Consider the following 142,019-nt stretch of genomic DNA (forward strand, 5'->3'; position numbering starts at 1 on the left):
TCACAATCTTTTCTCCATCTACTCTTCAGAACTTCTTCCTAGACTGGGACAGACCAAGAAGCAATTCCCTGGACCCCCTTTCCACATCTACGTTATCTCTAGATCATTTCCAGCAGCAAGGATGCTACCACTCAGGTCTTCTCCATAAAAGACAAACTTTTGACTTCTGTTTAATTCAGACACATTCTAAAATCATCTCAATTTGAAACCAAATTAAGGTAAGTCTCTGTCAGTATCAGAAACAGTGTGACCTACCAGAGGCTTGCTCAAAGATGATACATCAGACCAAATGTTGGTCTAGAGATGAAAGGTCAAAGGAAATGGGAATTGCTGGATTTTAGTGTTGAGCCATTCTTCATGGTACTACATTTCCATTTTAGAGTTCTTCTATTTGCATTAATAAAAACAAGTCCCTTGGGATGCTGGGGAACTAGCTAAGTGGTAGAGTGCTTGCCTAGCATGCATAAGGCCATGAGTTTTATCCTCAGCACTGCAAAACAAGCTAGGGTGGAGGAGGAATGAAAAAAATAAGTCCCCTGTGTGTAAATTCCTATAAAATACTTCCTATCTTTATTCATGGGTATGAGAGTGATTTAGTTCCACTTTTAGTTTTCTTCCTTAAAGATTCCTTTTTAAGACATTAATAATTAACTAGAGAACTAATTTGTCCAACTTTTTGAAGCTCAGTTTATTTAAAAGGGAAGTAGCTTCAAAAAGTTTACTCCATGGTTTTATACCACCTCCAACCATGGGCCCTTTGGGAATACTTTGTTTTTTAATCTTTCTGGAGAATAGCTGGGGACAGGAACAAACGTAAGTAAAAATAAACCATTTTCATTTTATACTGCATGTTAATCATGATGAGTGGAAAAATAAATTCAACAGATTGTGTACTTTGAAAATAACTTTCACCAAATGTATAGTCTCATCTCTGAATAAGAAAGTCATGGAAGCATTTTGATTTGATGAGCAGCTAACAGCATGACAGTTTTGCAGGGCTGTTATTTATAAAAATTCATATAAATGATCATTCAAATTCCTCTTTAAAAAAGCACAAAATAGGGGTTGGGGATTTAGCTCAGTGGAGGAGTGCTTGCCTGGCAAGTGCAAGGCCCTGAGTTCGGTCCCCAGCACCGAAAAAAAAAAAAGCACAAAATAAACTCAAGATAATAAACTTTCTTGGTATTTAGTGCTTATTTGTATTTGGTCCTTAGTTTTCTTTGTAGTTTTTATGGATGCTGTAAAGTTAAGCCAGAGTTACTTGGGGTTCCATTCTAATACCGTGATTTGAAAATCTATTTTTGTAATTTTATGTTTAAGAGATGATTCTTCAAAACTTTTAGTGTTAATGAAATTTGTGAGTTTTAAACTATTCATACAATGAGCTTATATTGATAAATTTTGCACTGAAAAGTACCTAGAAATTATCTAACTGGCTGTACACATCTTATTTAAGAGGCTAAATCCAGATAGGGGAAGTGAGTGGCCAAAAGTCACACTACTTTGACAGAGACAGAGTCATGGTTTTATTAAGGTCTCCTGTTTGCCACTTCAATTTTGCAATCTATATATAGATATGAGTATATATATAATACACACACACACATATATATGAAAATGTTTTTCACATGGCCACAGTCACTCCATTACCTTAGGCAATTTTTATTTTTCCTCTCTGAAAGACAAGCAGCTGAAGCTCAGAGAGATTAAGATTAATTGACTTCACATTATTGATCATCTATCATGTGATAGGCCTTGAGGATGTAGCAGATGGGAAAAGACAATTCCTAGAGTTTGCATTCTAGTTGGGAAAACAAAGGAAAGAAGGAAAGAAGGAAGGGAGGGAGGGAGAAAAGAACCAACCAATGAAAAATGAATTAATAAGGACAGGTAGTTTTTAGTATTATGAAGAAAAAATAAACAGAGAAAGAAGATAAAGAAATGATGGGGCACTATTTAAAACTGTGAATGGAAAAGTTCTCTTAAGGAGGTGACACTCAAACAGAGCTTGAAGGACTGAAGGAGCAAGCCATGCAGATATCTGGAGAGTAACTGGGTAAAGGCCAAAGAGTTATTCTTGTCTCTCTACAAGCTCAGAGGCCTGATCCTCTGCAAGTACTAAAAGAATATGACAACATGAAAGTCTTCATAAAGATAGACTGTGTTGATAATACATTAGTGGGAACCAAAATTTGTATAAAGCATGGTTCCAGAGCCAGCTTTTAAAGATTTCTAAATGCTGAATATTTTATGTCTCAGGACTACCAGTACAGAGACTACTAGAAATAATACTAAACTGACCAAGATAAGGCCTCTAAGGATACTAAAACTAAAATGGCTTTTTTATACCTACATTTTTCTGATTGCAAAATTCTTAATAAGTCCAGTTTAGGACAGCTGTTGAAAGGGTTAATTCTAGAAACAAGTTCAGTTCTTAATTCTATAACTTACTAGCTCTGTGACCAGGGCAGGGCAAGTTAATTAGTAGTTTGCTCATCTTAACATGGGAGCAGTAGTAAAAAGAGAAATTTCCATTTCTCTTTTTCTGTGGTACCTTGCTAAGCATGGCTGTAATGGTGCTTAGAAGTCTGGGCATCCTTCAATTTGCCCATAAGTGGCTCTAAGCTTGTTATGTAGAATTGCCAGATGCTTTATAAGATTTCATTGCTGTCTAACTAATTTCATTGTTGTTAAAGACTAGGTGGTTTTCATAGACTTTTAAAATGTCACAATGATGGCAAGAGCAATAATTCTGCCAGCTGGGTACACCCAAAGCCTGTTAGGACACTGGAATGAGTCAATCTATTTCTTCTGAGTTGATATATACTTCTTGTTTTATGTAATAACATATGTGGCTCTCTGTGTCCAAATTAGACACTCTTGTAATGTATTATTAATAATCTAGTTTGTAAGTTTTCACTTAATGAAAAAATGCACCTTAAAATTTGTGTTTCAAAGTTTGTATAGAGTCACTTCCACTCTTGTATAGATTGAAAAATGAAATGGAGGGAACAGTCTATGGTTTGAACAATGCTTATGACCTTGACCTCAATTATACAGACAATTGAGAGAGACCTGAATATAAAGTCCTGCTTCATTCACTTAGAAGCCATATGACCTTGATCAAATTAACCTCTGATCATTTATAAACTAGGAATAATAGCTCACTTGTATTCTGTTTTTGTTGTTACCATCCACTAGTGTAGTGTAATATTTCTAAGAGTAATTTCTTTAAACCAAGTTAGTGAAACTAATGCATCCTGCATTTATTGAGGACTAAGCATGCTGGGTGCTTTCATATATGTGTTCTTATTTAATCCTTACCACGGCAGAGTAAAAGTGACATTTTCACAGGTATATCATTTCAGACTCAGGGTACTGACATTACCTCAGTCACTCAGCCAGCAGGTGACACAGCTGGTATTCAATGGCTATGTTGCTTTCTTCTCCACTGAGGAAACAAAAAAGAAAGAAAAGAAAAATCAGCCTACTTATGTTCTAGTCAACCCCATTAAATCATCCTTAGTTGAATAGCCCAAGGAAGGTGGTATTATTCTAAATGTGAACCAAATCTATGTCAAATCTTAATTGCAAGCTATTTCTTCTTGGAAAGTAGGCTAAAATTATAGATCATAAAATAAAGTTTGATTTTAATAGACCATTTTAAGTTGAAATATGTGTATTTGAAATTAAATCTCCAGTGAGAGAAAAATATCAGAAGTGTAAGAAAATGCACAATGTAACAGTATTGGGACCTTTCTTCTCCTGTTTCAACAGATATGTCATTTCAGCACCAAAAGTATTTCGTGTGGGAGCATCAGAACGTGTTGTAATCCAAGTTTATGGATACACCGAAGCATTTGATGCAACGATCTCTATCAAAAGTTATCCCGATAAAAAATTTAGTTATTCTTCAGGTTCTGTCAATTTACGCCCAGAAAATAAATTCCAAAACTCTGCAGTCTTAACAGTATGTATTTCTCTTTCATTTTCTTTACATACACAGAATATTTTGATAAAATATGCACAAAGTTTGAATATTGATAACATAGGGATTTACTCATTTGCATCTGCCTACCCTGTGGGCTTCTTAGATGATAATCAGTAACCAATGATTGTATGAGTGAAATAGAAGATTCTGAACAGAAAAATTGTGTTTATTTTTTAAGAAATGCATGTAAATGATAAGATTCTCCTTAGAAGATAAAAAAGTACTAATATGGAAATAAATACTTGCAAATGAACAAAAAATAATTTTTGTATCAAAAAAGAAATAGAGGAATATAGATAGTCACGCTGATCTGTAGTGCATTGCTTAAAAAAATCCATGGTTGCCGTCGAACATTTGTATGTTTAAACTACAGTATTCTTCAATTAGATGTATAACTCCTAGGAAAATGATTGATTATTACAGTGGCCAGTTCACATCGCCAACCCACAATGAACAGAAAGAACAAGCTGGATCAAATAAATTCTACATCCAGTAAGACATTATATTACAGGGCGCTGGTGGCTCACCCTATAATCCTAGCTACTTGGGAGGCTGAGATTGGGAGGATTGTAGTTCAGTGCCAGCAAATGGTTCATGAAACCCCATCTCCAAAGTAACCAGAGCAAAACGGATTGGAGATGTGGCTCGAGTGGTAGAGCACCTGCTTTGCAAGCGTGAAGTCCAGAGTTCAAATCCCAGTCCCACCAAATATAAAAAGTTAAAAAAATGGCATCATAGTATAGACTGGGTAGAGGCATACTTGCAACTTATTTCTGATTAAAAATTCTGATAATAAAGAACCAGGAAAATTTGAGACTATCTGACCTGGAAGGGTCCAAGTGGTTCATTTACACCTGGGTTTCCCAGAGTGATTTCTTTACAAAGAAAATTAAAATTTTAATTTAATAAAAGCTTAAAACTAGAATTATATTAATTTCATAGTATTTTGAATTTATTGTGTAAATTTGATTTTTAAATATCTAAAGACCATAAGAACATTATACTTAATTTTAGGTTTGTATATATTTAAGTCACATTATAAATCATTTTTGTTACATTGTAAAGAATAAAATGTCAACACTGAGAGCCTTCCATGTCATTTATCTATTAAAGGAATACATATATATATTTATATTTCTGTGTGTGTGTTAATCATGTTTGAGAAACATTGACCCAAATAAATTCTAACCAAACATAGGAATTCTTTCATTAATACTTTTGACAGTAAATATACTCATCACTTAACAAATACTCCCACTTACTAAGTTTATTAAAAATTAAAATTCACTCTCCAAAGTGTTATTTTTAGTAGATACTCTTATTTGATAATGAGCAATGTAGCCTCTAGTCATGTGTGGATCTTTACCTTTAAATTTAAATAAATTAAATGTAACTGAAACTAAAAGTTGAGTTTCTCATTCACAATGGCCATATTTCAAGTGCTCAAGTAGCCATGTGTGACTAGTGGCTGCCATAGATATTGAACATTTCCATCATCTCAGAAAGTTAATTGAGAAAGTCAATGAAGATGAAATCATAAACATCGATACACATCTTAAGCATCTGATTTATTGCAACAGTATAAAGCATCTTTCTTGCCGGTTGTTTGATATTGACCTATAGTCTTATCTTTGAATCTGCTGACTACAGTGTCAACTTTATTACCTGTTAAACCTTTAATGAATCATCGTTGGTCTGTAGTTTGTTTCTGAGACACTTGTAAAGCAACCCAAGTGCAGAAAATCTATAGATATTTTTACTGTATTTTTCAAATTTCTACATGATTCTCAGTACTTAATTCCACAGCAGTTGCTTTTAGTGATTAACTTTTAGCCCATGTTTCCAAGCCTACAATCTCATAGAAACACTTTTCCCTCTTATTACATATGTTTATGTATGAAATTCATATATTGTGGAATTTAAGGGGTTAAATTGCAATCAAATACACAAACTAGAAAGTGTACATCCACCCTGTGAGAGCAGAAGTGTGTGATAAAATACAAAGTGTCCAGACCATCAGTTAAGATGTTGTCTGTGGAGAATGAAGAACATAGGTTAACACAGGAGGTAATTATATGCTTCTATATGCTTCTTATATGCTTCTATAGCAGTAATTTTATTTAAAGAAAACATGGAAACAAAAGATATTCAACTGCTTAAAGTGAAATTTGATTATGACATTAGACCCTGAAAGGCTTTGGGCTAAATTAATTTACTCTTGTGGCTCCTGTACAACTGGTTTTTGTTTTTGTTTTTGGTTAGTTGGTTGGCATTTGAGGCAGGGTCTCACTAACTCAGGCTGGCCTTGAACTCACAATTCTCCTGCCACAGCCTCCAGAGTGCCAGGCTATACGACTTTTTAACTGATCAGATACACACACTCATTTTTGGTTCTAATGAGAACCAATTCTTTCATTGTTCCTTCTTGACATCATTGACTTTTGAGCACATCAGAGAGAGATATGGATGTGAAAAGAGCAGGCTATGATGTTTCATTAATGATACTGTTGGAGAAAGGGAGGCAGAGCCAGCATGCTTTGTTGAAAAACTTTGCACAATAGATACTTGCTAAAAGATACTTGGTGTGATTTATAGAAAGTCAACATGCTTTATACCCTTAGAATTCTCTATTTTTTTCTATCAACATTTTCTTTACAGATACAACCCAAACAATTGTCTGGAGGACAAAACTCAGTTTCACATGTATATCTGGAAGTTTTATCAAAGCATTTTTCAAAATCGAAACAAATTCCAATAACCTATGAGAATGGGTTTCTCTTTGTTCAAACAGACAAACCTGTGTATACTCCAACTCAGTCAGGTAGAGTATGAGACGCTTCTTTCTTTGTGGGAAAATTGACACCATATTGTAAATTTCTTAACCCTGAGAGAATGAAGACAGGTTTTCATCATGCTCAATAGACACTCAATTCCTAATGATTTTTATATGTTAAATTTTTAATTTTAATTTATAGAGGAATTGCTAAATAAGGTCAGTAATTACAGTAGCTGCCTATTAGTTATTTACACATTGTATTATGTTGTGTTAGAGCTTAGTCATTAAATAGTAGACTTTTCTCATTTGGCAATGAGAAAATTATTTGTTATAAATTAATAAAATTATTCATTATGCTTATGAAAAATTTCACAGACTCTGTACCTAATTCCTAAGATGGGAAAACAAATCCAACCTTAGAGGGTTAGCTATTTCAGCACAGAGTAAACTAGACCACAGAAATGTATGGATATTAATTCTCAAAGGGTATGTACCTAAGAACTATTTCATATTTACAGTTCTTCTGTTAGTGAGGGGAAGGTAGAATAGCCAGTCAAAGCCCTGTGATTCGGGAATGCCTAGTATTTTTCTGAATGAACCAAAAATAAGACTGAAAAATATGAATGTTGCCCAATACATTCATGTGTTCACAAAAGCCTTCAATTCCTTCATCTTTCCTTTTGCCATCCTTGAATTTTGAGCATATCAGAGACAGAATTATGAAAGACATATATGTCATTAATGATTTTGTCAGGGAAGGACAGAGAAAGGGAGCAAGACCAGAATGTTTTGTTGAAAACTTTACACACACTAGATACTTGCTAAATGTTAAGAACTAGTTGGAGGCTTCCGTTTAGTGAGTAAAAAAGTCAATTAACTGACAGAAAGAAGTGGAAGAAAACTAACCGAGCCCTGCCATTGTTCTTTTAAAAAGGAGAGAACAATTGCGGTATCTGGATTAATAAATGTAACAAAGCCATACAATTCGAAGCTGCCTTTCATAAAAGAGCTGATCGGGAGCCTTGTTGACTTTCATAAGTGTAAGAGTATACAATGCCGGAATCAAGCTCCCAATTTTCCATTAAAGCTTAAGCCCTAATATGAGACATATAACAATATGTTAGATGTTACTATTTTGATTCTACGAAAGTCTTGGTAAATAAATACCTAATTATAAATATAACTAACCTTGTACCATAAACGTGTTCCCAAAACATTGAGTATAAGTGTATTTAATAAAAAAAATTATACTTTAAGTTCACTAGGAAGAGAAATTCTTGAAAGGATTTCAGAGGATTCTTTTTTAAATAAAATTTTTAATAATGCATTCTATGTGTTAACTGATATTTTCTTTATTTTAAATACGCAGTTTTGTGTAAGTATTGTTTTTTTTTGTTGGTGGTGATTTTTTTGAGGTACTGGGGCTTGAACTCAGGGCCTTCACCTTGAGCCTCCACCAGCCCTATTTTTGTGAAGGGTTTTTCAAGATAGGGTCTCATGAACTATTTGCCTGGGCTGGCTTCGAACTGCAATCCTCCTGATATCTGCCTCCTGAATAGCTAGCATTACAGGCGTGAGCCACTGGCATCCAGCTGTGTATATTCAGTTTTTAAAATGAGATTTATCTCTTTAAGGATTGTTTTAAAATTCAAAATGCTAGTTGTTTTTTTTTCAGAGTTTTGATAAGATCAATTGTTTTTACAGTTAAGATTCGAGTTTATTCACTGAATGATGACTTGAAGCCGGCCAAAAGAGAAGCTGTTTTAACTTTCATAGTAAGTAGTTTATTTATTCAAATAATATTTGAATTCATTTTCAGTACAAGACTTTCATTTCATAGCCATGCCCTCACACTACTCCTGAATCATTCGGTGATTCACGTACAAAATGTAGGCTTCATTATGACATTTTTATTCGTGGATGTAAAGTAACTTTGATGATATTCACCCAACATGGGTTCTTTTAAAATAATGAAGACCATCTTATATAAGAAATGGCATGAATTAGTCTACGAGAGCAGAAAGAAAATGAGAATAGTAGGTAGACGAATGAGAATGTTAAGTAAATTGGCTGACTGATGGAATGTCTGGAAGAGAACTTAGCAGAGGCAAGGTTGACTCAAACGCTCTCTTTTCTATAAGAGAACACCAGGGGAAGGAGGGCATGTGCTCTCTCGTTATCCCAAGTCTCCATCGTGGAACCTGAGTGAAGCAGAATGCATGCCAGTCATCCCTGTTAGAGCTTCCCCAGGGAGAGAGGGTTGGGGAGCTCTTTCCAAAGCCACAGGGAGTCAGTATGTAGAAAGTATTCTGCAAATAGAACTTGAGAAAAATCATCTTAGATAGCCTGTGCACAATTTAGGATGAGGTGAAGAGCAGTCAGGAAGAATCTTAGCTATGAGTGTCTTTCTGGTTTAAAAGAGACTTTTGTACATTTTATAACTTGTAACTCAAGAAACAAATATCTTGGAATTCCATCCATGAATTTCAGTCATGGTAAATGGTGCTGCTTTTAAGTTAAGGCTAAACTGGATCTCTATGTGTAGTTAAAGAAAGTCAAAACCTCATCTCAATAATTTGCTAACCTAAACACAAAACAATGCTATGGGGAAGTTTATGAGAACTTTTAAGCTTCCTTAATCGTTTTGAAGGTTATTTGAATCTTAAAATGTCCATGTTGTACATTTATCAAATGTCTATCTAAAAATATATCCTTTATAGAATATTTCCTTTGGAGAACTTCAAATGAACATATATAAAAACTAGAATCTGGTATTTATGAAGCGTGCTAAGTTCACATTCGGCTTATTAAAAACAGAGTTTTGTTATTGTCATTTACATTTTATCTTTTTTAAAGCTTTTTTTAATTTGTAAAAGTCTCAACCTTCAAATGTTGTTTATACTTTGTTACACTTCTTCTTTGTGATTGTACAATAGAGAATGGAGGCTTTTCTGGAGGGTGAGAGGAGATAGGGAGTTTGTCTTCATAACATTTCATTGAATTTGGTCTTCAAATTTAATTTGAAGACCTTGGTGTTTGTTGGTAAATGTTTTTGTACATCAAAGATCATACAATCAGTTTAAATTTTTTAAATGTAATTTCAGTGCTTTGAGGTCTGATATAGTTCAGATGTGCCCCCCAAAACATTCGTGTGTTGAAACCTCAGTTCCTAGAATAACAATACTGCAATGGGGCTCAGTGAGAGGTGTTTGGGTCCGTCGATAAAGGCTCCATCCTGATGAGCAACTATTCTTATGGGAGTGAATTATTGTGGTAGTGTCTTTGTCTTAAAATCAAGCTTCACAATGCTTTCCCTTCTGCTTTTTCACCATGAGATGAACCAGAACAACTCCCCTTCCTCATCACATTTTATTGCCACCCTCTTGCACTTCCCAGCATGCACAGCTATGCACCAAAATAAATCTCTATTCTTTATAAATTAACCCAGTCTCAGATGTTATTTTATAACAATAGAAAAGAAACTAAGACAAAGATGTTTATTTTTATTCAAGGACCCCGAAGGATCAGAGGTTGACATGGTAGAAGAAAATGATTATACTGGAATTATCTCGTTTCCTGACTTCAAGGTTCCGCCTAATCCTAAGTATGTAAGCATATTTGTTAAAATGTCTCTAAAAGCTTATCTGGAACGTTTGGCTGTGAGGCAGATGAGCAGTCAAATGCAGCCACCTAGTGGTAAAAAAAGTGTGTGACAAATGTGGATATACTTTTATTATTATTATTATTATTGCTATTATTGATGGTACTGGAGTTTGAATTCAGGGGTTCATGCTTACTAGGTAAGCGCTCTACCACTTGAGCCACTCCACCAGCCCATTTTGCTCTGGTTATATCAGAAATGGGGTCTTGCTTTTTTCCCCCAGGCTATCCTGGACCGTGATCCTCTTATTTTAGGCTGCCTGCTGTAGCTGGGATGACAGGCGTTTACTACCACACCTAGCTTTTTTCTGTTGAGGTGCAGTCACAAACTTTTTTGCCTGGGGTGGCCTAGAACTGAAGTCCTCTAGATCTGAGCCTCCCAAATAGTTAAGATTACAAATATGAGCCACTGGCATGCAACCCAAAATCTTTTAAAGTCTCATGAGGAATTAGGCTCACCTGGCCCCTACCAAAAAAAATCCCCAAAACTAGAGTCCAGCACATCCCACCTGTAGTCCCAGCTTCTCAGGAGGCTGAGATAGGAGATGCCCAGGCGTTCAGGGCCAACTCAGGCAACACAGTGAGACCCTGTCTCAAAAACAAAATTCCAGAACTTCTTGCCCATTCTCTTTACATATAGCAATAAAAAATGAGAAGAGGCAAAAATAGCTCCTGGGATTTCTGTTTGTTTGTTTGTTTATTCATATGTGCATACATTGTTTGGGTCATTTCTCCACCCTGCCCCCCTCTCCCACCCTTCCCCCTCGCCCTTCCCCTCCTCAGTTTCAGGCAGGTCCCGTTCTGCCCTTATCACTGATTCTGTTGAAGAAAGGACATATGCATAATAAGAAAGACAAAGCATTTTTGCTAGTTGAGTTAAGGATAGCTATACAGAGAGATTCCTACTATTGCTTTCATGTACCCATGTGTTACGACCCATGTTGATTCAACTCTAACTGATCTTTACCTTGGTTCCTGGGATTTCTTTTTAACATTAAAACTATCAGCTAACTCCTGACTGAAGGAATCTAATAGACTGTTGGTGTGGTCCTTTCCTTGCCTTCGATGTTATAAAGCAGAGTCCTCTGTGGTGTTTGTCTACATGAACCACCAAGGACAGAGGTGTGTTTTCAGGGCCATTTCTTCCATTTGGCCTGACATGAAAGGATTTAAGAACATATTTAAACAGGACTTAATATAATACATATTTGGTGGATATATTCTGGTGTATTTAAATCACAGCAGGAGTGAGAGATGCAAAATAGAAATGGAGAATCCGCAGGGCACCTGTAAATGTCTACAATATAACTTCAAATTCTTTTATGGTCATTTTTCCTTTGCCTTCTAGAAGATAGTTTGTAACTAACTCATTGTACTAAAGATTTTCTAGAATTTTCTATTGATATTGGGAAATGTAAATAATTTAGATTATTTGAAAATACTACATGCTTTATGATATAGAATTGAACCTACTGGTTAACTATTGTTTGTTTAATGCCTCTTGCCCCATGGCAGATTATGTGTCAGTCATAGGAGTCTACCATGATCAATACCTACCACCTCAGTACCTTTGCCCCTGCTGTACTTTCTGCTTTCTGCTTAGAAAGTGCTTTGACTTGCTCCTCACAAAGCTAGCTCCTTCTTACCTTTAGGACATGGGTAAAATGATGAGCTTGCAAAGAAGTTATCCATGCATGTAGTCTCTCTCTCTCTCCCCCTTTCTCCTCCCCCACCCCATTGTGTATATTTTCTTTCTGACTTAATGACACTTGTCTCAATGTTGTAACTATTTATTTATTAGTTTGCTTGCCTTTTTTTATTCCCCACTTGATAGTAAGCTCCTCGAGGGCAGGGCCATTTTCTGTATTGCTCATTGTATCTCAGCAATTCAATATAATACGTACTTTATAGATACTAACTGAATTAATTATGATAATTGTAATAGTGATAATATTACCATTTGTTGACTATATAGCCTATTGGCAAAATTATATTTCTCATTTCACAAATTAAGTAATTTGCCCAAATCTGCTAGTAAATGGAAAAGTGAGAATTTGAAATCACATGGACTATTAACTCTATGAAGGCCACAGCTGTTCTATCTTGTTTGTTTTTTAATCTTTAGTGCTTAATCTAGTACTCAGATTTGTTGTTGTGTTGTTGATACTGGGTGTGAACTCAAGGTTTCTTGCTTGTAGGCAGATGCTCTATACCTCCTACCTCCAACTCTAGTAAATATTTTTTAATGAAGGTTGTAATTATACAGGTTATTTCATCTTTAAACAAACAAAACTTTGTCTCCAACCATCATTTCATTTACGTGAGGTGTGAATTTTATCATCCAGATGGGCTCAACCTGCATTTCATGTTTCTAGAGACATTATAGGTTTTTACTATGTGGCATATTTTAATAGTACATTAGCATTATAAAGCTCCAAGATTTAGTAAGATTTCAAGTTATCATCAAGCCTGATGATTATATTAAGATAAAATGCCTGGAAAAATAGCAGAATATATGAAAAGCTCCTAAACAATTTCTGTTATCCTAAAACTACTCAGTTATTTCTGTTGCTTTAAAATTTCTCACAAAATACTTACTTAAGGTAAGTAGATCTAGGTGCATTCTAACCTCTTTAAATAGGAATTTATTAGATTTCCTGTGAGCGAATTAGAAATATTTCATGACATCTGTAATTTTAAATATTTTCCTTTCACAGGTATGGTGTATGGACGATTAAAGCTAAATATAAAGAGGACTTTTCAACAACTGGAACCACACATTTTGAAATTAAAGAATATGGTAATTTCTGATAATTACAAGTTTACCTATAAAGAGTTAGTGTTTTGCAGTGTCTTTCTTTTAGTAGTAATCAAGTTTATTCATATTAAATATAGGTTTACACAATATTTTACACCATCCAGGTTAGCAAATATCACATTGGACAATACACTACTCTCCTCTTTACATGTAGGGCATAAATTCCAAGACTCCCAATAGATGCCTGTAACCACCTTTCTTTCTGACTGTAAATCTTAGCAATCCCAGTGCATGATTTTATTCTTCTTTATTAAGTCTAGAACAATCTCATTTCACAGCTTCTCTTTGCCATAGCCAAACTTTACAGTAATTCTTTTCAGTCTTCTACATAATGCAAATCACTCCCAGATGGACAAGAGGCATCCTGCTGGTTTGGGTGGAAGTTCTGGCTGGGACAGCAGTAGGGAAGTAGTGGTGGTTGTTTAAATGCTCAAGTTGTAGTTCCACCATTCCCTGTTAACCTTAAGGCAATGGATCAACCTCTCTGGACTTGTACTTCTCCTCATAGAGCTGAGAGAGATCAGTCTCCTGAGGAATTGACTTGTTAAGGTCCTCTCTAGATTTTAGGAGAAACAAACAAGCATAGGTGAAGTGAGAAGAACCCAATAAGATAAATAAATGACTCAATTCAAGTTTTTCAGTCGGTAAGTATTTACAGAAAAAAGACATTTGGGTTTCCTTACTCCTAGTCCAGTGCTATTTTCCTTCTGACTCATAAATACCCTATGTAAGATACTCATATTTGGAAATGGATCATATCAAAAGACTGGCAAGATGTAAGTAACTCAATCTTTCCATTTCTTGTAGCAGTTTACTATCTGCGTGCACCACTATGAGATCTAACTTCCTTCTGCTTGAAGTCATTTTTCGTCCCTCATGAAATTGATAATAATAGGGAGGAGAGTAAATCCACAAATTTTAACAAATAACAAAGAAAATATTTGCTATAACAAAGCTCAACCTTAAAGACTATAGACTTGCAGTAACGTGTATTCTGGTGATCTTGCTTCCTCTATGTGCTTTTGCTATTTTTAACATATGTCTAGATTTCATCCCCTGCTTATGTGTACTCAACCTCATCAGTTCATCAGCAGGCTTACTTCTGGCCTACTCAAAAGCCTCCTTAACTGGTATCTCTCCTTCCACACCATCTCACTTGGAAATCAGCCAATTATTATCCTGAAGTGCAAATCTCATCGTATTATTGCACTCTTGAGAAGTCCCAGTAGCTCCTCATGCCTCTTATAGTGAAAGTAGAAATCCTTATTTTGAATTGACCCCTGTCTTCAGCTCTGGTGGCTTTGCAGATGATGTTCTATCCTCTCTTTTCCTTTCCCTCCTTGCCCAGCCAGCTCTGCTCATGTCTCATGTCTCAATTTATTATTTTTATTATTTTTTTTTACTTTAAAAAATTTTTTTTTTCTTTTATTCATATGTGCATACAATGTTTGGATCATTTCTTCCCCCTTCTCCCTGCCCTCTCCCTTGCCCCCTCCCTCCCCACCCCCTCCCTCTCCTCCCCACCCCCTCACTACCAGGCAGAAACTCTTATCTCTAATTTTGCCCTTATCTCTAATTTTGTTGAAGAGAGAGTATAAGCAATAATAGGAAGGACCAAGGGGTTTTGCTAGTTGAGATAAGGATAGCTATATAGGGAGTTGACTTGCATTGCTTCCCTTTGCATGTGTGTTACTTTCTAAATTAATTCTTCTTGATCTAACCTTTTCTCTAGTTCCCGGTCCCCTTCTCCTATTGGCCTCTGTCACTCTAAAGTATATGCATTAGTTTCTCTGCATTGAGGGCAACAAATGCTATCTAGTTTTTTAGGTGTCTTACCTATCCTCATACCTCCCTTGTGTGCTCTCACTTTATCACGTGCTCAAAGTCCAATCCTCTTGTTGTGTTTGCCCTTTCAAAGGCCATATATTAGGAGAAGTTTTCCTTAAATTCTCTTTCCTGGATAGAATTGCTAGTACTTCTTCTTGTCAGTGTTAATTACTATGTAATTATTAAATAATCTATGTAGTTATTTACTCATGTCTGTATTTCCTGCTTGATTGTGAACTCATTAAAGAGAGCCTGTGTCTATTTCATTCATTGTATATCCTTGTTGATAGGCTTGTGTTTGCTACATGGTCTTTGATAACATAGGAGCACTGCCCAGAGTGATAAATCACTTTGCTCGTTTACTTCTAGACTTCACTATCTAGAAAACACATTAGCCATACCTGAAGCCATCCATCTCACTCTGTGTCAGTCTTTCTTTGTCCACAAAATCGAGTTCACCAAATCATCCAATTTTCTATTAGCTATAATATTAAAATTAGAATCCACAAGTCCTGGTACACATTCTGAGTTAGTATAAACAGAACATAGTACTATTTCAATAGATTAAATTGTTTTCGCATAGGTAATCAAGGTAATGGTTTTGCCCAAAATTTTAATTTTGCCTTCATGTTCTTATGCCAAAATCGTAGGCTCTCTCCTTTCTACTATCATTTAGTGTTATGCTAGAACTTCAAGACTGGATGGATTTTATCTACTAGACAAAAAAAGGAAATGCTAAACAAACCGGAATTTTCCTTTTCTATTTTCACCAGAACATATACTATGTTCTATGTTTTCAGTAGAACATACACTCACTGAACATATACCATGTTTAAGATTTATAAGAAGGGTAAGAGTAGAAATATACAAAGAAAAATTCAGAATGGTCTTTTGTTTGTTTTTAAGAAGGCCTTCCTCTACTGCAGGAAATAATCTGTTGCCCATAATAAATGCTATAATCAAGATATAAGCCAAGTGCTTCTGGGACATGGAGGCTGGATCAACTCTGATTTGTATAATGGGAAGCTCCTAAAAACGTTGTTGATGATGACAAGGAGAAGGAGGTGGTGGATGCTGTGTTAATGTTACAGTTTGTCCAACTAGAAAAGCAGAGCAGCTTGGTTTATTTTGCAGGTTACTCTAACTTAAGTGGTAATATTGCCTCTTCATTTCTATTTTCAGTTTTGCCACATTTTTCTGTTTTGATAGAACCAGAAAGTAATTTCATTGGTTACAATAATTTTAAGAAATTTGATATTACTATAAAAGCAAGGTAAGAATATTACTTTTTTTTTTAGATTAACCAGCTCAATTGAGGGCCCACTCTGGTTGTTGATACTTAACCAAAATGTGATCTGTGATTTATTAGCAGTGTACTAAGGCCCGGGATGGACTGACTGAGGAGATACCATGCTAGCAGTTTACTTGCTATTCTGATTTTAGCTTTGTTGGTTATTCACAAGCAAAATGATAACAACAATGGTAATAATCATCATCATCCTAAAGATTAATGATCCCTCAGGAATGCAAAAGAAAGCTTATCTCAAACAGTGATACCAGGCATGCTCCTTTTAAAGACATAAACTGGGGAGTAGCTCCCCACTGATATAAAAATCATTGAGGAAGTAAGGAGGACTGGAAGATAGGGCCCTGGCTGAGTCTTGATCTCCCCAAGGTCAGCTCTTTCATCTAGCCACACAACTAGTAACCCATACTCTAGCTTTCTTATTGTGACATTATTGAGGATGAAATGTAACACCAGATGGAAGTATGTCAAGTGCTTTATATACTTTCAAATTGTTACATTTTATCTGAGTCTTATTATTATAACCATGTTAGCTAAACGATTTTATGATATCATTTGACAGATATTTTTACAATAAAGTAGTCACCGAGGCTGAAGTTTATATCTTTTTTGGAATAAGAGAAGACATAAAAGAAGATCAAAAAGAAATGATGCAAAAAGCAATGAGAAACACAATGGTAAGATGTTGAGGATGGGAAGTTACCTCAAAACCCTTAGACCAATCCCTCATTCTACATAGGTGTGGGAGTGAAGTCTTCAAATCTCCATTGGCTTCCCATTGCCCTTAGGACAAAGGCCAGTGTCCTTGGCATTAGCCTCCCTTGCCAGCTGATCTCACGCCACTTCTTGCTTCCTCCCCCTTGTACTAATTGCTCCAAGTTCTCAAACTTACAATAGTTTCTCTTGCCTGCAGGTCTTTGCTCTTTCCTTCTCTCCCTTCCTGTCTCTTCTTTGCTTGACTAAGTCCTTCTCATTTTTTAAATTTCAACATTGACACCCTTTCTCTGGGACACCCCCGCCTCCTCTGAACTGGGTTAGCTGCCTTCAGGCCTGAGCCTTTCTTTTAGAGCATGCTTCACACTTTCTTATAGTACTTCTCAACCAGGGACAGTTTTACTCCCAAAGGAAATTTTGACAATGACCACAGTCATCTGTGGTTGTCCCAACTGGAGAAGAGGGTGCTATTGGCATTTGTGGGTAGAGGCAGGGATGCTACTAAATTCCTACAATGTGCAGAGCACCCCAACATAAACAGCAAAAAATTATCCTGTCCAAAAGGCCAGTTCTCATGTTGAGAATCCCTTCTGTATTGGAATGGTTTGTTTACTTATCCATCATTTTTATTTTAGACTCTGTAGGTCTAAATCATCCCTTATATACCCCAAGACAGCATATTTCCTTGCAAAGAGTAGGTGATTTATAAATACTCATGAAGGCATTTGTCCATGGTTAAGACTAGTGGTTGCTGGAACGGAAATAATGGTGCTGGCCCCTTTTCCTACATTATACCACAGATGATAGAGGTTCGTGTACTGTTTTGTTCCCCTTTGCATATTCACGTATTTTACATAATCAATTATTTAGCCTCTGCTTTTTAAGACTACCTTATTTTGTTAATGTAGGATTCTACTGTAGGCTCTGAGATTAAAAGCTGAATCAGGGGTGGGGTGGAGCTCAGTGGCAGAACACATGCTTAGCACACATGAGGTCCTGGGTTCAATACTCAGCATTAAAAAATAAATAAAGATAAAAATATAGGTAAATCAGGCAAAAATGGGTGTTTTCAAGTCAAATAATTTTAAAATAAAAACACAAAATCTATTTTAATAAATAATATGGTATAAATTAACCTCATACCTCTTTACTTATTATATATTTTTAAATTTTATGTTTAACTCTGTAAACAATAAAGTACAAATTAAATATAAAATCCAGTGAAGAGCAGAATTAACTTGAAGGCCTACAAATATGGATGATGACTCAGGGATTGGAAGAAGGCATCTTTGTCAGCTGATACCAACAGGACTATGTGATGCTCAAGACTCTGTACAAAAACATTAAAAAATAACATTCTTGGCTTCATTGTGTGCTCAGTCATACACTTTACCAACCCTCTGATATTTGCTTTCGATTCAAAAGGTTTTATTTTTCCTTATACATTCTTCTCTAAATTAACTCTTCCATTTTCCCTTTTAAAAAGTTGATAAATGGAATTGCTCATGTCACATTTGATTCTGAAACGGCAGTTAAAGAACTGTCATATGAGAGTCTAGAAGATTTAAACAATAAGTACCTCTACATTGCTGTAACTGTCGTAGAGTCTACAGGTAAGTTTTGTGTGTGTGTGTGTGTGTGTGTGTGTGTGTGTGTGTAACTTTGAGGAAATATTTTGACAATATTTCAATGGTGTAAATGATCTCTGTGGTTCCTTTATATTTCATTTTCCTTCTCAGTTAAATTTTACTTTCTATGTCTTTTAAGAACTAGAATTAGAGTAGAGCTGTGCTACTCTGTAGTCATTGGGCAAGCCCTGGGTTCCTATTATCTGAACTGCAAAAACGGAATAACATCTCTCAGTTGATATCTGTACAGTTGGCTCTACAGCTGTTTTACTCAAACATCTGACATCACAGTGTTCTCACCTAGCTAGAATCAAAATCAAATGTGATTAGATATATGCAAATGTTAGATAAGTTACTATAGAAATGTAATTAACCACTATTATCATTGTTCTGGTCTCCTTATCGGTGCAATGATGGAGTTGAACTAAATGCTTCCAAAAGCTCTTTTCAGGTGTAAAACTCAAAAATATTACCTAAAATTAGAGGGACTAATATGTTTCTAAAATGGGTATAATAATCATATGTACTTAATAGGGTTAGGATGATAATCAAAGAATCCATATATACAGAGCGCCAAAACAGTGCCTGTCACTAATGAGTGCCATCTTAGTGTTAGTCCTCCTTCTCCTCCCCCTCCTCTCCTTCCTTTTCTTCCTTCTCTTTCTCCTCTTTTTTCTTCAAGGGCCCACCTACTTCATCTTTAGCTTCACATCTTGACTAGTGCTCCCAACCTCACTCAATGGTTTATAATAGTTATTAATTATTACTCCAAGTTGAGTCAAACTGTCTTACTTCTAGTATGTCTTTATTAGTAACATTATTCATATTTTCAGATTTATATCAAATTCTCAGTTAACCTTGAATAAATAATTTAACCACACTAAGCCCAATTTTTTTTTTGTAAAGTAAGAGTTAGACCTGGGTGATTCCTAAGGTCCCTTTTACCCCTTTAAATGTGGAGTCCTTCTCTGGTAGCAGAATGAAGAACTGAAATAATGTTCCAGGTACTGACACCTGCATATACCATGGACCAACAAATGTTGGACAGTGATGATGACTGTATATTCCTTGCACTGGCTAGGAGTTTTCAACATTTTTTTGAATCGGTCCTCAATTTACTTCACATAAACTCAGTTTAAACAATATTTATGGGTTTGAGAAGTGTTGGTAAACACACAGTCTTACAAATATGAATAATGTATAATGCCAGCACTTAAGTGGTTTATAAACTAGCATCAGGTGTAAGATGGTAAACAAAGACCCCTGTTACAAGACAGAATTACATATGTGCTTTAAACAAAACACTTAATGCTAGTGACCTTCAAAGGAAGGCAAGCTTCTAGACTATTGTTAAGTAACTAGGAATAGCTTTGCCCACATGGTCAGTCTTGAAGGAGAAGAAGGGTTTGGAAGTGGACTCCCTCCATAAAGAAGCCAGACTGAGAAGAGTGGAAAGCGAAGCTTGATCTTTGGGAATAGCGGGTTGTCCAGTTTGGCTGTAGTATAAGATATGTCCAGGGATGTTAAAGATGCAATGCTAGAAAGGAGTTTGAGGAGACTATGTTATTCTTAATGTTTAACTTGGTTCTTAGCCATTGGGTAACATTATTGGGCACTTTCAAGTGGACTCAGGAGTCTCCCTTTTTCTAGTTCTTTACTTCTCTCCACACTCTCCAATCTGACTGTGAACACCTGTAAGGTTCAGTCTCTGGTCTACCCAGCTCTCCTCTCCTCACTCCTTTGAATTCTCAACTAAAACTCAGGCCATTGTTAAAAAGTGGTATCCTCTCACATTCCTCCTTAGTCTAGAGTTATAGCTCCATTTCCACAAGGGTATCTCTCTCTACAAATGAGCCTTCTATAAAGACTTTGGTTGAAATTCTTTTCTGCACTGCCGCTTTGAACCAAGAACTATGTCTTAATTTCTGTTGATGACTGAATGAGGCAGAAAGGGGGATGTGAATGAATAAGTTTGTGGAGACAGAGGCAAGGTAAACATCCTACAGGTGATTAGAATTCTAAAAATGTTACCACAATCTTGTCATTCCCTTAGGTGGATTTTCTGAAGAGGCAGAAGTACCTGGCATCAAATATGTCCTCTCTCCCTACAAACTGAATTTGGTTGCTACTCCTCTTTTCTTGAAGCCTGGGATTCCATATTCCATCAAGGTATGTGGGGCCAGGGGGAGCCCCATGGCAAGGCAAAGGAAAACAATTTCAGAGTTGTTGTGCTTTAAAAGACATGAAGAGCTATTGAAATGGATTTGAATTGTTTTGATACACAGGTTCAGGTCAAAGATTCACTTGACCAGTTGGTAGGAGGGGTACCAGTAACCTTGAATGCACAAACCGTTGATATAAACCAAGAGACCTCTGACTTGGAATCACAGAGAAGTGTGTCACATCTCAATGATGGAGTGGCTGCTTTTGTGGTTAATCTCCCATCCGGAGTGACAGCGCTGGAGTTTTATGTGAGCCGAATCTTCCTGCTACATTTTCTAGGACAATGTGTACTTTTGGCTATATGTTTTGGCTAGTGTACAGAACAGATGTGGCAGATTTTATCCATGAGTCCAGTAAATAGTTCCACAATTTTCCATCCAAAACAAATGAGTACCAGAGACAATCTGTTAATCCATTGAATGATCCTTGAGGAAGATAAATCTATCAATTTGGTTATGGAAATAACTATTTTCTCTTACACCAAGAAGACTCTACTAGAATACAGAAGCTTGAGAATAGGTATAGCAGAGGATACTAGTGGTAGGAATGTCCCCTGCCCTACTTGTTATCTCTTTTCAGAGACACGGAAAGGTCAAAAGTGAAAAACCTCCCTTTTTCTAATGAACAAACCATTCTACTTTAGAGCTCACTTAATTGTCTTCTCTTCCAAAACATATGTTTAAATTCCAAACCTCAAATAAAATGTGAGTAAGTTAACAACTCAGGTCAATGGCTGCCACATGCCTGTGTTCACAATCTACTGAGCACTTACTAAGTGCTTAGGCATTGTGCTAAGAGCTGTGTGAAGAAAACTTTTCATATCCATTAAATCCACAATATGAGCTAGAGAGTATTATCTTTGCAATTTTGTGGCTAGGAAACAGGTTTCTTCCTCTCTTTTGATTAAATAACTTACCCCAAATGAAGAAGCGGCCATACTAGAATGCAAACCAATGTGCATCTAACTCTTAAGTTTGAGCTAGAAACTTTTCTGCTGTCTGAAAGCAGATAGTACTGCCATGCTATCATCCCTGCCTCACCTCGTCTTTGTAAGCACTCCTTTGTGTCCCTTCACAATGGAACAGGTCAGATAGTCTCTGTGACATTCATTCATAACTTTTATTCCCAGTCCACTTCCCTTCTATTTTCAACTCCTGCCATCCCATCCACTAGATAGAGAAATCCCTGCCTACTCTGATATTTCAGGAAGGGTGCCAATTTTGTTCCTGGAGCAGCCTTCTTTCTTCAGTTCACCCAACCTTTCCACCAGAACCCATAATCCCCTCATTATTTTCCATAGTCTTTGTAAAGTTACTTGATACCACAGCTGTACAAACACTGTAAGTAATGGAGGTTTTCCCCCCTTGAACATTCGACATTGTGAAGTTTAGAAATTTATAAAGCAAATAATTTTAAAAATATTTTTAACAGAAAACATTACTCCCAGTCCACATGAGGTTTTAAAATGTTCCTTTTCAGATCAGAACTGATGCCCCAGATCTTCCAGAAGATAATCAGGCCAGCAAAGATTACCGAGCAATTACATATTCATCTCATAGTCAAAGCTACCTTTATATTGATTGGACTGAAAACTACAAAGCTTTGCTTGTGGGAGAAAATATGAATATCATTGTTACCCCCAAGAGTCCATACATTGACAAAATAACTCACTATAATTACTTGGTAAGTACAATAATGATAGATGGACATCACCCCCTCCCCAGCTGGAACTTTTCCCTTTGCTTATAAAGACTCGTTAGAATGACTCCTTACATTTGTATTTGCAGAGTGCTTTCAAAAACATCATCTAATTTGAATAGCAGCTTTTTAAAAACCTCTGAGATGGGACATGGTTTTCGTGACCATTTCACAGATGGAGAAATTGAGGGACAGAAAGGTTACAAGACCCTCACCATGGTCACTCAGTTCAGAAGAAGAGGATTTTTATTTGCACTGAGGACCTCTAGTTTCTGATGTGATAATTCCTTCCACCGAAGAGAGCCTGATTAAATCACATCATCTCATTTCTAGTTCATAGCCAATGATCCCTACACCTGGTTCAAGTGCATACATTGCCTTGGCATAAGAAGGGAGGTCTCAATCCTCAAGAATTGAGTCATGTGATACCTGTTCCAATTCCACAGTCAGCAACATACCTATTGCCTCACTTATATTAAACAGGAGGTGGATCAAGCAAGCCTGTTGGTGAAACCCAGGAAATAATGTGCAAAAATGACAAGAGCTCCCTAACAGTTGCCAAAGAAATGGAATGGATTATTCCAGTGGCGAGGTGGTGATAGTGTTCTCAACATTTCTGAGGGCGAAACTGAAAAATAAATGACCACAGAAAAGTATTGACTGATATAGAATTAGAGGAAGTATTCAGGGATTACATGCCAAACTATGTATGTAGTCCTGCTTTTAAGGACATTTAAGGGAACTTTGAAGACATTTTGGCTTCATGCAATGTTTTTTAACCCTAAACTTCTAATTTGGAATTTTATTCGTGGCTTTAAAACTTAATCCTCAAATAAGATACACTCTTTACTCACTCTTCTCCTTTTTTTTTTAGTCAACAAGACAAAGGACGTTTTAGTGATAGTGTATGACTTTAAACAGGTCTAGCTAAATTTTAGCTGTCTACTTTCCTAGTTATGTGAAATCAGTATGACTTAGTTCCTGAGCCTCAGTTTCTTCGATGGAGAGAAATATTCCTATCTACTGGTGTTGTGAGAATTAAAGGAGTTAAATAAACATTCACATTCCCAGCCCACAGATGGAACATTCATACATGTTAACTTTATTTTTGTTTAATATATTTTTTTGCTTCAGTTCTAAGCTTCAAACTTTTGGGTTTGTACTTATTTTTTGCTGCTGCTGTTTATTTTCAGATTTTATCCAAGGGCAAAATTGTACACTTTGGCACAAGGGAGAAACTTCTAGATTCATCTTATCAAAGTATAAACATTCCAGTGACACAGAACATGGTTCCTTCAGCCCGACTTCTGGTCTACTACATTGTCACTGGAGAGCAGACAGCAGAATTAGTGTCTGACTCAGTCTGGTTAAATATTGAAGAAAAGTGTGGCAACCAGCTCCAGGTGAGACGAATTACACATCCCAGCAGAGTTTTCTTCTGAATGAAGGAGGCCATCAAAGCAACTGCTTCTGAACAGTTTTGTCTCCTTCAAATGATCTTTTCTTTTTCAAATGACCTTTTAGGTTCATCTGTCTCCAGATGCAGATGTATATTCTCCAGGCCAAACTGTGTCTCTTAATATGGTGACTGAGTTGGACTCATGGGTGGCAGTAGCAGCAGTGGACAGTGCTGTGTATGGAGTCCAAGGAAGGGCCAACAGGCCCATGCAAAGAGTTAAGTAGAGCAGTTCTGTGTGTACTGGGGGAGAGGGGCTGAGCTACATGTGGCACGTCACAGGCATGGCCAAAGGACAGGTTGTGGGGGAAGAATTAAGGCAATGATGGCCTCTTTTCTCCAATGTAGGAGTTCCTAGGAAGGGAGGCCACCCTTCTGTTAGTTCCCAAAGCACTGGTCAATCCTTTTTTGCTTTTCCAAATCACATTCATGGAGCAAAAGTGCTATCAGGGTAGCAGTGGCGGTCATAGAAACAGCCCAAGAAAAAACTAGATAGGAAATCAGAGTTTGTTTGTTTTAACTGTCATTAAAATCTGTGGTGCAAAAGAATTTGAGGATTAATGAATTCCCCTGAGTTCCCATTTATTTCCACTACACTCAGCTGTTACTTTCTAGGCTCAAGTTTCTTCCAACAAGGAAGAAAGAATTGAGAAACTGTTAAGTTAAAAAACATTAAGAGAAGAACGAACATTTGGGGGACAAAATTAAAGCTGGAATAAGCCCCTCATATACGTTCTCTCCCACTTAGAGCCTATAACCTCCCCCCAAAAAATGTAAAAGATTGTGCTCTTTTTTTAAATTTAGTTTAGAATATTGACTGCTGCATGTACTCTATGTATAAAACAACGTGGGTCCATTTTGAGGAATCTCCTCATCAAAACTGTTTGCTCAAGACTTAGTTTTTGGTTTAATGTTGAACAAGTAGAATTTATAAATACAAAAGGACAAAGCTGAAGGGATGAAGTTGGGAAGCTTGGCCTTTGGTCGTTTGATGTTTCCTGTGTATTTCACACTTTTGTTCTAAACCATGCAATGACTAATACCCTTTAGTTCTTTGGAGGAGTGTCTTTATAGCTGACAGGTTCAACATTTTGCCTTTCTGACAGGTGTTTCAGGCTTTCGAAAAGAGTGACCTGGGCTGTGGGGCGGGTGGTGGCCGTGACAATGCAGATGTATTCCATCTAGCTGGACTCACCTTCCTCACCAATGCAAATGCAGATGGCTCCCAAGAACATGGTAAAAAACCAGCATTTCTACTACTGAGATTGAAATGGATCATTTGCCTCCCAGACTTCACTTCTGTTCCTCTTCCAGAATATTCTCTACACTGATCTTGGAATGCCATTACTATGTAATGTCTTATTGGCCTTCGAGATAAAGTGAAGATTAGTGTAGAACTCGAAGCCTTCCACAATCTTCTCCCTGGCTCTTTTGTTCTTCCTAACCTTATGTTTAAACTATATAGACCCCAGGGTAGATTTTGGATGGCACCCTGCTGTTGTACACCTTAGGATCATGGGGACTGTTTTCCCCTTTGCAAACCTGGAGAAGCAGCCCAGGCACCACAGAGAGATTCTGTCTCTAAATAAATAAATACATAAATAAATGATCTCTATGAGGTCTCCTCCCCATTTAGAATTGATCATTTCCTCTTCCTGTGATGGGAGGACATTGACGGGAACAGCAGTCCATCACTGCACATTCAAATACTTAAGATAAGCTCGCCCTAGTACTGTGAGCTCTTCAAGGCTAGAGCTCACATCCTAATCACCTTCTTTCTGTGATTTTAAAATTGTTCATAATTACACTTGATACTATGGTATTTATAGTTCTAGTTGCAATAATGTCGCTCAAGTTGCAAATTAGATAAATAGTTTCACCCCGCCCCAAAAAAGAAAACCCTTGCTCACTTTAAATGCTTAAGTGGTTCACAGTAATCAATGCATCAGAAAAGAACAGGATTCAACAGTAAACCCAGATAAAACAAATAGAATTATATGACACTGGGGTCATTCAGTATCAAATTAAGAGGACAAATTAAGAGGTGAAATGCAGAAGTCCTGATCTGAAGCAGGCTCTCAGTACAGATCTGTTGAATGAATGACTTGTGAATGTTTTAAGTATTTTGTTTCATGGAACTCTTTTTTTTTTAAGATTTTAAAATTTTAATCTCTTTTCTCCCCCTTTCTTTGTTGCTTAAAAATAAAAATAGATGAACCTTGCAAAGATGTTCTCAGGCCAAGACGAGAATTGCAGCAAAAAATAGAAGAACAAGGTACTCTAAAAGCTTCATTTGATTATAGAAATGCTGTGACCATATCATTCAAAAGCTGAAGAAAATGAAGCATCATATAATTTCCCCTAATTCAAATAGAATTGGTGAAAAGAAAGACATAGGGCCAGGCATGGTGGTTCATACCTATGATCCCAGCTACTCAGGACGTGGAGAGTGGGAGAATCATAGCTTGAGGCCATCTTGGGCAAAAAGTTAGGGAGACTCCATCTCAACATGGGGCACAGTGGTCCATACCTGTAATGCCAATTCTGCAGGAGGCTATAGGTAGGAGAATCATGGTCCAAGGCTGGCCCCAGGGAAAAAAAGGACTGGGAATGTGACTCAGGTAGTAGAGCACCTGTCTAGCAAGCATGAGGTCCCAAGTTCAAACCATAGTACCAACAAAAAGAAAAAAAGAAAGATATGTAGGAAGGTCTAGCTCACCTCAGTGAGAAAGATTAATCCAAATAAACCCAACATTTCATTCACCATGGCCTTACCCTGAAGAAAATAGGTCTTTATTATTTCTATCTCTAAAATTTAAAATATTGGGCAACCCTCTCTTGGGACACCTCCCAGCTCTGGGGACTCAACTCTTTGCTATTTTTTCTATTTCAATAAACTCTCCTGCTTTACTTACAAAAACAAAAATATTAACTCTTATTTGTCACAAATATTTCTTCTCTACAAATGTCATCTAACAGTTAAAGTCATATCCTTCCATTTTATTTTGACAAAAACCTGTGGTCTAATTAACTTTGGGACATACCTAGAAATCTGCTTCTTCTATTTCATATATTTAACTGGTTATTTTTTTGAAATTAAGTCTAATAGGAATTATTTAAATCATAATATAATTGGTCATCTTACAGGTAGAAAGAAAGTGATCTTGTAGTGGCCTGAGTTCAGCCAATCATCATGCATATAGAGATGTAATGATTTCTTCCATTTATACTCCAGTCACTATAATCATAACCTTCCTTCTACACTGTAATCATACAAAAAGCAGGCACTAATTAATCCGAGAACTTAAGAATGAGGCTACGAGTGAGAGTCTACTCACTAACATATAAGATATGTTTGAAAAAGCAGAGTATTTACCTTCTGGAAGGAAATTCTGTATAGTAATGATAGTCATCTTCAAATACTGGAAAGCATCTTGGATAGTTCACTTATTTTGTTCAAAGGGTGCTGAACCCAGAGTGCCAGTCTGAAAAGTTAGTACTTAGCCTGATTGCAGGAAGCCCTTTAACCATTTAGTGTGAATTGGGATGCACTAATGGGTGAGGTCTCACCCTCCCTAGTCCTGGAGTAGCTCCAAGGAGAGACCCATCAGTCAACCACCTTTGGCTATTTTAGGTAAGGGGGTCTTTGGTAATAGAAACCAAGAATCCCTTGAGATTCCTCTTTTAGTTTGCTGTACTGGGATTTGAACTCAGGACCTCATGCTTGCTAGTCAGGTCCCCAGCCCTCCCCTGAGAGTCTTTCTAAGCCTGAGCTGTTAGGACTCTATGCGTGACCGGGGCACTTGTGTTGTCACCGTTTCAGCTGCTAAATACAAACATCCAGTGCCAAGGAAATGCTGTTTCGATGGAGCCCGGTTTAATAATGATGAGACCTGCGAGCAGCGAGTTGCACGGGTCACTATAGGCCCGTTTTGCATCCGAGCTTTCAACGAATGCTGCATCCTCGCAAATCAGCTCCGAGCTAAAGACTCTGTTAAACCCATGCAGTTGGGGAGACTACGTAAGTGTGATGTTTCCCGTCATAACTCGGCCCAGCCTGGGGGACTGGGTGCAATGCTATGCTGGTAAGCGAGAAAGGCCTTTTTTATGCTCTTGTGAAAACTGGAGGTAGAAAAGACACCTTATAAATGACCATAAGAAAAACATCTGTGATCGTTCTTGGGAATTTGAGAGGTACACTAGTCCTCTTTGAGCGATTCCACTAGCCCAGAGTCAAAGCCCAAAATATACCTGATGCCTACTCACTGTGTGAACTTGAATGATTATTTAATCTTCTCCGAGATCAAGACAGAACCTTGGACTGGGTATCTCCAATATGCCTTTGAGTTCTAAGAGTTCTGTTATATCACAACCATGAAAAATTCTTTATACCTACCCTGACCAAATACATCAAAGATTCTAAATCTACCGTACAATGAAGTTTACTTATTATAAAAGTTGCGCTCTTGCTTCTGTAACTCTCATTAATATATTTTCAGAAATTTTAGAGCTTTCCTTTCATCCATATATCGTTTTTAGGGAATGATATAAGATGGATGTTTTTATTCTGATTGGTTTGTTTAACTGTACAGCTTTAAACATTGTCCATTTCAATGGATAAGTTTCTACTGCTACGGCCAGTTTCCAAAACCATGTACATTTAGACTGTTCCATAATTTTTGCTTATTCCAAGTAGCAGTTTGATGAACAGTCTAGAACATTATCTTCTCACTGCCCAGTGTTTCAACTCAAATCATCTGGTTGTCTCCAGCTACATGCAACTCGCTCTCTGCAGCCCCCTCTCTGTACCCCATCTTCATGGACAGCTTGGCCTCCCAGAACTCCATGTGTGTTGTCACATGTCTTCAAGGCCACAGCTCTGCGTGGGCTCCTCTCCCTGCCCTGCCCTGCCGGTGAACTGCTCCCAGACAGTAACTAACGTGGGATGATTTTTAGGGCTTCCCTCTCAGGGATCCTAGCCCTTTATTGCCTATGTCCTGATATCTGAAAACTGATGTTTTATGTATTGTGTCTGCTTTCCTGAGTTTTTAAGGCTCAGAGAGGAAATTCAGTACCTATTAGTTCATCTTAAATGAAAGCAGAAGTTCTATTTTTATCAAAGTAAATACAAATAAATGAACAAGCTAAATCATATAAAAGTTCCCTGTTTTCTTTTTTTTCTTTTTCTTTTATTATTCATATGTGCATACAAGGCTGTTTTCTAATGTGAATGCAATTAGTAAAAGTATGCAACTGAAAATAACTTTATAGACCGACCAGGATCTTGCCTGTCTCAAGAACACTAAACACTTAACACCTTAAATAAATCATCATAGTTACTTTTATGATTATTTTATCAGTTCTATTAGTGAAGAAATCCTAAAGCCTTTGTAGTTCTGTTTTTAAATCCCTAAACAAAATGTTGTATTGACCTTTTAGAAAATACTTAAATTATAGAAGAATGGCTATATTTACAAATTCATCTATGAGCAGAATTCATTTTTCACAACTGAATATGATTTTTTTCCTCAGACATGAAGACTCTCTTGCCAGTAACGAAGCCAGAAATTCGGAGCTACTTTCCAGAAAGCTGGCTATGGGAAGTTCATCACGTTCATAAAAGGTATCACACTTCCTTGACGCTGCTCTGAAAAAATATGGAAAAATGCAAATAGCATGGCCAAAAATCTGAACATGATTCAGATTTAAGGTGACCTAATAGTTGGTTAAATTTTGCTTTGTCTTGCTTTATCTTTTTTAAATATACTTTTCTCTGGAAGTTGGTTCCCGGGAAGCATTAATTTTTGGTAAAAATTACCATTTCATTTTATTGTACGCTTACTGTGTACACCTGTGTGCTGTGCATCCTATTAAGGAGTTGTTTTCATGTCGTCATTAGCTAGTACTTGCGGTAAAATTTCCTGTACTGTCCCCTATCTTGCAGGTGATTGAATTAATGACACCAATAAATTAACCCTGTTACATGTGTCATATACTATGATAATGTTCTGTTTGTTTGCCTCCTCTTTAAAATAACTCGAAGACAAAAACAAAAGTCAGATTGCTGTTTTATATCCAGTATTTGGCCTAGGATCCTGCTTGTAGAAACATGGAAATAAATGTGTTGAATGAATACACATTGCTTCTGAGCTCTTTTAATGACTTCTTGGTACAGTTGTTAGAGTGAACTGCCCCTTACTTGCTTAACTATTTTCCACTGGACGATAAACTGATTGAGAGCAGGATGATAACTTATGAGTGCTGTATACTCTGACAAAGGTGGTGGACAACAGCTGTAAATCAATATATGAGCTTAGTCATAATTAGAAAATTTTAATTATATCAATGAGCAGAATTAAGATGCATTACTTTAGTCTGGTGTGGTAGCCCATGTCTGTAATCCCAGCCACTCAGGAGACAGACAGGACGATCACAAGTTTGAGGCAAGGTTGGGAAAAGTTAGTACAAGATTGTATCTAAAAAACAAAATAAAAACAACAGGGCTGGGGGCATAACTCAAGTGATAGAGTGCTTGTCTAGCAAATGCAAGGCCCTTGGTTCAATCCCCACTGCCATAAATAAATAAGTGCATTGCTTTGCTTCCCTATTGTAGAACATAATCACAATGACCGTAATTTTCTCTTTGCTCTGTGTGCTTTGATTTTACAACGTTTCGAAGGCATCATGAACGTGAATGCTCACCTTGCAGGAGCAATGTCTGAAAACATGAACTAGATGAGAGGGCTGCTGCATGTATTATCCTTGACAAGTTTTTCCTTAATACCTAATGTGACTGTTTTCCTTCTCCTGAAGTCATATAAATCAAAAATTCTGTCAAGTTGTGTTAATGGTTCACTGTAGTTGAATATAAACATTTTAACTTCCAGAAAACAGTTGCGGGTTGTGCTGCCTGACACCCTCACTACCTGGGAGGTTCAAGGTGTTGGCATTTCAAATAGTGGTAAGAGAGCTTAAGCTATATACTTATTTAATTAGCAATAAATTAAACGAATTGATTAGCAAGATGTCGTTCTCTCTCACTGTGTATTTAGTTTTCCCCAGACACGAGTGGTATTACCATGCTGTATTACCAAAAGACAGATCTGTCCGTTCCTTCAAGCCTGTTAATTCCTTCTTTTGCTCATCTACTAACTGGTGTTGTACAAATGTTGGTGTCACGTCCCTGTGTCCCTTCACTTTTCTCAGTGACTGGGACCCTGAGTAGGGTCAGAAGCAAGTGTATTTGTTGTTGACCTTTGCTGGGCTAATGTTCCTTTGAGGTGACTTAGTGAAGGTACTTTGTAAATAACTTCAAGGTTGGTTTCATTTGTTCACTATTTTTATTTCTACAAAATCTTAGTTTCCACAATCCAAATTTCCATATCATTAAATGGAGCCAAAATGAACATATAAAGACTTGGTGTTAGGAGAGGGAGAAAGTGGCCCAAAATAATGTATACACATGTAAGTAAATGTAAAAACAATAAAAATAAAATTAAAAAAAAAAAGAAACATTATAACTGTACCTAAAAAAAAAAAAAGACTTGCTGCTCTAGCTGGTAAACATTCTCATGCCTTAAATAGAATTAAATATTTGTGGAACAAATAAATTTTCATAAACACCAATAAGCATAAAAATAAAGTTCAATGAATGGGAAGTTCAAGAACAGGGGGAGATAGTACAGAGGAAAAAATGACCTAACATTCTTTTTTCTTTGAAATAAAGCAAACGTGAGGCATTTCAGCACTAAGAAAGCATGATAAGAATTTCCTAATATGTTCCTACCTTGCTTTTATGTCGGGCTGAAGGTATATGTGTTGCTGATACTCTCAAGACAAAGGTATTCAAAGATACCTTCCTGGAAATGAATATACCATATTCTGTGGTACGAGGGGAACAGATCCAATTGAAAGGAACTGTTTATAACTATAGAACTTCTGGAACAATGGTAAGTAGGTATTTATGGGAAGTTAGAATAAATAGGGAATAAAAGAAAACATTCTCTGGTTTTTATCAGTCTGTCACATACCAAAAATTAAAGCTCAACTCAGTTCAGATTAATTTTCTTTTTGGTTGCATTGGGGTTTGAACTCAGAGCCTCAACCTTGCTAGGCAGATGCTTTTACCACTTGAGCAGCTCTGCCTGCCCTCAACCCAGTTGATCAATATAAACCAAATACAGTGAGTGCCTTACTAGAAATGCAGTTTGGAACATGAAAGGATGCAAGAAGGAGGAGGAGTCAGAACAGTCTTTACCCACCTCCAATCTGAAGAAGAATCAGTGTGCTAGGAAGGTTCAGAGGACAGTAAGTTCACACTTAGTTCGATTGAGTTCCATGCTCTCCTTGGTGCTAACAACCCTTTGAACTATTCATATTCATTTTTACTCTGTGGATCTTGTCTCAAACTTCTCCCCATCCAACCACAGCCTCCTTCCTATCCTTCTGACTCATTAGCCCTATCATTTCCATAGCTATAGCTCTCCAACACCATTGTGACCTCCAATCCATTGACTCAGTCACTTTTCTATTATCTGTTGACCCTCTGATGTTTTTATCTTATTCCTTGTGCAGATCAGAAACCACAAAACATCATTATGACCACATGGACTAAAACCACATCAACTCCCTGACTTCTCTCATTCCAGGGTACAATGCATGAAAGCCTCCAACCATGATGGAACCCACCATTTGTCTTCTTGCCAGCTCTGCACTGCAGAGAATTCTGTAATAGGATGATTGCCTTGAAAATCACAACCACAAAACTTTATGTGGGAACACAACACAGCCTATAAATCAACTATATATATTTTTAAGCTCAAAATTTATTCTTAGAAATGAGTATTTCAATGGTTTCCCCCCCAATTTTCTTTGGATACTCTCTAAATTTTTTCAGAGAGATTGTGTATTCCATTGACACCTTTTTAAGTTAACAGGTAAAATTTTTCAACAAAGATTTCAAAGATGGCAGTTGAAAACTTTTGGAATATTTTAAATATTCTGTTAAATATTATTTTTAAATATTCTTATATATTTAAACATAAATTATGTATTTAAATATATTTGAAATATTTAAAATAGATTGATATTTTAAAATAAGACATACCACATTTAGACTTAAATAGCAGAATCTAAATATAATAACAATCCATTTTTAAAATACTTGAATACTTTTCACAACAGATTACATATCATTTCTTTTCCTCTGTTCACTCATATTTTCTTTCCACTCCATTGTACTTTCTGATTGAATTTTTTTCTATGATCATGAAATTATACTCTGAAACAAATAAAGATACATATATCAAAATGAAATATCTTTAAATTCCATGGTTAGAAGACTCTAGTGGCAAATGATTGTGTATTTAACTATTATTACAAATATTTTAGCACAAAATTGAAAAATAACATAAAGTTCTAAAGTTATTAAACACAAAAAATAGAATTTTATTACAAAAGTATCTCCTGGCTGGTGGCATGGCTCAAGTGGTAGAGTGACTCCTCTAGCAAGCATGAGGCCATGAGTTCAAACCCCAGTACCACAAAAAAATAAAAAGAAAGAAAGCATCTCCTATTAATAGATTCTCTCAGTTAGCCTAATAACTATGAATAAATATTATTTATGCTAGAACTGAAAGAAGATTCAACATAAATTCTATTCCTTTATTTTTATAAGGGTAGACATTCCTTGGTTAATCCATATGATCATGAAAATTGGGGAAATAAAAATATTGCCAATTTTATTATGCCATTATCAAGAAAATTTTTTATGAAATCATTTTTGTCTAAAACCTTGGAACATCACAATTGCAGTTTTAATTGTCACAGCAAAAAAAAACCAGCCAAAATAAGACATGATTTTTGTCATAGAAAAGCCAATTTCATTTTCCAATCCAAATCATGTTAGGAGGAGTCACTATTGAGACACGTCAAATCATAATTCAGGACAGATACATTAACAGGTGAATATGACAGAAAAGTAGGTTGCAGAGGCAAAAGCCTAGCTCTGGCCATTTGGAGGAGTGAGATCAGCCGGGGTTTCAGCTCAACCAACCAAACACACATAAAATCGGGGTAGGCACAAACCCTCCAGCAACATGCATTCCCACTGGTAATATCATGGGAGACATGTTTTCGTATCAGTATATGTTAATAGCTGCAAAGAAATTCACAAATTGAATATACCATATTTTATTTAACCATTTGTCTATGAAAGAGATGTTGTTGTTTCCAAGTTTTCACTATAGTAATTGATTTTTGAAAGCCTACATTTATGCATACAGTTCTCCCTACACATGTGTGGTTATTTCTGTGGGAAAGGTGTTTCGTCTTGGAGTAGAGTAACTGGGTGAAAGGGCAGGAGCATTTTGCCTTTTGATCCATACGGACATAATTGCCTTCCAAAAGGACTATATCAGTCAAATGTGGTAGTACAACCCTGTAGTCCTGTCACTTGGAAGTGAGGACAGGAGGATCCGAGCTTCAGGCCAGCCTAGGCTATATAGGAATACTCTATCTCAAAGGTGAAAGGCAAGCTGATGGAGTGCTCAAGTGGTAGAGTACCTGTCTAGCAAGGGTGAGGCCCTGAGTTCAAATCCCAGTACTGCCAAAAAATATCAGAAAGCAGAAATTTAAAGAGGTCATGCCACCTGTTCCTATAATAGTTGATAAGGAGAGCCAAGATTTGAATCTAGGTCTTTTTAAAATTATTTTTGTACTGGGGACACATTGTGACATTTACAAAAGTTTTTACAATGTTATCATAGTTGAATTCACCTCCTCCATCATTCTCCTTTCTAGAGACAGAGTTTAGTCATAAAATGAGGTACCAGTGGAAAGTTAGTAAGATTGGAGCAGGGTTTTGAATAGGCCATGATGCATAGTGTTCAATCATTCATCAAGCCATCATTTATTAGCAGAGGCTAAGCTAAAAAATACAACCATGAATAAGACACAAAGTACCTGAGCCTGAAGCTCCCACTAGCTAAAACACAAACAGGTGAAGTGACCATGGCCAAGTGCTCTGCATGAGCACAGAACTACATAGCTTTGCATCTAAGGAAGGTGAGACAGCTCTCAGCAGGTGCTGAGTTCTAGACATGCCCTGACATTGCTAAGCTCCACAGAAGCTTGTGTGTAGATGTACACATGAGCTCTCTGAGACCCATGCCTCAGAAACTAAGGGGTGATTTTTTCACAAGCTGTATGACTCAGATGATAGTCTATTTTGATAGGCTTCTTCGCTGGTGTATTTCAGTTCTGTGTTAGAATGACTGCCGTGGAGGGAATCTGTACCTCGGGAAGCCCAGCCCCTGACCATCACAGGGCAAAGACTTCTAAATGTGTACGCCAGAGAGTAGAGGGCTCCTCCAGTCACCTGGTGACCTTCAGCCTGCTTCCTCTGGAAATCGGCCTCCACAACATCAGCTTTTCCCTGGAGACTTCATTTGGAAGAGAAATCTTAGTAAAAACATTAAGAGTGGTGGTAAGAAAAACACTAGTCTTTTTTTTTTTATTTTTTGTAATTTTCCCACAAATTACTAGTTTAAGAGAAATGAGAAAGGGGCAATTCTATAGCAAGGAATCCTAGCAGACACCACCTTAATCAAATCAAAATGAATGCCATCAGTATTTGGACAAATTGAAATTCTGTACCACGTGGTAAGATACAAGAAGAACACAGCATCAGTTTCAGCAATATTCCTGTCAATAATTCACACCAGATCTAATGAGGAAGCAATCATCCATCCCCAGCACCGTTTTCATCTTGCAGAATGGAAACTCTCTACCTATTAAATAACCCCCCTTCCTACCATCTGTCAAGCCCCTCGCAATACTCACTCTATTTCTGTCTCTATAACTTTATCTTCTCTAAGTACCTCATAAAAAGTGAAATCATAGGAAATATGTCTTTCTCTTTGTAACTGGCTTAATTCACTTAGCATATTCCCAAGGCTTATCTGTGTTTATAGCTTATGTCAGAATTTCTTTCCCTTTTAAGGCTGAATAACATGAGTCTTTTTAAAAATGCTTTTTTCTGAGCTGGGCGCAGGTGGCTCATGCCTGTAATCTTAGTGACTCAGGAGGATTGCAGTTCAAAGCCAACCCCAGGCAAATAGTTTGTGAGACCCTATCTCGAAAACACCCATCACAAAGAAAGGGCCGTGGAGTGGCTCAAGGTGTAGGCCCTGAGTTCAAGCCACAGTATTGCAAAAAAGAAAAAAAGAAAAAAAACCTTTTTTTCCTGGAAAGAAATGTTAGAAATAATTTGTTTTCAAATGATTTGTGTCAGGGGAAGAGAGGGAAATGATAATGTAAATGTAACAAAGAACTAACAATTGAGGATCCTGGTGGATGAAATCCCAGATTTCTTTGTACTAGTTCTGCAACTTTCTTATAAGTCTGAAATTATGCTTAGATTTTTTAAATAAAACAGTCCAGCATAGTGGTGCACATCTGTAATCCCAGCATTCTGAAAGCTGAGGCAGGAGGATTGCAATTTAGCAAGACTCTGTCTAACCAAACAAAAAACATCAGAAAAATGTGTATTGGTTTGTGTTGCAAGGTGCATTCCTATTCATCCTTGAGTCATGGTTTCATGCAGACTCTGGAGTGAGCAGCTTGGCTTTGAACCCTGGCTCCACACTTCCTAGCAATGAGATGTTGGATAAATTTCTTGATCACGATGTGTACCATTCCTTGTCTGTCAAATGAGAGATTATAGCACCTACCTCAAAGAACTTTTTAGATTAAATGAGCTAATCTATACAACCCATTACCTAACCCATAATAACTTCTGTTGACAGTTTGCTCTGATCAATATTTAAATTTTAAAAAAAAAGAGGAATTTTTATATTGGGAAAGGGGACCATAAAAATTGATCCAAGGAATTCAGGTCATAGAAATATAACTATGTTCTTAACTAAATGTTTTCTGCCTTTACTTTAGCCAGAAGGGGTCAAAAGGGAAAGCTATGCCGGTTTCACTCTGGACCCTAAGGGAATTTATGGTAGGAAGAATAACTTTGTATTTTATATGCCATCTTTTTCTCTAGAAATTAAAGTATGTATGTAACTGAAGGTACTATCTTTCAAAATGTTAAATGTGTAGATTCTTTTTTTTATTTATTAGCATTGTAATAGTTGCACAGGGTGATACTTACATATGTGTTTACAATATATCTTAGATTTACTCTTCCATTGCTCTCCCTCTTCCCCCACCCCCTTCTTAGTACAATTTCAACAGGTTTCATTCTTCTATTTTCACATATGAATACAAAATATATCCACCATAGTCACACTCATTCATCCTTTCCTTATATCCACTTCCCCTCCCACTGGTACCCACTCCTGGAAAAGACATTTTCATTTTTTTAATTAAGTGTGTATTGATAGCCCAAGGGGGGATTCACCTTGGTACTTCAGGTCTCTATACATAGTGCTTTAATCAAATTAACATACACATATTTAATGTCATTTATTTCTGCCACTTGCTCTTCAGAATGCCTGCATTATTTACACTTCCACTGGCAATACATGAGGGGTCTCTTTTCTCCACATCCTCACCAACAGTTGGTATTGCTTGCCTCTCTAAAATGTGACATTTTTGATTAATATAAAGTGATATCTCATTATTATTTTAATTTGCATTATTCTAGTTGGAAGTGATTTTAAGCATTTCTTCATATGTTTGTTGGCCATTTGGGTTTCCCTTCTGTCAATTGCTTACTCATCTCCTTTGTACATTTTTATATTTGAATCTTCTTATCTATTTCTTCTTGATTGTTGTCTTTCATATACTTCTTTGAGCAAAAGGAAATCTTAGTGGGTTTTGACCAGGAATTCTTTATTCTGGAATAGTCAATCCATCATAATGGTTATTTAGGGATTTGGTTTTGGTTGGTTGTTTATTTTGAGCATAATCTTTAAGAAGTCTTCTTCTACCCTTAGTTCACAAAAACATTGTTGTGTGTTTTATTCTATTGAATTTTTACAGATTTGACTTTTAAATGTTTTACTTTCTGTCATGATGACTTTTTTCATCATGATCTCTAACAAGGAGTAAAATTGACTTCCTTGATTCTAACTTTCTTCTGCTTTTCCTTCTGGTAGTAAAGTTGCCAATGAGAATTGAAATACTCAAGAGCAGGATTTAATTTCAATAGTCACAAACAGTTTCTCTGTAATAAGTGCTATATATTGAGCACACACTGTATGCCAGGCTCTTTGTCTGTATGATTTTTACTCTCACACAAATCCTTGGAGGAAAACATTATATCACCATTTAACCAGTGAACAAACTAAGGCATAGAAAGGTTCCATCTTGGTTAGTGTCACATGCACAGTAAGCTTTCTGAACTTTATGCCCTGTCAACCATACTTCAACATTTTAAATGCCGTCACTGAATTTTATTTTAATATAATATCTTCATAATTCATCAAGGATTAAAGGAGAAAGAAGTTTCACGAAGAACATCCTGCCTCTTTGGCAAAGTCATGTAGCTTTTCTGTTAACTTGCACCTTCCATATGCCAGAGACTATGTTAAGTGCTGGGGTGAATTCTCTTTATGGTGTCTATAGTGGACTCTGCAGTAAAGCTTCCTTCACTCAGATTGCAGCTCCACCTGTATTAGTTCTGTGACCTTGAACTAGCCCCAGTTTCCTCATCCAGAAAATTAATAAACATAGACTAAGCACACAGGTTTGTTGTGAGGATACAATGTAATAATGCACTTAAAGAGCTTCCTGGAGTGCTTGGTACTGTCAGTACAATGATAAATAGTATAAATAGTACTGCTTTTTGACACACACTAGGGACTGATTATAGTAGAAAAATTCTCTGACCCCAGTATGCTAACACTCTGTGTGGGCCTAGAGGAAAAGCGTCTAAGTTAGACTGGGAAGGGAAACGGAAAAAATCTCAGGTCATGTTTCCTGGTGGAGCTAGGGTGCAAATGACCTTCACTAAGAAACTACGCATTAGTTATTTTTATATTTCAATTCCAGGAACAATTTTCTCTGGAAAAATGGCATGCTATCCTTTACTGGTGTGTAAAATTGATATGACCTATTTATTTCGTATCTTTTCAGCTTACAGCCAAATTTAATTTTTTATTTAAAGAAGTTGTACAAGCCTAGGTTTTGATAAAAATCCTTGATTTTCTTTCCTTTTAAATATTAGTGGTGTTATTGTAAGAATTTTATTTTGAAAAACTCTTTTCAGCATGTACATTATATCATGTACAAATAGTCTCTTCCCCTAAGGCCTCTGTGCAAATCTAATCATTTTTAATTGCAGGTGTCATTAGCAGACGAAAGGAGTTTCCGTATAAGATACCACTAGATTTGGTCCCCAAAACAAATGTCAAAAGGATTTTGAGTGTAAAAGGTAAATCCCATTTCTATTTTTTATTTCACTTTGTGCTTCAAATCATAGTTAAATATCCTCATGATTACTATATTTATTTTTCTGCTTCCTTGCATGTATAAATCTGCCTTTGAGAGTACCTGTGCCTCTCAACCCCCACCTTGAAACACATAATTATTTTTTCAACTATCTTCTTCCACTGGCCTGATTTAAATGGAGATGAATTCTCCCATGATGGAGAGTGGGCCTTTGGAGGCCCAAAGACTTCTCTAAAATGGGTGTGCAGCTGCTTCAAGACTTAAAGAACTTCCTGTGGTCTTAGTGGCCAGTTCTGCTGCACAGAAGGCTTTAGGACATGTAAATGACCATGAGCAATGACACTGCTCTATGAAATCTTACTCCATCCATCCTAGTATAATGAAATATCTAAGACCAAGTAATTTATAAAGAACAGACATTTGTTTCTCACAGTTCTAGAGGTTGGGAAGTCCAAATTCAAGGCGTCAAAAGATTCAGTGTCTGGCAAAGATGTTCCCTGCCTCCCATGGGCTCTCTCATCGCTGCATCTTCATGTGGCAGAAGGTAGAAGGGCAGAATGTCAAAAAAAGGGTGAACAGTCCCCTCACACCTCTTTTCTAATGTCATTAATCCCATTCACAAGGACAGAATCCTCATGAAAAACCCTGCCTTCTAAAACTACCGGTTTTAACATATGGCTTTGGGAAGGACATACATTTGAAACTACAGCAGGACATTTACAGATGTGAGATCTTTGATGGGTGTTCCCTGCTCTCTAGCCTTTACAATTCAATGATCAAAATGGTAGAATGTTCTGATTACATTTTATCTCAGATAAAACCTTGTGTCACAGAATGTTAGTACTTGGAAAGGACCTTTTGGATCTTGTGCAACTCTGTTGGATTTATAAGAAAGTGGCTTATCTAAGGTTGCACAGGGGATTATAAACAGTGGTCACAGAATTCCCAGTTTTAGCTGTTTGCTTTGTTTCATGGGAGGATCGGTTGGTATGGTTTACAATGTCTAAACCCAGTGGGCTGAATGACAACTAATTTGCCATGTACTCTATGCAGTAATCTCTACCACAATATTACAGTGATATTTTAAGTCTTCTGTTAAAACATGCTCCTAACTGGAGAACATCATCTTAAGTTAGTCTGGTTCAGAAAGCCAAAGGCCACCATGTTTTCTATCATATGTGGAATATAGACCCAATATAAATACAAGCAATATTATGAAAAACAGGTCATGCTAAGGGGAGGTCACTAAAAGGAGAGGGAGGATAAAAGAAAGAAGTTAAGAAGGTGAATATGTTTGATGTACTTTCTATACAAGAATGAATATAAAATTTTTAAACCTGTTGAAATCACCATAAGAAAGGGAATAAGGTAGAAAGGAGAAAAATAGAGGGGATGAACTGATTTGGTTTGCAGTACAAATATACATGGAAATGTTGCAATGAAACTCCTTGTATAGCTATCCAAAACAAATAAAAATGTCTTTTTTCAAAAACAGAGAATGGGAAGGTAAAACAGGTCCTGTCTGGGGGGTTGGCACCAGTGGGAGGAGGAAGGATATGAGGAAAGTGTATGAGAGCTTTTGTAAATTTCAGTATACCCTCAGTAAAACAGTAATATGATAATTAAAAATGTACAATAAATAAATACATGTTCCTAGTCATATCTGTTTTTCTTACCCCATTTCTGAGAAGTAAGTAAACTTCTTAGGTTAAAAACGAAAGAATAGAGATGGTTGTCTTTCTGTAAAATATATTGTTAGAACTTGATAGAAAGTGGTTGTGTCTACTTCGATTTCTTTTTGTTTCAGGACTACTTATAGGTGAAGTCCTATCTGTGGTTCTGAGTCAGGAAGGCATCAATATCCTAACCCACCTCCCTAAGGGAAGTGCAGAGGCAGAGCTGATGAGCATCGTCCCAGTTTTCTATGTCTTTCACTACCTGGAAGCAGGAGACCACTGGAACATCCTTCATCCTGATTCAATGACTAAAAAGCAAAACATGAAGAAAAAAATAAAAGAAGGTAAAAAATAGTTTCACATATTCATCTAGTGATTTTAAACAAGTATTCTGATTAATATAATATTAAAGTTGTTATAAACTACATAAAAGTTTAATTATAAAATCATTTTACCCCAAAAAAATCATGAGATGGACTCTACTATGTAATTAAATATTATTTCTGTAGCATTTGGCTTAACTAATCAAAAATCCTTGGATGAGAGACAAGACACCTGCATTCCAGCCTCTACAGAGCACTTCCTTCCTCTTTGAATGAGATCTGAATGTTCTATTTGATAATTTCTAATTGAAGCAATTCATATACTTCCTTTGAGAAGTTCACTGTTGGCCACAGCACATATGCTTGCTGCTCAACACCAAAGGAAGTTTCCACCCCCAGGGGCTGACGCAGCTCTCTTTGAGGAGAAGTGGAGGTCAAAGGAAGCCCTGTGTTTTTTTTCTTGTGCCTCTTAGGAATGGTGAGCATCACGTCCTACAGAAATGCTGACTATTCTTACAGCATGTGGAAGGGTGAAAGTGGTAGCACTTGGTAAGTAGGTTTTGACTTGTATTTTCATACAGTGTTTGATTCACTCATTAAAGAATAACGACATAATGGGAACTCTATTCCTCCAGATGTTCAGATTGAAATCCTAGGCATTCTTCACTCCTCTCTTTTTCTCACAACTCACATCTGATCCAGCAAATATGCTTGGCTGTACCTTCAAATACATCCTGAATTTGACTACTTCTCACCAATTTCACCACACCATCCTGGTCCAAGCCAACTTCCTCACTGGATCATTGCACTAACCTTTTAGTCTTCTGACTTCAGACTTTGATCCTTTTGGATATATACCACACACAACAGCTGGAGTGACCCCATTAAAATGTACTTTAGGGCACGCCTCTCACAACCATTCAGGAACTTCTCATCTTACCCAGAGGAAAAACCAATGTTTTTATTGTAATTTAAGAAGTCTGTATGATCTGGCTCTGCCTCACCTCTCCACTTTGTCTCCTGCATTCCACTCAAACCCCTCTTTACTGTTCCTCAAACATACCAGGCACGCTCCACTTCAGGGCCCCTGCACTGATCGTTCCCTCAGTCTGTAATGCTCCTCACTGGGTACGAGCAAGACTCTTTCCCCTACTTCCTTCAGGTCTTTACCAAAAGCCACCTTCTTAGTGAGATGACAGCTTTATCATTCTATCTAAAATTCCAGCCCATTCCCATTCAACACTTCATAGCCTTTTCCCTGTGTTCCTTTTCTCCTTAGCATTCATTGCTAATAGTCTTATTTTACTTCTCTGTCTCCCCCATTAGAACATACACTGCATGTGGCCGTTCCAAGTATTCCTAGTGCCTGGTACATACCTGGTGCTCAATAAGTATTTATTTGGTGAAGTATAGCCTCACAATTTGAGGAAAAAGCAGCCTAAATGAATTAAAACTCCACATGACAGTCTATTTTTTAAAACATACTATCACACTTTGACACAATACTTAATAAAAATACAGTACACCAGATGCTTTGTAGTCTCTACTGTATGAAATGTATTTAAGGAGTTTACAACCTGCAATAATTTAACTTTAGATTTTTCCCTTTAATTATTGAGATGCCTCAGGATTTCGTCCTTGTCCTGTTAAAGAGTTGCTATAATCTTTCCTTATACAATCTCATCTTTGCCTAGGACTTCCATAACTTTTATCACAACAACTCTCTAATCAATGTCTTACAGCCTAACTTCTCCCCTAAGCTCCAGGTCCACACCTTTAGGTGTACAGAGCTAATGACTTTCAAGGACAACTTGTGCCAAATTTGCTCTTTTCTTTCTCAAATACTCATCTTCTCTGTTTTCTTCATCTGTGCACAGCAAGACTTTACATTTTTGTCCTGCACTGATCAAGTCAGAATCCTCAGTCACTTTTTGAGTATCCCCTTGCCTCTTGGCTCTATGTCCAACCAGTCACCAAGGGCCATAGACTGTACTTTAGAATTGGGTCTACTACATGTGAGTGACACACTTCAAAAGACATATGCCAACTTGAAGATGCAGGGATGGGGTTAGGGGGTCAACATAGTCTGGAACCCTCTGGAAATCCCCACAGAATGATGCAGCAACCCCTCAGTAAACACCAAGAGCTTTTCCAGAGCTGAGGCAAGACTGAATGGATGGTTAGCTTTTAGCCAGAAACACAGAAACATGGGTGCTGCCGTACACACCCAACTCCACAAGTCCCTTAAAAGAAATAATAAACATAAAAGGAACCAACCAACACCTAAACACCCTCAAATTTTTCTTGAGAAAGAAAGGAAAGATACAAAAATGTAAAAATCACAATCATATTAACAAAACCCAAAGTTAATGGTTATAAACATTTTGTATTAGCTTAGTTTTTTTTACAAAAGAAAAACATTACAGATATAGTTCAAGTTTTCCCTTTAACTCAAGCTTTCATCTTATTCCTATCTAGTTTCCTCCAAGGTCATTTATTATCATAAATGTATTTATTCTTTCAGACCATTTTTAATCTTTTATATGCATGTATATGAGTTCATATATTTCTTTTTGTGTTCTTAAGTGATCATACCAGTATCAAACTGTCATTATCATTCTGCAACTTGCCTTTTCCCTTCAATGTTTAGTTTTTTAGATCTAGCAGTATAGGTAGATCTAGTTCATTCCTTTTCATTGTCATGCAGTGTTACATCTTACCAAAATATTTATACATTCTCATTTGATGGACAATTGTTTCTAATCTTTACTATTGGAAGCAATGCTTCCATCTTCATATCTTTTTATCCACATATGTGAAATTCTCCAGGATATATCCCTAGAGATAGAATTGCTGGAACATAAGGCATGTACATTTTTTAGTTTTATCAAATTTCTCTTCGATATAACTTTTAAAAATTGTTTTCTACTATGAATTTTTAGTAACAGATCCTCTTGTAAAGTTTGAGGAGATAAGCCAGACTAAGAACCTCTAGAAGTAGCCTAGGGTCTACAACAAAACCAAGTCAAATAACCTACTTTTCTCTTTCCCCCAAGTCACACTTAAATTTTGAATTTCAGTCTACAGGAGGCAGCGAGTGCGAGCATGCTGCATTTGCTTCAGTGCTAGAAAAGAGTTCTCAGTGCCCACTCCTTGAGGACTCTAGGGCTTGGAGTACACAGTGCCAAATAGCAAGAGAGAGAAGTGCTTACAAGTGAATCTTTAACTGTCACCCAGAGCTGTTTTAGCGTGTTCATATAATTTAATCATAATTTTAAAAATCCCAGGAGTGAGTGCTTCACTTGTATTTCCTGCCATTGCCGTTTTTTCTGAAGCACAAATTGGGTAACACTTGGCCAACTAGCTAGTAAGTGGTGAGGCAGTGTGGCAATCTGACTACACTCATGCCTGCTAGCCTGCTACAGCAAAGAGACTTCCAAAAGCCAAAATCCCAAGACAGCCCAGTGTAAAACGTGGGCCAACCAGTGTTCCTGAATACGACCAATTCTGATGTCAGCAGAGGATGAATTAGGGAAGTGTGGAGAAGCACGTTCTAATTCATATCAAAAATAATTTTAATAATTAAAAATTGTTAACAGTGTTGGAGCAAAGGTTAACAGCAATGAAAGGTCTATAAATAGGTAAGTAACTAAAATAGTCTTGTGTGTCTGTACCAAAATACTGTAATTTAATGTTTAAAATCCTTTGTAAAAAGTGAGGGAATTTTATGTATTAATATACACGTGCTGCTCACATTTGTTGACTGAATGTTTTCCAAATATCTTCCTTTGTCACCTTGTAAAATGATAACTTACCATGTAATTGTATGTCTTCAAATTTTATTTTCTTTTAAAGAATAAAATTGTATGAAATAAAACACCTTGCTAATGGAAATCCAGAGGGATTCAGTGTTCTAAATATTTATTTGATCTTTATCTTAAAGGTTAACAGCTTTTGCTTTAAGAGTACTTGGACAAGTACATAAATATGTAGAACAGAAACAAAATTCAATTTGTAATTCTTTGTTATGGCTGGTTGAGAATTGTCAGTTGGAAAACGGATCTTTCAAGGAAACTTCCAACTATCAACCAATAAAATTACAGGTAAGGAAATCGAATGTAAAATTAGGAATCATTTTATTTATGAGTTTGAATTTCATTCTCATTCTTTTTTGGGAGGATACCTCTTATGAGTAGGAAAAGAATACAAAAGGCCTCCCATGTGCTGTGAAGTGAGAACTCTTTAGACAGTTCATTAGCAGTCAGATAAGTGATATCTAGACATCTGATGTAATAGTCACTTGTGGTTCCCAGGGGTAAATTCCAGAGATCTAGAATACGCTAAATGTACTAATTTGCCTACCATTGGCATGGAAGCTGAATCTAAAGATGAGCGCCTTCTTACAAGTCAGGGTTGCAGTGTCTTGAAAGATGATAACCTACTTATATCCTGTTATGAAGAAAGGTTAGGGTCAACTTATTAAAAAGTGTAACAAACGGTTTTCTGAGATTGGGATCTGTTTACAAACTTGAATGGCAAAGTAATTATAATATATCTCCAAGATACCTCTGTAATATCTTCAACTCTTTAGAATGATTATTTAAGATCCAACAGAATTCTTTTCTACCTGCTCTAATCCAGGTCCTTTCATATCAAGCATGAATGACCCCCATGGCTGCCATTCGTTCTAATAATGGCCCTTTGTTGTACCAATAGCAGATTGGGGTGCCCCTAAGAAATGGGGGCAACTGATATGATATGGGTGCTTTTTGAAGAGTAAAATACTGTAAAATTTTTATCTTAAAGATACCCATCTATCCATCCGTCCATATCCACTCAGCAACCATTCACTGACCACCTAATTCATACATGCAAGGGCATAGTAGGGAAGAAGAGGTGAGAAAGATGAACCCTGAATAATATCCCTTCTACAGAAGGAGCTCATCCTCTGGTAAAGAAGGCAGGGTATCAATGCTAGTATGAATACTAGCAACTCTAATCGAGGCACGTGTGTATATGATCATTAGCATTCAATAAATATCTATTGAATATGTAGTAAGGGCAAGATGGCAGGAACATGACAGTGACAAAACAAGTATGATCACCAAGTCATAGAGCTTAGGGACTAAGCAGAGGAGTCAGACATGGAGTAATCCCAAGTGTGTGTACATATTAGGAAAAGGGAAATATAGCTTCATTGAAAGCAGAGGATCAAATCCAGTTTGGAGGAGCCTAGAAAAATGAGTTGATTGGGTTCCTGAGAGGTAGGAAGGAGGCAGAAAGAGCATTCCAATCAGAGTCAGTGGTATGCTGACATTTTTTTCAGAGTTAATATAGTCTCTTAACTGAAATTAAAATTGCATATATTTATGGTAGAAAACATGATGTTTTGATATGTGTATCATTGTGAGATGGCTCAATTGAGCTAATTAATATATGCAGTTTTTGTACTGAGGACATTTAAAAATCTACTCTCAGTAGCTTTCAAGTACTGTATAATACAGTATAGTCACCCTATGGTACAGTACATCTCCTCTACTTATTATTATTGTCTAAGTGAAATTTTTATAACTTTTGCTCAACATTTTCCCAGATCCCCACCCCTTGCCCTCAGTTGCTGTTTCTATGAGTTTGACTTTTTTTGTATTCTAAATCTAAGCAGTACTTTTCTTTCTTTGACTGGCTTATTTCACTAATGTTCTCCAGGCTTCTCAGTGTTGTCACAAATGACAGGATTTCTTTCCTTTCAAGGCTGAGTGGTATTCCCTTGTGTATTTATGCTGTATTTTCCTTATCCATTCATCCATTGATGAACTTGGCCAATGTGGAAAATGCTGCACAATGGAAGTGACAGTATATCATTGAGATTCTGATTTCTTTTCTTTTGGATATGTAATCAGTGGTGGGATTTGGTATATATGGTACTAATAATTTAAATTTTTTTAGTAACCTCTATCCTGCTTTACAAAATAGCGATACTAATTTACATTCCCACCAACAATGTACAGGGGTTCCCTTTTTTCCACATCCTTGCTAACACTTATCTCATGTCTTTTTAATGATCACCATACTAACAGGTGTGAGGTGACATTTCATTGTGGTTTTAATTTGCACTCTCCTGATGATTTGTGATGTTGAGCATTTTCCATATACTGTCATTCCTAGAATTTTGAATTGCAGAGGGGAGGGTGGCCCATTCAAAGAACTAGGGCAATGAGAACTAGATGGTGAGTGGTTTAAAATAAAACTTGAGAAGCAAATGGACTTCACTGAAAGTCTTATAAGCATTGCATTGGATTATCACCACACTAAGAGGAAAAAACATGGGAGAACAGAGACCAAATAGGGCTTCATAGAGAAGGTGGCATTTTACACGGTCTTGAAGGAGGGAGAAAATTTAAATGTGTTGAAGAACTTGGGCTGGGAGGTAGAACTAAGGAAGACAGGCAAGTGAAGGGACTCAAGAAGAACTAGAGTTGGGCTGGAAGTGTGGCTCAACAAATGAGAAGTCTTGAGTTCAAACCCCAGTACTGCCAAAAAAAAAGACCTGAAAGTTGTCAAGAATAAGCAGTCCAACTGCAGTACATGATGGGAGCTCAAAATGGAGATTAAAGCTAGATCATTTCTCTAAAAACACCAGTTTGCTGTGCTTTTAAGCCATTGTTTATTTTAGGGTACCTTGCCTGTTGAAGCTCAAGAGAACATCTTGTATCTTACAGCCTTTTCTGTGATTGGAATTAGAAAAGCTTTTGATATATGCCCCCTAGAGGTAAGTACGAGTTTTCTTTCTCCAGCACCATCAACTGAATACCATATTCTGGAGGTTCCACCCATCAGAAGATGCTGATTTTCAAAAGTTTCTTTTCCTACTTTTCACATTACTTGAGAGTAACTTTAACTCCAGATCAAATGATTTCAGAACTGATAGGTATCAGAGACCACTTCGTCTCACCTACTCATGGACAACTAAGAAAGCTGTGAGGTAAGGTGAATTTAATTGTCCAAGGCCACGGCTACTAAATTGTAGAGATGGGGCAATAACTAGGACTGTGATGGGAAAATGACCCAGTGTCCCCAGCTTCGCTCTCTGATCTCTGTGAAGCCTTATCATTCTATTCAGTAGCTAAGGTTCTCTATAGCATGCAAGTTCTGAGGACACACAGACACAAGTTGTGTGTTTCATTTGCCTGGAAGCCGAGGGATATAAAGACAGGACCCACATAAGTGAAACAACATAGAAGCCTGCAAAGGTTAACAGAGATGATGCCCTGTCAAGGAAGAGCTAGATTTTGGGGCTGAGGTAGATGCTAAACCTGCCTGCAAAGCAGAGGTCACTTGCACACATCCTTCAAGCCAGGATACAGACTTGAGATAGAAAAGCCCAAGGGATTTGCAGAACTTGAATGGCAAAACAAAACTATTTTTTAAGTTCGTTTCATGAGCATTAGTGCTTATACTTAAAATGAGCTGTCAATCAGGACCAGTTCCAAGGGGCCTAAAGAACCAGTTAGCACATGAGTGAGAAACACTGGTGACACTAGTGGAGCTGGGAGAAGAACCAAGCAGGATGTTAGCAGGCAGTCACAACTCTTCTTGTGGTCTCAGGATAGAGTGATAAAAGACTCTGTCCCTAGGAATTTTTAGTATCAGAAAGTACTTTGTCATCTGTGCTCTTTTTCTATTGTTTATGGTTTTATTAATGTTCTCAGTGTAGCTCCTTTTGAACATGTGAGCCTGTCTCAGCTCTGCCACGGGAAGGATGGAAGTCATGTCTATGCTTGGTGCTTCTTCTTCCTGGGGGCTAGGCCTGGTGATGGAAACAGAAATGTAAACAGAAATGTAAGAGGAAAGTAGGAATTCAGATGCAGAAGCTGAATCCAACCTGGAGAACCATGTTGTTTCGTCTGAGATTATGCTGTTCCCCTTCTCTTGGAAGGATTTGCTTTATTACAACTTCCATTTGGGGGTCCTAGTTCCATCCTTTGTCTCCCTACCCCAGGGAAACAAAGACCACCCCAGGGTGGTGCGACCTGAGGGCTGTTCCCACAGGTTGATAGGCTGATGCTTGATAAAGAAACTTACACGTCTTCTTGTCTTATTTCCAGAAAATCAACACAGCTCTAACTAAAGCTGATACCTTCCTGCTTGAAAATGCCCTCCCATCCAAGACCACCTTTACACTGGCCATTGTGGCCTATGCGCTTTCCCTGGGAGACAACACGCACCCACAGTTTCGTTCAATTGCTTCAGCCCTGAAAAAAGAAGCTTTGGTGAAAGGTAGGACTCATTCCACACAGTTACACAGCAAGTCCTTTCTAAGCATTTGGTCTTCTAATTCTGAGAAGCGGGTGGCATGCAAGGTTGAGTAAGAGTCAGTCCTTGTCTTCAAGAGCAAATCATCATACTACAAAGAAGTGAGTGCTCTTATTTGTTCATTTCTCCATTCATTCAGCAAATACTTTTCATACCTTTACTCAACAACTAAGTATTGAGCATCCTATGGATAACTCCTGTGAGCCAAACACTGTTTTATGCTGTGGACCTTGTATTGTAGTTGGGAGACACACACTTTGTGAATAGATTGGTGATGGCTGATGTGTAGAAAAATAAAGCAGGGAAAGGAGGCAAGGCGAGGGGGTGGGTTGTGACTTTAGATACAGTAACTGGGCTTAAGCCTCACTGTTCAGTCACACATGTGTCGCTTAACGATGGGGATGCATTCTGAGAAACACATCATTAGGCAGTTTTGCCACCCCAAATATACTTGGGGGTGGGGGCAGTACTGGGATTTGAACTCAGGGCCTCATGCTTGCTAGGCAGGTGCTCTACAACTTGAGCCACTTCACCACCCCTGTTTTTTGTATTGGGTACTTTTGAGATAGGATCTCCCAAACTATTTGCCTGGGCTGGCTTCAAACCATGATCCTCCTGATCTCTGCCTCCAGCATGAGCCACCAGCATTCGGTATACAGAGTATACATACACAAACCTAGATGGTATAGGCACTGCCTGCCTAGGCCGTATGGTATATACCATTGTACCTGTGATCCATCATTCTTGGAAATGTCATTGCACAGCCAGGACTGTATTTTAGTGGAGACCTAAAAGGTGGTCAGGAAGTAAGCCTTGTGGCTATCTAGAAGCAGCATGTGTAAATGCCCTGAGGTCTGAGCATGCCTGGTGCTCCAAGAGTGTGTGGTCCTCCAAGAAGGGCAGTGTAACTGCAGAGGAGTGAGATGAGAGTAGGAAGTGAGGTCGGAGAAGAAAAGCATGAGGGAGTTGAAGGAAAGTTGTGTAGGATGTTAGAGGTCATCATAGGGACTCTTTAGGGCTTCTGTATATAGTTGTGCAATGGTTAAGGCCCTTGTATTAGTTTATTTTCTGTTGCTATAACAGAATAACAAAGACTGAGTAATTTATAAAGGAAAAGAAGTTATTTTGGCTTATGGTTTTGGACATCTAATTGCATACCACCAGCATCTTCTCAGCTTCTGGTGAAGACTCCATGGTGGAAAGTAGAAGAACAAGTGAGCACACAGGACAGAGAGAAAAGAGGACTCAACGCCTGGAATAGCTAACCTGTTCCCAAAATAAAAGCATTCATTCATTCATGAGAACTCCACCTCCATGATCTAAACACCTCCCATCAGGCCTCCCTCCAGTGCTGCAGTGGAGGGGACCAAGCCCCCAAAATGAGTTTTGGTGAGGACAAACCATATTTAAACCATAACAGCACCCAAGCAACCAGATGAATTGAGACTGAAATGTAGCCCATGCTCCACCCCCAAGCCACATGCCCTGGTTTAGGGCTTCCTCCTTCCAGAGCAAAAGCTGTGTGTGCCTCATTCATGTCAAGGTGCAGTGGGACCAGAGGGAGCCTAGAACCTTAACGCCACTCTGAGTGAGAAGGGAAGCCACTAGAGGATTCTAAGCAAAGAGTTCGGGACCTGGCTTGTATCTCACCAAGCAGCTGAAGCCATTGGCATATCTGGCACTTTGGAGCTTTCTCCTGGCCTGGGTTTCTAAAAGTATAATAACTCTTCCATGAGGTTTATGACCATCTACAAAATTTCACTTCTGTGATTGTTTAAAAATGACTAAATTTTAATGTCTACTTCAGGACCACTTGTACAGTACTTCAAACATAACACAAAAGATATGTCTTTGGTATTGTAAGACACAGATCATAAAAACAGAATTTAAGAGCTAGAAGAAAGATTAATAATTCAAATAACATCTAAGCTGGAGATCTTTTTTAAAAACTAAACTTTGCTGGTGGAGTAGCTCAAGCAGTAGCATGACTGCCTAGCAAGCATGAGGCCCTGAGTTCAAATCCCAGTAGAGCCAAAAAGAAAAACAAAAAAAACCTAAGCTTTGCATTTTAGATATAGCACATCTGAGACTGAGAGGGAAAGGAAAGTCTCTTGTCCAAGTTCAGGCAATTAATGTAATTATGAATTGTAAACAGATGCATAAAAAATTTGAGTAACTTTCAAAAAATTATACTTTACTGATTTTTTTAATTAATTTTTTTCCAAGAAGGATTTGAGGTGACCGGTTTATATTACCAGAACAATAACAAATATAATTAAAATCTACATATTGAAAAATGCTGCATAAGGGGTGGTTCAACATACGAAAATCAATAAACGTAATAAACCACATTAACAGAAGCAAAGACAAAAACCACTTGATCATCTCAATAGATGCAGAAAAAGCCTTTGATAAGATCCAACATCATTTCATGATAAAAGCTCTAAGAAAACTAGGAATAGAAGGAAAGTTCCTCAACATTATAAAAGCTATATATGACAAACCTACAGCCAGCATTATACTTAACGGAGAAAAATTAAAACCATTCCCTCTAAAATCAGGAACCAGACAAGGATGCCCACTATCTCCACTCCTATTCAACATAGTACTGGAATTCCTAGCCAGAGCAATTAGGCAAGAAGAAGGAATAAAAGGAATACAAATAGGTAAAGAAACTGTCAAAATATCCCTATTTGCAGACGACATGATCCTATACCTTAAAGGCCCAAAAAACTCTACTCAGAAGCTTCTAGACATCATCAATAGCTATAGCAAAGTAGCAGGATATAAAATCAACATAGAAAAATCATTAGCATTTCTATACACTAACAATGAGCAAACGGAAAAAGAATGTATGAAAACAATTCCATTTACAATAGCCTCAAAAAAAATCAAATACCTAGGTGTAAACCTAACAAAAGATGCGAAAGACCTCTACAAGGAAAACTATACACTTCTGAAGAAAGAGATTGAGGAAGACTATAGAAAGTGGAGAGATCTCCCATGCTCATGGATTGGTAGAATCAACATAGTAAAAATGTCGATACTCCCCAAAGTAATCTACATGTTTAATGCAATTCCCATCAAAATTCCAATGACATTCATTAAAGAGATTGAAAAATCTACTGTGAAATTTATATGGAAACACAAGAGGCCACGAATAGCCAAGGCAATACTCAGTCAAAAGAACAATGCAGGAGGTATCACAATACCTGACTTCAAACTATATTACAAAGCAATAACAATAAAAACAGCATGGTACTGGCACAAAAACAGACATGAAGACCAGTGGAACAGAATAGAGGATCCAGATATGAAGCCACACAACTATGAGCAACTTATCTTTGATAAAGGAGCTAAAAATATACGATGGAGAAATAGCAGCCTCTTCAACAAAAACTGCTGGGAAAACTGGTTAGCAGTCTGCAAAAAACTGAAACTAGGTCCATGTATATCACCCTATACCAAGATTAACTCAAAATGGATCAAGGATCTTAATATCAGACCCCAAACTCTTAAGTTGATACAAGAAAGAGTAGGAAATACTCTGGAGTTAGTAGGTATAGGTAAGAACTTTCTCAATGAAACCCCAGCAGCACAGCAACTAAGAGATAGCATAGATAAATGGGACCTCATAAAACTAAAAAGCTTCTGTTCATCAAAAGAAATGGTCTCTAAACTGAAGAGAACACCCACAGAGTGGGAGAAAATTTTTGCCAATTATACATCAGACAAAGGACTGATAACCAGAATATACAGGGAACTTAAAAAACTAAATTCTCCCAAAACTAATGAACCAATAAAGAAATGGGCATGTGAACTAAACAGAACTTTCTCAAAAGAAGAAATTCAAATGGCCAGAAAACACATGAAAAAATGCTCACCATCTCTAGCAATAAAGGAAATGCAAATTAAAACCACGCTAAGATTCCACCTCACCCCTGTTAGAATAGCCATCATCAGCAACACCACCAACAACAGGTGTTGGCGAGGATGCGGGGAAAAAGGAACCCTCTTACACTGTTGGTGGGAATGTAGACTAGTACAACCACTCTGGAAAAAAATTTGGAGGCTACTTAAAAAGCTGGACATCGATCTACCATTTGATCCAGCAATACCACTCTTGGGGATATACCCAAAAGACTGTTACTCCAGAGACACCTGCACATCCATGTTTATTGCGGCACTATTCACAATAGCCAAGTTATGGAAACAGCCAAGATGCCCCAGCACTGACGAATGGATTAAGAAAATGTGGTATCTATACACAATGGAATTTTATGCAGCCATGAAGAAGAACGAAATGTTATCATTCGCTGGTAAATGGATGGAATTGGAGAACATCATTCTGAGTGAGGTTAGCCTGGCTCAAAAGACCAAAAATCGTATGTTCTCCCTCATATGTGGACATTAGATCAAGGGCAAACACAACAAGGGGATTGGACTTTGAGCACATGATAAAAGCGAGAGCACACAAGGGAGGGGTGAGGATAGGTAAGACACCTAAAAAACTAGCTAGCATTTGTTGCCCTTAATGCAGAGAAACTAAAGCAGATACCTTAAAGCAACTGCGGCCAATAGGAAAAGGGGACCAGGAACTAGAGAAAAGGTGAGATCAAAAAGAATTAACCTAGAAGGTAACACCCACGCACAGGAAATCAATGTGAGTCAATGCCCTGTATAGCTATCCTTATCTCAACCAGCAAAACCCCTTGTTCCTTCCTATTATTGCTTATACTCTCTCTACAACAAAATTAGAGATAAGGGCAAAATAGTTTCTGCTGGGTATTGAGGGGGGGAGCGGGAGGGGGTAGAGTGGGTGGTAAGGGAGGGGGTGGGGGCAGGGGGGAGAAATGAACCAAGCCTTGTATGCACATATGAATAATAAAAGAAAAATGAAAAAAAAAAAAAAGAAAAATGCTGCATATATGACATAATTGGTGCTTTGAATTGAGAGGTGATAATAAAAAAAATGTAACTGAAGGATTTGGGTGTGATCTTATCATTTCCAGGTGTGAGTTTTTTCCTTCAGGAAGAAAGGTTCTCCAATTTATCTTGTAGTGTCAATAATGATAATAACCCTTTTTATGTGCATGGAGCTTTCTGGTTTACAAATATTTTTCCCTTTAGTATCTCATTTGAGTTTCATTGCATAGAAGGAAGTGTCACTTACCTAAAGTATTACCAGACTGGGTCCCACAGAACTAAAGAACTGGCCCAGACTGACACTGTTGGTAAACAAACTACAACCTGAGTCTACTAATTCCTAGCTTATTGCACTTTCTCCTCCACTATTCTGCCTCTACCTAGTACATGTGGTCTTCTCATTTTAAATAAAGACAAGTAGCACTGTATTATGGGATCTTGTTTGTATTGTCACCTTAAGGAAGTTCTTCTCACAAAGAAAGTAAGTAGCTTTTAGAAACCAGAAGGCCATAATATACCTGCTAGAATTAAGTCAAATTCACATTGTTCCTCCTGTTGATGAATGTGGTGTGTTGATACAGGTGATCCACCCATTTACCGGTTTTGGAAAGATCATCAACAAGGTACAGACAGCTCTGCACCTACCACTGGTACAGCAGGTATGGTGGAAACCACTGCCTACGCTTTACTCACCAGCCTGAGCTTGAAGGAGATGAACTATGTCAACCCCATCATCAGATGGCTATCTGAAGAGCAGAGGTATGGAGGCGGCTTTTATTCGACCCAGGTAACATGTCCTTGGCTTGCTTCGTTCTCCTCTGACAGTTTTATTGCTTCAGTCAATGACAGACTGCATACATAGCGGTGGCCCCATAAGAATATAATAGAGGTGAAAGATTCCTATTACCTAGTGATGTCGTAGTTACTATCGTGGTGTCATTGTACAGTATGTTGCTCGTGTGTTTGTGGTGACACTGGTCTGAGCAAACCCATTACAATGCCCGTCATGGACAAGTATAGTACATACAAGTGTGTACAGTGCATAACACTTGATTGTGGAAACAAATGACTATGTTACTTGTTTATTTACTTACTTATGTTTTGGGGGAGGGATGCTGGGGATTGAAACCAGGACTTTGTGCGTGCTAAGCATATGCTTTACACTAAACTACACCCCTGCCCTATACTATACTTTTATTGCTATTTTAAAGTGTGCTCATTCTACCTTATAATACTGCCTCATTGGGGATTCCGTTTCCAACACCTGAACTTGGGAGGAGGCAGAATCAAACCACAGACACCGAGAGAGGTATACTTACTACTTTCTCCATGAATCACATGACAGTGAGGAAGAACCACAATAAGCCTTCAATGAAAAGATTATAAATTGAGGTGAATGTTGGAAAGGGCAGAAACAGAGAATAAATGGAAGGAAGAGAGTGTGGTCTCACTGTGCAGATATTGAAGCTGAGACTGAAGGAGGAGGAAGAGAAAGCATTCAGAGTCAGGGGCATTTTGCAGAGTGACTTGTCTGAGGTTGCAAGTGCAGAATGTGTAGGGCTCTGAGGCCACACTTCCTTCCTGTCCTGCTAACAGCAGCATCCTTATTAAGGAGGGGAGAACTTCTTCCTCTACAATGGGACCCTTAAATGGTTTCACTCACTCAGCTAGGTTTTTATCTCTAGACAATTCTGCCTACCCTTTCATAAGACCACTTTATATATTTATATGTATAAATATATATAAAACATTTTATGCCTTGCTGATTATTGACAGGATACAATTAATGCCATCGAGGGCCTGACAGAATATTCACTCTTGGTTAAACAACTTCAGCTGAATATGGATATCAGTGTCTCCTATAAGCACAAAGGTGAATTCTACCATTATAAGGTGACAGACAAGCATTTCCTTGGGAGGCCAGTAGAGGTAAATGAATTTTTTCACAATATTTTAGAATTGGATGGGACCACTGAAAACATCTGTCCCATCCTTATTTTGCAAATGTATTTATTCATTATTCAAACATGCGTTGATTGGCTGCTGTTTCCTAAGTAGGCACTGGGAATTCACAAGTATAAAATACAAAGAACCTGGGTACAGGGGTGAGACAGTCCTTGAAACAGATAGTGAAAAATAAGAGTCTAGATAGGCCCATGGAAGCATGGTGGGTGGAGGGGAGCCTTCTGATTCAGACTGAAAGGTGGTAGGGGTTGGGGTTGTCCAGTGTGTCCAGATGCGTGGGTTAAATCTGGAAGAATCAGAATGACATAGCAGGGGAAGAAAAGAGAAGAGCATTCCAAATATAGGTAACATCACACAGAGAGGTAGTGTCATCGTGGAAAAGAAGACAGGATTGGAAGTCAGTTCCTTTTAGTCTGAACTAAGGAAGATTGGAATTGGCCTTCAGGTCCCCAAATTCCTTGCCTCATGTTCTTTACTGAAATTTTAAAAGCTAAAATTTTGATGTCTTATGAAAATTTCCAAAAGAAAAGGACATAGTGTGGGATGTAGGTTCTTTACTGTTATTAGTTGCCAGTTCCCAGCTACTAATACATATTTTTCTAATTATCATGTTTGCATTATTAAGTATGTTTAAATATATAAATAATTGGGATTATTCCATACTGTCCACATTCTCCACAGATCTCTGCTTGTGCAAAGTGGATAGGCATGAGAAATAAAATTTCAAACCAGTGGCCCATAGTAAAAAAGAAAAAAAGATATGGATAAGGACACACACAGGTCTCTGCCAACATTTAAAGATCCAGAAATTTCAAATACAAATCTGATTCCCAACTTCCCTTGAAAAATCAAAAGAGCTGGCAACAGAGCTCTGGGCATTGCCATGTCATTTTCCAGTCGCTGTGGTCCCCACCAGTCGCATGGTGTTTTCATATGCATTTGTGCTTGTGGTCTCAAGGTTAGGAAGGTGTCTCCTATCCCTGGAGCATTTCAAATTCACCAGATTCATGTTTTGAGTCTAAGCTTTAATGAGGAGCTGTTGGCCTGAGGAGCTTGGTAGGCTTCTGTGAAGTGACTAGGTAACACCATACAGGGCCTCCTGTCATCCTAAAATAACTTGAACCTGGGCCCTGGATGCTGCTTCGATGTGAAACCCAGACTGTTGTTATCTATTTCAGAATTCTCTGTACCAGAATTTCCTGAAATGTGTTACATGAAGGAATGCTGGGTAGTCAAGTAATCATGGAAACTCTAGTTTAAGGGAGTTGAATAACTTCTTTAATACAGGACTCTCTTGCTCTTAATATGTATGTGACTAAGTGTCATGACTCTGGGAGGAAGAGGTTCAGAGGCGGGGCACAGTACATGCCTTTTCTGAGACTCACTTGTCCATAGTAACTTTTCTTTTGCAGCATCTTAAGACACTTGTTCTCCAGGAAATGTGTGCTATCTTCTATCAGGGAGAATAAGAAAACCTATTTTCCTAGGCTCAGTAAAATTTGCAGTAAAGATTGACTGATGGAAACATCAGTGCATGCTGTTTCCCCTTGCATTAGTGGGCTAAGCAGAGGGAAGGGGGAGCTGACGACCCGTAGTAAAGGAAGAACTAACTCTGATTCAGGCCTTGCTCACAATGATCTCTCCCATACTTATTTGGCTAGGACTTCTCTGGAGAGGATAATTGCTTAACTCGGTTCATGTCTCCTCTTTCCTCCTAGCAGAGTGGAAGCAACAGCAATGGTGGATTGAACAGGCTTGATGGGGTGCTAAGGGTTTTGACACAAAAAGCCAGTGACAAGTAGGAAAGATGAACCATCAACAGATGGAAGAGGGATGCAAAGGGGAAGATAGTAGGGGGGCAAAGACATTTCACACCCACATTAGAGTCATGAATCTCAGTGCTAATGAAAACAATCTCCATTGGTACATAGGATACCAATTCCTGAGCTAGACACAGAAAGAAATTATTCAATTGGCAAAAGGAAATGAAGGTCCAGTTTTTACTAGAACCACATAAATATATGCAAATGCAACCAAAAGTGACCTCTCATGTTGGTTTTGTTAGCTCACCCAGATCTCAAGCATCTTATCCACATGTAGAAGAGATGGGGAAATTCCAGCATCTTTTGGTGCCTACTGTGGCATAGAATTTTCTTAGCCATCTAATATCACAAGAGCTCTGAGTGGGCTGGCAGTTGTCCACCCATTCCTTTTGTTTCTCTGTCCTCCCTCCCTACTGCATGACGAACTAAAGCATGGTTTTCTGTCCATCTTTCCAGGTGCCTCTCAATGATGACCTCATTATCAGTACGGGATTTAGCAATGGCTTGGCTACAGTGCATGTGAGTATTGAAGTGAGAGCCATTAGAAGTTATGAATGTGTCAGTTTTACTAGATAACATAAAAGTTAAGGACTTTGCAAAAAAGTCACAGAATTTGGAGCTTAGATAGCCATGACTAAAGTAGCAATCATTTACATAATTCTTTCTAGCTGTCTTGACAATTGTCCTCATAATTTATTTTTGGTGACTGTGTTAATCCTCATACGTATATCATCTGTATATCTGTAGAAATTATGTATGTAATTTACATACTTCATGTGCCTCAGAATGACACTTCTGTCAGAGATGAGCCACACACATGATGATGGTCCCATAAGACTTTATCACCTATGATGTCATAGCTGTCTTAGTTTAGATAAGTACACCCTAGGAAGTTCACACAATGACCAAATTGCCTAATGACTCATTTCTCAGGGTGTGCTCCCATTGTTACATAACTGTGGTACATAAATAACTACATGTGGTTACATATGTACACAGGCATATAACACATTACATGTATGTGTATATGTGATATGTGTGTGCATTCTGTGGTTAGTAACAGACATCTCATTTATCCAGCAACTCTGGGGACTGACATATTACTTGCAAAAGCTTAAGTTTCTTTTCAGTTTAGCCGCAAGTTTTTCTAAGCTCTTTGTCTATGTCAGTGCAGTCAGTGCAGTCTTAAGCTGCATGTTCTGTAATTATCCTCTTTATATATATATATTTGTGTGTGTGTGTGTGTGTGTGTGTGTGTGAAACTGGGGTTTGAACTCAGGGCTTCACCCTTGCAAAGCAGGCACTCTACCACTTGAACCACACCTACAGTCCATTTTGCTCTGGTTATTTTGGAAATGGGGGTCTCAAGAACTATTTGTCTGGGCTGGCCTTGAACTGCAATTTTCCTAATCTCAGACTCCCAAGTAGCTAGGATTACAGGCATGAATCACCAGCGCCCAACTATGTTCTTATTTATTCCTTCAAGAACTGTCTATGAGATTGTATGGTGGGGGTGGATTGTCTATTTTTCTATTACTTCTGGTTGCTCTCAATATGCCTATTTCAATGTGGACAAACCCTCCACATCCAAACTCATCCCAACTGTGTTGTTTGCTTTGGCTGGGGGGAATGGGGGGAGAAAGCCAGGCGTCCTACCCTTGCACTGCAATGTGTAAAGTTTAAGAGTATGGGCTCAGGGACAAGAGCCTTGGGAACGTCTCTGTAGAGTAAGGTGCTCAGATTTGACTGCATGGGATTTGGTCCAAGATTCTGCCTGGCCAGGATCTTTTTTTTTTTTTTTTTTGCTTACTCTGGTCCTCTCAGCAGTGTATCAGACTGTGGAGGTTGCTGAAAGTCCAGCTGCTGGGAAAATGAGTCATTAATGTGTACCATTTGTACTGGATTCTGAAAATGATACTTTAAGTGTCCTGTTTGCAGCAATAGTGCTTCCATAGGACCTTTGCATTTCCCCATTGTAAGCAGAATCTTCTTGTTTCCATGTCCACTTGTAGGTGAAAACTGTAGTGCACAAAACCAGTACCTCAGAAGAAGTTTGCAACTTTTATTTGAAAATTGATACCCAAGACATTGAAGGTAAAACAGTTTTTTTTACACTGTCATTTTGGTTTTTTTCTCTTTTTTAATCATCATATATTGTTGTACTGGGGGTACATTGTGACATTTACAAAAGTTACACTGTAATTCTGGTTAAACTTAAAGAATGTCATTTAGAGATCTTCCCTGATTAGGAAAAATGTGCATGCTCAGATAAAAGCAAAATTCTTAATCCAGTACTTACTACTCATATAATTAAATAAACATTGTTGCCATTTATTATAATAGATGTAACTCTTTAATTATAGTTGGAAATATAGTAAATAATTTAATAATTAAGCTAACTATATTCACTATTGATGAAGGCTTTTTATTATGTTACTTTTAAAGATGGTACCTATTGTAAAGTCACAAAAAGGAATAATTCCTTTGCATTTCTATTACTTTTGTGTCCAGATTTTACCCCAGGGCCCTGAATTCTCTAATAACCCTATCAGTTTTCTAGCACTATCCTTTCTGTATTCCCAGGGGTCCAGCAAATGTACGTGTCTCTGCCTCCATCTTTACTTTGGTCTCTCTAGTACTTAAAGTCTTACACACACACACACACACTTTTTAAAAAGCCTATGGCCTTCCCATGCCTCTGTTGATTGGTTCTAACTTCCTGGTCCAAAAGCAGATCCTCTTGTACTCTCCAGTCCTTGTCCTCTGACCTTTGCCCCAGGGTCAGAGTGTATGCTTCTGCCTCTACTCTGCTATTGTCCATGTGTGGCTCAGAGGCCTGGGCTTATAAGAACATTCCAACTACCAGCCAATCCAGTCATCTGTTCTTCCTCCCTCCAAAATCCCCAAACCCATTACCAATACACACTTTTCTTAAATGATTCTTTTTAAATTCTAAGTTCTCTGAGAGCAGAGAACTTCTCTAATTATTTAAAGACTCCCTGGTACTGTTAGTAGCCGTGAGTTACCATTAAAATCATCAAGAGTGCCAATTTGCATGCCACAAGTCATTTAGAAGTATGTTCAGAGATTTGTTCATTAATGATTCTGTTTTGACAGATTCAAAAACAACTAAAACCAGTTTACCCTATATGTGTTTATTTGTTTGCTTGTTTGTTGTGTGTGTTAGCATCCCGCTACAGTGGCTATGGTGACTCCGGATACAAACGTATAACAGCATGTGCCAGGTGAGCCCATTTCCACAAAGTGGAGTAGAGATTTCAAGGTCTTTCTTTTTGCTTGTTTTGTTGAGACAGGGTCTCACTATGTAGCCCACGTTGGCCTCAAACTCACCATCCTCCTGCCTCAGCCTTCCTAGTGCTAGGATTATAGACATGCACCACCATACCTGACTAAGGTCTTATTTTGATCATTTTAACATGTATCCAGAAGATACTAAATTGCTCATTTTTTAAATGAAAAATATAACAGGAATTCTTAAAAAGAACATCTTTGATAACTTTCTCTCCTGTTTCTGTCTTCTTCTGATTCACACAGTATAACTTTTTTAGTCTTTCAGAGAATAGAGATGTGATATAATTATCAGGAAAAGAAAATGTAAAGATCTCTCATAAGTGGCTCCTGTTCCCACAGCAAAAAATTGCATTCACCAAACAAAATCCCTGATCAACATCAGCCAGTAGTTCTGAACTCAGATGGCACACTGAAGTCAGAATTCCAGAAACGTCCAAAGTTCAGATTCAACCCCCAGAGGTCATTCTAATACAGCCAGGGTCAAGAAACATTCACGTGAAAACACCTGCAGACTGAACACAGAAACCTAAGTTCACCAGTGTATTGGCTTCCTATTGCTGCTAGTAACAATTTTCTGCAAACTTAATGAGTTAAAACAAAATAAATGTATTATCTTACAATTGTAAGGAGGTAAGAGTCCTAAAGTCAAGGAGTTGGCAAGGCGATATTTCTTCTGGAAGCTCTAGAGAAGAATCTGTCTCCTTGCCTTTTCCTGATTCTGGAGGCTACCTACATTCCTCGGCCTCTAGCCTCGTCCTTTATCTTCAACACTGCACTGCAGCATCTTCCAGGCTCTGTCTCTGTCCCCTGCTTCCATTATCACATCCTTCTCTGACTCTCCTACTTCTTTCCTTTATAAAGACCCTTCTGGTTCCATTGGCCCCACCCAGATAATCCACAATAAACTTTCTATCTGAAATTCCTAATTTAATCACATCTGTACAGTCCCTTTTGCCACATAAGCTAAACACATTCACAGGTTTGGGAGGTTAGCACAGGGACACCCTTGGAGGCCATTAGTCTGCTTACTACAGCTGCCATCCTAAAATGCTTATGAAAGGGTACAGTGGTTTTGAAAATACGCATATAATTTTGGGCTTTAGTGATCACAGAGTGAACAGTGAGTGGCAGAGCCAGGACTAGAAGACAGCCTTCTGTCTTCCTTCCATCACTGCCCACTCCTTCCTGTTGTGTTCTGTCTCCTTAACTCTTTGTGCCGTGAGTAACGGTGACATCTGTGGATGGCCTTTTGCTATCTCTGTATGTAATCACACGTGATGCCAAAGCATTCAATATGGATAATTTGGAAATTCCATAGTATTATATAGTAGATTCAAACTGAAAAAGAATTTTGGAGACGATATAGAAATCCCTTTATTTTAGAAATAAAGAAACTGAGATCAAAAGAGGTGAAGTAACCTGCCAAGTTCTCACAAAAATTAGAGGCAGAGCCAGGGCCTCAAATCCCTGACCCTCTGATGTCCAATCCAGTATCTAAACCACCTCTTTCAATCAGTGTAATCTGAGAGCATTAATCCCAAGGAACAGCAAAGTATTTTTCACTGCCTCCCTCCCAGCTGTTCCTCAGCCTTGGTTGTAGTCCTGAGTCTCATCTCTTTCTTCTCAGGATTCATTCACTACCTAAGTGTGCTTCCTGTCTTGGCAGCATTCCTTCCTTCCAGCAGTCCCCACTTCCTCACTTGGCAAGCCCCTGCTCTCTGTTCCCTTCCAAACATCTTTCCTCATTCCCTAATGTCTTTCCATTAAGGGCTCCTTTTCCCAGGCATCTTTCTTCCTCCCAACTACGATTCCTGCTCTTAGCACCTATTAGCTAGGAGTTACCTTCAAACTCATGACTGTCACAGGGAGGTATGAGCAAGCCTCTGAGGAGAGCTAGAATCAATGCCTGTGACCCGACAGGGAGGTACCTAGAGTTGGCTTGAAGAAGGGCTCTCTGACCATGAGTGGCACGGCTAAGTACTGCCAATAAGTAGTAAGCTCTTCCAGTGAGTACTCAAGTGGTGTTCAGTGAGTCAGTTTACTTCTCCCCACCTTTCCTATAAAGCAGGATACTGGACGATCTTACCTCTAAGTCCCGCCAGTTCTAATTGTCCCCAGCTCTGCTATATACATAAAAAGGCTCATGAAAAACTCATTCATTTTTCATTTACAGGAAGCCCAATCCCAGATTGTCAATGTACATAAGAAAACAAGTAAAAATATAATACTGAATAGTCTGTCCTTTGGTTTTTACAAATTGGGGACAGAATGTTCAAAAAAAAAAAAAGGCGGGTGGAATATACTTTTGGCTCTGTGACACTGAAGTTAGGTTGGGTAAATTCCAATAGCAACTGTGTAGTCCTTATTTGTGTAAGAAATCCTTTGCCTCCGAATATTCTCTTGATTAAGAAAAAAATACAGCACATAGTTTCTGTGTTCAGAGGGTCTCTTTCGTGTATTCAGTTTTTTACAACCTCTCTTTTGTATTCATAAGAAAAAGGGGGGGGGTTCATTTCTCTGCAACAAAATGCCTTTGGGGAAGATTGCTGGTTTTGGCAGCAGGCAAAAGGCTTCTTGAAAGGAGGATTTCTGTTCCATGGTTGAAACAGTCTCCATGGCAACCAGTCATCAAGGCTCCAGCAACCTTTTCTTAGACAGTCTCCACCCAGGAGGCCCTTTTCCATCCTGTTGATGGAATATTTGCATCTGTGAGCAAGAATTCTCTGCTTCTACCCATCCAATTAGGGAGATGCTCACGCGTCAAGGCACAGTTCAAAGACGTCTTATATTCTGTTCTAAATGGCTTGCTTGGTGGAGAATAGGGTTACATTTTTATGAGTCAGAGATTTTCTCATACTTGTAATTATTGTGGTAAATATTATATCAAAAACTTCTAACAGAGACTGCTTTATATGTGCTCTATAAGTGTGATTGAGGAAAAGATGTGTCCTGACACCTCACTAACTCACATACCATCTCCTACTTTGCCAATACTCATTCCTTTGCGTGAGAGCAATTCATTTTCCCCTTATGAAGCTGTCTTCTCAGTTTCTTTTTCTCATCCTCACTAGTCTTCCAAGCGCCAGCCTCAAATATACAGCTGCCTCTCAAGGATCTTTAGGTGAGGTTGGAACCTGAAGGTCAATTTATCTAGAGCTATGTGCTCTCTGCCCTTGACCTGCCTGCTCTACCCCCAGCCCATCCCTCCTGTCAGGCCTCTAACTCTGCTTAGCAATAGCACCAGTGCTCTGCCACCCAAAGCCAAAGCCTCAGAATCAGAAACATAAATTTAAATCACAAGTTTATCCTTCTTCACAGTTAATTATAAAAATAAGAAACTCAGCTTACAAAGGGAAAATGATTTATAGAAATTGCTCAGTAGAACGGGAATAAAACCCAAGTTTCCTGATTCCTTTTTTCAGTGTTTTTTCTCACACATAAAAAATAAAATGAAATGAAATAAGTCCTCCCATTTTGCCCTTACCTTTCTATCTAACTTCCCACTAGTATAATTCCTAAACAAGGGATAGTCCTTGAAGCATTATTTTTTAAAGAAAGTATCTATGGTAGAAAATTTAGAAAGCAGAGAAAAACACAGAAAGAAGAGATGTAATGAAATATAATCTTATCATCCAGAGAAAGTTACTGCTAGCATTTTAGTGTATTGTCTTCTTGTCTATTCCTGGACATGTTTATTGAGTCTCTTTTCTCAATATACAACTAATTTTTAACCTGGAATATAGGCCACTAGAAAAAGAGCTAGAGTGGGAATCAGGAAACCTGGATTCATATGCAGCTGTATATGAACTAGCTGTAGCCACTTGAACTAGTGCCTTCCTCTCTTCCTCAGCTTCCCCAGCTAGTTCACTGAGAATGGTTGATTTCTATGTTCCCAAATAGTGGCCCATTAAGGCCATTAGTCAAGTCAAGGAAAGAGTTACAATAGATGACTCAAAGATCACTTGCAACTCTAAACTTCAGAGGTTCTAATATGGTAGAAGAACAACTAAATGGAGATCCAAATTCAAAAAGTAAAGCCTGCTAGAGACTAGGGCCCTTTCTTAAAGAATCTTGTCCATTTATTTACTCTGTTTCCGAATCGCTGGTTTGTTTTAGCTACAAGCCCAGTAGTGGGGAGTCTTCATCAGGCTCCTCCCATGCAGTGATGGATATCTCTCTGCCGACCGGAATCAGTGCAGACCAGGAAGACTTACGAGCTGCAAGTATTTTCTTTTTAACTGTTACTGTGAATGCTTGGATTTCTTTTTTGCAGTATTTAATAGACAAATGCATAGCCTTTTACTTAAACATGTCACTTTCACACAGTCACCAAAAGTATTCTTTCCAAAACAATAATCCACCTAACTTTTGATTCATACAAGTGAAGGACTTGCATCATCTGGAAAATGTAAGTGTGTGTACTAATGTGTTCAGACATTTTCAAGAAGAGGAATTACTTTTGAGTAGTGGATTACCTGCCTGTGGCTTAACATTCTACTAACAAAGGGTGTGCAATTAAACATAAAGATAATGAATTTGAATTGAGGCTTTTCCTTTCCTTCCTTAGCTTGTGGAAGGGGTAGATCAATTGTTAACTGATTACCAAATCAAAGACGGACATGTTTTTCTGCAACTGAATTCGGTAAGCTCCACCTCCCGACATTTGCCCTGTGTTACTCAAAAATTTCAGGCTAAATCATTATGAATATATTCTCTCCCATAATTTCCTTAAATGCTTGAATTTCTCAACCAGATTCCCTCCAATAAGTACCTTTGTGTCCGATTCCGGATATTTGAACTTTTCCAAGTTGGGCTTCAGAATCCTGCTACTTTCACAGTGTATGAATATCACAGACCAGGTAATCAATGTAACTCTAAAACTCCTTCAAAAGGCTACTTTATTCTTCACATAACCTTTAAAAATCCACAAGTCCTGTAGGTTTTATATATTTACCTCTCTTAAAGCCTACTTCATAAAAGTCCTAGCCTGAACTACTTCAAACTATTGCATATAAGTTTTTTTTTAATATTATATTCAAGCTACTTCATGACATTACTCAAATCATTTCACATCTCGGTCCTCGGTTTCTTCATTTTCAAATTAACTGGATTCTCTTGCCCCCAACTTTAAGTTTCTTTGCCTCAAGCCACTGTTCAATGTCTATATTCATTGGCTCTCTCCTCTTTAGAGAAGCGCACTTCACCTTCTAATGCTTCAGTTCTCCCAGGACAACTTCCACCCTATCTGTATTTCCGCTAGTTTGCACAGACCTTTTATGGCAGCAGCCACGTTGCATTAAAATGATTTGTTTGTATATCTCTCTCATCAAACCCAACAAAGTGTAGCTACTTGACATGTACTCAGTAAGTGTTTATTGAGTAAATGATCTCACGTCTGACTACTCAGTCACTGCTGAGGACGTTAACTGATTGGAGAGCTCGTTTGGCTCAAGACAGATGACTCTCCGAGACCTTGGAAAGTTCTGTTTGTTAGAAAATTCTTTAAGTGAACCAAACTCTGACAGCCATTCATTCTAATTTTACCTTCTGAAATCATGTAGAACATATGTAGCCCTCTTGCATATATATACATATATGTAGGATATACATATATATGATGTACATATACATATTGTTATGTATATGTGCTCTTGTCCAGCCTGACAACTGTAATCCCTTCAATAGATCTCATATAACATAATTTACTTTCTTCTCATTCATGGGAGCACCAAATACCTTCATTCTAAACAATTAATATTGAATAAGAAAATTACAAGCACAGAACTCAGCAACAGGGGAGGTCTTTCTGAGGACACAGGTGCCCTTCCCAAGACACGCATTCATAATCTAACCTCCTGGGGCCCTAGCCACAGAGGAGCATTTGGAATAGGCAGTCTTTAAGCCCCTTTGTAGAAGACTCATGATCAGCAAACGTGTGATGCACCGATCAAGCCACTTCTCGTCACCATGCTCTTATTGCCACAGATAAACAGTGCACCATGTTTCATAGCACTTCTGACACCAAACTTCAGAAAGTCTGTGAAGGAGCAACATGCAGGTGTGTAGAAGGTAAGCTTCCCTTGACAATGTGGAGGCTGCATGCTTGTTTAAAACAGCCACTCAATCTGGAGGTCATATGAGGGAAGCTGTTAGCCAACTATCACTTTTCAGGAGAAATGTAATCTCTGCTGCTTGAAAACGATGATTCCCTGGGTGTTGTAAAGCTTCCTCACAGCCCCTCAACAACCTGGTGGAATACCGTACTGGAATAGAGGAGCACCATCCAGATGGTTCTTGGGTGTCATAGGGTACATGATATGAAATTTTACTTTCAACTGGTCTTTTTTTTTTTTGTAGTACTGGAGCTTGAAGTCAAGGCCTATACCTTAAGCCTCTCCACTAGCCCTTTTTTTGTAATGGGTATTTTTGATAGGGTCTCACAAACTATTTACCTGGGCTGTCTTCAAACCACCATCCTCCTGATCTCTGCCTCCTGAGTAGCTAGGATTACAGATATGAGCCACCAGGACCAGCTCACCTGATCTTTTTAATATAGGACCACAACCCAAGAGAAGAGAGAGTCAGGGCCGCTTTTCCTTCCTGTTAACAGAGTTCTCTGTATTGTCTGCTTCCATTTAATCTCTTGTAAATCAAAGACAGTCTTTTTTGGCCAAGAAAAAGACCCAGAACCTGCAATAATCAACAACTGGGTTGACTTGGGTTTGGGTTTTTTCTCCTTTCTTTCTTATTTCCTAAGTCCTTATTGTAAAATTTTATAGCTGTATGTTAAGTCCTTCAAGGAACTTTACATTATACTCAAAAGTGAAAAAACATTTTCCTTCTCTTCAAAAGAAGCATATATATTCTTAAAGAGTTGAATGTGGAGTGAATACTCATTCTAAGAATAAGTCTCATGTTTTTGTTTGGTTGGTTGGTTGGTTTTGTTTTTGCTTTAATAATATTGCACTTTAAGAAAGAAAAAAATTGGAGAAGTCTTAGAAATCTGGCACTTGTAAGATTATACTGGGTTGTCTCAAGGCTCATAAGAAACAACTCTCAATCTTAAAAAGAGTGTCTGCCTTTTTTTACATTAACTTAACTCTTATCATTTGTCTCATGATCCAGCTGACTGTGGGCAAAAACAGAAAGAATTGGATATGACAATCTCTGCAGATACCAGAAAAGAAACAGCGTGTAAACCAGAGATTGCATATGGTGGGTTCAAAAGTTTAATAGAGTACTTTTTTAAATGAAATTTTATGAATACATGAAATCAGAATCAGAAAGATCAAAAGCTTTATAGAGTGATTGTGTGGCTATAATACTCCATTTGTTCTCTTGAGGGAAAATGCCATCAGTTTTCAGAATTAATGTACAGTTACATATTCTTCAGCAAAGAAATGTGATTTTCATTAAAAATAATGGAAGTGACATGCATACCCAGCAAAGACATTCTACCCTAATAGATCCTTTTGAATTATAAGCACTAAAACACATTCAAAGGGAAGGGAACTTTTGAGAAGCCACAGAGGTATAAGATTTCAGTTGTGTATTCTTATAGCTGACAGAGCAGAGGCACAGGCCAGGGTGATTTGAAGAAGTTGTTTCTTTAAAAATCTTTTTTAAGGTAAATATAGAACTACTAAATAATTTTTTATATGTGCAGGGTTATGTCTGAAACCCTCTTTGTTTCAAAAGGAGGGTCTTTCTGGTTGTTCAGAGTTCAGATCTAAATCAGTGCCCAAGTACAGTTGTAGCCTTATTTTCAGGTTCCTGATAGAATTGACACCTTTCTCTTCTATCTTTCATTTCCCATGTTTATTTCTGACACTTTTTTGCAGAGAGATCATATTGTAGACTATCTCAAATCATTTTTTGGAAATTTGAAGATTGTTATTTCCAAGTTAAATTAGTACAGCTGGTTGTTACTTTGTATCTACCAGCTGTTTTCATATCTGGTTTTTCATTGGAGTTCCATAAGAACCCTTCAAGGTAATAGCCCATTATCAATGTTTTACCAGTGAAGAAACTGAGGCTAAAGGTCAGGTAGGAAGTAGTAGAATAGAGTGCATCCTGGTCCCCACTATTATTTCCATAATAGTCTAAAGAATCCTCTTAATGAAAATAGAGCCATCAGAATGAATTTTATATGGATTACAGTATTTCTTCCCTTTGAATTCATCTTGACTTTTAAAAATGCTAAGAAACTGCCTGGCTCAGCCAAGACCCACTGCAGCTTTTTAAATATATCAGGACTTGAAGACAATATTGTTTCAGCAAACAAAAAAAATGCACTGAGTAATTTCTTCCCTCCATTTTACAACTATTTTAACTCTTCTTTGTCAGAAACCTATTTTAATACAGAGAATAAATGCAACCTGGATTTATCATATTATTTTCAAGAAAAGACTTATCTGGCTCTTTCTGGAGACCATAGACTGTTACTGGAATAGCACAAAGAAACAAAATAAAATTGCTCTCGTTATCCATGTCCTCATACTAGCATTCCCTATCCTCACCAAAAGACTTGTAAATCTGAAATTCAGGACATTTTTATTACATTTTAAGCCAATAACTTACATAACCTTCAATTCCACCACAGTGAATTCATCTATCTATCACTTATCTATATTTGAAATAGACTTATACTGGATGGATCTCAAAAATGGACAAACCTTTTAGGTCTTTCATTTCAACCCCATCAAAAACAAAAATTAAAGGGTCTTGTATGGGGCCAATAGATGGAATAGTTCCCTTTAAGCTGGTCATTCCAGAGGTGAGGTCAAATATACCATATATCAAACATCAGTGCCTAAGTCTTCAAAAATGGGATTGGGGTGGCTCATGTCAGACAGTTGCTAATCCAGACAAAGCTGAGTGGGAAACATCAAAAGCAGTGAAGCTGTTCAAGGAAGCAAGGCAGCTCACATGGTGGGGTAGGTCTGACTAGTGGACAGAGGCCCCCTCTGTGGGTAAGAGAAGGAAGTGTGACCGTGGACATGACTCCACTAATCATAAGTGAAAGGCATCAGACTTCACAGCTAATGTAAGTTTGTCTGCTGTTTCATTTAGTAGGGCTCTTATCCTAACCAGCCTGCTCTACAACAGTGGACTAAAGAGTCTAATAGTTTGAGTGGGTTTAGGATGGTTCCTTGAAAGAAATAAGATCTACTTCAAGTGCCACAGTAGTTTGCCAAGCTACATTTCTCATCTGTTGGACAAATCATGTTTTTTATTGGGCATGGCATTAGTGATATTCAACTTGAACTATTTCATTTTTGTCCTGCTTGTTTTGTTATCAGCTTATAAAGTAAGCATCACATCCATCACTGAAGAAAATGTTTTTGTCAAGTACACTGCAACTCTTCTGGATGTCTACAAAACAGGTGAGATTTTTTTTTCAGTACTTTGGTTTAAAATCAGGGCCTTGTGCTTGTAAAACAGGCACTCTATCACGTAAAACTCACCTCCAGACCTTTTTGCTTTAGTTATTTTTGCAATAGGGTCCAGCCATCCTGGACCAATCCTTCTATTTATGCCTCCTGTGTAGCTGGGATGACAGGTGTGCACCACCTCACCCAGGTTTTTCGTTGGTTGAGATGGGGTCTTGCAAACTTTTTGCCCAGTTGGCCTCATGCTTCTGATCTCTGCTTCCTTGGTAGCTAGAATTAAAGAGTGAGCTGCCACGCCCACATTCACTCATTCCTTCTTTTAACAAATAGTAAGTGCTTACTATGTGCCCACCATTAGATAAGACACAGAAGGTACAACTTGAATAAGATAGCCATGTTTCTGCCTTCATAAGGTTTATATTCTACCTGGGGAGACATGTTCTTAAAAATGTTCATATAAATATTTCTCATTGAATCATTTTATCCCAGACCTCAGCAAAACAGTTTGATATGTTGTTCAGTTGTCCTTTCAGGGCTTTGAGATGAAGAAAATCTATGAGCCATCCTCAGTCTTCAACATTTCACTTTAACTTACTTAAAACACTTTTTAAATAAAATAGTTGATTTATTCAATAATAATTAAAATTTATTTTATTACCTTGCTTGTAACTTCCAAAAACCTGTCTTCTCATTTCAGTAGATATAAATTCTGCAATAAGTAGGACCAGAAGTCTAAATTTTAATACTATATTTATATTGGTTTTTTTCCTCTTTTGAAATTCTATCAAGTACTTGAAGTCTGAAAATGCTTGATTATTTTAAATTATACTCTAGATATGGTTAAAAATTCTAATAATACTTTCCAAATTTGTGTTTGCTTTATCAACATTGACAAAAAAATGTTTCCTTATTTTTGTTATGTGGAGCCTTTCTCTGCATGGAAGCAATTTGTGATGTTATTTCACTTTTCTTCATTGATGGTCATGAGCTTTCTTTATTGGAATCCTGATTGCCATTCGGATGAAAACTGTGTTTTACAGTATGATCTTCCACCATCCCACCATCCAACTGTTAAGCTCCATTTGCATTCAACATTCACATCAGAAGCAATAATGAATCATTTCTCCTTCTTTCTTGATTTTTTATTAATATAAATGAATTGTACATGTATATAACACACTTTGATCTATATTACTCTTTCTTAGCTCCTCCCTATCCCCCCTCCATTTTAACAGTGTTTTGTGGTTTTCATTATGCTTTTTAAAACATATGTATAACATAACTTTGATCATATTCACCACTCATCATCCTCTTCTTTCCTCCTCCCTTTTCCCATTGACTTCCTCCCCCCAAAAAAACAGTATCCCTTTTACAATCATGTCATCGTTGTCATTTTTTTAGGTCTAGATTCCACATATGAGAGAAAACAAGCCATATTTGTCTTTCTGAGCTTGGCTTATCTCACTTATCATGTTGATCTCCAGTTCCATCCATTTTCCTGCAAATGACATAATTTTCTTCTTCTTTATTGCTAAATAATACTCCATTGTATATATATATATATATATACATATATATATATACATATATATATATATATATATGTATATATATATACTACATTTTCTTTATCCAGTCATTCGTTATTGATCCCCTAGGGTGATTCCATAGCTTCACTATTGTATATAATGTTACAATAAACATAGAGTGCAGGTTTGCTTTTGGTTTTTGTTTTTGTTTTCATTTTGAGGCAGGTCTCACTATGCAGTTCAGGCTGGCCTTGAACTGCTGGCCTCCCAAGTTACAGCATATGCTACCATTTCTGTTTAACTGAAGTAATAAAGAGTTTTTCATCCCAGAAACATAAATGATTTGTTTTATTTCCTATCAATTCTTGTATAGTATCAAAAGACATTCCAAACTGTTTTGAACGTCACGCAAGTCCTCAATTAGAGTCATTTCTCCTTTGTTCCATAGATTCAGCAGTTACTTTTTGTGACACTTAAAAGGAAATGTTAAGCAGTTTTTACATACTTTACCTCCTGATTCTGAATGTTTAATACTTACTATAAATTTTGAACTTGTGTAAGTAGCAAGATACCACACACTTCCTACTTGTATAAGAATTGCTGCACACTAACAAGAAACCATTTAGAACCAAGGTGAACTGTGTCATTCGAGGATAATATTGATTTGTATTCATCCCAAGCACAGGGTGCTTTGAGTAGGTGAGGATATAGATGGAAAAAAAGATTTGTGGTTGTTGAAGCTGGAGTTAATCAACTATGATCCCTTCTTCTGAATATGCTTGAAACTCTTCACTAACAAAAAGTTTTTAAAGGCTGTACACAGTAGTGCATGCCTGTAATCCCAGCTACTGAAGAGGCAGAGATTGGGAGGATCATAGTCCAAGGATAGCCCAGGCAAAAAGTAGAAGACCTTCTCTGAAAAATAACCTAAAAACAAAAAGGGGCTGAAGGCCTGGCTGAAGTAATGGAACACCTGCCTAGCAAGTACAAAGTCCTGAGTTCAAACCCCAGTATACCTCACCTCAAAAAGCTTTTAAATGTAAGGCCCAATGTACCCACATTTCTTGCTATGACAGTGGCTAAATTGATAAGTGTTGGGGGGTATGGCTCAGATGATGCCATATCAGGAAGCTATGGCATTGGGACACCCTCGAACTGAGTGTATGGTATAATTTATGTTACTAATGAAAGTTTGCCATGAACACAGTTACTATTATACACTATTTGCTAACAAGTTCAAAACATTTTGGAATTTAACAATTAGGATGACCATGTTACTGTTTAACAGCTGGGTATCAGCCACTAATAATATAGCAGGGCGTCAGACACAGTCCCTACCTCAAGAAGTATCTAGTCTACATGAGGAGATGTAGGTGGAACACTGTGGTAGAAGTTCAGATATAAAGGAGGGAGGGAAGGCCTGAGGGTACAGCTCAACAGTAAACATGCTCAAAACCCTGGGCTCAGTCACCATTATTCTTATGACAGAGGGTAAACAGGGAGGTTTATTAGATACTGTCAGAATTGAAGTTGGACTTAATTAAAGGAGAATTCAACAGGTAAAATTCAACAGGCCAACACAGAGAGGAAACCATTCTTGATAGGGGAGCCAACTTCTTGGCTACTTCTAAGTCCTTTGGGAATCCTAAAGTCATTCTCCATAAAATTTTCCAAGTCTTTCACATCTTGTACTTTTCTAGCAAGTTGATCATTGCCAGCTACCAAATACTTCTATCTTTTTCAATATAATGAGATTAATATTGTTCAACCACTGAATAATAATTCTGGGTCTACAAGAACAATAGTAACAAATACATGTAAGTCTTACTATGTGCTGAGCACGTTCCAGATATAACCCACTTCTACAATGTGAATTATATCATCATGCCCATTTTCCAGGTGAGAGGACTGAATACAGAGAGCTTAAATCAATGACCAGAGCCACACAGCCAGGACATGGCACAGTTGGGACTAAGCCAGATAGTCTGGCTCCAGAATCTGAAGTCTTAACCAAGTGGATATTGCCAATCTCCAATAGCCACTAACCTCTCAGTAGCCATGAGGACCTGGACAGCTTAAGAGTTCATAATTGTGGCATTAGAACGTGAATGTGATAACCCCTCCTGTATGTTTCTCAGGGGAGGCTGTTGCTGAGAAAGATTCCGAAATCACCTTCATTAAAAAGATGACCTGTGCAAACGTTGACCTGGTAAAAGGAAGACAGTATTTAATTATGGGTAAAGAAGCCCTGAAGATAAAACACAATTTCAGCTTCAAGTAAGTAATGGATAGTTTGGAGTCTCTGATCTTCCCTCCAAAACTCTGTGTAATTTATTCTTAACTATACTGCATGTTTCTTATATACCTTGTGGTTAACCCACAAACCAAAACCAACATAAATGAAATAATATGAGTTTAAAGCAAAGAATTATTGACCTCCATCATGGCAGCTGAGGACTTGGCTGAGGACCAAGTGACTAGACCTGACAATCAATCTGACAGTGCTCATCCCACTTCCCTTAACCACTCTTCCTGCCCCTCAGTATGTCCTCAGACTGTTTTGAAATGCTTAATTATTAACCTAACTATCTGTTTACAAAAATAGACTTTGACCTAAATGCGATTCCCACCTTTAATCATGGCAGCCCGTGGCAGCTCCAGATCTTTCAAGAGTTGTGAATCTTCCCCCAGAAGAGTCTGGCTAACAGCCTGGCCCTGGGGACCTGCCCATATCTGGGCTCTTCCTGGGAAATCAGGTAGTTTCCTGTATCTGTGCCCATCATCACAAACACTTTTTTTTTTGTAGGTATATCTACCCTTTAGATTCCTCTACCTGGATTGAATATTGGCCTACAGACACAACGTGTCTCTCATGTCAAGCATTTTTAGCTAATTTAGACGAGTTTGCTGAAGACATCTTTTTAAATGGCTGTGAGAATGCCTGAAGAAAATCAGCTATGTGGAGTTTTCAGTTATGGATTCCTGGTATTGAAGTTCTTCCCCTTTTTATTTTTTTAACATTCACAGCTGGTCTTACTTGGAAAGCTCACTTTCCATAGAATCAGTGGCACTTGTTTTTATTAGAGAACAAGTTTAAGAGCTGCCACTTTCGGGAATAACATGGCCTTGGGGGACATGAAGACAGTTCCTCCAAGAGTATTGTACATCAGAAGCAATAAACTGGAATGCCTCCTTAGACCTACCACTCAGGAATGCTTTCTGGGGCCCAAAGAAGAGCCTAGTGAAATGCAGTATCTTATAAAAACATGGCCTTTCCTTGAAAGAAAATACCAAGGAACAGAAAACTGATCATTAAAACTTGACTTTGCTTTCAAAATGTTCTAAAGGCCATGTTATTTTATGCTAGGTCAGCTTCAAGCACACAAAGACAGGCAAACTGAGAGGGGAGGAAAATGGCAAAGCCTGAGGAAGCCTTACCTCAGAGAAGGTAGGAGAGTTTGTCTTTGCCCCTTCCCCTTCTACTGCCCTCTCCATGTCCCTGACAGAAGATGCCTCTGCTCTCCTCCCTTCCTCTCCACCACCCCCAACCCCAGCACATATCCATTTCTCCAGGAACTCGCTGTTGCTGATAATTGCTCTACCAGGAGGCCCCAGTGCAGCAACCTGGTGAAAAGAAACTGGGAATAAGACCTTCGTTGTAACCCCAACCAGGTCTGTCTTTGAGCCTCAGTTTGAGCCTTATACAAGAGGGTTATATAGGAGATTAATTTTTAAGTGACATTTTGTAGCCCTTCAGATCTTATACAAGAGTTCTCACATATATTCTCATTTAATGTCTCAAGAACCCCACAAGGTACAGGAATTCTTATTATCCCCAATTTACAGATTCAGAATTGAGGTTCAGAAACATGAAGCAATTTCCCCAGCATCATGAGAGGTAGAACTGGAGATCAAGCCCCAGAGCTCTTTCAGACTGACCACATCACTGTTCCATGTCCCTACACAACACAGGGCTTGTGAGGTTTAATTCTCCAAGACTAAGGCTGGATGAAATTGTCTACAATTGGCCTACAAACACAATTGTAGACAATTGTCTACAATTGACTCATGCCTGTTTTTTGGACATAAGTTAACCAGCCTCACTGAACCATCACAAAGAAACGTGTAGATAAACTGTATATAATGGTATCCCCTTTTGCAGAATCTTCATTTTACCAGGTAGGTGAAACGCCCAAGGCTTTGCAGAGTGCCTCATAAGTAACACTATGATTTTCCACTTCCAGAAACTAAGTCTCAGGACTTTTAAATGTCAATGCTTACCTTGTATGTACTCCTTTGGCAAAAATAACCAATATATACAAGATGCCCAGCAAGAGGTGAGAGATCTGTTCCAGAGTAGGCCTAATACTGTCTCTTGTCATCTTCTTGGGAGAGGGAACCACTGCTTCTGAGATGAGAGTCTCTAAGGTACAGATTCCACTTGGGGGTAAGCAGGGTGATCACAGGCAATAAAAATGAGCATTTTTCATTTAATAATTATACATTTAACATGTGCTAGGAAGAACAGAACTAGGACATCAAAGCCATGACATAAATTTTTCTTTTAAAATAAACTTGTCAGTAAGTCTATTCAAGGAAAAGTATTAACAAAATAAAAAGTATGGGTTTTTCTTAGGGTAAAAATCATGTTGGCATGCAAGGTTGAGGTTTAAGAAACTCTGTCTTAAGAAAATATGTGGTATTGATGACTGTGAGCCAAGTTTGAGGAAGGCACCCTTGCACTCTGTTTCTCAGGGACTCTGGACCAGAGTCATGCTCAGTGTTTCTTTCCAGCCCCGGTGATACTAATTTATTCATCAACAGGCAACAAAATATGTATTGATTGGTAACTGTAGGCCAAGTCCAATTCTAGGTGGTTAGACAAAAGCCTGATTGGAGTGAGTCTAGTTGTGAGAGGCCCAATGTGGTGGCCCATTCGTGTACTTCCAGCACTCTGAGGCAGAGGCAAGAGAATGGAAACTCAAGGCCACATAGCTAGATCCTGTCTCAAAAACACAGAACAAGACAAACATAAAAGGGTAAATGGGAGGAGAGGAATTAGAAACAAGGAGTATAATCTTTCCAGAAGCTTTATCACAAATGAGAGCAAAGAAATGGGTTGGGAGAAGTCAAGGGAAGGAAAGGTTAGCACAGGAGAAATCACACATTCGTGCCAGAGAGAATGATCCAGCAGAAAGTGATTGACATTGCAGGGAAGAAAGAGGATTGCTGCAGGCATGTTCTCCAAGAGGACACAATGGACAGAGTCTGATAAGAGCCTTGCTGGCACATCTATGCCAGGGGTTGACAGGGGTTGACAAACTTCTATCAAATACCTGTAAACATTTTAGGCTTTGTAGGTCATATGTGGTCTCTGTTACAACTGCTCAGCTCTCTCACTATAGCACAAAAAAATGCCACAGATAATACATAGGGGAATGGGGCAGGGATGGGGCATGGATTTATTCCTAGGGCAGCAGGGTACCTGTCCTTGACCATGGCAACAGGCAGAGAGAGACAGACACTGGTCAGAGGGCAGATGTGCTAGAAAGTCAGTGGAATTACTCTTCTCAGAGAATGAGGCAGGAAGATCACCACTTGAGATTCAGGTAGGAAGGCACAGTTGTAACCATGGGGATGGAGGAGAAGATCGTTGTATAGAGGGAGACTGAACAGATTCAAGACCTCTCGGTATTAAAGGATGTCTTGAATTCTCAGTATTAAAGGAGAATTAAAAGCAGGACTGGTCAGCTTAGGTTGTGAGATTTCTCCAGCCTCATTCACATCTTTTTCAGAATCCAGTAGAAGCTATAGACTTGTCAGTTCACCTGCAGTTAAACACTTTATTAACTTCACTGAGGGAGAACACACATTTTGGGAGTCATAAGACTTCTCAGAGGATATTAGAAAAGACTTATAGGATCTGGGATTGTGGTAGATTATTTTGGAGAAGCTTCAAGAAAGAGGGACTTGGCTCTGTACTGGACGCTGCCAGGAAGCAGGAGCAATCCCATAACAGGGCATCTTGATTCTTTTTTAGCTGGGAGGAAAGGAAGCAGCCTTCACCTCAACCAGAAAAGGAGCTTTGTGGTCATTTTTTGTGGTTTAGACAATATTCTTGTTTTTATTCTCTGCTCAGACATTATTATGGAGTAGTCATTTTTGGTCTTGAATCCATTTTGTCTGGTAGTGGTGTTTTGTGACATCAGACACAAAGACCACCACAGCCTGGCTCTGAGAACCAGGCCAGCAAGTAGATATACTGAGGCCTACCTCCAGTGTCAAGGGCCACTCTTCTGTTTTCCCAGAAAAACGCATATTCACAAACAAAGCCCAAATATGCATACTGCTTCAGAGGCCTCCCTAAAAGTCCACGCAGAGACCTATTAAAAACCCCTAGAATTTAGCTGCAGAGAATTTAGAAGCCAAACTCAGAGATTCTCAAAGACACAAGCAGTCCCAGATTAAGTTTCTGTGGGTTTTTTCCGGACTCCTGAAAAGAGATTTAGTCTCTTTTTAATGTGGTTTACTTGTCACCAGGGACATGATCTTTAACTTTGATTGGGAGATTAAAATATTCCTTTATGCCTCTAACTCAGAACAGAAGGAAGGGTGGGAGTGAGGAAGATCAAGAGTGAAAGAAGAGTAAAGAGAAGAAAAAGGAAGGAGAGAAAAGGAGGATTCGGTTTTAAGACAAGATGAGAACTCCATTTCTAAGAACCTTCTGGATTCTCCTCAGCTGGCAGGGTCACCATCCTTGCAGACATGTTGGCAGAAACAGCTCTGTTCCTTGGAACACAATGTTCACTCCTTCACTGTTTCCATCATTTACAATCAGATACGGCTACATGACGCACACAGTTATGAATTATATAATCCTAAAATGTCCAAACCAGAGAGTACCTAGAGCTCATCTTGTCCAGTCCTCCATTTCCACCTGGGAAAATGGACCCAGAGGAGCTGGCCTGTGGGAAAAGTGCTGCTGAGTGGAAGGGCTGGACACAAGCCAAAGGCTCTAACTCTCAGCCCAGGGTTCCTTCTACCACACAGATAAGCAGAAGGTACAGAGAAATAGATTTTGGTGCCCTGTGAAGAAATATGTTCTTATAGCCAAACGTGATCCAAGATGGGGTGAAGCACACTCTAGGAGACCAAGCTCCCAGCACAGGGGGCATCCAAGCAGAGTTCAGGTGCCACTTTCCAGGTATGTCTCATGGCAGTTCAAGGTGAAGCCTGGCCCTTATAATGGTCAGATGTCCCTTCAGCTGTGAAAGGCCACTAATTGTCAGGAAAACATCTATTTTACTTCTTAAAACCTCAGTTTTCACATCTGAAAACTGGAAGTGCTAATAATTCCCAAGTCAGAGGATTTCTGTGAGACTTAAATGAGACAATACATGTACTGTATATAAAATGATTAGCACAGTGCCTGGCACAATGAAAGTGTTTGGCTTATATATAATACCTTCCTGGCACACCATAGGTAATAAATTCAATGATTTCTTTTTCCTTGTGAACACCTTACTTAGACTCATAAAATATTGACATTTAAGTATCCATTGGAGGGCATTTAATCAGCCCCTCCCTACTCCACAGATGAGGAAATAGGCTCCAGGAGAGCAAGTCCTCACCTGAGACTCCAGAGCAGTACTGCATAAGAAGCGTGGCACTGAGCTCCCCTTTCCTCTATCGACAGCCTGGCGTCTCCTTCCACCTACCAGGAGTGATGCTTGCCAGGCCAGCAGAGACCAGAGCTTCAGGATGGATGAGGTCCAGAGCTAACATTTCCAGCAGTGTGAAATGAGAGAAATCAGAATTATCCAATGAAAGAAATCAGAAAGTTTTTTTGTTCAGCTGGAGTTTTGGTTGTGTGTGTGTGTGTGTGTGTGTGTTGTGTGTGTGTGTGTGTGTTGTGTGTGTTGTGTGTGGTGTGTGTGTGTGTATGGTGTGTGTGTGTGTGTGTTGTGTGTGTGTGTGTGGTGTGTGTGTGTGTGTTGTGTGTGTTGTGTGTGTGTGTGTGTATAGAATTAGGAGTAGTAGGTGGAAGAGGATTTGAAACTGGAAAGAAACAAGAGAAATTGGAGTTGAAGAATGTATTGTTTGGCTCAATATTATTTTTTCCAAATAGACAATCATTAGGAAATTAGAGCCAGGACTACATTCTAAGTCTCTGATTGCAGAAAGGAAAGAGGAGAAAAAAGCCCAGAATAGAAAGAGAAAGCAGAAAGGGTTCCTGAGCAAAAGACCAAATGATGGTCTGTTCATTTATAAATGCTGGGTGTGGAAATTAAAACATCCCATTGGTGTGTGGTGTGTGTGTGTGTGTGTGTGTGTGTGTGTGTGACAGAGAAAGGAGTTCTTACTCTGGGGAAGTGACATGGTAAAGAAGTGAGATACTGAACCATGGGACGAGAGCGATATTCTCTACCAGTAGCCCAGAATCTATTTCTTTGAACTTCTGCTTATCTGTGGAGCTCCCCTGGCTTGTGACGTTGGGAAAGTTCCTCAATATATCTATCTATAAAGTAGGAATGACATTATCCCCCTTGAGATCCCAAGGATTAGAAAAATGCTTAAGTGCCAACAGGAAAGCACCATCTGCAACAGCAAAGGCCACTGGCCATTGTGGGACTCCTCACTCTCTTAGGTCTCTGTGTCTTGGCTATCTTTTGGAAAGGAGGTAATTTCTCCAGGCTCAATTTATAAATTTGTTGCAAATTGAAATAAGATGAAAGAAGTGATGAATTTACCTGTAGAACAAAGATAAACATAGCATTAATAACCACAAGCAACTTGATGCTGGGATTCCATAGAAGAACACTGCGTGGTGGGCTCTAAAAGCTTGGGGAAATGCCACATCTCAAATACACAACCTCTCCCAGTGCCTTCAGTTCCCCAGTTGCACTTCTTCCTTTGGTCCTAGAGGCCATCATCCTCAGTGCAGTACAGAGTGGGTCCCCTGGCTGACAGCCCCCACGTTACCTTGGAGCCTGTTAGAAATGCAGATTCTCATGCTCTCCCCCACAGAGTCCAGAAACCTCTATTTTAATAAGATCTCCAGGAAAACTACAGGTGCATCAAACAAGAAGCGTTTTAAGAGCTTGTGAAATGCAGGTTCTGATTCTGTAGGGCTAGAGTGGGCTGGAACTTTCATGTCTCTTAGCTGAATAACAAGATTCTAGAATGTTCTGTAAAGTCAAGGATTCCTGCGTGAAGGGAAATAACTCTTCATTAGCCAAAACCTTAGTTGAGAGTAATTATGTATAGGCCTTTTAGGAATGGGTTTCAGGAGAAAGACTAAAGGACTCTAGAGATGAGAGAAACACAGGCATTGAACAGAAAGATGTCTTAAGAAAAAAGGGAGATTAGGAGGGCAATAAAGGAAAATTCGGCCGCCTTAGCAGACAGTGCCCCAAGGCAAGTCTGGGCATGAATTAATCCGTTCATTCACCACGTCCCTCCATGCTCTATGTTCTTTGCATTCCCTAAATCAATTAATCTGCAAAACAACCCAATGAGGGTAACAATCTTTTATCACCATTTTACAGAAAAATAAACAGAGGGACAGAGAGATTAAATAACTTGTACAAGGTCAATCAGCTCGTGACCGGTAGAGCCCAAACTTAGAACTCAGGCAGCCTGACTCATTGGTTGCAAACATATATTCCTTGCCTTCAGGAAACCTCCAGTCCAGTGTGGAATATGGTTACCCTCTAGCATCCAGCATCGCAACGGTGCTTAGTATGTGTCACACACCATCCTGAGCACTTCAGATAGACCTACTATGTTAGCTCTTGCAGCAGTTCTATGAGCTAGGGACTGTGACAGTCATCTTCTCTTTATACTCATGTGACACTAAGTCACATGTGCAAACACATAATTAGCTGCGATCTGCCCCATGCGGCCTGTGGGACAGGCTTTGCTAGGAGCAAAGTACAACGAGGCCCAAATGAAGGGCACCTAACCCATTAGTTGAGGCAGAGGGTCAGAAAGGCTTCTTGGGAAAAAGGACATTTGAGCTGAGATCTGAAGCATGGGAAGGACTTGGCGAGTGAAAAGGGCAGGAGTAGGACAAAGAGAAAAGGAACAAAGCATCCTGAGCAGAGGGAGCAGCAAGAGCAAAATGGGACCAAGCAGGAAATATTTGAAGGAACCAAAAGTGCTCAATATGGCAGGTCCCATGGTGGGGTAGAGTGCTGGAGAGATAAGAGGAGCCATGAGGGGCTCCAAAGTCATGACTCAGAGAGTGGGCGCTGTTTAGAGCAGACAGGCACCATGGAGAGGATTAGAGCTAGATGACATATTAGGAAGTGTTACTTTCTGGTTTGGGCTGATTATGCATTCAATATGTACAAGGCGCCAAGGACACCGTAGGCCAGACAAAAACCCTGGGTTTCTCGTAGAGAATATAGACACTAAAGCCACTATTTATGTGGTGAAGTAGTTGTTGACAGTAAAAATAAAACAGGGGAATGCAATCCTATGCAGAAGCCCAGTATCAAGAAGCAACATCATAACCATAATACATGGGTAATACAGAAGCCAATGACAATGGCAAAGATGGGATAGAAACATTCACACCAGGATGAGAGAAATAGAGACACAGAAGAGCCAGCCCAGAGGGAGAGTTTGCCTCTTGTGGAGTCTCCCCAGCTTGTGGCCATGGAGATGGAAGAGAGGGAAGACCAAGTCTCACAAGTTAAGGGAACCTAAATCTGCGCAAATCCTCCTGGGGAGGATAATCAGGAAGGCAGAGAAATTGGCTCTGCAAGAAAGAGGTGGAAAGATCCAGGGAACACTGGGGCAAGAAAAGAGAGGACTGGGCTAGTGGGAGTTCAATTCACAGCATCCCAAGAGTAGATGGGACAGACCTACCTGGGTTAGGAGTTACAAGGGAGGGTATCCCACACAAGGTAGACTGAAGCAGTAAAGATGCCATTGTTTAGGTTCAAGCACACTGTGCCACAAATAAGAACATTCCTAATACCCTAGCCATATGACCCTCACCCTCAACTGTCCCAAGGCTCACTCACCAAGTAGAGGACACTGAGTAGAAGAACCTTCTCCAAAGCCAGGCACAGTGCCTCACATCTGTAATTTTTGTCAGGAGGTAGAGATCAAAGAATCATGATTCAAGACCAATCTGGGCCAGTTAGCAGACCCCCATCTCATCCAATAAGCCAGGTGTAGTGATTCAGTCTTTGGTCCCAATTATTCAGGAGACCATAGGTAAGAGGAGGATCAAGATCTGAGGCTGGCCCTGAGTAAAAATATAAGACCCTATCTGAAAAGTAACTCAAGCAAAAAAAAGGCTGGGGGAGTGACTCAAGTGGTAGAGTACCTGCCACTGAGTTCAAACCCCAGTATCACCAAAAAAGAAAAGAACTTTCTCCAGTGTTTGTTTCAGTCCAATCAGCAATCTATTTGCCCTGCACATTCAGCCACTTGGTGAGGAGGCATCATTGACCTTTCTTTGCAGGTAAGGAAACTGGAGACCAAGGCTCTTACAGGTCCACCAACTAGTCTAAAGTTGCTATCTAGTAGTCATCACAAGTATAACTGAACCAGTTTTCTTCATTAACAGTACACTCTGGCTTCTTCCTGTGCGTCTTCCTGGATCGTCCATAGAGTCAGCTTCTTTGATGTGTTCACTTTATAGATGTAGAGAGAGACCCAGGGAGGGTAACTGACTTGCCCAAGGTCACAGCTAGGGCTAGAATCCAGGCCTTCTGGTCTACTCCATGTCCTGCTGCCTGGAGACAGTCTGAAAGGAAGAACAGGGAAGTCAGTACTCCAGCTAAGGCCCACTGCCCCCTGAGAATCACACATGAGGGGGTGGAAGAGGAACAGCAAGCAGAAAAGTGGGACCACCAAGTTCTCCATCATGGTGACAGCTGCCCAGGGACTTAGCTAACTGGGTTCTGGCAGAGGGGTCCATGAGTACCTGTATGGTTGTCTACTGAACACTCGTGGCTGTCCCCAGTCCAAGGTCCTGACCACCCCATGGTGGCAGTGAATTCCCCTGCCCCTGGGTTTCTTCCTGATGCCTGAGTCTAGCATTCTTACTTTCACTCAAACAATTTGTTCTCTTTTGTAATTTTCCTTTAGCTTGCACAGTTTTCTCTTGTCCAGTTATAGTAAATTCCCTTTCTCCCCTAATTATCTTCAGATTATAGTTACCTTATTCTAGATTATTCACTTAACTTGTGCTTACATGTTCTTTTGGGTGTTTTTCTTTTCATCTTTTTAGTAATATTCCAAGCAAATATTATCCATGTGCTTTTTTTCTTTATCCCCTTTTTCCTTCCTTTAATTTTTAATTAAAACAATAATTATACATATTTATGTGGTACAGTGTGATAATTCAATACATGTATACAATATATGATAATCAAATCTGGATAATTAGCATTTCCATTTCCTTAAACACTTATTATTCCTTTTTTGGGAACCTCAAAGGTTTGCTATAAAATATAAAATAAATTGTTGTTAACTCTAGCCACCTGCTGTGCTATAGAACTTATTCCTCCTATGCAGCTGTACCTGTTGTCCAATCTTCCTCTGTCCCCATCCCCCCGACCCTTCATAGCCTCTAGAGACCATCCTTCTATCTCTGCTTCTTTGAAGTCACTTTTTCAGCTTCCACATGTGAGTGAGAACCTGCAGCATTTGTCTTTCTGCCATTGCTCTGGTGGCCAAGCAGGAAGCTGGAAGGAAGGGGCAAGTCCCTGCTGAATGGGCCTGGCAGTGAAAAACAGGTCTCTGTTCCTACAGGTTTTGTACCAGGGTCTTTTTTCCTTTAATGCCTGTGTCCTAAGCAGAATTGCTCCAATCTAAAAATAGCCTCTACAAATAAGTAAGTAAAGGGGAGGGGCAGTTAATTTGTTAAAGCATGATATATACAGGCTTGAAATACCAAGGCAAACCCCCCCCCTTGGACTATCAACACTTAAAAAAAAAATGAAGGGCCAGAGGGCAAAATAGTTATTTTCCAGGAGTGGGTGTCAGTGGGAGAGGAGAGGGCATAAGGAAATGGTGAAGGACAGTGAATATGGTGGAGGTATTATATTCATGTATGAAAATAGAAGAATGAAATCTGTTGGAATTGCTCTAAGATATGGTAGAGGGGAGAGAGGGAGAATGTTGGTGGGGATAAATCTAAGATATATTGCAAGCATATGTAAATTCTCCTGTACAACTATCATATGCTAATAATTTTTTAAATAGCCTCTGTAAAGGGGCCTCCAGCACCAGATTCTATGTTGGTCTGTGTCCTTACTTCTTTTCTCTTCACCGCTTCCCAAATGAGCATCCAGAACAGGCCTGGCCGAGCTGAAGGCCAGGTGCACCTGTGAGCTTTTCTGCTCCCCTCCACCCCCAGTTCTCACTACGAATCTGTCCTCCTGCATGAACCTTTGATCCTGCTGTAACTCCTGATAGGCCTGCTGAGTTGGTTGGTTGGTTGCAGCAGCCCTGGCCTGCTACTCCCCCTTCCAGTCCATGCTCCCCTTCCTCACCACATCCCAGAAACCATTTTCTAGGCACCTAGGTTTCAAAACATTGCCTAACAAGCAAAAACCAATCTTAACTTCCTGAACATCAATTTGACAATACATTTCAAAAGCCAAAATATGTTATATCTCTTGATCTAGTAATCATCCTCCTGTTGAATTATTCATATAGAGTAAATTCCTAAAAGGAAAAAAAAAGAGCTCATACACAAAGGTCTTCTGTGGAGGATTAATTATTCATTCAATAAATACTGACTGAGTACCGTCTATGTGCCAGACACAGTTCTAAATGACAGATTCAAGACAAACAAGGTCCCTGCTTTCCTGGAGATTATAATTGTGGGAAAAACAATAAATACCTACATAAATTAGAAAAATAATATATTTAGTAAATTCCTTGCAGAGAATTGAAATTAAGGTCTGTAGTGGTAAAGAATAACTGGGTGGCTGCTGAGATTGGGTGGTCAGGGAAGGCCTGTCAAATGTCATTTCACCAGGTGGCATTTAAGCTGAACTTCTCATAATAAGAAGGAACAGCCATACGAAGGTTTGGGAAAGAACATTCCAGAAGGGAGACTAGTGCAAGAAGGCTGAGGTTCAGGATCAGGGAAAGTAAGTGATAGGGAATGAGGTTGGAGAAGTAGGAGAGGCCACATCAGTAAGATTTCATAAGCACACGTGAGGTGTTTGGATTTTGTTTTGAATACTAAGGAAGGACCAGAGACCAGGTCACAGATGAGCATAGAGTCAGTCAGTCAGGAGCTAGTATAGCTGTCCTGGTGGGAGGTGATAGTAACTTGAATTAGAACAGTAGAAATGATGAAGAGCTGGGTACCAATGGCTCACTCCTGTAATCCCAGCTACTAGGAGGCTGAGGTTGGGAGGATTGAGGTTGGAGGCCAGCCCTGATAAATAGTTCACAAGCCCCCATCTCCAAAATAGCCAGAGTGAAGAAGACTGGAGGTATGACTCAAGCGGTAGTATGCATGCTTTGCCAATGCCTGCTTTGCAAACACAAAGCCATGAGTTCAAACCCCAGTGCCACAAAAAAAGGAAAGAAGAAGGAAGGAAGAGAGGGAGGGGGGAGAGAGAAGGAAAGAAAGAGGGAAAAGAAAAAAGAAAAATAGAGATGAAGAGAAAAGGGTGGGTTTGGGATATTTTGGGATGTGGGGCTGGCAAGATTTTCTGAAGGACTTGGGACAAGGTAATAAAAGCAACAGAATAAAAGATTAAGCATTCTTGGCTTGAGCTACTGGTGCCATTTACACAGCTGGGGAGGGCAGGGGAAGGTAAAAATATAGGAAAATAAGAAAGGAAGATGTTATAGGTTAAACTATGTCCCCCCCTCCAAAATATGCTAAAATTCTAGCCTATAGCACCTCAGAATGTGACAATATTGGAAATAAAGATGCTAGGTGTAATTAGCTAAGATGAGATGAAATCGCCCTGGAATATGGTATGTTCAATGTGACTGGTGTCCTTATTAGAAGAGGGAATTTTGACACAGGGACAGAGTCACAAGAGTAAGACACAGACACTGGAGAGAAGTTGGCCGCATGAAGAAAGAGGCAGGAATCGGAGTGATGCATCCAGAAGCCAAGCAATGCCAAGACTTGCCAACTGTCACCGAAGCTAGGAGAGAGAGACATGGAACAGATATTCCCTCAGATCCCTTAGAAGGAATCAATCCTGCTGGCATTTTTATTTCAGACTTTTAACTTCCCAAACTGAGGGAAAATAGATCTCTGTTGTTTTAAGTCACCCAGTTTGAGTTACTTGCTACCACAGCCCTCACAAACTAATACAGTAGAGGATAAGGATTTCTGTGGGAGCCATGTATGCTTGAAGAGACTTTTAATCATCTTGTGGAGACATCAAGTAGTAATTTGATATATGAGTCTAGAATTTTGGTACAGAAAGTAATGCAACTGTACTTTATGTGATATGTAAAAATATGGTATATAAAGTGATGGCCTGAAGGAGGAAATAATTACATAAATGATGGACTGTACATTCTGTGAAATATTATACTACTCCTTAAAAGAGCCATGATAAAGCTGGTGGCTGCCTCTGTGTAATAACTTTGTAATACCTGAGAGGCAAGTACCAAACTGACTGGGTTCGAATCCCAGCTCCAGCTCTTCAGCATGGCTGGGATACATTACATGTCACTACCCAGCAGGTTATAGTTGCTCAATATATTTGCAGCATGAGGGTAAGTGGATGAAAGGCTGAGTTGCAAAGTGGTGAGATGGTAGAATAAAGAAGCAATCAGAACAGAAATAGAGTTAAGCAAGGAAGGCTTCCTGGAAGTGGGTGGCCTGGGGCAGGGTGCTTAGCATCGGCCAGATGTTGTGGTGCCATCAAAGGGTAGAGTAAGTAAAGGTACTAATCCATATGCTCTGAGAACACACCTGTGCTAGTGCTCACATTCTTCCGACTGCTTATCCTTGTCGCTTCATCCCCTTTTGAGCCCCTTCGAGACAAAGTCATATCTTGCTCCTTTCTGTATCCTAAGTATGAGATCTGGCGTAAGGAAGGTGTAAATTACAGTGAGAGACATTTAATAGAACATCAGAATCAGAATTTGATTGTCATACAGGAACTCACAACAAATGCAAACTGATACCAAGTCCCTCAACCTGAGAACATAAGAAGCCCCAGAAGGAAGGGGGTGGAAGACTAAAAGCACAGCTGGGCTTCCTGGTGATGGTTAAGTGGCTTTGTCTGAGGTCTTAATTGCAAGGAAGCGCAATAGAAGCAAACAACCACAACCATAAAAATACAGTGGGAGAAGACATCCCACTTTACAGCACCAAACCTAATTCTTAACATTGAGCAAATAAGACTCATCATGTACACTCATAAACCATGTTTATCTTGTCTTCTAACCCCAATAAAAAGATATTCAGAGGGAAGAGGAAGAGGTCCTTTCTCTTCCCTATAGTGAAAACTCAAGTACCTTATGACTGTTCTGATCACTTTTAGGAAGTAAAAAGTCCTGTGGTCATGTCAGTCACCAAGCAACACTATTCTTAAATTAGATGTTTAGTCTCATACAAAAGCAAAATTTCAAACTTGATTAAAATTTCGAGTTTCTCGCCTCTCCCAACCAGAGCTTGCTGAAGGTGGGACGTCTATAGTTTGGGAATGGGATTATGGCCAGCTACTTCTCTTCCTAGACGTCCCTTCTCAGTTTCCTAACTGTGGCTTCTTTTATTTAAAAAGAAAATGTGGTGATAAATTTAAAATTCATAACATAAAATTTACCATCTTAACCACTTCTAAGTGTCCAGTTCAGAATCATTAAGTATATCCACATTTGTTGTGCAAGCTAACTGTGACTTCTGCCCTGTCTGGGGCTAAAGGACCAGAGTAGGGAGGAAAGGGGGTTGGAGAAATGGGGGAAGGGTATGAGGTCTTGCTTGGTCAGAACTTTGTAACATGGCTTCAAAGGGCCTCAACAAAACCAACTCTTGTGTAGACATGCCCATGGGTTGACAGACACTCCCCTCAACCTATGTGAGCATCATACTACTCTCTATTGCACTGTTCACTTCTGCAGTCCTAGGAATCCAGCAGTACCTTCAGTTTTTCCCGTCCCCCATTGGCTAGATCAAGGAACTTGCTTATTTATTTATTTATTTATTTATTTATTTATTTATTTAGGCAATACTGGGGTTTGAACTCTGGGCCTCACACTTGCTAGACAAACCCTCTACTACTTGAGCCATGCCCCTTAGACCTTCTGTTTTTAGTTCGTTTTTGAGATAGCATCTCCCATTAACTTGCCCCTGGCTAACCTCCAGTCACAATCCTCCTGCCTCTGCCTGCCAAATAGCTGGGATTATAGATATATACCACTAAGCCAGGCTCCTAAGAGGCTTTGACATCAATTCTTTTTGTTCATGGTCCACTTCTAATCCCTAGGAAAATAGCATCATTGGCCCAAACCAACTTGGGAAGTTCAGGCTGATCCTAGCAGAGCCACCTCTCCTTTGTCTTTTTTGTCTAAGATGGTGACCATCTCCCATCCTTTAGATTTCTCAGATGCTACTGCGAGGCAGAGTCCACCTGTCTTGGCTCCTTAAACTACCATTGACATGTGTAAAGCTCTCTAAGTAAACTTCATGAAGCCCCTTTCTCTTGAGTGGGGGAGGAATGGAAAAGCATGCCTTGTCAACTGCTCTCTCCAGCAAAATCTTCACTCAACCCTAGCTTTTAATGACAAAACTGAGTCCAGGACTCTTACTATAGCACCATATAGCCAAGCAGTATAAGGTTGATGCACACACACACTTGTGCATGCTTGTATGGAGGAATCAAAGATGAATCCAAAGGCTTCTCAAGAGATTCCTCCCATTAGGGGAACCAGCACCAATTTCAAGTTCACTGTATAGAACTCAATCCAAGTTGAACCATCATCATTTTACAGATGAGGAGAGTGGTTAAAACTGGTCCAAAGCCTGGTGTGGTGGCCCATATCTGTATTGCCAGCACTAGAGAGGTCAAGGCAAGGTGGGATCTTGAGTTTGAGGCCAACTCCAGGCAAAGTTAGTCTCAAAAACAGCCAGGCACTGGTGGATCACGCTTGTAATCCTACACAGGAGGCAGAGCTCAGAAGGATTAGTTTGAAACCGAGGCAGGACAGCTCTTGCTGGGTGCCAGGAAGAAGGCTCCATGGAGGTAACTTCTGTGCTGGTTTTTAACAAATAACCAAGAACCAGGTGTTGGTGGCTCACACCTATAATCCTAGCTACTCAGGAAGCAGAGATCAGGAGGATCGCAGTTCGAAGCCAGCCCAAGCAAATAGTTTGCAAGACCCTATCTCGAAAAAAAAAAAAAATCACAAAAAAGGGCTGAGGGAGTGGCTCAAGGTGTAGGCCCTGAGTTTAAATTTCAGTACCATCACCAAAAAAAAAAAAAATGACCAGGATTTGGGTACACTGAAGTAAAGTCATTTTAGAGAGAAGAATAATGGGAGCAAAACCCAGCTGTGGGAATCAGAGAGATGTAGACTGAAACCCCCTTGTTCAAAAATGAACAAGATAAGAGGTTTGGAGTCTCTCCTGCAAGAAGCGAGAAGTTTTAAAAGTCTCTGAGCAGGGCAGCAGGGTGGAGGATGGATTAAGGAGGGCAGTGACTAACTCTTGGTGAAATATGTTCTTCATTTCCTTGAGTCATTAACCAGGATCCCATTAAGAAGAAAAACAAAACAAAAACCTTCCAGGACCTGCTTTCTTTTCCAGGAAAACTCCTACCCTGTGGAGCCTCTCATGGGCTCAATTTATAAAGACACTCAATTCTGCTGTCACTGTTCCTTAGGGGTCTTGGCTCTACTGCCAGTTCCAGGACCCCACTCCCAGATCCGAGGCCCCTGTCTCCAAAAGGTAGATGATGCTTCTTGACCCATTCCCCAGAGCCCAGAACATGGCTCTCTGAAGTCAGAGAAGAGGGCCTCCCCTTTCCAAGTAGGAGGACCAAGGATCCCTTGCCTGCCATGTGGCCTGCCACAAACTCTGCCCTGGGCCCCACTGAATTCAGACCTGGAGCCAAATGGGAAAAATCCAGGAGGCTGTGAAGCCAAGAAAACAGAAAGTCAGATTCAAATCCAGCCCTCCACCTTCCCTTTCTGATCTTAATTCCTCATTGAGCCTCTTTGTCTTAATCTGTAAAATGAAAACACAACCACCCACCTCCCAAGGCCACTTGGGAAGATTAAACGGTAGAGATTTTCAAAGGTAACTAGTGTTTAGCTGACACTCAGTAAATACTCCTCCAGCCCCTTCCCAAATATCTGTGTCTCAGCTTCCTCATCTTGTAAATGTGGTGTGAATTCAAGGATAAAATGAGTCAGGTGATGTTCCCAACCTTCTGTAATCTGCTTCACACAGTGGCCCAATGGAGAACAGAAGGCCTTCTTCATCTGAGCTCTGGAAACCATTTCTTCTATTATTTTCAATAATGAGAAGAATTACAAAAGACCTCTTACTAGTAGCTCACGTCGGCACACACTTGGAATGAGCCCTCATCCCCTAGCCCATCCCCCTCTCAACTCCATTCTGGGCTCAATTTCCCCATTTGTAAAGCAGTTTTCCTCTGCAACTGTCCACTAGGTAGGAGAATGGTGTCCAGCAGAGGGCGCTCCAAGTGTAACAGCCTGGTCAAGGCCCTGGGGAAAGGCAGTGGGCCAAGGAAAATTCTAGTGGAAAAAATGAAGAAAAGATTCCAGGTTTATGAGTCCCAGACTTTGAAAAACAAAACTGCTGAGTTGTCTCCTGAGTTAGGGAAAATAACACCACAGTTGCCTGAAGATTTGCAGGAAAGTATTTGTGAAGGCTTTGGGCAAGGTGCTGGCAGCGGGTTGGCAGATAACACTTGGGGTGACCCAGCTTAGGTTCCCTTCCCTGGGAGGTAGGAGATGATGGCAACAGTGTGTATGTGGGAGCAGGGGTGTGCTTGTGTTCTTGGGCATTCTGTGGTTATGTGCATTTTTGTTTGTGTGTACCTGTGGGTACAATCCCAGAAGTACTTACTGAGCAACTTCAGTGTGCTGCTGGAGACAATGATGTACCAGTGAGGGTCACAAGCAAATAAGACATCATCTCTAACTAAACTCATAGAACTTAGTTCCATGAGTGAGGGATCAAAATAGCAGGCAATCTCAATTCAGCATGCAGGCATCTGAGAGGCGGTTTGTATGGTGGTTCAGAACACTGGCTTTGTGGTCAGGCAGCCCAGGATTCTGTTCCAGCCACCCACTAGCTACATGACCTTGGAGATCCCTTTGACATTCAGTTCCCTTAGCTGGAAAATGCAAATCTTAAAACCATATCCCAGGAGAATAGTATGCATGTGTCAATTTTCAATAACAGTCCCTAGCATGTGTCCACATCTGGTTGAACACCTACAGGATGTGTACAACTGGGGTGAGTTCCATGTCAGCACATTCACACATCCACCCTTGATGTGTTTATGGAGTGCCAGGCTCTACCAGAAATTGCGCATAGTGGCCCATGGATATGGTTTGTGGGGAATCTCATGTGGTTTGGGTTTGGTTTTTGGCTCATGGTATGTTCTGAAAATCAAGACATTTCACATAAAAATCCAGATTTCCAGCTTCCCTTGAAACCTTGGAAGAGCCAACCATCCTACAAACGTGCATGTATGTGCCTGCAAGCCCCAGTCTCTGCTTCCAGATAGATGTGTCCTTCCCAGGGGCACCCTCCCTCCTGGCTGCTCTCCAGGGCTGTCCTTGGAGGGCTTCCAAGGCGGCTCAGGAGAGTCTGTGTGCAGACATGTTCTCTGTGAAAGAAGAAACAGGACAGGGCAGGAGCTGGTGCCAGGACCATGGGCCTCCCCCAACAACTCTGGTTTCAGCCATCAGAGGGACCAGGGAGAACTGGAGGCTCTGCCCAAGTTTCTCTGGCTGTGAAGCTGGACACTGGTTACAGAAGATAGCAACTGAGAAGAGCAATTAGGTAGAACGACCTAACTATTTGTCTATTTAATTTTGCATTAAGAAATTTTGTGAAAATAGATCTGAAATGAGTAAGACAATGATCTCCCAAAAAAGTATATCTAGATGTATATGCAAAGGTTCTTTTAAAAACCAGCAAAAAGCCTCATGGTAGAAGCTAAAACATATATTTGGTAAATATGTCTTGGGAACCCACAAATGTGAAAGGTAGGACTGATATTTTCTTCATATCACTGGTCCTGGGAGGGTAGGAAATCAGTCCTTTTTAATGAATATTAACTGGGTCCCCACTGTATGTAAGAGGTAAGCTGAGCAATAAGGGACTTACAGATGTGTATGCCCTGTTCATCGAGACCCTCTGCTGTGGAGAGATACCCATCTGAGGAGAAAATGAATGTAATAACAAACACACAGAGTGTAACCGAGACATTTGGCGACAAAAGGGCAGCAGAACTTAAAGGAAGAAATCTCTGGCCTTCAGACTGACTGCGTAAGGTAATTTTCCTATCTGGGTCCCCATTTCCCTTTGTAAGACAGGAAGGTCAGAAAAGAACGAGCAAAAACCCCACCTTCAAAGCCCTTCTAACCCCCCAACTTAGGAATTTTTTGAGGAGTGAGGACTGGCTCTTAGCCTCTTCCACCACCCCACATTCCTGCTCTCAAGTCTTGGCTTGCAATGGGAACCCCTCTAGCCTGAACTCTGAAAGAAATCCATCAGAGAAGGTTTTTCACATATCTTCCCTTCAAAAAAGAAAAAAAAAAAGTCTAGAGTCCAAAAAGATCAGGTCCCTAATGGAAGCTTCCAGCATTTTTCTTACTGGGGTTCCTGGTGCTACCCCAGGTCCAGATAGAGAGAGCAGGCCCTAGGCAGGTTGGAGAGGTGTGCCCCTTCCCAGTGTATGTACCCTCAGGAAAGTTTCCAGACTCTGTGAAAGAACCAATTGACACGAGGCAGAGCTACTCTTAGAACAGGGCACAAGGGTGGCCAGAAATGGCAAAGAGAAGCAGTAGGTGGGGTATATTAAGGTCTTCCTCCTAATCTAACATCTATCCGGCAAGGTCTTCCCCTGTACTACGTCACTTACTCATGAGTGCTATTGACTCTCCCATCATAAAATGAAATCCCCATTGCCTTCAAAGTAGCTGGAAAAATCCCAAGGATAGCTTGGTGTCTATAATTCAAAGAACTTTAGAAGTGCTTTGCTTTGCCAGGGTGGGGTTCCCTTGAAATCTAGAAATCTGTTGAGATAGGGAAAATCACCAGACATAGAAACTCTCTTCAACAAGCAATCCCAGATTTCTTTTTAAATTTTTACTAGAATGCTACTTTAAACTTAACACCCAAGAAAAGGGCAGGTCAAAGATAAACAAAAGATATTTCCTAATGGTGGTGAACCCCTTAACTATTGTTACCTGAAGGAGAAATTTTTATGAACAGTTTCTTGCATATTAGTCATTAGTGAACAAAGTGTTTAGCGTATGTTTGCTAGGTGCCTAATACTGCGTTAAGCCGGGGGGAGCAACGATGAGTGTGTCTGACACAGCTTTATATTCACGACATTACTTCACTTAAAATTTCATGTCTTCATGTCACCAATTTCATGTATTTAATTTCATGTGTTCATGTATCCTACTGGGGCAGAAAGAAGAAAAACATGAACAGGAAAATCATTTATGTTTTTATGTATGTATGTTTATATTTATTTATTTATTTATTTGCATGCAGTGGTGGTGATTAAGTCTAGGGCCATGCGCTTGCCAGGCAAGCACTCTATCACTAAGCCACACCCCCAATCACAACAGGCACATTTTTTTTCTATTGCCACTTATAATAAGTACAAGAACCAAGATGAAGATTAAGAGAAGGAAACTCAGGACATTTTTAATCATCATACCTAAGCAAAAAATACAATACACATGATACACTTTAGTTTTCTTAAGATAATTTGTTGTATTTCTTTGTTTTTTTGTTGATACCAATTATATGTAAGGTACCACTGAGAGATACAGAATTTGGGTTGCAGAACCTAGTACCACTTGGTCTCCTATCTAGTAGGCTCTGATCACCTGTAATCATCTATTTAATTAAATTTTCCTGGTTTACAAAGCAGAAGCGATCAGAAGAGATTAAGATGACGCAAACAGGAGAGCTGGACACTGATTGTGTTTACTAAACATAACTCCTGAGTATTGCTAAATCCTAGCAGTGATAGTCCACTCTAGGCTGTGGACAAACAGGAACATGCCCAAATGGCTGTCATTGCCCATTGCACTCATTTAGTTTTCCATTCACATGGTTCTGCTCCAAGAGACAGTCATCAGGAGATTAGGAGCTTGTCTCTCTCCTTGACCCTTGTAACCTGGCGTCATGCTTATGGCCTAACTTGTTATAGGTATCCAGTAAATATGAGTGGGGCAAAGTCAGTGAAAATGTCTTCAGCAACTGCAACCTTTGGCCTTCCGTAAGAGCCTTGCCTTCCCCCACGTTGGACTCTGCATTCCTTCTCTTCCAACCTGTCTGCACAAAAGACTCCTCCTGACTCTCAACTCACAGATCAGTCTCCTGATAAAGAAATGTCAAGAGTTAAGGGTCTGGAGAGCAGGCTAGTATGTTGGACTGTGATAAGGAATCAGGTGGCCCTGTTGCTCCTACCTGTACCCCTAAGAGTATCCTTTAGAGTATTTGATCCATCCTATACTCTTGTCACCTGACAAATGAGGAAACTGAGGCCCAGAACAGGAGAACAACTTGAGGCTTGCTAGAGAGGGAACCAGGTAAGACTCCAGTTTATCTAAACAAGTAGATCCAAGACACACATCTTGGAGTGAACACCCCTCCCCTACCAGCACTGCAAGTACTGTCTGCTTGACCTGGACCAAATTGCTTAACTCTTCCAAGTCTTAGTTTTCTTACCTGGAAAAAAGAAAATTGTTTTCTCACAACTTCTTGGTGGTGACTAAACAGAGTAATGCCGTAATATGCTCAGAGCAGTGTCTCGCCCAAAATGAAAAGTAGTCACTATTCTTCTCATTATTATTTTTGCCATAAGCACAGACCCCAGTCCTACAGATATTTAGGCTCAGGTGGAGGACTGATGATCCAGGCCAGTGTAATGTCTCCCTTCTCTAGTGCCTTTGGCTATCAGGGTCCTAAACTATAATACATGAAAGGTTTGTCCTTTGTCAGGGAAAAGTTTGAATGGGTTGGGACAGCAGAGGCAAGAAAGCCACAGAGAGAATCCATTCCACGCCTACGTCCAGAGAACACTGAATTTGTGTATAACTTTCAAATTGTGTGGTTCTGTAGGGACCTAGACCCCAAGGTCAAGGTAGGATGAAAGGAAACCCAGTATGCAAGCTCCTGGACACTGGTTTTGCTTAACAGAGCCTACTTCTATCTACTTGTACATTTGGCTCCATATGAAGACAAGGTCTTACAGCTAAGACAACATTTGAAAAACCTAACACATTCTATGGTCTTTAAGGTCATCTTCTGCTTTTAAAATAATCTATAACTATTTAGATTTTGAGTTACTACTTAAGCATTCATATATTTATTCCTTCCCCCAAAACAATTGGTTAGGTGACTGTGGAAAAAAATAATTAAAAAAAAAAAAAGGAACACAAGTCTCTTGACTCTCCATCCACACCTCATTCCAGCACATCTCTACAGGTTTCAGACAGAAGTGGAAAGAAGGAAGATGCAATTCTTCACCCTAGCACTAAGCTGCAAGGGCCTTAGCTGTCTTTTCTATTTTCCTATGCTGCATCTTACAATGGATTATAAATCTCACTCTAGGAAATAGGGCAGGCCATTCTGGGGAATTCACCGGTGTTCCACTCTCTTCGATGCAGTTGAAATATTTAATGAGCCAGATCCTTCTGGCCATTTGATCTTTGCAGGAGGAACCACAGCTCTAAAGACTGTGAGGCCAGGCAGGCCATTTCAATGTCAAGAGTCTATCAGCTGGAGGACTCAGGCAAAACTAGAGAATGAAGGGCTTTTGGTGCCTGAGACCAAGCGGAACAGATGTGGATAAGAGAGATGGCTGAAGCTCAGAAATCACTCTCTTCACTGTGTTGTTTCTTACTCCTCAGTCATGGCCACAGGTCAGACCTCCAGATCTGAACCTTTGGCCAGATGGATTATTTCTCTTTTTAAACTTATTTTTAGAAAAAAAAATTCTAGGAGGTAGAGATGAGTTGTCTCCAAAAGGTTTTACTTCCTTTCTGAATCAGGTTCAGCCTCACAGGGTTCAGCTTCACTTTATGTAGTTTTGCTGTTCCTGGGTACTCAGAGGTCCTCCAGTGAAGCCCCCTCTATTTCAAGAACCCCCAAAATTAAGCTGAGTGACTACAGATAAGTTTTTGGTACTTTCCAAAATTAAACTATTTCCCTTGGTAAATTTCCAGCAAATGAGCTCACCAATCTGAAAACAGGATGTGGCACAGTAAGAGCATGAGGTCAGACTGCCTGCTCTTTTCACATCGCTGTCCCAAGGCAGAGAGGAAGAGTGGTGAGGAGAGAGGAGGGACCAGAGAATGGTTCTTATAGGCCCCAAGTCTTTGAGAAATGACCACAGAGCTAAGCATGGTGGTGAAGGCCTGTAATCCCAGCACTCTTGGGAGGCTGAGGCAAGAGTATTGCAAGCTACAGGCCAGCTGGACTACACAGCAAGACTCTGTCTCCAAAAAACAAAAACAAATCCAAAAGCTCCACAGGGGCTGCCTCTGGTCACCCTTGCACAGGTTACAGGGATTGTCCCTTGGTGGCTCCCGAGGCCCCTTTACTTGTCCTCAAGAAGGCATCTCCTTTCCAGGTGGGACCCCCTCCAGGTCCTTCCACCAGCTGGACATTCTGTCATAGGTCTGCCAGAAACCAGAAGAGAGCAGCTCTGCCTACCATGGATGGGAGATTTACATACATCCCGAAATTTAAAAAACAAAGTAAAATCCAGTTAGGAGTCAAGACAAAAACAGGGATCCTAATACAGAAAGAGAGCTTTGTGGGTGCCTCTGAGGAGTTCAAACAAAATCAGCAAAGGAGGTGGCCTGACTTCTTCCTCAGCCATCGGCCCTACAAGTAGTAGAGATCTGATTGATGGAGAAGGAGCCTTGTCAACTGAGCAGTTTGCAAATACAAGTTGTTCATACACAAATTCATAAGGGATACGTGGCTCTGTGTGTGTGTGTGTGTGTGTGTGTGTGAGAGAGAGAGAGAGAGAGAGAGAGAGAGAGAGAGAGAGAGCGAGATTGGGCTCTGCAGGAATCCACAAGGGTCAGGACTTAGGTTTGCCCCTCATCTTCTGGCGGGATTTCAGGCAGGCAGGGGGACAAATGCCAGGCGAGTCCTGAGTGCAGTGTTTGTGCAGGCGCTGCATTAGGCGTCGGGAATGAGGTGAGCGGAGAGGGCTGGAAGCGTGGTGCTACCAGGCCTCGGTTTCCCCAGGAGGGGAACGCTCGCCCCGTACCCGGGGCGGCCTCGGGAGCCCGCCAGACTGCGGGGATCCGCGCGGCCCTGCCCTGCGTTCCATGGCATTCATCAGCCGGGCTGCGTCCTCCCCGTCCACCAGAAGCTCCCGCCGGGCTGCGCGGAGGCGGCGGCGGTGGCGCCGAGGTTGGTGGCCCCGCACCCCCTGCCAGCCTCGGGACCTCTCCCGCCCCGCCCCCCGGCTCAGCCCCCACCCGCAAGACCCCGCCCGGGCCCGGGATCCGCGGCTACAGAGCGCCCGGCCCCGCCCTTCCTGCTCCCCGGCACCCCCGCTCCTTCACCGGAACAGTGCGGGCGGCTGCGCCCTGCGCGCGGGACATGTGGCCGTGGTCCTGGGGGGCGCACGGGCGCGGCGGGGAGCCACAACCCGGTACCACGGAGTCGGGCTGCAGGGGGCTGCGCTGAGGGCTCGCGGGGCGAGAGGGGATGCCAAGCCCAGGGCCCAACCCCGCCGCGGGCGCGGCCCACACAGACTTCCCCCGGGAGTGGGGCGCTGGGGGCGGGGAAGATGCGGCGCAGCGGCGCAGACTCCGCAGGCGCGGCCCCCGGTGGGCGGAGCCACGGTGGTGGTACCCTGGGAGGTTCCAGGTGGAGAAGAAAGGGGTGGAGGAAGCCGACAGGGAGCAGCCAGAACCGCATCCTCAGAGGAGGAAGACAGGGAAGGAAGGGATTCTCGTGGAAGGGCCAGGAGAGGTCAGAGGACTGACAAGATAGAAACTGGGACAGAGCTGGGCGGGCATGGTGGCTCACACATGTAATCCAGCACTAGGGGTCTGAGGTAGGAAGATCTTGAGTTCCATCAGACTGGACTATAGAGTTCCAGATAAGCCTGAGCTATATTTGAAACCCTGTCTCAAAATAAAATAACTAAGTATTTTTAAAAAGAACGGGGGGGAGGGAGGGACGGAGGAAGGAAGGAAGGAAGGAGGGAGGGAGGAAGGGAAGGAAGGAAGGAAGGAAGGAAGGAGGGAGGGAGGGAGGGAGGGAGGAAGGAAAGAAGGAAGGAAGGAGGGAAGGAAGGAAGGAAGGAGGGAAGGAAGGAAGGAAGGAGGGAGGGAAGGAAGGAAGGAGGGAAGGAAGGAAGGAAGGAGGGAAGGAAGGAAGGAAGGAGGGAGGGAAGGAAGGAAGGAGGGAAGGAAGGAAGGAAGGAGGGAAGGAAAGGAAGGAAGGAGGGAAGGAGGGAGGGAGGAAGGGAAGGAAGGAAGGAAGGAGGGAAGGAAGGAAGGAAGGAGGGAAGGAAGGAAGGAGGGAAGGAGGGAGGGAGGAAGGGAAGGAAGGAAGGAAGGAAGGAGGGAAGGAAGGAAGGAGGGAAGGAAGGAAGGAGGGAGGGAGGGAAGGAAGGAAGGAAGGAGGAAGGAAGGAAGGAGGGAAGGAAGGAAGGAGGGAGGGAGGGAGGGAGGGAAGGAAGGAAGGAAGGAGGGAAGGAAGGAGGGAGGGAAGGAGGGAGGGAGGGAGGAAGGGAAGGAAGGAAGGAGGGAAGGAAGGAAGGAGGGAAGGAAAGGAAGGAAGGAGGGAGGGAGGAAGGGAAGGAAGGAAGGAGGGAAGGAAGGAAGGAAGGAAGGAAAGAAGGAAGGAAGGAGGGAAGGAGGGAGGGAAGGAGGGAGGAAGGGAAGGAAGGAAAGAAGGAAGGAAGGAGGGAGGGAAGGAGGGAGGGAGGAAGGGAAGGAAGGAAGGAGGGAAGGAAGGGAAGGAAGGAAGGAAAGAAGGAAGGAGGGAAGGAGGGAAGGAAGGAAGGAGGGAAGGAAGGAGGGAGGGACGGACGGAGGAAGGAAGGAAGGAGGGAGGGAAGGAAGGAAGGGAGGAAGGAGGACGGGAGGGAGGAACGAAGGAAAGGAAGGAAGGAGGGAGGGAAGGAAGGAAGGGAGGAAAGGAAGGAAGGAGGGAGGGAGGGAGGGACAGCGGAAGGAAGGAGGGAAGGAGGGAGGGAGGAAGGAAGGAAGGAAGGAAGGAGGGAGGGACGGAGGAAGGAAGGAGGGAGGAAGGAAGGAAGGAGGGAAGGAAGGGAGGGAGGAAGGAAGGAAGGAAGGAGGGAGGGAGGGAGGGACGGAGGAAGGAAGGAGGGAAGGAGGGAGGAAGGAAGGAAGGAGGGAAGGGAGGAAGGAAGGAAGGAGGGAGGGAGGGAGGAGGAAGGAAGGAAGGAGGGAGGGAGGGAGGAAGGAGGGAAGGAGGGAGGAAGGAGGGAAGGAAGGAAGGAGGGAAGGGAGGAAGGAAGGAAGGAAGGAGGGAGGGAGGGAGGGAGGGACGGAGGAAGGAAGGAAGGAAGGAAGGAAGGAAGGAAACTGTTGGCAACTTAGACCTCTGCAATCTTGGGAGATGATTCCCAAGACATAGAAGCAGCCATGTAGACAATCTTTTTCACACGTTTACTGCTCAGTGAAGAGAAGAGTTTGGGGAAGGATGGAGCATTTTAAAGCGTGTGTGTTTAGAGCCCAGAGCCCCGGATCAGGCCTCCCTGGCCCACCAGCTGTGAGATCTCCCTGTGCCTCAGTTTCCTCAGCTTTAAGATGGGGGTGGTGGTGGGAATCTGCCTTGGAAGGGTGGTGTGAAACTTAGATGAGCCGAGCCTGTGAAAGTACTTAACATAGCACTAAAAAGTAGCACCCATTGTTTTTCGTGTGCATTACTAGAGGAACCTAGGGGATATTTTGATGTTGATGGAAAGGAGTAGGTGGAAGGGGAGTCAGTGAAAACTGAGGGGAGAAAAAAAAGGACTGGAGAGAAAAGGGCCCAGAAGCTGTATGGGGAGTTGAGGTTTGGGTGCCTCTTCTATCCCAAACCCAGGGAAGGAGGGAACAGGTGGGTGCATGAGTTTGCAGGTTGGGGTGTGCATCAAAGGGCATATTTCTCTTGAAATAGGGCTCGTGAAGGTGGTTTGGCTGAGAGGCCCAGAGGGCTCAGGTGAGGGTGGAAGTGCTGACTTACTGTGCAGTCATAGGATGCGGTGAGTGACTTCTTTTCCAGCAGCTCCTGGCAGCCATGGTACCATGGAAAGTGGGCAGTTGGAATTATCTAGGATCAAATGACCACGTCCAACCTGGCAGGCTCACTTGATCGATGTGAAAACACTCTGTAAGTGTAATTCGTCATTTTAATCCTCTTCCCTGGTTTTGAGGACCAGACAGGCTGTGGCCATCATCTGAGTGAAGTGTCTTCCCAGCATGTCACTTGGGCCATGAACCATGCCACATTTTATCCTACTATCTCAATTGGTAGTCACAGCAGTTGGGTGAAATAAGTATTATCCCATTTTACAGATGCAGAAACTGAGGTTCAGAGATGTGAAAAACCCTGTCCCAGGACCCACAGATAGTAAGTATTGGAGCCAGGATCCCAACTCATACCTGTCTCACTTCCAAATCCACGACATGAAAACACTGTGCACGTTTGCATAGCCCCTGTAGCAGCCCAATGGAATCAAAAGGTGCATAGGGGTCGTCTTTTCCATTTGATTGATGAGACAGGCTGGATGCTCTGACCCCCACCCCAGTCTCCAAAGCTCCACCAAGCTGCCTTGCTTTCATCTCTTCTATGGAGAAAGAACACAGAACCTGTAGACCCATAGCTCTGCTTTGACTGCCACACCAGCACGAGAAGCTCCGCGACTTCAGCACACACACTTAGCTTCCCTGACCTATAAGTAGCTACAGAAGAATTCCTGGCAGGTTGTTGTAAGGACAGGAAAGAAAAACGCTGCCCAGCACATGGTAGACTGGCCAGAACCATCATTCCCACAATTCACGTTTCCTGCAAATGTGGATCTACATCCCACTTGGCTGCTGAGAGCAACTCCCCGTGATCTTGGATTTGTTTAGTGCTTTGTTCTCCTCAGGACAGGGAAGTGGTGGCACCCAAGCCGAGCATGTAGCCATCTATGACTTCCCTAGTGGGGCTGTGGCAAGAGTGCCTTGTGGAGTCTGAGGTCCCAAGTCTTGAACTTCAAAGGAGGCGAGGGCTCTGTTTGCACTGATGTGCTGTTATAGAATGCCACAGACAGGTTGAGGTCACCAGAGGCCTTCCTGCTGCCTCTGGTTGCCTCAGTCATAGGCAACCAGAATTGTAGAGCCCAGAGACCATCTGTTGCAACTTTTTTTTTTTTTAACAGATGAGGTACTACTGAAACAAATGGAACCCACTATGAGAAAATGACTGTTCCCTGAAGTCCCCCACACACTCTGGACAGGACAGAACTAAAGGACCTAGAACTTGAATTTTTGGACTTGCCTCCAGGACCCTGGGGATTTCCACCAGGACAGTGAGCATTTCCCCCTGAGAATTCTGTGCTGTTCAAAGGCCTGAGGGACAAGACAGTCCCCAGGGAGGAGGAGGAAGCCAGTGGCAACCTGCCCTGTGGTTCTCTTACTGGGGAACTCTGTGGCTGTCAAAACTCCATGACACGTGACACAGCTCTCTTTGTCTGACTTGCTCTCTTTCTCTTTTTCACTCTGAAAACTGACTGGACACCCCTAAAGCCTTCAGTCACCATCCAGGGGATTTTTTTTACCACAAAGGGTAATTCCTGCCCTATCCCTGCTGTGACTCAGCTGTGACGTTGAACCACACAAGACAGGGAGGAGAAGATAAAGCCACCAGAGACTCCTGCTCACCAGAGTGGCCCAGGCCAGGACCCACCTCTCCTCTCCCCCCACAGACTCCACGGGGCTGATCCTCCACCCTGGAGTAGCTTACACAGTCGCTGGCCAGCCTGGGACACAGATGGCCTCCAGCTCAGCCAGCAGTCCCCGCCCAGCCCCCGATGAGAATGAGTTTCCCTTTGGACTCCCCCCTACCGTCTGCCAGGACCCGTCAGAGCCCAGGGTCCTCTGCTGCACAGCCTGCCTCTCTGAGAACTTGAGGTGAGGAGCCCAGAAGGGTGGAGGGTGGAGGAAGAAGATGCCAGGGAGGGACCCCCGACAGGAGGCAGGGACAAGAGGAGCGGGTGACTTTGGGCAGGTGACTTCACTCTCTAAAACTCAGTTTCCACACCCTTTTCTCCCTGACACTGCCCCTCTGGCAGAAGTAGCCACAGAAAGACAGACATCAGCCCCACAGCCTCCATCAGCTGCTCAGGCAGAGCCCGGAGGCCCTCCCTTGCTATTTCATTTCCTGTGTGGCCAGGTGTAAAGGCTCAGCTTTCTTGTCCATACAGCTATTTTCTCCCTCACAGAGCTGTTACAAGGGCCAATCAATAATATTCAAAAAAGTTTTTATAGTAATGAATATAAATCCTCTTGGTAAATAAACTCATGCAAATATATTGCATTCCTTTGCTGGGAGCAGTTAAAGAGGACAGGATGCAGGCATATGCATATTTATGCATATATTTATGGTTAAAAGATAAATAACCCAGAAATGTGTGACATCAATAATAACATAAGCATCCTGCCTTAAGCAACTATTAGGCACCTGCTGTGTTCTGAGAACAGCCTGGAGAGTGCGTACTATTATCATCCTGTTTTCTAGATGAGGGCACTGAGAGAGATTAAGTCAACTTGCTCAAGTCAGTTTCCTGGCAAAGATCCCCTTAAAAGGCTGTGACCCATCAGTATGACCTTTTGTTTGGGGCTTTACAGCTTACAAATGTGGGAAAACTGAATCAGGCAAGTGAGAAGTTCAAAGGAGATGACAGAAGGAGGGTGCAGGGAAAGGTGGGAGGTCGTGGCAGTGGAAAGGCCAGGTGGGGGTGGAGGGGCACAGCTTGACTGCTTTCCCATCAAGCTGATGTTCTGAGCTTATCTCAGGCTTTTGGGATGGTTCTTTGGGCTTCCTTCTCCATTCCTTAAAAATCTGGCAGAGGAGGGAAGGAGCCAACCAGAGGATGAAAGAGCTCATACCCTGTCCTGCTCTTGTCTCACTCTATCTTGGTCCATCTACAGGCCCCCAGGGCCTCATTTTCCTCACCTGGAAAATGGACTAGGCTAGCAGTACTCACTGTGAGTCAGAATCACTTGAAAGTTTTGTAAAAAAAAAAAAAAAAAATCAAATTAAATTAAAAATAATAATAAAAAAAAAACCCACAGGTACCCATATAGTACCTGCTCAGAATCCCATAGCCACGTAGCCATGTCCAGGCCACATGGTCCCTGAGGTCCCTTCTATACATTATCGTCTGTAAGTACCAAAATTAAGAATTAAGAAGAGTAAATTTAATTACACATCCACAGTCCTTGCCTGAGCCCTTGGGGATGTGTTTTAGAATTCAGAACTTTTTCAGGTTTGAGAAAAACAAGTCAGTATACAGTGTGATCCTTCGAGCCAGGACTGGGGAAGTGCCCTGTAGTCAAGCACTTTAATGTCTGTGCAGTGAAGCATAGGTTTCCACAGGAGGTGGGATGAGGGACCAGTTCAGGTCAGGTTTGGCTACCAAAGAGGCTCACTGCAAACTGCAGGAAAACAGTGGATGCCCAGGGATTTTTTTAGGGCTCGGGAATGGGGGCTCTTGGGTTGTAAACCTGTGTGATCATTAGTATCAATGATCTGCCACTCTAGGCCACGTCTGGGCTTTAGGTGCTGTCAGGAAAGTGCCTGGTGATAGGGAGTTGTAGTGCTTCACTAGGGGGATTTGCTCATATTTCCCCAGGAACTGCAAGGATCAGCTCTGTCCCAAATGCAGAGGGAACGACCTACAACCTATAATCCCAGGAAGCCTTCTGACTCAGGAGAAGGTATGTTGGCACAGCCTGGGAAGAGCATTTGGTCACTTTCCTGATTTGTCCGGGGGAGGCCAGGTAGGCAGCTGCCAACTGGCCCCTAGCAGACATGTTCCTCCTTTGTCTTGAGCTTGGACAGAATTCACTTTTATGAGCAGGGAGGAGAGTGACATTCTCAGTGGTTAAGCAAATTGCCCAGAGCCACCTGGCTGGCTTGTGATAGATTTAGGGTGAGAGTCACCATCAATATCAGGAGTTCACAACCAGTTTATGAGCAAAATCAGCCTACCACCTGTTTTTGTACAGCTTACAAGCTAAGAATGGTTTTTATATTTTTAAGTGGTTGAAAAATTTTTTTAAAAATAGTATTTGGGGCCACATGGAAATTATATAAAACGCAAACTTTTGTGTCCATAAATAAAGTTGTATTGTTACACAGCCACTCCTACTCACTTATATATTATCTATGGCAGTTTTCTCCTACCAAGGACAGAGTTGAGTACTTGCGACAGACTTCAAAACCCCAAATATTTACTCTCTGGCCCATTACTAAAAACCAGTCAGCCAGTTCCTACGAAGGAAAAGGCATCATCATCTCACCTCTTGGGCTCTGTTAAGCTGTGCTTCTAGGAGTAAGAGACACATTGGAAGTGTGAGGTACCAAAGAGACATTATCTGGCACCACAGTTTACAACTCTGGCCTGCCCAAGCTAGAAGGACCCTCGCCTGTCCAGCCCAGAGGGTCCCATAGCTCACTAATTATGACAAAATGATAAAAATGCAAAAGCTATAGTGAATTTTTATAATGCTAAATTGTTTCCTTTTACAGAACTAACCTTTCCTCTGAAATTATGTCCTACCTATATATGTCTTTGTATAAATGAAATGACGTCATAGTGGATGATAGAGTTAGTAAAGGTCTTACTGGGTAAAATAAAAAGATGGTAATCTTTATGTTAATCACCCCAAATTTAAAAAATCAAGCAGAATTTGCATGGGTCCACAAATCCAAACATGTAGGAATCACCATACAAAATCAAACCCGTCCAAGACCCACTGCTGAAACTCCTCAGTGGCTAGGGTCTCACTGCTTGGCATGATCACTGCCCCCATTGTGCGACAGATGCCCAGCTTCTTTCAACCAAACCTCCTCTTTTGCAACAAACAGTATCCCATGGATCTGGAGCCTGGTGTCCAGGGACTATGTTGTATAATTCACTGCCTGACTAGAGGCAAATCCAAGACCCTGTTTCTCCCTTTGTAAAATAAGGACATTAAGTTGGTTCTGCAAGGCCTTTCCAGGATGTCCAGGTTCTAGGGCATCAGCTGCCAGGGTGGTTCTCCCACCTGATGAACCAGGGGCAGGCAAATCTCCTGCCTACACATCTGTACACTGCCTACACTTCTCTACACTGGTCCCTGTCATTCAGAAAGTTTGGGGGGAATTTCCTGCCCCTCCTGTTGGAGGGGGCTTCCCTTTCCTTTTCTCAGCAGAATAATAAGGATCAAGTGTATTTTTCCAGAACCTCGCCCTCTATAGTATGGTTAACATGATGCACTGATCTGTGGAGGAATTCCCTGAGCATCCCTGTTTGGCTGTCTCAGTGGACTAGCTACAACATGGGAGCAGACCCCTAACTACGGGCCACTGTGCCCCATAGCACATGGTGGGCTACATGCTTTCTGAGGTCCTACTGCTTTTCTCTTAGCAAAATTAATGTGGAATAATTTATAAATGTTAGATAACACAGTTTAGATATGTTTAATATCTCTTACTCAAATGGCTTTAATTTTTTTCATCTTTGTCAAGATAAAATCTAATATAAGTAGTAGTGCTTTAATGGAAGGGGAGCCTAGAGCCCCCTACTCTTAGTAACCCAATTTCTTTCTCCTGCCCCAGCCCCAGAGGGACTCTGGGGACTCCTGGGCCCTGCAGACCACAGTTTGAAACTACCTGCCTTAACCCAAATGAAGAGGCTTTCATGGTGGAATTATAGGCAGTTCCTAGCAGGCTACAGGGTAGGAGGAATGCTGTCCACATTTGGGCCAGAGGCCTCTTTGGTGCAGGAAGGCCTCTGAGAGGTGCCAGTCCTCCCCTCCCTGCTGGCTTCCCTACCAGTGCAGTTATCAATGTTCCCCCAGCACAAAGGAGCTGGGGATGAGTCAGTGATCTGATCACCTTCACAAAGCCACACAGTGGAAACACCAGGGACTCTCTGGCCTCCGTCCCTGGGAACTTTGGGGGACTTTTGACCAAAGGAAAACAGCTGATTCTAAGTCAGTGTGTGGTAATTCCTAAGTCTGTCTGTACATCTCAAGGAACCAGGAAAGGAGGCAGGGAAGAAGGGCTAGGCTGGACAGCAGCTGAGCTCAACCCAAAGGCACCCATTTTGCAAACATTTTCCATGCCATCTGCTTATCAGTTTGTCCTCATCCTCTGACTTCATCAGATTATTATCTCCCTAAGAAGGGCCCAGAACCACTGACTGGTTACATAATGTAAGAATTAGATATTGGAGAATTAATGTTGACCTAGTTAGAGGTTTGGTTCTTGCCTAGGATGATCTTTCTGAAGAAGTGACCGTGAAGTAGGGGACAAACATTCAGCTCTGTTTGCAGAGACCCTACAAATGGGATTGTTTCTCTCACCGTCTTCCCTCTGAGGCCCATTGGAGAAGGTCGGAAGCATCTCCTGCTAGTGGCTCACAATCACATCGCAACTTTTTCTAGAATCCAAACATGATAGGACTTTAGGCCATCTAGTCCTGTTATCATCCTGTACTGGGTTACTGCCACGAGCTTTACGTCCTCCCAAAGCCAGAGAGCTCGTGACTCCATGAAACAACTGTGCCCACATTGGGTGGCCACTGATTATCACAGCCATTGCTTTATTTTTATTTTTGGGGGGCTGGGGCTGGGACTGGGGTTTGAACTCAGGGCTTAGCGCTTGCAAAGCAGGCTCTCTACCACTTGAGCCCCAACTCTAGTCCATTTTGCTCTGGTTTATTTGGGAGATGGGGTCTCACAGGCTATTTGCCCCAGCTGGCCTCAAACCATGATCCATCTCATCTCAGCCTCCCAAGTAGCTAGGATTACAGGCTTGAGCCACCAGCATCTGACTCTTTTCTTCTTTATTTGCACTGAGCTGAAGTCTGGCTGCTTTGGAGGCCACAAAAGGCAAGTCAGCCCTCTGATCCAGGGTTTACCTGAACTATGGGAAGACACGAGCCACATGCCTCTTGCATCTGTCCCCATTCTATGCATCTGGGGCAAATGTGCTCCCATTTAAAAAGTGTGTTCTTTGAACTACGATACCTGGAAAGGAATCCCAAACCCTTATACTTCTGAACTTGACAGTTCACATCTATAATCTCATCAAGTCAGTAGATCCTGTAGGGAGGGGTGTCCTTATTTTACTGATACGTAATATAATATATCAAAGCCCAGGGGAAAAGAGGCTTTGGTGCCTGAACCCAAATTTCATAGCAAGTGGGAGGCAAAGCTGGATTTCTACATCCTGTGCTGGTAGCATTTCCTTTATTTGGAATCACCTGCCAAACGTTTTATGCATGTTTACCTAACACAGTCTGCCATAATGCCAGAATCCACCAAAGGCTATGGAAAACAGGAATAAGCAAGGCAATTTTCAACCAGAAGAATCAGTCAGGGCTTCTTGGAGGAGGTGGAAGTTGGGCTAAGCAGAGGTCAGTATTGAGGTAACTTGCCCAGTTAGAGGATGGCAGGATCTGGTGGGCAGTGACGGACTGACCATGTGTCCCTCAAACTGTAGAGTACTACCCCTCAGCACCAGCTGATGCCCTCACAGAAGCAGACCCCCCCCTTCCCCCGGGCACCCAGAACCTCAGCAGGTCTCTGCCCAGTGCAGCAGGTGGGCAGTCCTGGCACATGTAGACCCTCTCGGTTCTGCTCAGGGGTACCCCACATGTTCCTGGCACCTCTCAACCCACATCCGTGGGGACCCCCACCAGGACCCTCTGCAGCCCCATCACAAAGGGTCATAGAGAGCCTGGGTGGCCAGTGTGGCTGGGAACACCACAGAGACCCCACAGATGCAGGCAGAAGGACAAGCATTCGGTTGTCCTTTCTCTGTTTCCTCCTCATAGGAGGAATTCGGTTTACCCTTTCTCTGTTTCCTCCTCATAGGAAATTTCACTTTTCCCTTTATTTTTTAGCAATTTGTAAGCAAGGAGGTCATTCACTCAGGGGGCCTTGTGGCACCTGGTGTACACCGGGTTCACATGGGATAAATTCCCTATTCTTCTGCGACCCAAACCTGATCCCTCTCTGTCCCTGCAGTCCCCTGCCTATGGGGGAGCCACCCCTTGATCAATGTGGGGACTCCGTGGTGGGGAAGAACCACCCTGTAGGTAGACTCCAGGCTCCTGGGCTTTGCCTTGCCTGGCCCTGTGCCATCCTGCAAGCCCCTGATCATCTGAGCTCTGGCTTCCCCTCCTCCACAAGGGAAGCGGGACCTTGGAGCCTTGCTCCTCCTCAGAGTGCTCTGCGGATCTAATAGATTAGAGCCCACCCAGTGCAGAGGAAGCAGCATGCCCTGCCCACACGGCCCAATGGGCAAAAAGACCCAGGCTCAGCTCAAAAGCTTGGTATGACCTTGGGTGTGTCATTCGCTCATTTTCTGTCTGCATCAAGGCAAAGCTAATCCTACCATGCCTGCTACAAAGATATTGCAGAGATCCTATGAAATCACATGCAGAGATGCTCTAGTCCTCTAATTGGAAGATGTTTTAAGGACTTACACACTCAGGGCAGTCCTGAGTAAGTCCAATAGGAAAATGGACTTTTATAGAATTAGTTGTTAAAAGTTTGAGGTTTGGGGATTAAATGAGACAAATGCATATGGCAGCTATTGGAGGAGGCAAGGGTAGTGCTTAATCCACAGGAATAATGCTAAGAATAGTAAAACTGCCACTACTGGCTAACATTGATTGAATGCTGCCAGGTAGAAACATGTTCCCCAGAGATGTCCACATCCTAATCCCTAGCACCTGTGAGTACATGACCTCACATGGACATAATCATTTGCTGGCTGCCATAACTAAGTTCCATAGCCTGTGTTCCCTCACAGTTCTGGAAACTAAGTCCGAGGCAAGGTGTTGGCAGGGCTGTTTTCTTCCAAGTCCTCTTTTTTTTTTTTTTTTTGCTTACATATGGCCATCATTTCCCAGTGTCTTCATGTGGTCTCCTTCCTATAAGGACACTAGTCATGTCAGATTAGGGCCTACCCCTAATGAGCTCCTTAAAGGCTCTGTTTCCACATTTGAGATACTGGTTGGGGGAGGACTGCTCAGCCCATAATTGTGGCAAAAAGAGTCTGCAGATGTGATCAAATGAAGGATCGTGAGATGAGGAGATTTGGACTACCTAAGCAAACACAGTGCAATCACAAGGAGACAAGAGAGTCAGCAAGAAGTTGGAGGATATTATACACAGGCTTTCAGTGTGAAGGAAGGGACACCAAGCCAAGGAATGCAGACAGCCCCTGGAAGCTGGAAAAACAGAGGCTCCCCGGCAGCCTCCGGAGGGAGCACAGTGCTGCTCCAGAACTATGAGATAATAAATTTATATTGTGTTAAGCCAGTAAGTTCATGGTATTTTGTTACAGCCACAATAGGTAACTAATACTAGCATTTATGTGTATTATCTCATTTAATCCTCACACTAACTCTAAAAGTGGATACCATTTTGCAGATAGGGAAACTAAGACATAGGGGAGTTAATGAGTCTCCCAGGTCCACCCAGCTACTACATGATATGCTAGCAACAGACTGCCCACCTGACAGGCTGATTCCAGAGCCCATAGTCACAACCCCTATACCCTAAAGAGTGAGTGACTGATGATAAGACAGGGAAGTTGAAGCTTGTGACAGCCCACCTGGGCACACATCACAGTAAGGATGAGCTGGACATCCATATGTCATTCCCTCCCCGCCCCCCCAGCATTACTCACACACCAAGAAAGCTGCTCCCAAAAGGAAACACACCTCCTCTTGGATGTGTAAGATCTATAAGGTCTGAGAGGTTCCCATGTCTGTCTGCCCAGGTTCTGGGTCTACATGTGGCCTCAGACCTGCCTTGTGCCACATGTCATCGAGGGAACCTGGTAGGAGAGACTTCTTCACCAAAGACCTCCCAAAGGCAGTGTGCCTCCCTGCCAAGGCCACCCTCTGCCCACCCACTCCCAAATCATCCTACCCCACTCCATGGTGAAACATCTGTTTTCTATTCTTTCTTGGGAACAACATGTCCCTGCACTCAAGACAATGGGGCAAGGCCAGGTGGGTCTTTGCAGGGTGGGGCTCTGTGTCCCAAATGAACTGTACTCATTAGAGCCATAGCCCTCTGTTTATTTTACTTTTAGAGAGGAAAACTCATGTGGCTTTGTATATACCTAGCCCAAAAGACCTCTGTCCTTCTCTCTCCTTTCATCCAAATCCCATTTCACTTCTCACCAGATTATTCTTAAAAAAAAAAAAAGCAAAACTCCCATAAAATCAAGTTATTATTTACGTGCAATACAGTTCACTCATTTTAAATGTACAGTTTGGTGAGTCCTGGTCATTCCATGGTGACCACTACGGTGAGATGGCACACGTTTCTGCCCCAGGAAACGTGTGTGTGTGTTCCTACAAAGCAAGCCCCCTCCCACCCCCAGCCCCAGGAAACTGCTGATCGACTTCGTGTCATTAAGGGGTTGGCTATCGCTTTGCCTCTTCTAGAATATCTTAAGAATGGAATCATGGTGTATGTAATCTTTAGTGTAATGTTTTGAGGTTCATCCATGTTACCATGTGTATTCGTATTTAATTCAATTTGATTACTGAGCAGTGTTCTGTCGTGTGGCTGTATGGCAATTTGCTTATCCATTTCTGGCTGGCTTCTGATCTAGGGCTGTTATAAATAAAACTGCTGTGAACAGTTGCATACACATCCCTGTGTGGACATGGGTTTTAATTTCTCTTGGATAAACTCTTAGGAATGGAATGTGTGGGTCGTAGGGCAACTTTATAAGAATAACCATCCTTTTAGAAGTATGGTTTAACTTTCTAAGATACTGCCATAGACTTTTTCAAAGTGTCTGTACCACTTTTCGCCCCCACCAGTGACAAATGCGAGTTCTCAGTGCTGTATGTCCTCACAAATACTTGATATCACCAAGCTGTTCTATCACATGGAGAGTGGCATTTCACTGTAGCTATAATTTACATTTCTCTAATGATTAGCGATGTTGATCACCTTCTAATAGGTTTGTCATTCCAATATCTCTTTCAGTGAAGTATCTGTTCTGTAGTTTGCCTCCCCAGACCAGTGGGAGCAGGCAAAGAGAGTGTGACAATTGTGGAGCTGTGTGGAATGTGTCTGGACAGGACAGAGAGCAGTGCTGCTCAGGATGACAGCAGGGGCCTTGGTCCTGTTTTGAAGGATGGTCATAAAAGGGCCAGGCTAAGGGAACAGAATATGCAGTGTCACGTGCCATCCTAGTTTCTGCCCTGGCAGATCCGGGTGCTTTGCAGAGAGTCCTGGGGCAGCCACAGGGATCCCTATCACATCCAGTGATGTGCTTATTATTTCCAGGTTCACCCCAAGATGGCTGAGACTGGTGCTGCATGCCCCTTTGCAGGTGTTGGCTGCTCCTTCAAGGTAAGCATCTGTGTGTGAGAAAGGAGGTCTCTGACCTCTGAGGTCTCCCTCTAACCCTCCAGCATTTTCCCATAACATCAAACTCAAATCCCACTCTTCAGTCATCATAGTATTCAGGAAGTTCTTCTTCATGTCTCACCTGCCTTGGTATGACATCACAGAAGTGATCCCCTGCCTCTCTCCATGGTCCTGAATCATCATTACACTCAAAAGTAGGGTGGGATTCTTCCATTAGAGCACTGGATGCATGTGTTCCCTGTAGGTCTGTCTGATGCCAGGGTCCTCCTGAATCCCCCCCACTGTGCAGAAAGCCACTTCCCATGGGCTGGGGGCATGCGTCAGACTTTCCTTTGTGGCCTTCAGTGACAGGGCTCCATACTGGTCCTGAGTCCTCTCTCAGCCTGGCTTTTTCCTGAAGATCCCCCTCTCTCAGCAGGGGAGCCCACAGTCCATACAGGAGCATTCAGCCACTTCCCAGACCTCCCACCTCAACCTGCTGTTGGGGTTCATTACACAGTGGAAGGCCCAGCAGGGTTCCAGCCCAGGGTCTGGGCCCACAGCCTTGGAACGGAACCTGTCAGACCTGCAGCTGCAGGCAGCTGTGGAGGTACCGGGGGACCTGGAGGTGGACTGCTACCAGGCCCCCTGTTCTGAGACCCAGGAGGAGCAAGCCCTGAAACACTTCATGAAAGAGAAGCTGCTGGCCGAGCTGGAGGAGAAGCTGCGTGTGTTTGAGAACATTGTCGCCGTCCTCAACAAGGAGGTGGAGGCCTCTCACCTGGCCCTGGCTGCCTCCATCCACCAGAGCCAGCTGGACCGTGAGCACATCCAGAGCTTGGAACAGAGGGTGAGCGTGAGAGGGACATTTGCCCTCATGGCCAGCTTTGTCCTGTCCTGTCCCCAAAGTAGCATCCAGCCTTCTCCCTAACTGTCTCTGCATCTGTGCAGAGAACCGATGAACATGGGCCTAGCCAATATGGGGAAACTATCTGGTAGGAAAGGCAGAAAAACATACCTCATCAAACCACGTAAGGGCTGCATAAGAACAGAAGTGAGATAGACCAGCTGAACTCGTGCCGTGGCTAAAGACTTGCATAGGAAGGGCCATAGGAGCAGGGTTCCTGATGGAGTTGGCCACTAGACAAGAAAGAAAAAAGAATTCCAAGCAGGAAGCAGCTGTGTGAATGCAAATGTATGCACTGAGTGAACATGGTCAGGAAAGTGTATCAGGGCAGATCTATCCCTGTACCCCGCCATCCCCACCTCACCCACTAGCCGGCTTCCCCACAGGTGGTGGAGTTGCAGCAGACATTGTCCCAGAAAGACCAGGCCCTGGGCAAGCTGGAGCAGAGCCTGCGTCTCATGGAGGAGGCCTCCTTTGATGGCACCTTTCTGTGGAAGATCACCAATGTCACCAGGCGCTGCCATGAGTCAGCTTGTGGCAGGACCATCAGCCTTTTCTCCCCAGGTAACACCTCATGGGCACAGAGACCAGGTCAGGGAGGCAGGCCCCACATGGTCCAGGAAACAAACAGTGAAAAGAGTGGATTCTGGGACACTGTGCCAAGTCCATTTAGGCCAGTGGGCCACCTACTTTGGCCAGATGCTGGGCCCATAGGGCCAGGGCACAAATGGTGCTCTGACCTGTGGATCTCAGTCACACACAGCAGTGGGCTATGTTGCTTGAATAATCCATTTCTCATCCCAGTAGGTCAGTCTCACTTGACAAATAGAAATAAAAATCGTTTTCCACTTCATGTGGCGACCACATGGACAAGAAAAAGCCTGTGAGCCAAAGCTTGTGTAAATGAGAGGGATTGCCCATGGGGATTTCCATAGGCAATACCATGGTACCCCGCCCTGAGGGAGCCAGTGGTCTGCATTAAGTCAAGTAGAGAACTGAGTCAGACGCACCTGTACGACTGTGTGCGATTGTGGGCAGCTCACAAATGACTGTTGTGTAAATTGGGCAGTTCTTACTCATTTCTGGGCCCCTAGGCTGGGCATGATGACTAGCATAAAGTGTTACATGGTAAATGTTTTTCTTAACTAATTGATACCTGATTCTATAACAAAACTCATATATGTGTATGGCCGTGGCTCTATTTAAACTCCACCACGCCACTGGATGAGATGTCTCAGAGCCTCATCAAGTGCCTGTTGTCTTGACATCATTTTATAGATGAATAAACTGAGGCCCAGGAAAGCTGAGTCCCTATCCAAGGTTGCACAGAAGCCCACTGTGGAGCTGGGAGTCAGGCCTGTGTGCTCCCTGGCGTCATTCCCATGTGTCAAGTGAATAGGCAGGGATGAAGCAGAAGCTCTGCACCTGCCCGAGCTTCAGCTCCTCTGTGCTCTTTGGCCCTTCTGGAATATCCAAGACCAACAGACAGATGGGTTGACCGTGATGGGCAGGATCTGCCCTCATCCCAGAGCAGCGCTGGGTTCCCTCAGCTGTCCCCTCGTGGGGACAGTCCTCTTCTTGGGTGGCCTCATGTCCTGCCTGCAGATCTGTCCTCCTCGTTTCTTTCCAAAGAGGGGAAAAGCAAGCAGTACTGTGGCTTCCTGTTCTGCCAACACACAGTGGGCAGAGATGAGTCAGACTTGACAGCCTGACCCTCCTCCACCTTTTCCTGCCCATGCTTTACATCTCATCTCCACCCAGGGACGTACCACCAGTAGGTGACAACTGCCAGAACCCATGCTGGGGTGGGATGGCCATTTCAGCTGCCCAGGGAGTGAGCCCCATGGTCTCCTGTGCTTAGTCAGCAAGGATGACTCACCCCTCTGGGGCCTCTGCTCAAGGTGACTGGCAGAGTTGGAAACTACCCCCACCCCAGCCTCTGGGAGGACCCAACTATGGCCTAGGGCAGCAGAAAAAACCAGTCTTGGAGCTGTGAGGCCTGGTCTCTAACCCTGGCTCTGACTGAGCACACTGTAACGGTGGCCAACACTTCCCTTTATTGGTCTCAGTTTCCAAACTGTAAACTGTAGGTTGGTTAGAAAGTTGATTCTCAAATTGTGGTCCCCAGGGCCAGCAGCATTATTGTCCCCTGTGAACTTGTTAAGCAGGCAAACTCTCCACCCTTACCCAGCACTGCTGACTCAGAAACTCAGCATGGGGCCTGCCATCTGCGACCTAAATGCCACTTACAACCAGTGGACTAGGTTACCTCTGAGAGCACATCTGTCCTTGGCTCTCTCTTGGAAAGGCTGGCCTCCAAACCCAGCTTTCCTTGTTTTGAGCCACTGACCTTGGCAAGCCTGACTGCTACGTCTCCTCATCTGCAAAGTCCAGCACTGCCCAGCTTCCTCTATGCTGGGCTGACGCTGGCTCTGACTCCACCTTTCAGCTTTCTACACTGCCAAGTATGGCTACAAGTTGTGTCTGCGGCTGTACCTGAATGGAGATGGCATGGGCAAGAGGACCCATCTGTCCCTCTTCATCGTGATCATGAGAGGGGAGTATGATGCCCTGCTGCAGTGGCCTTTCCGGAACAAGGTATGAGCCTGGGAGTAATGATGGGGTGGAGAGGGAGCATGAGAACCTGAGTCCTAGTCCTGGTTTAACTGTGAGCTAGGCAAGTCCCCTGTACTCTCTGTGTTGCTAGCTTCCTTTCATAAAACAAGAAGCTGATTTCAGATCTAGTAGCCAAGGCTCCCTCCAGCCCCTGGAGTCCAGGAACTAAAATGAAGAGGGTAAAACAAAGGGCATAGAAAAAAAGTCAGAAGATGGAGTGAATAAGGAGACCTGCCCAGAGGAGGGGCTATGAAGTCAGCCCACCATCACCACGTGCTTCGAGGCTGTAGGGCAGAAGGACCTCTCGCTCACTGCCAGGGGAAGTGTTAAGTGGTGCAGCCTCTTTGACTCTTTGAAAGATAATTTGACAACTTTGTACAAAACTAAACCTGCTCCTACCATATGAACCAGCAATCAGTCTCACTCTTTGGTATTTACTCAAAGGAGTTAAAAACTTACATCTACACAAAACCTGCACACAGATCTTTATAGCACCTTTATTTATAATTGCCAAAACCTGGAAACAACCAAGATGGCCTTTAAGTAGGTGAGTAGATAAACTATGGTATGTGCAAACAATGAAATATTATTCAGTGCTTAAAAAAAAGTACACTGTCAAGTCATGAAAAGACATGGAGGTGGACTGGGTGTGGTGGCAGGTGCCTGTAATCCAGGCTACTCGGGAGGTGGAGGTAAGGAGGATTGCCACAGTCTGAGGCTGGCTTGGGCAGAATTATAAAATCCTATCTGAAAAACAAACTATAAGCAAAAAGGACTGGGCATGTGACTCAAGTGGTAGAGCACTTGTCTAGCAATCAAGTGGCCCTGAGTTCAAACCCCAATATCACCAAAAAGAAAAAGACATGGAGGATCTGTATGTGCATGTTACTAAGTGCATATTACTCTGAAAAGCCAGCTATACTGCATAACATTCTGGAAAAGGACAATTATGGAGACTGAAAAGATCAGTGGTTTCCCAGGGATAGGAGCAAGGGAGGGAGGAATAGGCAGACTACCAAAGATTCAAGGCCAGTCTCGGCAAAAAAAAAAGAATAAAAGTAGTGAGACTGTCTCAAAAACAAAATAAAAACAAAAGGGCTGAAGGCACAGCTCACGTGGTAGAGTGCTTGTGCAAGGCCCTTGGGTTCAATCCCCAGCACTCCCAAAAGTTTTGGCAGGAGTTGAACTTAGTCCCTTTGGCTTGCTAGGCAGGCACTCTACCACTTGAGCCACTCGACCAACCCTTCTGCATTGTTTTTGTTTATTTTCATTTTGCTTTTGAGATAGGGTCTCATTTTATTCCCCAGGCTGACCTGGACCACAGTCCTATTTGGCTTCCCTGCATAGCTGGGATGATAGGTGCATACTACCACACCAGTCATTGGGTGAGATTGGACCTCACAAATTTTTTTGCCTGGGGTGGCCACAAACTGCCATCCTTCCTGTCATCCTCCTCCCAAGTAGCCAGGATTTCAGGCTTGAGCCCCCAGATTTTATTGTGATTTTTTTTTAAATGTTTGAAATACTGAGGAATGAACTCATGCTTCATTTGTACTTAGCAAATGCCACATCAACCAATCTACATTCCCAGCCCTATTAAAAATTTTTAAAGGTGAGCTGGTGGGGGACCCATAGGAATTTCCTGCAGGTGACCAGATCACTGAGTAAGGGGAGACACCAAGACCACAGACTCAGTTGGGTTGGGAAATAGTTGGAGTGGGCAAGCTAGGTAGGTCTGGGTATGAGTCAATAGGCAGTGGTTCCCAAAAGTGGTGGGGCATTTTTTAAAACACTAGTGAATGGGACCTGACCCTAGTAAACACTAAATTCTGAATGTGGGGATTTTTAGGCCTCCCCTGGGGATTCCAATGTGCAGTCAAGTTTACAAATGGCTTCAGCAGGTGATGGGAAGCAGTTCCACTTCCTGACGTGTGTTTGGGTGGGACATGTGCTGGAGAAGAGGGCTGATGTCACATTTAGATAACAGCTTCTTGTGGGTATATATCCACTCCATATGTATCCATTCATACCGATGAATGTCTCCGGGCTTTGATTGACAGCCTCTCTGCCTGGACCCAGGAGGTTCCAAATGGAGATGATGAGTCAAAAATTTCAAACCAGAGGTTCATTTGGGTTCCTGCATCCAGCCTTCTTGTCAGTGCTCAGTCACACCTTGAGCCACCAATGGCTAGTTGAACTTGACTGTGACATCATGATTCCCGTCACCCTTTTGCTGGATGAGACAGCTAATCCTAATCAAAGGACAGCCCTGAAGCCTGGCAGGATACCTGGTGCTTCTGTTCCCTGAATCCTGCCTTACTCCCTTATGGTCCTTGTGGTCCTCTGACTCCCAGTTGGTCTGAGCTAAGGGTCAAAGGGCCACACAGGCAGTAAACATGGAGCCCTCTGACCCCACACACCAGGCCTCCAAGCCTTGGCATTGCCACTCAGGGCCTGATCGCCACCTGCTTCTGTTCTGCAGGTTACTTTCATGCTGCTCGACCAGAACAACCGTGAGCATGCCATTGATGCCTTCCGGCCTGACCTGAGCTCAGCCTCCTTCCAGCGGCCTCAGACTGAAACCAACGTGGCCAGTGGCTGCCCACTCTTCTTCCCCCTCGTCAGACTGCAGTCACCCAAGCATGCCTACGTGAAGGACGATACAATGTTCCTCAAGTGTATTGTGGACACCAGCACTTAGGCAGATTGGGCTCCTGAGGGAGGGCCAGCTCAGACTGGGGACTTAGCAAGGTGACTGACAGCCCGCCTTGGCACCCACAGCTCTGGAACACAGCATGGACTGGAATGTCAGGTTGACTGTGGCTGCCGTCAGGATGCTGGGACCTTGGGCTGCCCACAAAGGCAGAGGGTCCCAAAGGACGCAGCAGAATTGCTTCCTTCCATACAGACCACACCACACTGGGAGGCCAGGGTACCTCTCAGCCCTGAATGTCAAAGTCAGCTTCGGTCACACTGAGGAGAGGCTGGACATGGCCCGAGGCATGGACCCTGAGCCAGAGCTGCAGGGCCTGAGCAGAGAAGCCTTACAGACTGGAGGATCTCTGCGCAGCCCATGGAGAATGGGAAACATACATGCTCTCTCTCTGCTCAGACTCAGATCCAGACCAGGGGGCCGTAAGGGGCAGGGCCAATGTTAATTTGGCCTGTCCAGGTCTGGACAAGTTCCCCATTGCTAGAGGTAAAGAGGTAGATCCAGAGAGCTACACTGGGGGAAAGGTGTCAAGTTGGGAGTTAGATTCAAAGACCTTTAATGTTTATTACAGCCTCCTGGCCCAGGTGAGGCCTAGATCCACAGGGGCTCCTAGAAATATTCAGGAGCCTGGTGCTCTCCAGGTCCTCAACCACCACCAGATGTGCTCAGTAGTCCACAGGCGCCTGCTACCTGGACCTGGCAGCCCAGCTTCCCAGAAGCACACATGGACTCAGCACCCCGGCCTCCACCAGCTAAGCCTCACCTTTACTGGTGAAACCAGGTCACAGTGAGATCCCAGGAGCAGTCAGAAAGAACGTGAACATGCCTTGATGCCTCACCCTTGGCTCTCTCCAGAATCCAATGTCACCTAATTAACCAAGGTATTCAATTTTCTCAAGGTCAGACCTTGAGACCAGGTCTGACCAGGCAAAGGCTAACCTTGTAAATGTATATAAACCCAAAGAAACTACTTTTTTAAAAATTGCTTTTGAAGTTTTCTTTAAGTGTGTGGTGTTGATACAATGAAAAAAAAACATTGCTATGTTCAAAGTGGTTCCACAGTTTTGCAGGTGGCATCAGAGGCCACTGTGCTGGCAGGAACATCCCCTCTTGACTTAAGTCTCCTCTTTTCTAATGGGGAGACTCCCCAGGCTTGCCTTCCATACTGGGCTCCACGACTCTCAAGGTGAGGCTGCATAGGAGAGACTGGAGAGAGAGAGAGAGACCCCAGTCATTGCAGTTTCCTGTCATGGCTGGTTGATGGCCCATGCTGTCTTCTCACCATGGAAGCACCATACACCATTCCCTTTAGGGAGCCTTACCCAGCTTCCCAGGGACCCTGTGACTCCTGCTGCCATTTACGGCAATAGGACCTGACCCCTGTCCCTTCCGGTCTTCCTGATGGCTTACTCTTCTTGACTTGACAAGGCTTTGATTTGCTTCAGTCTTCAAAAGTTCGGGTTTTCATCTATAAAATGGGTCAGTAGCATGCCTGTTTCCCTTAGTCCAGTATTTGGGAAGGTCAAAGGAAGTGAAGAAGAAACATGGCACAGTGGGCCCAAGAGATCAGAAAATAAGGCTTGCCTGGTGTCCCTTCTTGCCTCAGCCTCTTTACTTAAAGACCAGGAAGTCTCTCCCTGGCCACCCAGCTCACAGGGTTTTTAAGAGGCCCAACCATGATAATGGAACACTAGTGGTTTCATGAGCACAATGGCGTCTTCCACACAGGCCAGGTTACAGATGGTCTAGGAGGGTTTCTTTTGCTTGTTCCTGCTTCTGACAGCTTGTCAGTCGTAGAGACCAGTTTGCTTCCCCTTCACAGAACCCCCAGCAAGTCCAGGAGGTTCTGCCTCACATCTTCATCCTTGCTCACTGAGTGTCAAGCTAAAGAGGGATTGTCAGATGAGCCACTAAACCACTAGGGACGATGGCACTCCATACCTTTACTGCTCATTTCCAATGGGAAGAGGTACAGGCTCTCTTCACACAGTGTAAGAGACACTCATTCTTTCTGTGAAGCGTTCTTGACACCTGCGTGTATCATTGTCTGTGCTCCCTGAGGGGAGATGGTAAGGGGCACCCTGCCCCCTGAGATCTCCTAGTTTGGTAGGTGAAAGGGGCTCAGTAGTTGATGGTTATGAGTGAAGGTAGAACCTCAGAGAAAGCCCAGGATTGACTGGGTGAGGCAGGGGAGGCTAAGTGAAAGACATGACCTTTAAACTTATCCTGAAAAACTTTGAAGTGCAGAGGATGAGGGTAGGGAGGAGAGTGGCCTTGAAGATGAAAGCAGTCTTGGCTGCAGACAGGGTCTGGGTGGATGGAGGGGAAGAAAGGCAGAACAGACTAGAGCACGGAAAGTATCAAATGCAGAGCTGCTTCCCTAGTGTACTTGCTGGCATTCCCTTGACCTATTAACAACAGGATCGACGATTTCAAACATCAGATTATTTATTTTCCAGTGAATCCCTATGTTAAATGTATCAAAGACCTAGAAGCTCATTTCTGGGTCAAGAGTTAGGGAGTCAAGTCACAGGCAAAGCCATTGTTTCATTGGGTATTCACAACCTCCCAGTGAGGCAAGTACCCTTTAGTCCCTTTTTACAGACTGGGAAACTAAGGCCAGATAGGCCAGGTGCCTTGCCCAAGATAGGGAGTGGGGCTAGCTTTAGAAGCTAGGTCTTTTACTTCCAGTTACCAGTTATGGTTTGAATATGATGTGTCCCCAAAAAGCTTGTGTGTTGAAGGCTTGGTTCCTAGCTGGTGGATCCAATCATTGAGAGGTGACTAGGCCATGGAGGCTGTGATGTAATCAATGGATTAATCTATCGATGCATTCATAGTATTGGGAGGTGGTGGAAACTAGGAGATGGCACCTGGTTAGAGGACGTTGATCACTGTGAGTATGGCTTTGAAGGTTATATCTTGTCCTCGGCTCCTTCTTCAATCTCTCTCTCTCTGCTCCCTGGCCACCATGATGTCAGCAGCTTGTTCTGCCTCACCACAGGCCCAAAAGAAGCAGAACCAGCTTTCCATGGGCTAAAAATAAGCCAGAATAATCCTTTGTCCCTTAATTGTTCATCTCAGGTATTTTGTCATAGCAACCAAAAGCTAAGTAACATGCTTTTATCCTCTTCAAGCTTCCCTTTGGTTGAGCTTCTACAATGAGATTGTGTCTTCATTGTGGGCCCTGAAAGGCAATGGGTCCTTCTGCTCCCAGCCACCCAGCTTTGCTCACAGAGGCCACAGTGATCCTCAGACAACCCTGGGGAGTGAGGCCATTATTATTCATGCCTTTGATTTTTAATTTCTGATTGTAAGAGACACATTCAGTATGGGAAAACTACAATAGTCATATTCAGAAGAAAGAAAAAATTACCCATGATGCATAGCCCAGAGTACTACTGGGAATGTTTGTGTTTTTGAAAAAGCAGATGCTGACACCTTCACGTACATACCCAGACTTTAAAAACAGATAGCTAGGGTCATGCTAATTCCTGTCTTCTGCCCTTATTTTCCTTATTAACATCCTATTATCACATTCTACCGTTAGCCTCTTCTTACAAAGACACAGAAACAAAGAAAAGTGAAGTTGCTCGGGGCCACTCCAAATGAGTAGTGGAATCAAGATTTGCACTCAGGTCTTTTGACTCCAAAGGTGGGATGTAAATTATCATGACTTTTCAGATGGAAAAACAGAGGCATAAAAGGAAAGTGAGGTACCTGAGATTACATGCCAGTTCCTGAGTAGGTGGGCCAAGGCTCAGGTCTCCTGAACTCTTCTCTGTCCTGCATCTGGAGTGCATTAGAGTGGGGTTCACCCTGGAGGCACTGAGGAGAGGACTTGCCTCTTAGGTATGGAAGAGGCTGGTGAGCAGGGCCTTGCACATAGCCTGCCCCAGGAAGGAGGGAGTCACTTCCTCTGCTCCCAAGCAGCTAAGCCCTGGTGGAACAAACAGTATCCACTTCCCTCTACTAAGCTCAGGAGCAGAGACTCCCTGAGCCTTGGCTTCTATTCCTCCAACCTTGTGGGTAAAAGCTCTAACCTCCTGGCATGGTTGTGAGGGTGCCAAAGCCACTCACTTTGTCCACTGGGAGTCCCCAGCTAAGAGTGACAGAATCTCAAACAACCTCAGATTGCTTAGGTAAGTGCCAGATACCGCCCTGAAGGCTCTATCCATTTAACTCCGTGACACATCCATTACAAAAAAAAAAAATGAGGGAAACTGGGAGGGGTGGTACACACTATAATCCCAGCACTTACAAGTTAGAGGCCTGCCTGGACTACATGATCTGCGTTCCCCAGGTCAGGATGTGCAGGTCCTTTGAGACCATGTCCCCAAGCTTTACCCTGGCATCCAGTCAGGATTTTGTGTGTTGGAGGCCAGTCGTCTAATATCAGTCCTTTTTCTATCATTTAGTAGCTGTGTGTCCTTCAGCAAATTATCTAACTTCTCTGTACCTCAGTTTTTCTATCTGTAAAATGGCAACAGTAAACTTTGCTTCACAGGGATGTTGAGAGGATGAAGTGAGCCAAAGTATGGGAAGAACTTAGCCCAGAGTCTGAGTAACATGGTACCCAGTGTTACTCCAGTGACCACTAGTATCATCTTAACCCCTAGCCTGGGGGGGGGGGTACATAAATCAAGGCCATAACACCCCCCTTCCCAGTAGTCCTGGCTCAGCCTGCAAATCACTGACTAACCTCAGACCAGTCCTTCTCCTCACTGGGGCCTCGGCCACCCTCCTAGAAAATGACACTTGGCCTGAAAGAGGGCAGGAACCAAAACCTCCCCACAAATGCCATAAGAAACAGGACCCAGCCAGACACTCAGGGGGCAACACCCAATTATGGTTTCATGCCATGGGCACCATGTGCCTTTGAGATTTATTCTACAAGGTCCCACATCTCCACTGCCCAAGGGAGAGCAGGCACCCTGTCCTCCCCTGGCACGGGCCCTGCCCACACAGTGTGCTAGGTTAGAACCATGCAGTGTGCCTGTGAATTGCAGTCAGGTACCTCCAGGACCTGCAGTGGTGCTCACACCCATACCTTTGGCCCAACGTTTCCTTGCAGCTCCAAGGACAGCCCAACATGGGGATCAGATGGAACAGGAATAAAGAGAGAGAGCTCCCCTGGGGTTCAGAGAGCTCTTCTTGCCCTGGGCCCCGCCAGCAGCTGGCCTTGCCTACCAGTGCAGGTGGAGAGTTGGCTCAGCAATAGTTTGACCTTGGGCACCTGTAGAGGCAGGGAAGGAAGCCCCAGAACCTTAGGCCTAAGGGGGCTGTGTAACCCACACCTGCCTACTGTGTAGCAGACAATACAGGGAGCCTTGGAGAGGTCACTCACCATGAAGGAGAGGTCACTCACCATGAAGGAAAGGCTGCCAGATGCTGCTCCCAAGGCTTGGCTCTAGAAGGGAGACAGGGGAAGGGACCAAAAGCCAGAAAAAGTTGTGAGAGCCCTACGCAGGCTCCATGAGGTCCTCTGAGGGTCCAGAGCCCTACAAGTAGACAAGCAGAGATTCAGTCAGCTTCTTCTTCCTGGAAGGCTGCTTAACTTCAGCCCTGGATTGAAACCACATCACTTGTGCCCAGGTGTCTCTGTGATCCTTTCTACACAGCCCTCCAACTACTCCTAGGACCCTGTGCACCTGAGCGGTCCTTTGGTCCTCACAATAGCCCAGTTTGCATTTTTATGGAGAAGGAAACTGAGACAGCAATGTGGCACAGTGTGGAGCAGTGTTCCATGTAGGCCCCCTTTCTGGCCCAACAGTAACTCACCAGGACTCTGGCAAGCATCTATCTCATTCCAGGGCTCAGTTTTCCCATCTGTAAAACGAGGCAGCTGAACCCTATGGCTTCTGATGACACTCCTAGAACCTCCTGGCACCTCCTACCCCAGGGAAACAATGCCCCCATCCTGCCAGTAAAGCCCCTTTTCAGACAAATCAGCACTTACACAGCTGGTGGCTTATTGAATCATAAGCATGGATTACCAGTTTTATAGGCAAAACAAGTATAGTCAACCAGAAATGTAAAGTGACTCCCCGTGAGGTTCCACAGTTTGGGACTGATCTGGTTCAAGAAACGGACATTCTGATTAGACCATTCGGGCTAAAAGCATGGCTTAAGCAGTAGAGCACCTGCCTACGAAGTGCAGTGCCTTGAGTTTAAATCCCAATACTGCCACAAAAAGGGGGATGGATCAAGTGATAGAATGTTTGCCTAGGAAACACAAGGCCCTGAGTTCAAGCCCCACTACCACCAAAAAATAAATAAATAAAAATTTAAAAAATTGTCAACAGCCATGTCACCCTGGACACTCCCGACCTAGTCCGATCTTCAGAGCTAAGCCGGCTCAGGCCTGGTCGTACTTAGATGGGAGAGTTTTCATCTTTGTTCCCATTTGGGTCATTTACATCCTAAACCCCAGCACAAGGCAATGTACTGATTTACAGGACAAAGGGGAGTTTTTGCAGATGTGGTTAAGTTAAGTATCTTGAGATGGGGATTACCCAGGGGGGGTCCAGTGTCAGCACAGGGTTGTTATAAGGAGAATCAGAAGGACCCAAGGTAGAAAAGGCAAAGTGACAATAAAAGTAGAGAGAATGATGTGAGGATAGAAGCTGTAGGTGGAAAGAAGCACTTTGAAAATGGAGGAAGAAGCGATAAGCCACAGAGGACTGACTAGAAAGGACAAGGAGCAAAGTTTCCCCCACACTCCACAGAAGGAACACAACCAGGCACACAACCTACATTTCACCCTGGAAGTCTCATTTCAGACTTGCAGAATAGAAAGAGAATAGATTTTGACTGTTTTAAGCCACCAAGTTTGTGGTAACGTGGTTTGGCAGCCACAGAAAACTGACACAGCTCTTGAACAGTGACTGTGCCAAACCGAGATGTGCTATAAATCTAAAACATGTTTCAGGTTTTGAAGACTTTATATAAAAAGGAGAATTTAATTTACTTCATGAACATTTTTATATGAATGACATGATAAAATTTTGGATAGATTAATTATATCTTGGATGTGGCTCCTAGAAAATTTAGAATTACATCTGCAGAGCACATTACATTGCCACTGGACAGCACTAGAGGCTTTTTTTCATTGCCTTGGCTAAAGGGAACAGGCCCCACCCACTCCATGTGGTCTGCCACCAGCTCTGTTAGAGTTGGAGATGGGGGATCCCCATCCACCCCCAAGCGCACACAACTGCAGACGAGGAGTCCTGGTGAGGGGTGAGTGTCACCCCCCAGTCTTCCCCCACTCCATCCACCTCTGGGCCAGCCCATGTCCCTGCAAGATGTGACAGCTATTTTTAGCACTTGCTGTCTCAGCACAGTTGGCTCGAAAGCTTGCTGGGTGTAAGCCAACCCGGGCTGCCATCTCCATGCCAATGGGGGTCTCAGGAGAATCCAATTCTGTGGCCCTTTTCGGGGCCTGTGAGCACACTCACAGCCTCCCTGGCAAACAAGGGATCATAATCTAAATGTTTGGGGATGATGAAATCAAAGTATAGAGGTCTGCAAGATTGGAGGTGGCCAGTCTGAGTCTGGGAAGAAAGTTGTTCAGCCTGAGCCTTCTTCCAAAGACCTAACACTTCTCAGGGTTGGACAGCTGCCAGGTCTCCTGCAGCTGGGGGAGTATATTTTGGAAAGCATTCTCTTGTTTCTTGCTGTGCTGGGGATTGAATCCAGGGCCTCACACATACTAGGAAAGTGCTCTACCCTTGAGCACTGTCCCCAGCCCTAGGAAAGTATTCTAAGACAAGAACTAGCCACCACCTAGGGAGGTGAGGCTTAGCTTCAGAGTGTGCAGTTCAACTTCTCCAAATGAAGTGGGTCAGAGTTATTTTTAGATCTATACAAACACAAAGACAAAAGTACACAAAAAAACAGATTGCTCCATGCTTCAAACACCAAGCTCACAGGCCAATGGAGTAGAACACCTGCCTAGCAAGTATAAAGCCATGAGTTCAAACCACAGGACTGCCAAAAAAACCTCCAAAAGAACCCAGGCTCTGACCTCAGGATGACCTGGGTTCCAATCCTACATCATCTTTCAGAGGTCTCTGGCCTGGCCTTCTCTAAGCTTCTGTCTCTTCCACTACACAGTTGGGTTGATAGCACAAAGGATTAAATGAAATCACGGTCATAAGTGCTTAGCAAGGCCAGACACCAGTTGAGCCCTCAGGAAACACTAGTCAGCGTGGGGCTGGGCGCAAGGCCCTGAGGGTCCAGCCACACTGCAATCAATCCATCACTCACAACCTCAGTGAAGTTAATGGTGTTACCCTCTTATTAACAGCATTTTACAGATAAGGAAACTGAGGCTGAGAGCGGTGAGGTCACTCTTCGAGGTCACATAGTTAGTGAGGGCAGCACTTGGATTTTAGGGGGTAAAAAGCTTTATTAAGATATAGTTCCCATGCTATGCAATTCACTCAGAGTGTACAAGTCGGTGGCATGAGGTATATTTACAGAGTTGTGTGACCATCACCACAACCAATGGAGAACATTTTCATTACCCAAAAGAAACCCGGGAACCACACCAGAACCCTCCCCAGCTCAGCCAGCTCCAGCCCCAGTCTCTGACTCTATTTGCCTCTTCTGGACATTCTTTCACTCTTATGGTGTCTTCAGAAGTTCATCATGCTATAGCAGTGTGGGCACATGACTCCTTTTTAATGTTGAGTATAACCCATTAAACAGATATACCACGTGTATTTATCCTTCCATTCATTTATTTATTGCTTTTCATGTCTTCAAGGTCAAATAGTCTCCTGACTCTTCCTTGTCTGTAAAATTGGATTGCAGTTATACCCACTTACGGGACTGGTATCACCATTCAATGAATTAATCCATATACCTCACTTAAAATCAAGCTGGACTCAGTAAACACTTAACAAATTTTACTTAATTTATAATTAATGCTTACTTGGCTATAAGTGAAGGAGAGTGTCCTGGTTGGTCTGTTAACAGGAACAGAACAGAGCACAGAGTTTTCCTAGAAAAGAAAGTCACCTGCCCCAGGGTTCAGACTGGCCCCGAGATGAAGCTGTGAGTAAATTCCTTACAATAAATCAACCCAGCCCATTCACTGTAGTTCCAAACAATATCCTGTTTTCTAAATATGAATTTGTTTATCTAAAAGGGACAAACAATAAAATAATTCAAATACAGTAAAGACACAGTGCATTTTTATTAGCATATAATAGTAGTACAGGGGGATTCATTGTGACATTTACATATACCAGCACATATATCTTAATTAGACACTATATCTTAATTAGATTCCCCCCCTCCATCATTCTCCCTCATCCTCCCTTCCTTCCCACCTTCTTAGAACAATTTCAACAGATTTCATTGTTCTATTTCCATACATGTGTACGGCAAGGTACACATGTACATTAAAGGCAAGGTGCATTTTACTCTAAGTAAGTTGTTTTTCAACAAAGCCAGTCACATAATTACGTTAAAGTGCCATTATCACTGTCACATAACCACGACATGAAAATCACAGAGTCCTCTTTAGCAATCACATTCCCTTAAATTTGAAAGCTCAAAACCTTCCCAGAGGGGAACAGAATAAGGCTGCTGGGGCCTCTATGCTTTGTTTCCTTCCTCTATGAGTCTTAGAATCTAGGAATTCCAGGGAGGCAAATCTCCCAGGAGGCCAAAGCAGATGTCTATGTCAGCAGGTCTCCCTCTCTCGGGGCTCTCACTGGACCTGGAGTCCTTTACCATGGACTCAGATCCTGATGTGCTTCTCGCTGGCTGTGTGGTCTTGGGAAAGTCACATAGCCATCTGAGCCCCACTCTCATCTCACACAAAGTTGGAGAGCAAAGTTGCTGACCAGTGGGGTGATAAGGATGGACTGAGAGTTCACCCATGGGAGGCTCCCAGGAGTGTTAGCTGATGCTGAGGCTCCAGAGTTTGTGTGCTGGCTGTATCTACAGAAAATCTCGAAATCCTTCCACAATGGGGTGTTGATTTAGTATTCACTCATCAAATGTGCCCAATGCCTCCTATGCACCCGCAGTGTGCTAGTCTTGGTACCCAGCTGCCCATATCACAGTCACAGACCAGTGAGAAACAACAAGAAATGAACAGAAATAAATCTGTTTTCCTGAGCTAGGGGCTAAGGGCCAAGGCTGGCTGCCAAAGTCATGCAACCCATCATCCCCTCCCGTGGGGCCTGGGCCTCCCAGCACCCTCCACAGCCATCTGCAGCAAGGCTCCCAGTGCTCGCATTCCCAAAATGCGGTTCTGCTCTCCCAGGCACCAGTTCCTAAGCCGTTCACAGTGCGGGTAAGTGGGCCTCCTACTGCTCCTTCCACCCAGCCAGAACCAGACCACTGTCAGAGGGAAATGCTGACCTGCGTGGGGTCTACACTGGCCCCCGCCAGACCGTCCATTAGCCAGCCGGGGACTGCAAGGTGGCCCCAGGCTCAATGACTCCCAAGGATCCTTTGCCTCAATGGCAGACAACATAAAATAAATGTTCTAAGGCTGGCATTTAGTGTCCCAAGCTAATTTTCAGATGAGGCCTCCCTTACTTTTGTTCTACTTCTCCTCTCTACTGGGGCCTTATCCTGGGGTCCCTGACTGTCCCAGAACAAGATCAGTGGTAGCTGACCCTCAATGGTTGGTTCAAGGAATGACAGGAAGTGATTGCTCAGCACTAGCATGGGCCAGGCAGGGTCCCCACATTAACCTCACTTCTCCTATAGGAGCACAAGTATGCCCCTGTTCGCAGATGGGGTGACTAAGCCTCAAACTGAAATCCAACAAACTTGAGTGTCCAGTGAACCAAAAACTGACTGCGCCTCTGATCACAGTTTCTTTGATTCACACAGTCCCAGGGTGGGGACAGAGAATTTGCATCTATGACAGGCTCCAGGTTGACACTGATGCTCTTAGTCTGGGACTAAGATCATCGGTCCTGCTCAATAGTGCCTCTTCAATACACTTCTGGCACTTAGGCAGACCCTAAATTCACTATAAACCACGGTCCATCGCAAGGATTGCTGGTGAATTACCTTCATATTAACACTGTTAGAAGATTGCTTTCCTGATGGTCCCCCTGGAACAGTCACTCAGGACACTCTCAGAGGAGTAACCTCCAGACTGTTTCTCTGAACGTTCTTCCTGGATACCACATGACACACACACTTTGAAGCAGGCCTGCATCCATCAAGCCAGAAAGGTTAAGTCACTGTTCAAGATAAGAAGGCTTGCTTCAGAGCTAGAGAAGGGATGGAGAAGGTTGCAGAAAACTGCCAGAGGTTTCCAGAAAAGGGATACAGGGGAAGGGCTAGAGAGAGGAGTGATGGGGCAGGCAGGAAGGGTCTTCAGCCCCTAAGCATGCAGGGAAGAGAGTGATGGGGCAGCCACACTGTTCAAGCCACCTGCAATCTCTGCTGCACTCCTGTGAGACCTGGATATGGTAAGCAGAAACCTGGGACAAGAAGCACAGAGAATCAAGGCACCTGTAGATTCCTTGTCAGACTTTAGCCACCTGGGCAGAGCGAGGGTGTCTTCACTCAGGGCACACACCTCACTCATTAGGTTGTTGAATAATGGCATTCATATATCAGGATGTACTTAGTATTACATAATCACAGCTGCCTCTTACTAGCTGCCTATTTCCTGCCAGGCAATTTACAGACAATCTTATCCAGTCCTCTCAACAACTCCCATGAGCAGGGGCTGAGATTATTCCCATCACACAGATAAGAAAGCTGAGGCTAAGAGCAGTTAAGCAACAAGATGAGCCTACTGGCTAGGAAACGACAGGGCTATCATCTCCCCTTCGTTAAACTGATGCTTTCCACTCAGTCATCTGCCCCTCATTTCCTGAACGCCTGCTCCGTGCAAAGTCCTGAGTGGGACCACAAAGTGAATCATTCAAGTAGTCATTTAATCAAGCGCCTTTTTTCTTTTTCACCACTTATTGTTTTATGGGCTTACTTATTTAGAGTAGACCTTATTCCAAAAAGCTCTTAATTTCTTTGGTTGATATACAAAGGAATAAAGTTTTACAGGAGTGGCCATGTGACAAGTGACACATGAAGAACAGAAGTTGGAAGAGAAGAACCTGGGAATGAGACAGATACACAAAGTTATGGGGACAGGTCACACATAGCTCTCTGAGCTTTCTAGCCACCAAAGATGGCCCCACACAGTCCAGGATGTTCATATGACAATGACACACCATTACCGAGGCAAAATAAAACTCTTACATGCCCTAAGATCAGAGAGGCCTTTTTCTAGTGAGTTAACATTTTGTTTGTTTGTTTGTTTGCTATTTGTTTTTGGTGGGACTTGTGTTTGAACTCAGGGTTTTGAGCTTGCAGAGCAGGTGCTCTACCACTCGAGCCACACCTCTAGTCCATTTTTGCTCTGGCTATTTTGGAGATGAGGTCTCTCAAACTATTTGCCAGGCTGTCCCTGAACCATGATCCTCCTGATCTCAGCCTCCCAAGTAGCTAGGATTATAGGCGTGAGCCACCAGCCCTCAGCTTTGAATGTAAGTAGCAATATCTCCAAACAGGTTTTCTAGTTGTACATATAGCATAAGTCCTGGGGTTTGTTTCCTGAGCCCCCATCTGTGCTGGCCCTGAGGAGGAAAGGCTGGTCTAAGGAGAGAACAGCTAGAACCAGCTATGTTCTTTCTAGCTTAATCCACAGGCAGGTTCACATCAGACATTTGTAGCAGGTGCTAAGGACAGTCTGTAGGTGAGCTTCATGTGGCCTGAGCTAAGCAGTTTTCACATACACACCACACACACACACACACACACACACACACACACACACACACACACACGCAGTTTTGTTAGTCTCTTTAAAAACAAACAGCTGAGCATGGTGAAGCATATCTGTAATTCCAGCACTGGGGAAGCTGAAGCAGGAGGATTGCAAATTCAGGACAGTCTGGGCTGCATGGCAAGACCCTGACTTAAGATAAAATTCCCAAAGGACAAAAATTGGTTATAATTGTCATCTTACCTGGCTCTGCAGGTCATCAGGAGCCTGAGCCCTGTTTCGGGTTGTTTTGTGTTACGGCACATTGATGCACACTAGAATCACCAGGTAACCCATTTGCAATGCAGAGTTCCAGGTCAGACTCCGTAGATTTGGGGGAACAGGCATCTTTTGAGAGATGACTGTGACATGGGCTACAGAGGACCTAGTGGGGCCGGCAAGTCAATTGTACAGCCACTCAGCAAGCACTGTGGAACCAAAAACAAATAAATGAATAGTTTTCTTTAAAGGCAACTTTTGGCAAATACAGGGGGATTGTGAGTTCAAGGTGATGTTCCCTGACAAATGGGTGCCCAGAGTGTAGCTCCTGCAAGTGGCTGGCTCAGCCCTGAGTCACGTGTTGTCAATTAGTGCCTGCTGCCTTGACTGCATAGGTGAACCACCTAAAAGCCGTTCGACCTTTACTTTCCAACCCCATGCCTAGGCCAGACCCCAGATCAATTACACAGAATCTCACAAGATGAGAGAATGCACCAGGTGATCCCCATGTATGGCGGGCATGAGAAGCAGGGCTGAAAAATGAGCATCCTTCTCAAAGCCAAGTCTAGTGCTGACTGTAGATGAGCAAGACAGGGGGTGGGGAGGGGAAGCTCCCAGGGGAAGGGAGGAGACAGGTGAGCAAAGACACTGTTAGGACAAATTGATGAGTGGAAATGTGGGGTGGTCTGGGAGCCCCCAGCAGGAAAACCTAATCCTAGCTCCACCACACACACCACAGCCAAGGAGAAGCTGGGGCTGAGTTTGGGAATAAATACTACCCAGCCTTATAAAGGAGGCAGTAAATTCCAGCCAAGGCAGGTTATAGCCCAAGACTCTGAGGCCTAGGTGAAAGGGACAGGGGGAGATGGAGGTTGTAGGACATGGCTGGGTCAAAAGGTAGGGGTAGGGAGTATGAGAAGAGGCCACAGGGGCAGAAGATGGTCATATCATGAGGGACCTTGTATGCCAAGCTAAGGAGATTGAACTTGGCCTTAAAACTAGGAGGTGCCTATGGAGGGCTTTAAGCCGAGATATGGATGAGCAAACCCATGATGGGCCAAGACTACCAAGGAGGACTTCCAGAAGGGGGTCAGGCTTGAGGTGAAGTCAGAAAACCTGGGGTTCTGATCAACTGCTTCAGTTAAAGCTGCAGAAACCTCCCTCCCCAACACCCTGTGAAGCAGTCTGAATCACAGACTGCTTGTGTTGAAGATGTGTTTGTCTGTTATTTGAAAGTTGCGGTTTCTCTTTAACAGATTCTGGGCCCCATCCTTTGACTAGGAACCAGGAAAGAATAAGGACACATTTTCTTGCCGAGAGCTAATGACTGAAATTCAGTGGGCCTCACCAGGGTCTATGGCGTCACTGTCTCTTCCTCCAACCGTTCCTGATTTCTAACTGGTCAGAGTTTTTAGTACATTTTTATGGGCTGCCCCAAAGCCAGCTGGAAGCTCTTTTTCCATAAACTCTCCCTGAGACAAGTAGCCTAGTTTCACGTATTGAAATGAAAATGTCAGAAGACTTGCTCCAAAGAAATGAAGGTTGCAGGCTCATTTGTGAGGCCTCAGCTCACGAAACCTGGATCAGGGTCCGGTGGCATCTGCCCATTTTGCTGGCTTATTGGGGTATTTGTTTGAAAAAGTTGATGGTCCAGTTGGAATGATGATAATAATCACTTGTTTATGGATCACTCAGTAAATGCTCACTGGGCACTTCTTAGGTGCCAGGCCTTGAGCTGGACACCCAGATGAGAAGCCGCCGTGATGCGGTAAGCTCTACATGCATTGTTACCACATTTCTCAGAAGAGGAGATGGAGGCCCTAAGAGATCAGATATCTTGCCCTGAGTCAGGATGCTAGTAAATGGTAGAACCTGACTTTGGCTCATCCAAGTCCAGTATCTAGGTCTCTCTTTTTCTCTCTCTCTTTTTTTTTTTTCCTTGGTGGTACTGGTATTTGAACTCAGGGCCTTGCTAGACAACTCTTGAGCCGTGGCCCCAGCCCTTTTTGCTTTAGTTATTTTTGCCTGGGTTAGCCTCAGACCATGATCTTCCTAACTCCACATCCCCAGTAGATGGGATTATAGGCATGAGCCACCATGCCCACCCCCGAATCGTCCATTTTGAGGAAGGAAAAACCAGCACGTACCTCCTTAGCCACCATCACTATAAAAGCCTCAGCATGTCTTCCTGTAGGGAGAGTGGACAGGTATGAGTGAGATACAACCTAGGCCAATCAGATACACATTCTTGGAGCTGACTCTTGAATGAGTAGTGAAGAAACCCTTGGAGAAGGCCCTAGATTAGAATTCATCTGCAGCCTTCCTTCCAGCTGCAGGCTGGAGTTCCTGCAGCTACCTGGGCTCTGCCCTTTGTCCAAGACTGATCAGTAGCCTCCTGTTGGTTTTATGGGCCCTCACCACCTCCAGTAAGCCCCTCCTTTGCTCATGTGGACAGAGTTGGTACTGGTTGCTTGTAACCAAGAATCTTGATGGATAGAAGGTCATACTCTCTATCCCATCTATAGACCCAACAGGTAATAGCTGCCTCCCATTGTGCCATGGACACTTCTGGTTGCTGTGAAAATGTTGCCACAGCGTCTCTTGCCAAGAAGTACAATAGTGGAGAAGCCCAGTTGTCCAGCAAGCTGCTTATGTTCTAAAAAACAGGCAGAATTTCCTGTTCATGGCTTACGACTGGGTTCCAGATTCACCGCTCTTCAGGCTGCCATCAGTCTTGCTCTCCTTGAAGTCCTGTCCCATTTGGGCCCCTCTGCCCTTTGAAGGGTCATACATGTGGAGCAGAAGACTGAGGAAAAGCCTGGATGTGGCCTGCAGAAAGAGGAACTTGTGGGATCTGTGAACAGAGGGCAGTGAGGCAAGGAGGAAAGGGATCCACACATGTCATTTGGTGCTCAGAAGAAGATCCCTGGGAGTCTGACCAGTGTTCTGCTTTCACAGACCCTAAGAGAGGGTGTTTTGATCGGTGTTGGGGGGAAGAACCAATAGCTCTATCTATCTCTCTATCCATCTTTCTAGCTACATACTACTTAAAAGAGATGGACTTAAGGGATTATCTCACATGGTCACGTGACTGGAATCTAGGGGCCAGCCAGCAGGCTCAAAACTCAGGTGGGAATAAATGCTGCAGTCTTGAGGCAGAATTTTTCTCTGGAAGCCTCTATTTTCACTCTACAAGCCTTCAACTGATTGTCTGTGGCCCACCACACTGTGGAGAGTAATTTCCTTAAAGTCAGCTGATGGCAAATGCAAACCACACTGGGAGATACCTGCACAGCAACATCCGGATTGATGTTTGATTACATAACAGGGTCCCACAGTCTAGCCAAGTTGACTTTAAAAATAAGCCAGCATAGAAGAGTTGACCCAGAGGCTGCCTCCTGTGCTCAGAGGGGTTGACTGCCGCCCAGGGGACCAGCTACAGGAGTGGAGAACAGTAGGACTGATGTCAGGTCATGAAGAGGACATGTCTCCATGGTTACACCAGGGTGCTTTGCAAAGGGCTAGTGTTGGCCAGGAAGGGTGGGTGAACACATTGCTCTTTGTTTTAGTCTGTATGTGCTATGTCTTCTCCCTGTGATCCAACAGACTAAGCCCCTTGCAGTAACTGCCAACCTGTCATTTTTGGTCTGCTTGCCTTGGCATCTTTCTATTTTGATTTGATTGATGTCCGTTTGAACTATGTCTGCTTTCCCCACCTACACAACTCCTCAGAGCCTCGCTCCTGCAACCAACTGCAGTGGATTCCCTGCCCTCCTATCTTCTACCTCCCCCACTCCAGCCACCACAATCCCTTGGGCCTGTGGAAGCCTCACAGGTGAGATCCAGATCCCAGTGCTCTCCCATCATAGGCTCCTACCCCAGGGCATCTCCCACACACACTGGACTCACCCCACTCACAGCCCTGACCCAGATCTTTCTTCTCTGCAGTGGGAGGCACATGAGGACTGAATTGCAATTTTGGAAGAAGCAACTGTAAGATCCAGATCTAAGTTCCCAGCTGAACCTCTGGGAGCCATTGCTCCAACTTAGACCCAAAGACTAGAAGCAGAACAGACAAGAGGGGAGGGAAGAGGAGAAGAAGGGAGGGGAGAGGAAGAGAGAGGAGGGGAGGAGGAGAGGGGAGGAAGCCTGAGAGTTTCTTCTGAGAGCAGCAAGAATGAAGATTGTCTAAAGAGCCTCTGGGATTCTGGTCATGGCCAGATTCTGACAGCATCAATGCCTCTCCAAGCAGAAATATTCTGAAGGTCACTTAGATATTCCCCACCAGGCAGAGATTCCCTCTAAAATTCATGACAATATCATCTGTCATAGAACATTCAACCAGAAGGGCCTTTAAACAAATTTGGGCAATAGCAACCCTCCAAAGGACCAGCTGAGAGCTGATAAATCAACATGATATACATGTCTGGGCAGCCGAAGAGACTTTGGTCAAATTATGATTTCCCACTTGATCTTGAACAAGTCTTTCCTGCTCTCTACATACTAGTTTCCCATCTGAAAATGAGGACATGGGCAACAACTTGGAAAGTCTTCTCCAGCTGACTACCTGACCTCCGGTAGTCAGGTAGTCACTTCCCAGCTGCACAACCTTGGGCACATAACTTAACCTCCTTAAACTTCAATGTCACCTTTTATATGATGAGGGAGTCATATCCCCTGCCTTGTTCACTTTGCAGAATTGCCATGGGATGGCATAAGCGAAGTGAAGAACATTGCATAAACTCCAAAGACCAATTCCTATCTGAGGCATTATTGCAGGGTGAAATATCATTGGGTGGTATTGAGGGTATCTTAAGCTGCATAAGGATTCACAGGACCAAATACTGTTCACAGGGCAGAAGGGTGTGATAGTTAAAGGTTGGGGAGCCAGACACCTGTCTTTGTGGCTTAGCTCCACCACAATTAGTCATTTCTTCAAGGTTACAATGGGATAAGAAGAGCATGTGTGAGCCCCAGAGTGAAGCCGGGCATGTGGCATGCTCTCTATCCTCACTAGGGATCACTAGCATCATACTCCAATGATAACACAAGGGAATGAGGTGGGAGTAGGGTGGGCACTCGCTTTTGAATCCACTCAACCTGGGTTCAAACCTATTCAACCATTACTAGCCGAATCCCATGAATAAATGACTGTGTCATACCCACTATCTTCTTTGTTGCCCTTCTCTTGAGCAATTGCATAGGTCTCTGTCTCTTTCATGGAATGCCCAGCCTGAGACAGAGCTTGGAAACAGTTCTCACACATTTCTTTTTCCTTTCTGTCCAGCTTGGGGCTAGGAGTTTAACTATCTAATCCTGATTGATTTACAGATTATTCAATCCCAGACAAAATGCCTTATAAAATTGGAGTTCACTAACAACATGGCTTATTGGTACTTTAATGTGGGGGTAATTTGAAAGATATTTTCAATCTTTTCTGGAAGTATCTGCTGTGAACTAGCATAGATGAACAAATTGCCCAGTGTACTAGGCTAGAAATCTACATATCTATCTATCTAATCTAAAGTCTACCTTTTATAATTGCATTTTCATTGAATATTATGTACAGACTTAATTAATAAAAACTGGGAGACAAAATAACTCTCAAATATAAAAATGCAATGTTTTGGCAGGTCAAATCCATATATATGATCATTTATGACCAGGCACAGTAGCTCGTATCTATAATCCCAGCTACTCAGGAGGCAGAGATAAGAGACCGTAGTTGAAACCAGCCCCTGCAAAAAACTCATGAGATCACATCTCAATGAAAAAAATGGTCTGATGGTATAAGCCTGTCATCCCAGCTATGTAGGAGGCATACTTAGGAAGATCGAAGTCTAGGCTGTCCCAGACAAAAACTCAAGATCCTATTTGAAAAACTACTACATCAAAAAAGGCTGGGGGTGTGGCTCAAATTTGCCTGCTTAGCAAATTTGAGGCCTCATGTTCAAACTCCAATACAGCCAAAAAAAATCCTTTATGAAGAATGATTTGAGAATTGCAGATTTGTTCCAAGCTTTATAGTACAACTAGGGAGGAAATCTGAAACCCCAATTAGATAAGTGACATATTCAGGATTACCAGTGAGGGAGAAATAAATCCTGAACCAAGGTCATAGGATCAAATCACGTAGTCATCATTGGTGTACACTCAGAGCTGACTGCCGGTTGTCTGCTTCCATCTCTTAGCAGTCACTATGGCCCAGGATCATCTTAAGATTGGAGGCTGGGTCTTCCTCATCTTCACAGCATGCCCAGGTCCCAACAGAATGGCTGCCCACAGCATGGTTCCCTAAATGGTCGTTGACTGTTCAGAGTGTGAACCAGACACCTGCATTATTTTTAACAAATGGGAAGACTAAAATTCAGAGAAGAGCAGGGACTCACCCTGGTTCCACAGCAAGATGGGGGTAGAGTGGCAACAGAATATGCTGTGATCCGGTGAAAGCTCTTTTCTCTATCCCCTGGGCTCACAGAGGCAGGTACTAGACTTCTCTCATTTCCCCACAAAAGTCGCAGATAAAGGTGTTTACGAGTTGTCGGCTAACCAAGGTCACAGGCACTTCAATAGGTCACAGTTTGACCCTGACGGCCCATTTTCTCAAAGTGTTAAGGACTGTGTTTTCTGCTGTAATCTGAAAGCTCAGGTCCTCCATGCTGAGGATATTCTAAACTGACCCCACACTTAGGCCATGAAACACAAGTCAATCTAACAGCTCATCTACATAATTATTTGCAAAGACTATATGGCGATGATGATTATTTATATTCATGAAAAGCATATTCACTCTGTAGAGCATTTTCATAGATGCTAAGTTGATTAGTACTTGAACAAATATTTCCAAAACAAGATGATGTTCTCTCAAAACAAGCTAGCAACTGTACACCTCAAACAGATGAGGTGCAGCGGGAAGACAAAGACAGGTTGCTACAGAAAGCAGCAGACGTTCTCTCTGGGTTTGTTGGCCTTTGGGTGGTCTCTGAAAGACAGATGTTGAGACACAACTGAGGGGCGTGTCCTGACTCCCTATTGTGTGTAACACTGGGGGGAAGCACTGCTACTCCAAACCTCCACTTTCTCCCTGATACCTGCCAGCCCTGGCTCACCAAGCTATGACAAGTCTTAAAAAAGAAGGGTGACCAATGCCAGGCTAGGTGAAGATGCATGAGCCCCTTATGTTGCCAAACGTCTCCAAAGTCATACCAACTTATATCTCCATCAGTGGGTTTGAGAGTCCAACAGGGTCACATGTCCCTACCCCCACTCTCCCAAATCAGCAGACGTTTTACTCCTTGCCAATCTGGAGGATGTGAAATGGTGCGACACAGTTCATTTGCATCTCTCACATGACCAATGAGGCTTTACATCTTTCCATATTTTTGGCCATTTTGGGGGTAGGCTTCCTCTTTTGTGAATGGCCTGTTGGCATCTTTTACGTATTTTTTTTAACTTGGATTTTTTTGTTGTTAACTCATTAAACTCCCTCCACCTGGAACACTCACCTCCCTGCTTCTACCTCAATTTAAATCCCACATTCTCCATGAAACAGTCTCTAAACAACCACAAATGACACTCTACCTTTCTTGTGGCTTTGTCATTTCCTGTCTTACAGTGCTGTGACACCTTCTCATTTTGCATGCAACTTGATCGTTTACCATTGCTCCTGCTCCTCCGTCATCCTATGTAATGTTTATCCAGGCAATGGTCCCGCAAGGTGCTGTGATAATATTACCGGTGGAGAAACGTAGCTAAACAGACACTTGCTCACCCAAGAGCCCACACTGGCTTAGAGGCAGAACTGGACTTGGAGCTGTGACACCCCATTTCCACCACACAGCAGCTCCCCATCCCTGTTGTTTTGTTGTTGTTTGTTTTATTTTTTCAGCACTAGAGTTTGAACTCAGGACTTTGTGCTTGATAGGCAGGTACTCTACCTCTTGAGCTATGATGCTCCCAGCCTTTCCTGCTTTTTAGTTATTTTTCAAGTAAGGTCTTGAGTTTTTGCTGGGAGCTGGCCTCAGACCATAATCCTCCTACCTCCGGCCTCCCATAGTGTGGTTGGGACCACACTGTGCTTACTGATTGAGATGGGGGGGGTCACACTAACTTTTTGCCCAGGCTGGCCTTGAACCTCAAATCTCTCAATCTCTACCTCCTTGGTAACTGGGTTAACAGGTGTGGGCCATATTGCCCAGTAAGCCCTTCTTATTTATACACGTGTTGCTACTTTTCCCAACACTGACTCCAACATGAGACTGAGGATCCCTTGTCTCCTATTCACCTGTATGCCCAAGCCCCCCAGTCTAGCTCCTTCCAGGAAGCACTCAATGAGTACGGAATTCTTGACAAAGTACAGTAATCTTCTGCCAGACACCTACCAGGCAACAGGGCTCTGCTTGCATTACCTCTAACCTTCCCAACAGCTCTGTGTGGGTGATGAGGAAACTGAGCCTGAACAGTTGAATGACCCTCTGGATCTCACAGCCAGTAATAGGTGGAGCTGGCCTGTAAGCCTTGGAGAGGCTGGCTTTCTCTGCCATCTCTGCCACTACAATCTAGAGAGGAACCTAGCCAATCTAGAAACCAGAGTCCTGTTCAAATCTACCACATGGCCCCAGTTGGACAGGTGCTCTTTGAACAACGTGGATAAGTCCCTTTGGAACTTGGCAGATTTGCTCTTCTGGACTGGGAGACTAACTGATGGGGCTGCTCCCAATATTTTGTCTAGGCTAGGCAGAAGAAAGGGAAATGCTAGGTTCTGCTGTGTGATTCAAGGATCCAGAATGGGGCAGTATGACAGGAGGGGTGACAAGACCACAGGTGGTGGATGAGAGTGAGGGGGGTGAAGTAGGAGAGGACTTCTGGGTCTCCTGCTGGGAAAGTGAGGGGCTGCAGGTTGGACTGACCACACCCCCCAGGGAGGCAGACAGCCAAGGGTGGACCATTTGACAATGAACAGGGAAGGCTCTGGGGAGAAGTTGCTGTCCACCAGCCACACCCATGGAGGCACACACTCCTCCAGCCTCCTGGTGGTGTCTAAAGTGCCTGGTAGTAGGTGAGGTAGGCTCTGGGGACTGAGAGGTTGTTGGCCAGGGTCCTCTTCATCCCTGCCTCCAAGAGTGAATTTGGGTGGGGTCATGTCTGCCTTTTCTCCAGAGGGCAGGGGCCTTATCCGATAGG

General features: G+C 42.0%; 2 protein-coding genes across 13 annotated transcripts; both read left to right on the forward strand.

Annotated features, from left to right (window-relative positions):
• Window positions 1-663: 663 nt before the first annotated feature.
• On the forward strand, window positions 664-76,049 carry C5 (complement C5). Its single transcript, XM_074051113.1, has 41 exons — window positions 664-813; window positions 3,778-3,970; window positions 6,650-6,812; window positions 8,472-8,542; window positions 10,280-10,371; window positions 13,145-13,227; window positions 16,255-16,345; window positions 16,941-17,055; window positions 18,579-18,705; window positions 20,774-20,889; window positions 21,006-21,191; window positions 22,423-22,626; window positions 23,835-24,044; window positions 24,166-24,315; window positions 25,204-25,333; window positions 26,310-26,372; window positions 27,921-28,118; window positions 29,630-29,720; window positions 30,985-31,058; window positions 31,907-32,046; window positions 35,355-35,582; window positions 37,046-37,106; window positions 39,396-39,485; window positions 41,310-41,522; window positions 41,975-42,050; window positions 45,445-45,604; window positions 48,175-48,270; window positions 49,607-49,778; window positions 55,322-55,527; window positions 56,517-56,669; window positions 58,985-59,047; window positions 60,541-60,622; window positions 61,716-61,773; window positions 65,957-66,059; window positions 66,408-66,482; window positions 66,594-66,699; window positions 67,826-67,909; window positions 68,966-69,055; window positions 71,143-71,226; window positions 74,900-75,038; window positions 75,568-76,049. Exons 1-41 carry the CDS (start codon window positions 749-751, stop codon window positions 75,704-75,706), a joined length of 5,040 nt encoding a protein of 1,679 aa, XP_073907214.1. The 5' UTR covers window positions 664-748; the 3' UTR covers window positions 75,707-76,049.
• Window positions 76,050-99,495: 23,446 nt separating this feature from the next.
• Window positions 99,496-120,793, forward strand: Traf1 (TNF receptor associated factor 1). 12 transcript variants are annotated; one of them, XM_074051127.1, is made up of 11 exons: window positions 99,498-99,613; window positions 102,100-102,312; window positions 102,498-102,552; window positions 103,346-103,495; window positions 103,713-104,096; window positions 105,821-105,905; window positions 113,505-113,570; window positions 114,004-114,417; window positions 114,861-115,038; window positions 116,924-117,072; window positions 119,573-120,793. In XM_074051127.1, exons 5-11 carry the CDS (start codon window positions 103,957-103,959, stop codon window positions 119,789-119,791), a joined length of 1,251 nt encoding a protein of 416 aa, XP_073907228.1. In that variant the 5' UTR covers window positions 99,498-99,613; window positions 102,100-102,312; window positions 102,498-102,552; window positions 103,346-103,495; window positions 103,713-103,956; the 3' UTR covers window positions 119,792-120,793. The 12 variants fall into 12 exon arrangements, with proteins under 12 accessions (XP_073907222.1, XP_073907228.1, XP_073907231.1 ...); XM_074051130.1 differs by having other exon boundaries at window positions 103,892-104,096; XM_074051121.1 differs by lacking the exon at window positions 103,346-103,495 and having other exon boundaries at window positions 99,496-99,613; window positions 102,208-102,312; window positions 103,892-104,096.
• The last annotated feature ends 21,226 nt before the right edge of the window (window positions 120,794-142,019 follow it).

Source organism: Castor canadensis, chromosome 13, assembly GCF_047511655.1.
Source record: "Castor canadensis chromosome 13, mCasCan1.hap1v2, whole genome shotgun sequence".
NCBI lineage: Eukaryota > Metazoa > Chordata > Mammalia > Rodentia > Castoridae > Castor > Castor canadensis.

Coding starts and splice junctions, on each gene's coding strand:
- C5 (XM_074051113.1), top strand. CDS start 749: ATGGGCCCTTTGGGAATACTTTGTTTTTTAATCTTTCTGGAGAATAGC. Junction 3,971..6,649: donor AAAACTCTGCAGTCTTAACA/GTATGTATTTCT, acceptor TTTTCTTTACAG/ATACAACCCAAACAATTGTC. Junction 22,627..23,834: donor TAACTCACTATAATTACTTG/GTAAGTACAATA, acceptor GTTTATTTTCAG/ATTTTATCCAAGGGCAAAAT.
- Traf1 (XM_074051121.1), top strand. CDS start 102,498: ATGCAGAAACTGAGGTTCAGAGATGTGAAAAACCCTGTCCCAGGACCC. Junction 105,906..113,504: donor GCCTTCTGACTCAGGAGAAG/GTATGTTGGCAC, acceptor TATTATTTCCAG/GTTCACCCCAAGATGGCTGA. Junction 114,418..114,860: donor TCCAGAGCTTGGAACAGAGG/GTGAGCGTGAGA, acceptor GCTTCCCCACAG/GTGGTGGAGTTGCAGCAGAC.